General features: G+C 37.7%; 5 protein-coding genes, 1 long non-coding RNA gene and 1 pseudogene across 16 annotated transcripts; 4 read left to right on the plus strand and 3 right to left on the minus strand.

Annotated features, from left to right (window-relative positions):
- Window positions 1-3,596: 3,596 nt before the first annotated feature.
- LOC107779522 (histidinol dehydrogenase, chloroplastic) lies at window positions 3,597-14,979 on the minus strand. Of its 11 annotated transcripts, none has more exons than XM_075251728.1 (17): window positions 14,346-14,592; window positions 14,174-14,227; window positions 13,804-13,886; window positions 12,300-12,418; window positions 11,966-12,087; window positions 11,801-11,853; window positions 10,742-10,814; window positions 10,449-10,550; window positions 10,237-10,338; window positions 10,062-10,133; window positions 9,923-9,985; window positions 9,740-9,781; window positions 8,587-8,646; window positions 8,342-8,452; window positions 7,934-8,104; window positions 7,657-7,747; window positions 3,597-4,298 (listed from the first exon to the last, which is right to left on the minus strand). In XM_075251728.1, the coding sequence occupies exons 4-17, from the start codon at window positions 12,409-12,411 to the stop codon at window positions 4,015-4,017; spliced, it is 1,458 nt and encodes a 485-aa protein (XP_075107829.1). In that variant the 5' UTR covers window positions 12,412-12,418; window positions 13,804-13,886; window positions 14,174-14,227; window positions 14,346-14,592; the 3' UTR covers window positions 3,597-4,014. The 11 variants fall into 11 exon arrangements, with proteins under 11 accessions (XP_075107829.1, XP_075107827.1, XP_075107830.1 ...); XM_075251726.1 differs by having other exon boundaries at window positions 12,300-12,411; window positions 13,811-13,886; window positions 14,346-14,363; XM_075251729.1 differs by lacking the exons at window positions 13,804-13,886; window positions 14,346-14,592 and adding an exon at window positions 14,726-14,979.
- LOC107779524 (putative LRR receptor-like serine/threonine-protein kinase At1g07650) lies at window positions 14,511-60,007 on the plus strand (annotated as a pseudogene).
- A 17,130-nt stretch (window positions 60,008-77,137) lies between these two features.
- LOC107772924 (uncharacterized) lies at window positions 77,138-77,810 on the plus strand. The gene is made up of 2 exons (XR_001645187.2): window positions 77,138-77,503; window positions 77,611-77,810. It is a non-coding gene; the product is annotated as an uncharacterized LOC107772924 (long non-coding RNA).
- A 2,357-nt stretch (window positions 77,811-80,167) lies between these two features.
- LOC107772920 (protein DETOXIFICATION 16-like) lies at window positions 80,168-83,135 on the plus strand. Its single transcript, XM_016592378.2, has 8 exons — window positions 80,168-80,560; window positions 80,794-81,338; window positions 81,700-81,786; window positions 81,906-81,962; window positions 82,087-82,325; window positions 82,435-82,553; window positions 82,703-82,789; window positions 82,897-83,135. The coding sequence occupies exons 1-8, from the start codon at window positions 80,270-80,272 to the stop codon at window positions 82,948-82,950; spliced, it is 1,479 nt and encodes a 492-aa protein (XP_016447864.2). The 5' UTR covers window positions 80,168-80,269; the 3' UTR covers window positions 82,951-83,135.
- A 29,348-nt stretch (window positions 83,136-112,483) lies between these two features.
- Window positions 112,484-116,664, plus strand: LOC107772919 (protein NBR1 homolog). The gene is given in 7 exon segments (NM_001325148.1): window positions 112,484-112,796; window positions 113,503-114,809; window positions 114,894-115,017; window positions 115,105-115,359; window positions 115,470-115,619; window positions 115,709-116,278; window positions 116,389-116,664. Coding segments are annotated over 7 exon segments (2,532 nt in total). The 5' UTR covers window positions 112,484-112,766; the 3' UTR covers window positions 116,485-116,664.
- Window positions 116,665-127,399: 10,735 nt separating this feature from the next.
- On the minus strand, window positions 127,400-127,843 carry LOC107772921 (uncharacterized). The gene has a single exon (XM_016592379.1). The coding sequence runs from the start codon at window positions 127,841-127,843 to the stop codon at window positions 127,400-127,402; it is 444 nt and encodes a 147-aa protein (XP_016447865.1).
- A 2,649-nt stretch (window positions 127,844-130,492) lies between these two features.
- Window positions 130,493-133,040, minus strand: LOC107772918 (pentatricopeptide repeat-containing protein At3g48250, chloroplastic-like). Its single transcript, XM_016592376.2, has one exon. It carries the CDS (start codon window positions 132,945-132,947, stop codon window positions 131,019-131,021), a length of 1,929 nt encoding a protein of 642 aa, XP_016447862.2. The 5' UTR covers window positions 132,948-133,040; the 3' UTR covers window positions 130,493-131,018.
- Window positions 133,041-144,179: the final 11,139 nt, after the last annotated feature.

A 144,179-nucleotide genomic window follows, 5' to 3' on the forward strand; every position in this document is an offset into this window, starting at 1 on the left:
CGAAATGTTACGACGAACGACCAGCTCAACATCCTGTATTTATGTGGTTTTTCTCCACACCCTTACTCCTCCAAAACTCCACAAAATAGTAGTAAAACATGCAGCCCAACAGCACCACAAAACAGTCCATAAAACAGTCCGCTACAAGTGAATAACTCGAACTCACGGCTTCCGATTACCGTTCCGTGAGTTCTTACAAATATAAAACGACTTACTATGCATCTACAGCAGAAAAAAATGGATGAAAGAGAGCAGTAAACTTACCTTATTTGTTGGATAACTCGGATCCTATCTTGGTTCTTCAAACTCTAGGCTTTACCTCCAATTAAAACTTGAAAGGGAGAGAAAATCAATTGGGGTTTTGGGAGAAATTTTTGGGTGGAGTTTTGCAGAGATTAAGTCTGGTTATTTTACCATATTATCATCCTAATATATGAAGGGAATAGGCCTTTAAAAATGCCTCTTTGAACGACCCGAACTGGCCCATTTTTGGACGACCCAAACATGCCCAGTTTTGGATTCTCGTTTAAGCAAGTAGGTGACAGTTTGCGCAGTCTCGGAAAAATGCCCATATCTCTCTACTCCGATATCGTATTGACAAACGTTTTAATGAGTTGAAAAATAGACTAATAGATATTTAATTTTATGGGTGTAACACCCCATAACTCTACATATATTGGGAGAAAATGGCAGTTACATTTGACCCAAAGTTTCAGTAAAACTTATGAACGTAACTTGTGATGACTTTCATCGACTTTTGTTCCACCACTCGCTTGACTTTAAAACACAACACACGACTATTGTACGACTAACATAACCTCTTTATCAATTTAAACACCCTGGTCTCACTCCAAAATTACATGTTATAACATTCCCAATTTGTCGACTTTCGACGAAACATTTTTTTTTTCAATTCCTTTAGCTTCTGAACCTTCCAATCATCTTTGTACTTGTTGTTCATGACCTTCAATATTTGTAACCTCAGAGGTAATATGATTAACTTAATTTGTAAACTTTTCAACTATGATTTCATTTCTGAGCTTACATCAATTGACTTACGACGTACTCGTACGTACGAAAACATGGGTTGTAACAATTATGTCTTTGCATACAATGTTTCATATAGTATTATGCAAGATAATGAGGATCTTGAACCTCAATCTGTTGGAGAATGTCGACAAAGATGTGATTGGCCAAAATGGCAAGAAGCAATCCAATATGAGTTGGATTCACTTGCGAAACGTGAAATATTTGGGCATGTAATCCAAAAACCTAATGGTGTTAAGACTCTTGGCTATAAATGAGTCTTTGTACGTAAAAGGAATGAGAAAAATGAGGTACAAAGATATAAGGCATGCTTTGTTGCACAAGGATTTTCACAAAGGTCTGGCGTCGATTATGAAGAGACGTATTCTCCTGTTATGGATGCTATAATGTTCTGTTATCTCATTAGTTTTGATGCCTATGAAAATCTTGACATGCATTTAATGGATGTGGTTACAACTTACCTTTACGGCTCACTTGATAATGAGATATACATGAAAATTTCTGAGGGATTTAAAATGCTTGACGCACATAATTCAAAGTCTAGGGAAATATTTTCAATCAAATTGCAAAGATCTTTGTATGTTCTAAAGAAATCAGTAAGAATGTGGTATAACCGCCTTAGTGAATATTTATTAAAGGAAGGTTATATAAATGATGTCATTTGTCCATGTGTTTTTATAAAGAAAATAACATCGGAGTTTGTTGTACTTGCCGTATATGTTGATGACATAAACCTTATTGTAACTCCTACATAACTCCAAAAGGAAATTGATTATTTAAAGAAGGAATTCGAGATGAAAGATCTCGGAAAGACAAAATTATGTCTCGGTTTACAAATTGAACATTTGGCAGACGAGATTTTTGTTCATCAATTTGCCTACATAGAAAAGGTATTGAAACAGTTTTACATGGAGGGAGCACATCCATTAAGTACTCCGATGGTTATTCGATCACTTGATGTGAATAAGGACCCGTTCCGACCTCAAGAAAAGAATGAAGAGTTTCTTGGTACTGAAGTACCATATCTTAGTGCAATTGGTGCAATAATGTATCTTGCTAACACTACAAGGCCTGACATAACTTTTTCAGTTAATGTCTTAGCAAGATATAGCTCTGCTCCTACAAAGAGACATTGGAATGGAATCAAACACATATTGCGGTATCTAAAAGGGACTACCGATATGGGTTTATTTTATGGCAATGATTTCAGTCCCGATCTTATTGGTTATGCCGATACTGGGTATTTATCTGACCCACACAAGGCTTGATCTCAAATAGATTATGTGTTTACATGTGGAGGCACTGCAATATCTTGGCGATCGACTAAACAATCAATTGTAGCTACTTCATCTAATCATGCTGAAATAATTGCTATTCATGAAGCAAGTCGAGAATGTGTATGGTTGAGGTCTGTAATACACCTTATTCGAGACAAATGTGGTTTGAAGTGTGACAAACTACCCACAATTTTGTATGAAGACAATGCAGCATGCATAGCTCAATTGAAGGGAGGATTCATAAAAGGCATGATCTTCAAAAGAATGGTGATATCAGTGTGCAACAGATCCGTTCAAGTGATAATATGGCTAATTTGTTCACCAAATCTCTACCGACGTCAACCTTCAAGAAACTAGTGTACAATATTGGGATGCGAATGCTCAAAGATGTGAATTGATGCTCTTATCGGGGGGAGTTAATACGCGGTGTACTCTTTTTTCCTTACAAGGTTTTGTCCCACTGGGTTTTCTTTACAAGGTTTTTAATGAGGCAACCAAAAAGCGTATTCCTAAACATGTGTACTCTTTTTCCTTCACTAAGATTTTTTTTTCCTAATAAGATTTTAACGAGGTACATTATCTATGGACATCCAAGGGGGGAGTGTTATAAGAAATATCAAATTATGGTGGATGTCTACTCTTCTTCCATGATTTTCATCTCAAATGCTTAATGACATATTTTCTATGTTTAATGACATATTCAATAACATATTTTCTTCACTTTTCATGCTTATATAAAGGCCTTGTAATAGATAGGAAAATACACACAATTAAAGAAGAAATAAGAATCTCTTTTCTCTTTCTCCATATATTTCTTAACTTGTTTTTCCTTATTTCATATTGTTACTTTGAGTTATATTTTATAACAGTAGGAATAATGTCTTTCAGATACCGGGATATCTAAAAAATCACTACATTCCAAGGTGTTATGTTGTATCAAGTTTCAATATTGCTTCCCAATGTACACTTTGAGTAGATGCCCCTAATTTAGTGCAAATAGACGACTTGCCACTTAGGAATCTGTACGTGCTTTACTGACTTGGAATTTGGGAAGGTAATTTAGACTGGAGTATGAACTAAAAGAGGTTCAAGTCTTTAAGAGGGTGAAGCAAGACACCTTTTGTTGAATCTAAACATGCACGAGTCTATGATTCAATTTCAACAAAATGCATGACTTGAATTTTACATCTTTCTCTTTTAATTCAATTGAATAATGAGTAAAAGTTCCTAATATTGAATGATATTAAAATTCAAGCAATTACAAGATAAGAATTACTAATAAATGATATCAGAGACTTTAGCTCTTCATTATCTGTAGCAAAAGCAACCTTTTGTCACCACTATAATTACATCTAATCAAAACATTACAAGTTTACAACTTTTGTTACAAAACATGGCAAAAGCCCAATTAAGATACAACTGTCAAATCTGGTACTGCTAGATTTGATGAAAACATCTTTAAAGATATCTGGTTTAAATTTATTCCAACAAATACAGCAGATGAACTCGCTCATCCATTGGTACCCATTACCGTTTGTCTTCCAGGTGTGCTTTCAGTTCAACACTTTAAGGATAAAAATCAGAGTGCAGGAAATATAGAGCTCAAGCCGCAACAAACTATAAACTGCCTTAGATTTGAATTGCTCAATATTTATTCTTTTACGAATACAAATGGAATCCACATATGGTATCATCTTGAGTGTGATACTTGCCTCGCTTCTATGTCCTGCAGTCTGAGGGTTACAGCCCTCTTGTGGGCATCCAAACCCTCAACTTCGGCCATTTTCTCCACGTAGGGGCCAAGATTCCTCAGCCCTTCTTCTGTCAAAGACTGCACGGTAATGTATTTCAAGAAAGAGTCTAAAGAGACCCCACCATACATACGTGCATACCCGTAAGTTGGCAGAACATGGTTAGTTCCACTTGCATAATCTCCTATACTCTCAGGTGTCCACTGTCCCATAAATACAGAACCTGCAAGTATTCAGAGTAGATTATTTATAAGTTAGATTTGCCAAAGAGAGACATGATTGATTAGCAGTAAGTTGCTATTGATGGTAAAATATGAACCTACAACCTAACTTTCCCGGTATCTATATGAACACAGAAGACTTCAGAAATAACACGTGAACATGCATATTTTTGAGCTGTATACTAAAGAGCCCAAGTCGGGACAAACATTAGACAGCTTCCACAAGTCAGACAAACCACTTTGATAAAGAAGTTCTGGAAAAAGCAATTGTCACCACTGATCAACACAAGTAGTTGGTGTTTGGTAGTGTGTCAACGTCGTAAGGGGAACAAACAAAGTTACACAAATAGACACACACAAAAACACAGATCGAAAGGTCAGTAATTCAATATTCATCATACCCTCTTCTAGTTTCTGAAATTTCTCTTGATATTTTGAGATTGTTCTCCGGTTTTAACAACAATGAACATACAGTTGATTTTATAATAAATGAGTTTGCTTATATAATACTTGCTAAGTCTATCACCTTTTTTTTTTGTGGAGAAATGGAAGTCTGTCACTTTTAACTTGAGGAAGTAGCATTGTCCAATCTCTCAAGAATTGAAATATAGATCTGTCTGTCTGAAAAACCAGGCTCCCTCAATAAAATATACTTTCAGCTAACTGTAAGCCATATAAAAAGAGCCTTCTTTCTGATGTAGTTAGGTTATTAGTGTGTGGAAGTTGAGTACTGCAGGGAGTACTTTTGTTTTTTTGCCTTACCTTAAACGTTGTAAATCCAGATTTCTTTAAGCCCAGAAGTAAAAAAAATATGCCATAGCTATCATAAGAACCATATTACAAATGGAACCAGCAGTTCCAGCCTAAGTTGCTTGGACACGGGTGCGGGCGTCCGACACGGGTGCGGATCTAGAGGTCAAATCCTTCGAGATGTAAATTGTAAGATTCGGGGATACGGATCCTAGTACGGATACGGTGCGGGGATCTGGCTAAAACTATTTCAAAAAAATAAAAATATAAAATTATCTTTTGAAATTTTGTGGAATACTTACGTATAGCTTGTAAAGTGTGATTTATTTTTTATTCTCAAGTTGTAGATTAGTAAATGATTGATTTTCTAGATAAGATATGCTATTTTTTTTAAATTTACTCTACTTTTGGTTCTGATTTTGGGAATCAAATTGTATCTCGTCTCGAATTTTTCCGTCCGTTATGGTCAAAGTACCCAAAATCGTTTGACCAAATCCGGTACGGATCCCAAACCCACACCCACACTCAGTGTTTTTGAGAGCGAGAAGCGCAAAAAAGCGACAGGGGCTTGCCTCGCTTCAAAAGCGAAGCGCACGCTTCATTGAAGTGAAGCGCAATTTTAAAAAAACATAATGTAAACCTTGCAAAGACACAATATAAATAATCAAAAAATTCAATTTAAAAACTTTGGGACATTTTTAAATCCCTATTAATATAAGAAAATACATAATCAAATAAACTGAAAATACATATAAAATTAATCAAATAAACTGAAAATATAACATATATATAATAATTAATTTTATAAACTGAAATACACATTAAAAAATTCAAATAAACTGAAAATAAAACATATCATATATATATATATATATATATATATATATATATATATATATATATATATATATATATATAATAATTAATTTTATAAACTGAAAATGCATATAAAATTAATGAAAATAACTGAAAAATAACATATATATAATAATTAATTTTATAAACTAAAATACATATTAATAATTAATTTTATAAACTGAAATACACATTAAAAAATCAAATAAACTGAAAATATAACATAATATATATATATATATATATATATATATATAATTTTATAAACTGAAATACATATAAAATTAATCAAATAAACTGAAAATATAACATATATATAATAATTATTTTTATAAACTGAAATACACCTTAAACAAATCAAATAAACTGAAAATATAACATATATATAATAATTAATTTTACAAACTAAAATACATATTAAAATTAATAAATAAGAAGAATAGGGGGGGGGGGGGAGAACCAACGCCTACCCTAGCGCAGACACTGGACGAGAAAAACTAAAAAAGAGAAGAGAAAAGGAGAAAAGAAGAAGAACCCTAGCGCAGACACTGGACGAGAAAAACTAAAAAAGAGAAGAGAAAAGGAGAAAAGAAGAAGAAGAAAGAAGAATAAAAGAAGAAAAATTACCCGGAGGCTGGAACCCTAGTTGGCTGCTGCTGCTGCTAACGTTCAATTTTTGGCAAGACAAAGAAAGGTCTTTTCACTTTGGGTCTGTTTTGTATAACAAAAACAAAGACCCAAACTTTTTTTTTTTTCAAAATGACCCCTTTGGGCAGAAGCGCTCGCTTCTGCGCTTTTCGCTTCTGGGTCGCTTCTCGCTTTCTTGGCTGAAGCGATCGCTTCTGCTGGTCGTGTCGCCTCGGTAAGGAAAAAGCGACAGCTTCTCGCTTCGCCTCGCTTCTCGCTTAAAGCGACGAAGCGCTCGCTTTTCAAAACACTGCCCACACTAGTGTCGTGTTGACACGGGTGCGGCACCTAAACTGCCATGTCGGAGCAACTTAGGTTCCAGCCACCATCAGTAGTGAAATATGTTAAGAGCTTCTCCTAGGAACCCAAGCGGACTGAAATAACCATGCCAAAGAAGAAAACAGAAGGCTAGTCAACTACGTCATCTAATAGAAAAATGACGGTATATTCAACTCCCTACCGGAAAAGGAGATGGCATAGATCACTAGTGAAGAAACTTGTCCGCCTTGCCAATGGCCAGTGAACCTGAACCTTCTATTTGACATCTTGCAGAGCTAATCATACAGTTTAAAGGAATAAAAGGGAAGAAACTATCAACCTTATACAGTCAAGAGCTGAGATAATAACATTACGTGTTCAATACACATACACACCCTTAAACCACTAAAATTAGGCATAGAGATTAAAGACGTCAATAGACAAAAAATACCACAAGACTAAAGTATTAACCACCTGGATGATGAAGACAAGGGAAAATAGAAAATGAAACAGAAATCTCTGGTAAAAATGCTGTTAAATTGTATGGAAAAGTTGTGTTATATGGAGGATCACAAAGGGCAGGACAGAAAACTCACTCAAAGGAATATAAAGATAAGAAGAATAAAGATGAATATATTACCCACTGTATATCACACTTTAACATTGCTAAAATCAAGAGAAGCTTGAGGAAAATATTTCATGGATACATCACAATCAGCAGCCCCAATTGCCAAAACAAACTAACAGAAGAGTAGATATGCTAAATGGAAAAGTAAGGTAAAACTTAGCAAACACAGAGATTTAAAGTACCTGCATTCTCAATTAAACTTTCCCACTTCTCAGCTTCATTCACATTGATTATCAGATGCTCAGGTGCATACATGTTTGAGAAGGAAATTGCCTGAAAAAGGTCGTGATTTAAGTCCACGAGATAAAGGCTATAGCTGACAGAAATTTATAAGGAAATTGTGTTCACGTTAATGATAATTCAGTTTTTTTAAATATGTTTCAGGCAGAATTATATAATGACAGCAAGCATACATCAAACTGTACGCAAATTGCTGCCAGCCAAGATCGACAAACATACCTCAAGCATATCCTGTGCTAACACAGTGAAGCTGTGGCTAAGTGCCTGAAGTGCAATTTCTTCCCTTGGAAGGGCTTGGCACTGCTTCCTTATTTCCTCTTGAATAGCATATAGATCAACACCATCCCCGGCAATAACCAGTACGACTTGGCTATCTGGCCCATGCTCTGCCTGAAAATTGCATTAGAGGTGATAAGCTTTTGCCTCAATGAATGACGGGAATTATTGTAAGTTTCAGTTCAGCCTGTGTTAACAGTTAATCTCCTTCACTCCGAAAACATTAAATCTTCCTATTTTGGTCTCAGAAGAGACATAAGCACTACCAATGTGAAATAACAAGAGCACCAGATTCAGACACAGAATGTAGGAATGAAAACTTAATCAAGCAGTGAAAAGTGGATCTAAAACCTGTGAAAGTAAATCTGCTGCCACATGGATAGGACTGGAATGCTTGTCAGCTATAACAAGGACTTCTGAAGGCCCAGCCGGCATGTCGATTGAAACCATAGCTTCGCTGTTCTGTTGAGAGAGAATACTACTTAGCAAAAGACAACTAGAGGCGAGGAAAATAGTCTTTTGGCAGCATATTTGTTTCAAGTGAAATTTATTTACATTGCTAATATCAACCTAAGATTACCTCTTGAAACCAATACCTGCAGAATCATTTTTGCAGCGGTGACATACTGATTCCCAGGCCCATATATCTTCTCAACCTGGCATAGATGGTAACATACATAATTCTTCCCCTTTATATATTATCAATGAAAGAAAAGGAGAGTTTGCCATATTTAGGAAAACAAAAATCCAAAGGCCAATATGAAAGAAAACCCACTTCATTAAGATATCTACAAGTTAACCACAGGTTTCAAGGACAACCAGGGCAGTAGCCTTACAGACGTACAAGGAACAGATGCAATGTGTCTGCTAAAACATGCCATAATTACTTTCCATTGTAAGAAATATAGCCAATGAACCAATAAGGATTAACATTCACTGTATACAGGGGGATCTTACTTGATATATATTCTGATTAGTGATTGCAATCATTATAAAAATATAAATTTTCAGTCAAGTATCACAAAACTTCTTTTAAGAAAATAGTTAAGAAACTAAGTCCATGTTATCTTTTCTATAGAAAATCTTTGCCCTCTTTCTATTCTCAGTCCTATTTGGGCCTCCTAACCGAGAAATCTCCAGTGAGTTATCTAACCCATCCAATTGGGCTCACAGGTTTGAAAATAAGGGAAGTATGGACTCATCCATACACCCTGCTTCTACCGAAATACCAGACTTCAGTCAATAACATGGTTCGAACTCGTGACATGCACCTAACCCACACTTCACGGTTGTGTCCTTATCACTAAACCAAAGGCCTGAAGCGAGATTGGTTCCTTTAGTAATATCAAATCAGCACATGCTTAGACATCACCTTCCCTATTTGAAGCAATAGCAAAGACATCATGTTTTAAAGGAAAAATGAATAGAAGAAAGGGATGCATAGTTTCTTTTCCATCAACCCTTGTCCAATTATTAAAGTTATACTTTTTGCATGAATAAAACAACTATGCCTCAATCCTAAACTAATTAGGATCATCTATATGAAGGTTCATTATTTGTGTGCCATTGCAAGAGTACTCTATAAATAATACATGCACGTCTACTTAAGCCAGGATTAATTGCCTGAAAGTACTCATGTTAATAACATTTATTCTGTGTTGTGTGCGTAAACTCAGCAAAGCAATAGAAGTATACTAGTGCTTGTATGATACAATATGCAGGCTTCAACTTTTAAGGTGAAAGTTGTACCTTTGGGCAGGATTCAGTGCCCCAGGCCATAGCAGAAATTGCCTGTGGATTTTAAAAAGTCACAGTAAATGGACCATGAAGTAAAAAGTTTAAATTCGGAAAAAAAGTAAGAAATTAAGTGAAATGAGTCAGATGCAATGTCCACTCATGAACGCAAGACCACGGAAGCATATCATCTTATACCTGAGCACCTCCAGCTTTAAGGATGTGGGTCACACCTGCTTTCTTGGCACAATAAAGCACTTCCTACAAGAAATGCATCCAAATAAATGGCCATTGATACTTAAACTTATACCAACAAAGTGAGATTGTAAACAAATACCTTGCAAATACTGCCATCCCGAGAAGGTGGAGTTGCAAGTACAACAGTTTTACACCCAGCAATTTGTGCTGGCTGGCCAAAGGGAAAAATTGATTATTTTGTACTCAGGGAATTAGCATTGAAAGAAATGATTAACGAGAGCATGAAATTAACATGGAAAATTGAATCACCGTACAACTGAAAGCATCAGAGCTGTAGAAGGTAAAATAGCAGTTCCACCAGGAACATAAAGCCCTACAGAGGCAATGCTCCTAGCCACACGTTTACATCTGACACCCTGACAAAGTAGGAACTATGGAAGTTAAAGGAGAAGTAAGAGTGCCAACACAATGCTGCTAAACAAACCCACACAACTGAGATCAATCCTATACAATATCCATAACCTACATGCATGTTCTCCACAACTTTCTCAACAGGCTTTTGAGCAGCATGAAAGGCATATATGTTGTTATATGCCACATCAAATGCTTCTCGAACAGCTGAATCAAGCTGAGTCAAAGGAAGAAGCAGTTAGATTGGAAATAAGACAAACTGAAGTCAATTGTCTTTCAAGACAAAAATTAAAGAAAGAGGAATAGGAAAGGGGACAAAAAAATCCTAAACATAATTCAAACTCTAAAATGTCACTCTTTAATCCCCATCCCCCTCATCAATTAGAAAATGTGTATTTAAATATATACCTCAGGATCTGGAAGTTCATTGACATCTTCAACTATCTTATCCAGTACAACTTTGTCAAACCGCGACGTGTAACTGCCCAGGAAGTTATAGACATCATACCAAAGTAACATCAAGACAAAAAGACAGGTTAACTTTTCTATAGTGGCATCTTTTACTTTCAAACGGAACTATTAACTCTTAAAGAATGATAAGTGATGGACAAGCCGACAAGGAGAAAAAAAACTGAAGATTTTTGTAAGTTCTATAACTATTTAATCTAAACTTAGGGATAGTATGAAGGTTTGAAAGTTTGAACTTAGTTTGTCCAGCAAATTAAAAAACTGGCAACTAAAGTTGATAAGAATCAATTACAGAAAGAGTAAAAACAAGCTGCAAAAGCACGGTAGCAAACCTTCATCTTTGGTTGAAACTAGATTATTAGCTTTAATTAATAAAAGCATATCTAAAAAGTCGATACAACGGGAAGTAGTTTGAAATGTTGGTACAATGTTTCCCAAACGAATTAAAAAAAGAGAGGGAGAGAGAGCATCTGATAATAGGCACAATAGAATCATATTTTATGTTTAGGTTTATAGTTGCAAAGACACAAAGGTCACCAAGTTGGATCTGCTATACGAAACCTTGTCGCTTCTTTTCGCTTTTAAGAGCACTGGATCAGAGATTGAAATGTGGAGTGTGAATATGTGATAAAGCTCATCTTAATGTCAATTAATATTTAGATCATTTTGGTCCATGCAAGAGGAATGAGAACCTAACATAGTTTTCTACAATATAATATGTTAGGAGAGATGCCCTTTACACTATTCATTAATATTATACAGTCTAGCACCTCCATTTGGAGCATATCTTTGGCCTTTGATGTGGATCAATAACACATGTTCCGCATTCTATTTTCCCCCCTTAAATTCCCCCTTAAATCGTTAAAGGTAAACACATGTTCTGCATTCTTATGGTAAGGAAGGCGGAAAATAAGGGAATTTTCACATAACAGCTACAGGGTAAGAATTGTTGATGAACCAAACACTGCAACTAAGGCATAATATCAAACAGGCACTAACTCTTTAACTGCTGCATCACCTCTATTACGGACATCATCAACAATGGGTTGAACCTGATGCGATTCATTCAACATTCAAAATAAGTCTACTTGATTAAACTGAAAAGTAAGTAATTAGAAGGAAAAAGGAAAATACAAATTAGTTCAAAAAGCACTATAAACTCACTATGTTGAAAATGGAGGAGAAATCAATGCGTGGACGAGCTTTGAGGCTGTCAACCTCAGAACTGCTAAGCTCTGATAACCTATATGACTTCATCGAGCACCTAATTGACTTATGAAATAACCCTGTTAATAACCATCAAAAACAACATGACACATTAACCCAACAGTAAATCCCTACGAAGACACATTTAATTTAAAGTATAGCACTTTGTGATGGTTTTCACTAATAAGAACAACTACAAGCAATTGATGGAAAAATTTCATGTGTAAAAATGCTAAATAACAATTTCATTGGTCTATTAACTTATTGCAAAAGGAATTACTGAAAGTAATACCTGCAGGCAGATAAGAACATTTCTGATAATATACAGTATTGCGTGTAGGAATGGCCCGAAGATTACTAGCCAAGCTACAGGACCTATTCAATGATAGAATTCTGCAGTCCATCTATGTTCTGACAACAAACCAAAATTAGACTCTTCTCTCTAACAAATCAATAATCTCGGTAAATTAAAGATAAATTCTTTTATTAGAGCCAATGCACTAAAACAAACTCAACATAGAGTCTACTTCTAATAAACAATACTCTACTTATTATCTTCTACAACTAATAAGATACCTATATTCACTCAAATGTCCATTTGGGAGGAAAAAAGAAAAAGCTTTCTTTATCCAGTGGAAGCGGATAGTCCATACCAATCTTATTTTCAGAGTAAAGCTGAAGTACGAAAATAAACAGTAATTATTGTAAGATTGGGCCATGTAATATTCAAATTACAAGCCCAAGTCATTTCAAATCCCAAGTCACAGGAATGTGTTAGTACTAATATCTTTTGGGTTAGAAACGACAGCACTCAAACTAGCTGGTTGGTATGCATGTGTATCTTACTGTAAAATATGCTCTATTCTTCATCATGTCCAATTATTCTTAGTCAACATAAATTTAGGGATGGCAACCAGTGCGGGGCTCATTTTGGTCTTCCTACTATCTTGTTGTTACTTATCATGCTTTTACATGGCTTCTCGCTTCTGTCACTTGTTTTTCTTTTTATTAATGTGGTGCTTATACTTTACTGAGCCGAGGGTCTTATTGGAACAACCTCTCTATCTCCGCAAGGTAGGGGTAAGGTCTGCGTACATACTACCCTCCCCAGATCCCACTATGTGGGATTATACTGGGTTTGTTGTTGTTGTTTGTTAAACGAGGCAGAGCGGTGCGGTTGCGGGGTAAACCCGCGAAGATTTCAACCAGCCCCACCACCCAAAAAATTATTTACTGTTTTTAAACCCGCCCCGCATAATATTTTTAAATTTTTTCTAATTTTAGAATATTATCAAAAGATACCATATTACGATGCATTATATTTTCATTTTAGAGAAATTTTATGCAATTTTTCTTGATTTTTCTTCTTTCGTTGACGCTAACTCCACTCACTTTTGTGCATATGGAGTAATTCTATGTTACCTCATATTTTCAAATTTTCATGTAGCTGTCTATTATAAATTAAAGTTGTGTTTCTTACAAACTATTTTTGGTTCCTTTATGAGAACATAGAGTTGATGGAGCATCTTATAATTACAATGCCAGTATTGAAGTAACAATTTTATTTTTCTAACAATCTGTACTTGTTAGCTTTAACTTACTATAATATATACGCCAGTCTCACATCACCAATGCATAAACATTAGCTTCACTAGGTGATTAGACTAAATAGCACATATTTTTTAATTGAAGTTCAAATGTGCTAGTGGCAAATAACAGAAAGACCAAAATAAAACTAAAGCGAATTTAAGGACAAACATCACTGTTTTCCTAAATAGAATGAATTGAATAGAAACCAGTAACTCTCATATGCAGTCATCAATGATCCAAGGCAGCAAATCACAAATGGTTGTCCGGTGACTTAATTGTTCATATTTACCTGAAAGTTTTATCACAACAAGTATTGAAAATCTAAAATAACTTCTATTAAAAACCATTCAACAAACAGCCAATAATTAATCCAAAATAGCAATAATGACAGATAACATTACAAGAACTCAGGAAGCAGGGGAAGGATAGAAAAACAAAAACTCAATAGAATTCATAACTTGCAAGGCTAAGATTCAAAATTAAGTTCGAATCTTATCCAAAAAGAAAGAAAAGAGAGAAAGAAAGTGTTATCTGATGTCCGTAATCTTTAAAATTAAGTGAAAAGTGAGAGTGTACCAGGGATGGAGAGATGAGATTGTCCCACGAAAGGAGAAAGCTTCTACTGTGGACCTGTGGTGCAGCTTGAGTTCGTCAGTCAGAGATTAAGATTGAGATTGAGATTGAGTTTTGAGAGATGAGATTTGAGAGAGGCAGAAAGAACATTTGATTCTAGCTTTTACGTTCTTACGTTTTAGTTCAGTAGCTTTTAGCGTTTTAGGTCTTTAGACTTGGGTTTTATCTTTTCTTTATCCGACCCGCATGAAATTCTTTTTAAAAAAAATTGAACCCGCCCGACCTGCACCGTGAACTCTCTAACCCGCACCACATGTACATGTTTGGAGCTTGAAAAAAAATGTTGCCTGCAAAAATAGGTGTTCTTTCACGGATTCTTGCAGTGAACTACTTCATGTTGTTAAATTTGGGTGAGTCAAGAGTTGCCCAAAAAGAAGGTAAATTCTTGCTCCTTTTTTATAGTTGTTGAGCTGGGGTGAGATTTAACTACAGTCTACAAAGTTGTGCAATAAATCAAGAATTCTGAAATACTGAGCTTATTACTTTTTCACCCACCTATTCAGCAAAGTTTATTGAGAAAATATCAATATGAGTCTCTAAAAGAGTAGAACTGTAGAAGGCTAGGACCTGTTAAAATTTTGTATGCTAAAAGAAAAAGTTGAGTTTTTTGGTTCGCAGTACATTTTTTACATGATTTTGGGAGGACTAGGTTTGAGCAGTATCACTGTTAGTTTTGCTGTGAAGTGATACTAGTCTTTAAATGACTCTAACGATAGTATCTTGTTGGAGTAAGGATTTTGTGGGCCGTCATAATTCAATTGCACTGCATTACTTAAAAAAGCTTCCTTGAGATAGAATCTTACTTAGGGCTTGAAGTTTTGGACTTACAAAAAAGAAAAGGCTGGAAATTTAGTACTATTATGTTAGGAATTAATACAATCTGGTGAATTTGGTTCTTTAAATGATGCAGAATTTCACATGGATTCTGCAAGTTTGCTAGGGGAACTTTCTGCAACTCTATAGCCTAACTCAAAAATGTTGAACCTTATGGGGTCAATTACAGGATGAGAATATATTAAAAAGGGATATTAGAGGTTTTTCTAGCAAATTGCTCACCAATTCCAAATTGTTGGTGGGGAAGTGGGGTTTGCAGTGTTTGAAAATGAATTTTGTTTGGTCATATTTTGGGGTTTATGCTGGTGCTGAACAAATGTAGGAATTCTGCTTCCTGCCTTTGCATTAGACTTGCAGTTATCTCCACTTTGAATTGTCTTGCTACTAAGGTTTGCATCATTTACCAACAATCTGTTGTTTGACATCTTCTTTTGGCAATTTGTCTCTGTTGACATTCTAGAACAAATTGCCGTTACAATGGGAGCGACACACTGGAAGTTCAATGGTGAATTGTGCCAGATTGAAGCAGTCAGAGTGACAACTGATTGACCAAGTTGGTCCGAAACTGATGTTAAATGCAACTGCAGTATAGGAAAGGATACTCTCTGCCACGTAGTAGCTATGTAATCTTTCGTCCTCTTGCTCGATTTCAGTTCTTTAGTACTTCGTGTTGTTTGAAGAGCAGCATAGATGATTTGGAGAATGCAGCAACTAAGTTCTAAGTTACTGATATCTTGCCTTTACTGCTAGAGAACCCATAACCATGTTTAATTAAGTTGTAACCATTTCCTACATATTCACAACAACCTTGTATTTATATTCTCGGACAATTAAAAGAAACAAGATTATAGGAGGAAACAAGATTATAGGAGGAAATTACTGATCAAACAAAAAGAATGGAGGGAGTTTCATTCTGCCATATATAAGCTGTGCCTTTGCCGAAGACCTCTTTTATCTTTATGGATTGAGATTGTATTATATTTGATTAAATCTTAGGCTTCCTGAGATGTATGAATTGCAGCTTGACATCATTGGCTTTTTCACTTGAGTAAAAAGTAGTGATTTACATCACCATCATAGAGCGGTTCCTATTGATGCTTTCTGTTGTGACTGTACTTGGTTTCGTTTTATCTAAGTGAGTATAATATCTTATTCAAACTATTTTAGATAATTAAATTACATTGTTGACTCTTGAAATTACTTATGCAGTACTCTTAAGGGCATAAGTCTTCCTGGAGTTCTTCCACCTGAACTGGTAAAGGTTCCTTAGATTCAACCAATGTAAGCACCTTTTGAATTCCATTATCACATTCCTTTTATATCCCATTAGAATCTTATTCAATGCCCAAATGTTGATGAACACCATTAACTGAGTTCAACTTTTCTCGAATTTCAGTGATTTTGCATACAATTACCTCAGTGGTAGTATACCAGCCGAATGGTCGTCAACCCAGATAAACTCTATGTAAGCCTCATCTATTATCTTACTAAACCAGCTGTTATGGATGTTCTCAATCATCAATTGTAACTGCAAATGTTTTATCCAGCTCTGTTCTTGTGAACCGGTTGTCAGGAGAAATGCCGAAGGAACTGGGAAACATTATCAACCTTACCTATATGTATGTATCAAATATTGATTATCTGATCTGATTTCTTTTCTTCATTGCTGATGTAGCTGTTTGGACAGCTTTTGGAAAATAGCTTTTTTAAAAATAATATTTTTGCACAATCATTTCTAAATTAATAAAATTATTAGAAACTACTGGGTACATCTTACCCTCCCCGACCCCACTTGTGGGAAACTACTCGGTTTGTTGTTGTTGTTGTATTTCTAAGTTAATAAAATTGTCTTTCTTATATGATCAATGCAAGCTTACCAGCTTTTATGCTACAGTTTTTTTTTCCCCTTGATGCAGTGTTGGACATGCTCTTCTTCATTACAATAAGAATCATCTCATTTTCTGTTTCTGTTTTTCATGTTTTTCAATTATTTTCCCAAAAAGTCAGCAGTGCACGAATCTATATGTCAATCTTTCATCAGCAACTTCGCAGGGAACCAATTCTCAGGCATTATTCTTCCTGAAGTAGGAAAACTGATAAACTTAAAGACACTGTAAGACCGTTCTTTTCCTTTTTCTCTTTTGGGCCTTTGGACATGAGTTGTGATTTAAATTCCTGAATATGCAATGGATCACAGTTTCAGGCTATTGTCCTCCAACCAACTGGAGGGAGAGCTAAGCCAACATCACTGTCTGGACTTGTAAATTCAATAGATTTGTAAGCACATGGTTCTTCCATTATCCATTTAGCTAGCATCTAAAAACTTTTTTTGACACTATTTTGTTTCATAATGCAGTAGGATAAGTGATAACAATCTCAGTGAGCCAATTCCAGATTTTATACAGAATTGGAAACAACTTGCAAAATTGTAAGAATCTCTCTTCTTATGCCAGAGGATCTTGAGATATCTTTGCTAGCACAATGATTTTGTAATCTCAAGTATTTATTACTTATTTTGGATAATCAATGAAGAGAGCAGCATGCCTCCCGTCTAGAGGGTCCCATTCCATCAGGCATATCTCTCCTCAATATACTAACCGACCTGTGAGTACGGAACTCTGAAATATTGAGATCACTAATCTGCTTCTTTATTTTAGTTTATGGATCTCATTACATTGTGAAGACTTCTAATGTTGAGTCTCCTGTTCAGGAGGATTAGCGACATAAATGGACCAATGCAGGAATTTCCTCCTCCAATTAACATGACAGGCCTAGTGATACTGTAAGTTACTTAGTAGTTAATGCCAATTAACATTGGCATCTAAATTTTGATGGATCTCTTCTGAATGCTGTACTATCATCGGATTCATGATATTGAGAAACTGCAACCTTTCTGGAGTAATTCCTGAATATATTTGGCAATTGAAAACTATACAAGCATTGCAAGTAGTTTCACATGCAATTTGGCAAATTCAATATTCTGTGTTACATTCATTATCATTACATATCTGATGTTAAACCTTGTGTCCAATTGCAATAGCCTTGAAAAATACTGACTGTCAACTTTGAAAGACTCGGGGTCAGTGCACTTATAGTTGGTCCTTCCACTTGGAGTTGCATAAGTATTTAGCGTACAAGCAAGTACTTCCTTCCTTCCACCAATATGGTAAGTAGAAAGAATCCAAATGAGGGTGTTTCCATACACAACAAGTGTAGATAAACCCAAAATATAAGCTAATAGGATGAACCTCAATACAATGCCATTTCCTCTAGTTGCTTTCCACTCTCTTTTTCTCCATTAGTTAATGACTAACGCTGCATCTAAAACCTTCATCTGTTGCATTCTGGGTAATTCTTGGAGTTGCAAAATCAAGTGACTACTGGAGTGGTTTTTGCAAATTGAAGTGCACTGGAATCGTTATACCTTATGAAATACTAGGTGTAATTAAAATTTTCTAGGGAAACCACAACATATAGGGAAGACTTCCCCGCCACATTAAACATAATTCATGCTTTCACTAGTTAAAGGGTGGGAAAGACAAGGGTGGCGGTTATGGGTTTGAAAGTGCAAACTCTCCGTTACTTTTTGTATGCTTTTCGAGGTAAAATTTTCTTTTATTTATCTTGTGGTAAACTAACATTCTAAACATGTTCTTGTACTGTTGTGTAGAATTAAGAGGACTAGATCTGTAAACTGGTGTATTTACTTTCAGACAAATTAAAGCTACCACAAGTAACTTTGATGCTGCAAGTAAGCTTGGTGAAGGTGGATTTGGATCTGTCTAAATGGTGAATATGCATAAGAAATCTCATACTTCTTCCTTCTTACACCTCCCTGTGGAATTCCTAATTGATTAATATCGCAAATCATCTATGAACTTCATCCATTTTTTGTTAATGCTCAGGGTACACTAGCGGATGGTACTATAATTGCTGTCAAGCAGCTTTCATCCAAGTCAAGACAAGGGAACCATGAATTTGTAAATGAAGTATTAATAGGCATGATGTCAGGTTTACGTCACCCAAATTTCATTCGACTCTACGGATGTGTTGAACGAAACCAACTTTTACTAGTTTATGAGTACATGGAGAACAATAACCTTTCCCATGTTTTATTTGGTAAGTAGTATTCTTGATGGATTACTTAAGGTACAACTCATAAAGGACACTAAGCCAAAAAATGAAAGAAAAATAAAGTTTGGTAATCCCAAGTAACTGGGCATAATTCTCAAGTTTATATATTCATCTGTGTGAATATGTACATGCATATATGTTAAAGTTTTGCCTTTTTATTTTATTTTTTATTTTATGGGAAGTGAAGAGTTTTACCTTTTTTAGACTTATACTAGAGATGAAACTCTCATACTTTATAAAAGAGAAGTTTTTCTTTTGTAAGACACATTGTAACTGTTACGCGGCGCCTTCCTGAAATTCCTTGGAAGGGCGACGTAAGACTAAGCAACCGATGTCAGTGCGGTTGCTATGCGCCAACCGAGGTCCTCGCCGTACGCTAGACTAGATTGTCAGTGCCGTACGGGAAAACCAATGTCGTGAGCAATTGAGCAGCGAAAAATGAGCAATTGATGATGAAAGCTGATGATTGTATTGATGATGATGAAAGCTATTACAAGATGCAATGCGGTGTCGGGGGGGGAGAGACACCAGTACAGAGAATTGTTTGAATGCTTGAATGTTTGAATGCTTTGGTCCCCCTTAATAATGCTTAAAAAAATAAACCAAAGTTACATGAGTTGACCTAAGAAAGCTGTAGAAGCACACTGAAAATGAATGAAGTAAAACTACTCTATAATTACAATGAAAAGGACTTAGTCTTCTATGGAAGCAAGTCCGATGGCAGCAACTTTGTCTTGAGCATCAGGGTCTGCGCGCGCATTGTTGTGGGCGCGCGCGGCACTATTTGGATCTGCCAGCGGCGGGGCGCTGGTGCTTGGCATTGGGTCTGCGCGCGCGGCATTGCCGGTGCGCGCGGCGCTGATGGCATTCGCCAACCGCTGGCACTGATTATCGGTGGGGCGACAGAGGCGCATGCTCGCTTGTCACTTGGCGCTGCCGAGACCACGGGGCCGACCGTGGCGCTAGGCGTTGGGAGGCTTGCCGGGACGCCACGGGGCGCGTCCAAGGGGTCATGGGAGGCTTGCCGGACCGTGGCGCTAGGTGTTATGTTCTTCATTCACGACTGGATTTGAATCGAGGATCTGACCGAGGACGAGGTCATTTATCAATCTAAATTCAGACTTGATCATAGTATGCAACTGGTTTGAACGTTTATATCACTTCTAACTCATTTATTTGATATTCTTAATTGTTCGTGTTAGATTAAATCACATATCCTTAAAACCACATATAAATTTAATTGTTACCCAATTTTGGGGTAAACAGTTTGGCGCTCACCGTGGGGATAAGGATAATAGTGGTAATTCGATAGGAACCTTCATAACACACCCTATTTTACGCTTGTTATTTGAAGTCTTAATTTCAGGTCAGCCCAAAAATGTCAAGCTCTCTGTCTTCTCACTTGAACGTTGACGCTAAGTCTGGCCATCACGACGAAAATAATAATTTGGTGCCCAGTAACGAGGTGCCCCCTGCCGATCCCAACGGTGTCCCAATTTTTGATCCGGTCGATGCTAACTCGCAGGTGGACATCAACATCAATTTGCCAACTAATCTCGAAAATAATGTTCGTGTGACCTCGACCAACGGCTCGAGAAGCGCCCGAAGGCGAAGGTGATGGGGGTAAGCCTGCGACTAATCTTTGAAATGTTGCAGGCTTTGCAGGCGACGATAGCACAACTGCAGAATCAAAGTCACGCCCCAACAGGGTCGAGCCCGAACGATCCCGGAAAAGCACTCGAAGAGATGAGCAAATTATCGAGAGACCGAGTGAAGCCGAGCCCGGGGTAAACACTGAAGTGATGAAGATGTTCGAGGAGTTGACAAAACGAGTGGAGTCAGGCGAGAAAAAGATTGAGGCTAATAACAAGAAGGTGGAAACATACAACTCCAGGGTCGATCAGATCCCGGGGGCACCCCCGATATTGAAAGGACCAAACTGCAGAAAATTTATCCAAAAGCCTTTTTCCCTGAGCGCGGCACCAAAGCCGATCCCAAAGAGGTTTCGTATGCCCGACATCCCCAAATATAACAGGGCCAAGGATCCAAATGAGCACATGACCTCCTATATATGCGCAATCAAGGGGAATGATCTGGAAGACGATGAGATAGAGTCGGTATTACTAAAGAAGTTTGGGGAGACTTTGTCCAAGAGCGCAATGATATGGTATCACAACTCGCCCCTAAATTCCATTGATTCGTTTGCTATGCTTGCATATGCTTTCGTAAAAGCCCATGTCGGGGCCATCAAGGTCGAGACCAAGAAGTCAAACCTTTTCAAGGTCAAACAGAGGGACAACGAGATGCTCAGGGAGTTCGTGTCAAGGTTCCAGATAGAACGGATGGACCTACCTCCAGTTGCAGATGATTGGGCCGTTCAGGCGTTCACTCAGGGGTTCAACCCCCGAAGTTCCTTGGCCTCTCAACAGCTAAAATAAAATTTGGTGGAGTACCCGGCGGTAACCTGGGCGGACATCCACAACAGGTATCAGTTAAAGATCAGGGTCGAGGACAACCAACTCGGGGACCCTTCTGGTTTTGTTTACCCCATCAGGGCCGACGATAGGTCTAAGAGGGCCATTGATTAAGAGCCAAGACCAGTCCGAGATCGTATCAACCATACAACGGACCGAAGGGGAAATGGGTCTGGGCGTCATGAGAAGAGAGCGATCGAGGGATCGATGGTCGAGGCCTGATGAGTAGAAATGTGTTCGATAGGCCGCTCGGGAGAAGGGAACCACCGAGATTGTCAGAATACAACTTCAATGTGGACGCCGCTAGCATCGTGTCAGCCATAGCACGTGTTAAAGAGACCAAGTGGCCCCGACCTTTGCAGTCCGATCCGACCCAGAGAGATCCCAATTTGATGTGTAAATATCACGGTACTCACGGCCACAGGACCGAAGATTGCCGAAAGTTAAGAGAAGAAGTTGTCCGGTTATTCAACAACGGATACCTCCGAGAATTTCTGAGTGATCGAGCCAAAAACCACTTCAGGAGCAGGGACGCCAACAAACATGTCGAACAAGAGGAGCCTCATCACAATCAACATGATCATTGGAGGAGTCGATGTCCCCCAAAGGCCAATGATGAAGCGCATTAAAGTATCTATCACAAGGAAAAAATGCACCCGGGATTATGTCCCGGAAGGAGCCATTTCGTTAAGCGACGAAGATGCCGAGGGCATCGTTAGCCTCAAAATGATGCGTTGGTAATATCCATACTTATCAATAAATCTCAAGTTAAATGTGTGCTGATTGATTCACGTAGCTCGGCCAACATCATCAGATCGAAGGTCATAGAGCAATTGGGATTACCGGACCAAATTGTACCAGCAGTCCGGGTGTTGAACGCATTTAACATGGCATGTGAGACCACTAAAGGAGAAATAACCTTACCGGTGAGCACCGCCGGGACAATCCAAGAAACAAAGTTCTACGTGATCGAGGGGAACATGAGGTATAACTCTCTGTTCGGAAGGCCATGGGTTCACAATATGAGGGCGGTACCCTCGACCTTGCGCTAGGCGTTGAAATTTCCACACCGGGGGGAGTCAAGACTGTCTACGGAGAACAGCCAATTGCAAATAAGATATTTGTTGTCGATGGGGTAGTTCCGGTGCCCGCGGTTTCAACATCGAGGAATGCGGAACCTACCAGAAAGGCAGGGGTTAAATAGGAATCACTAATACCGGCCTCGGTCGAGCCGGAGAAACTGGAGGAACGAGGAGCAGACGAAGAGAACGAGTACGACGTCCCGAGATCCTTCATAGCTCTTGATGACACCGACGCCACCAAATCGACTATTGAAGAGTTGGAGCAAGTCGTATTAATCGAGCACCTACCAGATCGAAAGGTATACCTGGGCACGGGGTTAACCCCCGAGCTCAGGAAAAAACTTATTAATTTTCTTAAAGCTAACGTCGATGGTTTCGCTTGGTCCCATCTTGACATGACAGAGATTCCACCGGAGGTAACCACTCACAAGCTGAGTTTGGACCCGAAGTTCCATCTGGTTAAGCGGAAGAGGAGGCCACAATCTGAGATCAAACATGGGTTAATTAAGGATGAGGTATCCAAACTTGTAAAAATAGGATCCATCTGGGAGGTTAAATACCCGGACTGGTTAGATAACGTAAGAATGTGTGTGGATTACAAGGACTTAAACAAAGCATGCCCTAAGGATTCTTTCCCTTTGCCTAACATCGATCGAATGATCGACGCGTCAGCCGGGCACGAGATACTCAGCTTTCTCGACGCCTACTCCAGGTACAACCAAATTCGAATGGACCCGAACGATCATGAAAATACTTCTTTCATTACCAAATTCGGCACCTACTGTTATAACGTAATGCAATTTGGATTAAAGAACGCCGGTGCCACCTACCAATGTCTGGTAAACCGGATGTTCGAAGAACAAATAGGGAAATGAATGGAGGTTTATATAGACGATATGCTGGTCAAGTCCCTGCGAGAAGAGGACCATTTGAAACATTTGCAGGAAACCTTCGACATATTAAGAAAATACAACATGAAGCTAAAGTCGAAGAAGTGCGCATTCGGAAGTCAGATTAGGCAAATTCCTCGGGTTCATGGTATCTAATCGGGGGATCGAGATCAACCCCGACAAAATAAAGGCCATAGAGGACATCACCGTGGTGGACAACTTCAAGGCAGTTCTAAGGCTGACCGGTCGTATCGCCGCACTGGGCCGGTTCATCTCGAGGTCCTCGGACAAAAGCCATTAATTCTTCTCGCTATTGAAGAAGAAGAATAACTTCTCCTGGACCCCGGAATGCCATCAAGCTTTGGAAGAACTCAAACGGTACCTGTCGAGCCCCACTGCTACATACTCCAAAAGCGGACGAGTAGTTGTACCTCTACTTGGCGATTTTCGAGGTAGCGTTAAGTGGCGTCTTAGTCCGGGAGGAAGAAGGTACGCAATATCCTATTTACTATGTTAGTAGAACTCTAGGCAAGGACGAATCAAGGTATCTTCACTTGGAAAAGTTAGCACCCCCTTTACTAAGCGCTTCCACGAAGCTGAAGCCATAGTTTCAATGCCACCCTATATGTGCCGTAACCTTTTACCCGATGAGTAATATCATGCATAAGGCTGAGCTCTCGGGTAGGTTGGCCAAATGGGCCGTGGATATTAGCGGGTACGACATCGAGTACCGACCCCGAACCACCATAAAATCTCAGATTTTGGCAGACTTCGTGGTCGACTTTACGCCGACCATAATACCCAAAGTCGAAAGGGAACTACTACTCACCTCGGGGACTACTTCGGAAATTCGGACCCTCTTCACGGGTAGTGCCTCCAACGCGAAGGGGTCCGGGCTTGGTATCGTATTGAAACCACATACGGGAAGTATAATTAGGCAGTCTATTAGAACTGTGAAATTGACTAACAATGAGGCCAAGTATGAGGCCGTGATTGCAGGTCTAGAATTGGCTAAGAGCCTTGGGGCCGAAGTGATCAAAGCCAAGTGTGACTCCCTCCTCGTGGTCAATCAAGTCAACAGAGCATTCGAAGTAAAAAAAAAAAGAACGGATGCAGAGGTACATGGACAAATTACAGGTAACCCTACACCAATTCAGGGAATGGACCCTACAACATGTACCCCGAGATCAAAATAGTGAGGCCGATGCACGGGCTAACTTGGGGTCGTCGGTTGATTCTGATGAATTCAACTCGGGAGCAGTAGTGCAATTAATGAATTCGGTGGTAGAAGAAGGTCACGCCGAAGTGAACCCAACGAGTTTAAGTTGGGATTGGAGAAATAAATACATAGATTACTTAATCGAGAGCCATGCGCACCAAAGCTGCCAGATTTAGCTTGGTCGAAGGGGCATTGTTCAGGAGATATTTCTTTGGCCCACTAGCCACCGGGAGAGACCGAATACGCCATGAGATAAGTTCACAAAGGCGCTTGCGGAAACCATTCGGGGGAAGAATCACTGGTTCGGAAGCTAATCAGAGCTGGCTATTACTGGACCGAAATGGAGAAGGATGCGAAAGACTTCGTACGGAAGTGTGACTAGTGCCAAAGACACTCCCCGATGATCCATCAATCGGGAGAAATGCTCCACTCGGTCATGTCTCCGTGGTCATTTATGAAATGGGGAATGGACATCGTCGGTCCCTTGCCATGGGCACCCGGTAAATCTCAATTCATACTATTTATGACCGATTATTTTTCTAAATGGGTCGAGGCCCAGACATTCGAGAAGGTACGAGAGAAAGAAGTCATTGACTTCATCTGGGATCACATAATATGTCGAGTCAAGATACCAGCCGAGATCGTTTGCGATAACCCAAAATAATTCATTGGCAGCAAGGTGAGTAAGTTTTTTCAAAGATCACAAGATCAAGAAGATACTATTGACGCCTTATCACCCTAATGGGAGTGGGCAGGCGGAATCGACGAACAAAACTATACTCCAAAACCTAAAAAGGAGATTGACCGGTTCGAAAGGGAAATGGAAGGAAATCATGCCCGAAGTCTTATGGGCATAGCGTACGACTTCGAAATCAAGCACCGAGGCCACCCCAGTTTCTTTGGTCTACGAAGTTGAAGCCTTAATACCAGTTGAGGTAGGGGAACCGAGCCTCAGGCACAGTATGCTACCGAAGAGTCAAACGATGAGGCCATGATCACGAGCCTAGAACTATTGGATGAAAGGCGGGAGGCCGCCCTGGTCCGATTGGCCGCCCACAAACAACGAATAGAAATGTATTACAACCGAAGAGCCAGCCTCTAACACTTTCAAGTCGGGGACTTGGTATTGAGAAAGGTAACACTACACCCCAGGAACCCAAACGATGGAAAACTGAGCCCGAATTGAGAAGGACCATACCGAGTTATCGAGATAACCGACAAAGGCTCATATAAACTCGAAGCGGGAAATAATGTACAACTACCAAAAAACTGGAACGTGGCATACCTAAAATGGTACTACTGTTAAAGTACGGACTTAAATCCCTTTTAATTTTGTTACATTACTGACTAACGTATGCAGATACTCTTCCATGGGCATATGTGCCTATTAGGACTTAAAGCACGAGTTGCACTCTTTTTTCCTTGAATCGGTTTTGTCCCGAAATAGGTTTTTCGGCAAGGTTTTTAATGAGGCAACGGTAAAACATGCTACCTTAGATTTGAAGACCGGCTGTAAGCTGGAATTAGTGATAATTGTCATCAGATCAAAAGTATTTGAGCCCTCACAAGTTCGACCTCGAATACTGGGTGCTATTACCCTTAGATTAAGATCGTCAGCAAGGGGAAAGAAAATTTTATGTGTCAAAAGCTAAGGGTTGGTCGTTATGATTCGTTGTAAGGGTTAAACAGTCATGCAAATCGTGCCCACGTAGTCCACTCTAGCCACAACACAAGGTTTTTGCGCCTCCGATCATGTACCTTACATATTAAAGCAAAGAAAAAAAATTCTACTTCTCTTACACTTTATTATTGCACATTTTGCTCCTTCGATCCTGAAGTCCACGGGCTACCCCTACTCGGGGACTGTCGTCCGATAAAAATTCGGACGACCCAGGCCACCCCAAAAATGGCTCGGAGACGTCCGGAGTCCGTACTAAGAAAGTAAGGCCCTTATGAAAAATCGAAACCTATTAAAAGGTTACCCTTGCATAGACATTGTCGAAAATACTTAAGCATCTTAAAGGTCTTCGACTTTATCAAACACTTGAAGCCACAAGTAATTCGAAGTCGCCATCGAAATCATTTGGGCCTCCGAAGAACGAACGCTTTAGGCTACATTTGATTTTATGCGAAGGCATTAAAAACAATACGCAAATAAAAAAATTACAGATAGATGCTGTAAAGTAAAGATACGATATTGCTAAAAAAGGGAAAATTTTATATATTCCAGAAAATATTTACAAAGGCACGACAAAGCGGCCTCAAAATAAACAAAAAAGAAAATACACAAAGAAAAACTAGAAAATAACTAAGACGTTTACACCTGGTCCTCACCGGGACCCGACTCATCACCAGAGTCATCGACACCCTTGGAAACCTCGTAGCCTTCGGGACCCTCCGGATCATAGAGTTCCTTTGCCTCGACCTCAAGTCTCTTGGAATCTTCAATCTCGACCGACAGGTCAAAACCTCGGGCATGAATCTCTTTGAGGGTCTCTCTCTGGGTTAGCCGCTTTACGTACTCGGTCTTCGACTTTAAGTGGGCCCCGGCTACCTCCACATCAACCTTATACTGGGCCAATATTTCCTCGACGTCAGAAGAGGTTGCATCCAACTTGGACCTCAGTGCGGTTTATTCTTGTCTAGGGCATCATGTTCCGTGACGGCCGAGCTCAGTTGTGCCCGGAGATCGTCATTTAGCCGAGACCATTTATCAGCTTTGTTCTTTGCCATCCGGAGTTGGTTCTCGGCCGATGCCAGCTCTACTTTTGCAGCTTATTTCTCCGAAGCCAGTAGGTCCATCCTACCCTTCTACACCTCGGTCGTGGCCTTGACCTCATCCATCTCAGCCCGAAGCTGGTCGATCAGGTCTATCTTCTATTGGACCTGCGAAGTTGTGTTGTTAGTCACCATGACTAGCTTTTCATTTTTAGCCTCAAAGATCCTTACCTTTTTTACCAGGTCATCGTGATCCCGCTTCAAGGATGAAGCCTCCTTCTGAGCCTTTTCCAGCTCAGTTTGTAGAATCGGGAGGTCCTTGAGGGCCTCGTCTTGTTGCTCACTGAGAGCCCTGTATATGTCCTTCTTCCGTACTTGCTCTTTGAGCTCGAACTCGAGTTGGTTGATCTCCAAGCGGCAACGAAGAAAGATTTCATGATGGAGCACTAAATCCTAAAAAATAATGAAGTTATTAGAACAAGTTTAAAACTAAGCAAGGTTCACAAAGGGGTACGAATGGTAAACTCCTTACTCGATTTAGCGCCTGTTGCGCCTCGTTGAAGAGGCTCAACGTGCCCATTCGTTCATCTTTGCCTGATCCTCCTCAGTCACCAGACATCGAAGGTAGCTGGCTATGCCCACCGGAGCGGACAGTACCCGGGTGTCCGCCGGGATTGTGAGAACGACTGTTCCCTTGCACTCGGGGTCCACTCTCGAAGCAGGGAAATGCTTCATTAGTTTTGAGCTCGAACTCAGCCTGCCTGCTCCCAATGGCATATCCTTTTTTCAGGACCTCCAGGTGACCAAGCCCGGAAAAGTCCTCCAGTGCAGCCATATCCATGCCATCGAAGAACGTGTTGAGGGCATCATCCGGGCCCTACGACATCTTGCTCGATTTCTCTTTGCCTGCTTGAGCCTCCTCCAGCATGGACTTGGTGTAGGAGGGTGTCTTTACGATGTCAAAGACACCGGTTTGCCTAAAACCACCGAACTCAGGCAAACCTGTAAGAAAGGAAGGAGACTTATCAATGCGTAAGCTAAAAGTACAAAAGTAACTATTCGGGAAAGGACCTCACCATGGGAACGGGCTTCCTATTTGCCCTTTGAAAGCTTGCGTCATGCGCGCTCAGAGTATGGCATCTGTTTGTAGATCCCCTCGATCCACTCCTTGAAGCGGGGAACTGCATTGGGAACTTGTGCAACAGCTACACGACGACAAACATAAGCAATGCGAGAAACAACAAAAGGAAATGAAAAATACCCGAGAAGGAAAATACTTACGGGATGCACTCCACTTCTTTGGGAACGGCGGAAACTCGGAAGGGATGAGATCTTCGGTTTTCACCCGAACGAACCTCCCCTGCCATCCTCATCTCGCTCCTCATCGATGCTCGAGAATGGAGCTTTGCTTGCTCGGCGGACGAGCTTGATCAGCCCCCTCGAAAGATACGTGGACTGTATAGGCGAAGCAGGTGGTCGAGGGTGAACCAAGGGGCTTTAGTATTGTTCACGAAATGTCGTAAGAGGATCACGATCCTTCAAAAGGGCAGGTGGATTTGCCCAATACATACGTCGTACCTTTTGCAGAAGGCAAGGACTATGGGATCCATCGGGGTGAGCGTGAAAGGGTTAGTGTAAACACTTAAGTACACATCCACGTAAGTAGTGATGTCGTCATGGGGGCCGGGGATGACCACTTCCTTACCCTCCCAATTACAGTCCGTTCGGACTATGGGTAGTATTTCCTCAGTAATGGAGCATATGTATCTCAATGCTCCCTCACCTCGGTCCTGTTGACTAGAGTCCTTCTCGGCGTGGAAGTCGTTCCTGATAAAGCAGCCCCTAGGTACGAAGCTCTTCATGGGGGGATCTTGGGCCACCTTGGCATCCATGGCCAGGTTGGAAGATGAATGAGCAGTTTGCTGAGGCACGAACTTGGAAGTTTTTGTCATCGTAATCTGGAAAAATATGAAGATTTGAAGAAAAAATATGAAGGTTTGAAGAAATAATATGAAGATTTGAAGATGGGATGAAGGTGTGAAGGTCTAGGTTGAAGATCCAAAGAGAATGTATGGGTATTGAAGATGAAGATATGAAGGTTTAAGGAGCAATGAATGAAGATTTGGAGGAGTTGAAAGCAATTAGAGAGTTCGAGGGTAAATTCTGGAATTAGAAAGTGGAAGAAGTGAAAAAGGGTCAGAGCCTTTTATAGAGTAAGAACAATCAATGTGCGACGTTTAGCATTCGAGAAAAGTCAACTGGCGGCTGACACGTGTCTGAGGTCAGAACGACGCGACTGATGGGATATTTTCGATTAACCCGTCATCCCGGTTGTAACGTACGAAGGAAGGAACCTGGGTTCATCTATCGCTTCCCATCGTTTCGGTAAACCTACTCTCCGAAAAACAAGGGGGCTATCTTTGTACAAGTAAAATCGAGGGTTACGTCTACCCTGATTTCCCGGTGAGAAAATAGGGGAAGGTTACAAACGCACGAGATTGTAATCGAGGTTAAAGACCCTTTGTATCGGGATCCTGGGAGAATGAACGATGTGCTTGCCGTCGGGTATGGTAAAGCGACGCATCCCAGGTCAAGAATGAGTTCTAAGACTTCGGAAAATACGGTAAATGGTTACGCATGATGGATAGAGGGCCGTGATATTCGCACCCAATTGGATATCACGACGCGGATCTCGCTCGATGTCGATTATGGATCAGTAATTACTGGGAAGGGAAGATTTTTACCTTTTTAGACTTATACTAGGGATTAAACTCTCCTACTATATAAAGGAAAAGTTTTTCTTTGTAAGAAACATTGTAACACGTGAATCAAAGCAATACAAGTTCATTTTCTGCCTTTCCGCTATTGTTAAAGTTTTGCTCATTTGTTCTATTCTTCATTCACGGCCGGACTTGAACCAAGGGTCTGACTGTGGACGAGGTCATTTATCAATCTAAATTCAAGGCTTGATCATAGTATTGCAACTGGTTTGAACGTTTATATCACTTCTAACTCATTTAGTTGATATTCTTAATTGTTCGTGTTAGATTAAATCACATATCCTTAAAATCACATACAAATTTAATTGTTACATAATTTTAGAATAAACATTGAGAAAGTATATATATATATATATATGTGTGTGTGTGTGTGTGTGTGTGTCACTGTGTGTGAATATGTGCCTAGTTTCAATTTTACAGTAAATTGCAGGTCGGGAAGAATGTCCACCAAAACTAGACTGGTCAACTAAGCAAAAGATATGTGTTTGGCATAGCTAAAGGCTTGGCTTACCTACATGAAGAATAACCCCTAAAAATCGTTAACAAAGACATCAAAGGAACCAATGTACTCCTTGACAAAGACCTAAATGCAAAGATCTGACTTTGGTCTGGCTAAACTTCATGACGAGGAGAAAACACAGTGCGCATTTTAGTGCGAACTATGTTTGAGTGCGCATTTTAGTGACTGAGAAGCTCACTGGGACTGTGAGCTTCTAAACTACTCTAAATGATTAATCAAATTTTAGTTCTTCAAAATACTGCCTTTTGAATGTCATCCTTCCCATTTTAGGTCGTCTCGAGGTTACTTCACTTTTTCCTGAATGTAACCTTTACTCCTAGCTTATAATTCCAAAATGTTATGTCTAGCACTTTACTGATCCCAAGACTTGAACAGAATAAAAAAAGGTAATCTATCATTTCACATTTTTCTTCGAAGCTACTCGTCGTTTGATAATCCATGTTATATATTTCAGCTATAAAGTATAAAGTAGTAGATATTAAATCATTATTCTCCTTAAAATCATCTAAGCCAAACTATGGTAATCAGTTTTAAAAATAGGAGTAACAAATAGTTCTGCTGTCCATTGTTACCTAGTGTTGAGGTAAATGGTACTCCTATTAGTTTAGCCTTTAACGGAAGTACCTGAACATACTGGCGGAGCCATCTTATAGGAAGGGGTGTCACCTCTGTTGGGATATAGTAGATGTGCCCTAGATCCAATCCCACATTTGATGATTTGAACATATTTTATGAACGTTATTTGATATAAAACATATATGGCATCTGATATTCTTTTATCATAGTTATTATTAATTGTTTGATTAACTTGATAAGGTCATTGATTAAATTTTGAGACTTGACATTATGATGGAGATCGTGATAATAAGAGTGAAGTTTCTTATAATTTAATCTAAATTTGTTCTTGATCGTAGGATTATTAATTTGGACATTAATAATCCCGTTAGGTCAATATTTATGTGACCGTCTTTATGATATAAAGATTAGTTGATCTCATTAACTAAATCACATAGATAGATGATGCACGTAGAGATATGATCATTGAACCGACTCATTGGATAATTCCTAATTGTTAGAATTATCATAAACTGCCAATAGGATATTCTCTTGAAGAATGTGATGTAAGAGTTTCCTTTGACCTGCGATCAGCATAGTAATTGACAAGTTATTTATTTTACTTTGATACTAGACACATATGGCCCTAGGGCGATAATTGAAAGAATATTGGGTACGATTAAACACTTGTAGAATTAATGATTGATCAAGATGGAATCTGTCAACTCTTGGTAATGAGTTTAAGCTCCATGTTGTCATGAATTATAAACGACCAAACTAAAACCTTGGCCAGGGCAATTGAATGAAAGAGTCTCTTGGGTCATTCAATGGTCGATTATATTTGACATGAATATATAGTTGGTCGCCTATTGAGATTTGACAGTTGAACCATATCTTAGGGTGACTCAGAGTTATAAGGACATAAGAAAATACTACTTTATTCTTCTACTGGTTCTTGAGATTAAATTGTATACTTCACGATATTTGGTCGTTAAGGAGTGCTGCTAGACGCCAACCTTGATTAGTATATTGATATGATCAATTTACTACCGGATTAGTATTGAACCTATGGGGTCGCACACTAACGAGTGTTCTGATCTTTGCTAAAGGATTAGTTACTTTATTATTTGATAATTAAATTAAAGAATTTAATTAGTCATATAGATTTAGTTATTAGTCCAAATGAAATATAGTATTATATTCTTTGATAATACAAAGGATATAATTAATATTGTGAACAAATTGAAGTTTTCTATTTGGAATAGAAATTAAATTATTTCTCTTAGTTGAAATATATATATGATATATACTTTATAGTCATAATTGATATTTATTTATATACTATTTTCTATATACGTGTGTTGCACGAGTAAATCACCTCAATCAAAAAAATTATTTTCAAAACAATTATGAAGCAATTGACATTAACACTATTTAGGATGTTGAAAATTAGTGCTAATACATTATTCATAAAATGATTGCATGTCTCTTGAACCGACACAGTTGATCAATTTAATTTAGTTAGTTAGATTTTATTTTGGGTAATTCTGGATTTAGTTCAAACACGTATTTAAAAAGTATTACAATTTTATCCAACAGAATATATTGAACGAATAACCAGGAATTGATATAGCTCTCGATCTTCAAGCTTTCTATTTGCAAGTTGCTCTATGCTTCATATTAAACAAATTCATCTCAATTATCAAAATCAATGTTCACGTAGCACTGTCCTTACAAAGTAGGCTATCTAGCATTGTCAAATAACGTTTGTGGCGGCGGTGATTTACTAAAATCCAGCAGAAAAAATCTTAGTTGATATAAAGTCTCAATTATTAGGTTAAGCCCTAATATGCACCATGCTATAGGAAACTATATTACTAATCATAATTGATGAAAGATATAAAAATCATCTTTTATGTATGCAAGATATAAGGTGACATAACAAATTTTCATGAACTACTTTTTCTACCTCTACCGTGCAACCATGTAGCTACTTACAAGAAATATGTATACTGGGTTATTTTATTTACCATAATGATTACTAATCAAGTATATCATTAAAAACAAAATTCACTAAAAAGTAAAGCCAAAACAAACATAACTGAAAATTTTTAGCATTAAGAAATACAAGAATAAAGAAAAAGCAAAATCAAACCATGTTAGAAAAATTATCTTTAGTTGGCAAATTAAAAAACGTTATTGGGATGCACCTTAAAGAGAAGAAGATTTGGACATATGCTTATAGCATAGTAAAGGAATGCATTCAAATATGAAGTTTACTATATCGGCTTTACGTGATCTGAAAAGATACGGGGCAAATAGGCATGCTATAACCCTTTTTATATTGGTAAAAAGGTATTCTTATATATGTGCATAGGCGGACCTACACCAGTCCTTGAGGGGTCACGTGAACCCGTTAACTTTGGCAAAATCACGTGAACCCGTTAACATTGACAAAAACCCTGTATATATATTTTATGTATAGCTGTATATACTTTGGGGACCCCTTAAATATTTTTCTTGGCCCCCTCATTAACGAAATTACGCCTGGAGCAATGGTCCGCCTCTAAGCATAAGCTCTGCTTCTTGTCATACGATGCGGGTTCGAAACCCGCCTTTTACTTTTCTTTTTAAGTTTCTTTTCAACAGTTCACTAATTTATAATTTTTTATTTCACCCTTTCTCAATTCAATTATATTTTAATTTTTTAATAGTTATAGATAATAGTCAATACCCCAATCAAAAGCCCCAAATGTCAATTTCCTAAAGACTAAACCCTTCTCCAGTTCTTCATTTCTTCGGTTCTTCCTCAATCAAAAATCAAAGCTCGCCTCCCGTTAACTCATCTCTCAGACCGTCACTTCTCACTTCAAAATAGAGAACCCTTCTTCCTCAATCTCAATTCCTCTCATTACTTTGAAAAAGTAGTAGGCATCAAATCTTTGATTAGTGCTTCTTTTACTTTGAAACTTATTTTTATTTATAAATTATAAGAAATTAAGAGCATGGAGAATTGGAGATGGATGTTAATTTACAGCCAGTCCACCAACTTGACCTCTTCAAAGATATTAAAGTAAAACTGTAGTCTGTAGAAAGCTTAAAGCTTTCCGGCGAGAATAACGAGTTATATATTCATAAAGATATATATAGTGTAATAGTGCAGAGTTATCATGTAATGAGCGGCAATTGGTTTAAAATTTTTGGTTCAAGAATATCCAGTAAAGGTATTCTTGGTAAACCCCAAATCTATTATTCAAATAATTTTATTTAGGTTGAGCTTCTATTTTTTCTGAAATTTAGTGGTCTCTTAATTTTTTGCTATTTAACTTTAAGAATGACTTCTCTTTCTATTTTTCAGACGCTCCAAATTGTTTAAGAATGGTTGTTTAAGAATGACTGTCTCCATGTTTTTCAATTTATGTTTAAGTTTCTGATTCTTGATAAGTTGATATACAAAAAGAAATCAATTAAGTATTTTGAGAAGCAATTTCAATTATACTGTGCTAGCAACCAACACTATATTTAAAGGTTAGTGAAAATATCAAGTATTAAAATATAATTAAATTATGCAACATAGCTAAAATTTACAAGTAAATGTTAGTGAAGATATCAAGTGGTCCTTTTATAGAGTTGTAGTATTAGTATTCAATAAGTTGTATACTTGTATTTATTTTATTCTTGATAAAAGGGGTGTGATTAAATTCAAAAGGACATTGTGAGTGCTTGTGCACATTGTGAGTGCCTGTGCACAAGAAATCGTGACTGCAACGGTAGAAAGAGCATTCTTATCCATGAAGTACATCAAAGATGAATTGCGTAGTAGTATTGGTGATGCATTTTTAAATGATTGTTTAGTTTGTTACTTTGAAAAAGAAGTATTTGCAAATATAAGCAATGATGTTATTATTGACCGTTTTCAGAGTATGAGAACGCGTCGAGTTCAAGTATAAGTGGATGATGTACTTTTGTTATATTAGTATCAATTAAAGATATTCTATAATATTGAAGTTTGTATTTTGATTTAAGTTGTGCATTCTTTAGTTCTCTTTTTGGGATAATAGTAGATTATGGTTTGTATGTCGCGAATTGCTATTAAGGCCACTAAGCTTGTTTTACATTTTAAAGTTTATTCCAGTTTAGTTCATGTGTGCGCAAGGATGTGCAATAATTTTTTTTTGGAATACTTATTTTAAAATTTGTGTTCGTAGGTCAATTTGGGAGTACGATGAAGTTGGAGCTTGTGATCGCGGGTCAATTGGGGAGTCCGATGAAATTAAAGCGTAAGTTCTTTTTACTTTATTGTAGTTTTTTGCTTAGCAAGTTTATATTATATAGTGGAATATGCTACTTATTTGTTGGTCTATCCTAGAGTTTATATGTACTTATTTTACTGGCTAATAAAGTTTTAGATAATACACTCTAATGATAATGGTGCCCCCGTCATACTCAAATCCTGGGTCCGCCTCCGTGGATATGGGATTGGTATAGCTTTAGAACTTCAAAAATGAGTAGGACACTTAATTCGTATAAGAATTCCAAGTGAATTCGTATTAGGATAAGTATTTTGGGGTGAAGGTTTTATCCAAAAGCCAATTATCTTTTCCAAAATATATTTTAATTTTTAAAGGGTATAAAAGTCGATCAATATTTCAGGGATATATTTGTCGGTCAATATTTAGTATAAAATATTCGTACTTTTATAATAATATAGATAGATAGATATAGATAGGATATATAAATATTAATAAAGTATCCAATTTGGAATTGGATCGTAAATCCCACAAGAGACGTCGGCTACGTGAAATCTATTTGTTATGGGATTCCAACTTTCTGTTAGCGAAGTATTAATTAATGACTTATAAGGAAAATCCAATATTGAATTGGATTTCACTATACTATCCAACTTTGACTTTGGACATGGAAAGTCCATGTAGAAGGCTGCGCCCGTTAAGAATGGGTTTTCTATTTTTCCATACAAAATTCCATGAAGTTTATTTTGATATAAACTTTTACCCTAAATAAATCATTACCTTAACCAAATAGCAAAAGGGTTTATAGGTGATGCATATAAAGAGTGATGAAGAAAATTTGCTGCATAATTTTTCTTGAGAAGTAAAATCACTTTGTGAAAGTGAGAGTGCAATACGAAACCAAGAGAGAAAATACAATTACAAAAAAAATATTTCTTATTCTTCTATCTTTGAGTTGAGATTTTTGAGAAAAATTCCAGCATAAATTTTCCTACAATTTGTTCGCGCGTTTCATTGATCAAAGAGTTAATAACAATGATCGGTCTTGGTGTGGATACGCATAGAGTCTTTGCACTATCGAAGAAAATTCTGAAACGAGGCTCTATTCACCAGGTACGTCTTAGATCTGATCTTTGACATGTAAATAGCTTTTAAACACGAAAAGATCTGCCTAGAATTGTCATTATTTTCCGTTGCGTGTTATGAACACCTATACGCAATCCTTCAACCCTTTCGCGGGAAAAATACATTATGTAGCTAGGTAAAAAAATAAATTATATGTATATATATACTATGTATTGACTCCCCTTAATTTTCTGGTATGTATACTTTTATATATTTTGACACCCTTAACGAAAATTCTGGCTCCGTGATAATCGGCTTAATATATGCATATTTTGATATATATCGCCTCACATTTTGCTCATGTCTCGACAATTTGAGCTGTTTAATATGATTATTTGTGCTAAATTTTGGTATTTCTATGTGTAGGGATCATTCAGATGCAATTTGGGACGAAATAGCGCGAATTGGAGCGAAATCGGGACAAAAAGGCAAAAAGTGAAATTTGAGGGCCACAGCAAGCGTGGGGCGCTCGCTGTGATGCAATTTACAGCAGCTAAAATATTTGAGCGCCAGGGCCAGCGCCCCACGCTGCCCTGGACGCTCAAGACGGGAAAGTAGCCTTTTGGACTAGGACTCGGTTATTTCAACCCCTAGACGCCCCTAACTCATATAAAAGCCAACCTAAACCTATTTTTACAGGGAGGATGTGACTTTGAGAGAAGAAGGGAGGCGCCAAACACTCGGGAGCATGGATTTGATCAATTCTTCCATCCCTTTCCTAGTACTCATTGATTTTATGTTTGAAAACATTATTTTTGATGATTGTATGAACATGAGTGGCTAAGAACCCTATTGTTCTAGGGTCATGGGTGATACATGAATGTTGATATTTGAAGTTTAATTTGACGAAGTTGATTTTATCATATTGGGTTGTTTATTTAATTTTGTTCTCAATTATTTTGCTAAGTAACTAACAGTAAAATACTATCTACGAATCTAGAGTTGAACTCGAAAGTGGGAATTCATGATTGCATATAGAATTAAATAGAGCAGGTTCTTGAACCCGGGCATCGGGGAACGGATTCGCAATTAGGATAGACATATATCTAATTGCCTTGCTTGGTTGAAATACAGGAAGTGTAAATACATTTTTATTAATCTTAATTCCATAGACATATAGGCATTAAATTAACTTGAATAGGCGAGTAAGAACTCGACAGATTCTTATGAGTAATATCAACCTTGTCAATCAACAACTTAGATAAATCAATTAGTCATTTTAAGCCAAGAACGCAACACGATTGTTAGCTAACCCGTGACCCTGGAATATTATCTCCTATTGATTGTAATTCGAAATTATTTAAGTGTTGTGGTTGATTTCTAGTATTTCATTACTTGATAATTTTTAGGTAGAAAATTATCTATTTTGTGAGAAATCGCTTGAATCGATAAGTTATTTGAGTTTGAATTAGCCAAAAGTTAATCATAAGTCTTCGTGGGAATGATACTCTACTCACTACGCTATTATTTGACGACCACGTATACTTGCGTGAGTGTGTTTGGTCGCAACAAATTTTTGGCGCCGTTGCCGGGGACTTAGAAATTACCTACTTGACTGAGTTAAGCTTTTATTAGTTATTTGTTCAAGCTCTAATTTTCAGTTTACCTTGTTTGTGTTAACGCAAGCTCTTCTCTTGAATGTGGAGGAGTAGAAGCGCAAACAATCTCCTTCCTCTTGATCCGAAAATTGAACGAACACTTCACAGAGTGAGAAGGGAAGTCGAAGCAAGAACTAGAATAGAAGGAGAGTTGGACATCGTAGTTCAACCACAGCCAACAGAGATGGCAGGTAATGAAGAGCGTGCGGTGATAGAAGCCTCAAGGCCCAATCTTGCTAATATGACTCAGGCTATTGTGAAGCCTAATATCACATGGCATTTTGAACTTAAACAGTACATGGTACAGCTGATTCAGTCCACGGGGCAATATGTGAGTCTATCTCATGAAGACCCGCAGAGGCACATTCAGAATTTCCTAGAAATTACGGACACCTATAATTATCCGAACGTTTCCAAGGACTATGTCAGGCTGACACTATTTCCCTTTTCACTGCTGGGGAAAGCTAAGGAATGGTTGCAAAAGGAGCCCACAAACTCAATCCACACTTGGGATGATCTAGCAAGGAAATTCTTAATCAAGTTTTTTTCCACTAAGAAGACAAAGTCGCTGAGGAGCCTGATTTTTGGGTTCCAACAACGGGATAGCGAGACACTGCGTCAAGCTTGGGAAAGATACAAGAAGCTACTCAGAGACTGCCCGCATCATTGTCAGACTGATGAGGTGTTGGGTCACACTTTTGTTGATGGACTAGATGAGGCATCAAAGATGAATCTTGATTCAGCTTGTGGGGGTAGTTGCATGGCGAGGCCTTATAGTGAAATTCAACTCTTGCTAAATAACTTCACTGCTAATGATCATAATTGGCAAGGAGATGGGGACGCAAGAAGAGCAATTAAACAAAAGGCAGCAGGGGTGATTGAGCTTGATGACTTCTCAACCATGAGAGCCGATATTGCAAAATTGGCAAATCAGATGAATAGAATGACAATGCAACAAACACAACAGATGCAACATGTACAACAGATGTCTATTTGCTGCGAACTATATGGTGACAGTCATATGAGTGACATGTGCCCCACGAATCCTGAATCTATATACTCTGTGGGGCAACAAAATAGAGGTCCGATGAATCAGCATGCACAAGTTGGGAACACTTACAATCCAAATGGGAGGAATCATCCTAACTTCTAATGGGGTGGAAATCAACAGAATCAGAATCAGTATAGGCCCTAAGGAATTTTCAATCAGCTTCAGAAGCCACCCCAACAAACAGAAGAGAGTACGTATGACTTGCTGAAGAAGTTGTTGCTTGACAATCAATAGCTCATGACCGATTTCAGAAATCTTGAGAGGCAAATGGGACAGTTAGAAGCAAATCAAAACACTAGACCCACAGGCGCTCTTCCCAGTGATACAGAGAAGAACCCTCAAGTTAATGCAGTTACACTCAGAAACGGGAGGGAACTAGAGGAAGTGCCAAAGAAGAGAAAAGACAAGCCTATACCTGAGGGGGAGTTGATCCCTAAGGCAATACACGAGTCAAAGAAAAATGATGCAGGTTCAGAGCCAGTGGAGGCTGCAAGGCCACCACCACCTTTCCCCCAGAGATTGCAGAGAAAGAATGATGATCGCATGTTCAACAAATTTCTCTCTATGTTGAGCCAGGTTCAATTAAATATTCCATTGGTGGATGTACTTCATAAAATTCCAAAGTATTCTAAGTACATAAAAGATATAGTGTCTCACAAGAGGAAATTGACTGAGTTCGAGACAGTTTTACTTACTGAGGAGTACACTTTAAGGGTCCAAAACAAGCTTCCTCAAAAGCTTAAGGATCCTGGCAGCTTCACCATCCCTGTACGAATTGGTAATATTTACGTGGGTCGTGCTCTTTGTGATTTGGGGGCGAGCATAAATCTAATGCCGCCCTTGTCCTTGTTTAAGCAATTGGGTCTGGGAGCTCCAAGACCAACCACTGTGATGTTGCAATTAGCTTATAGGTCCATAGCCTACCCTGAAGGAGTGATTGAAGATGTGTTGCTGCAAATTGGGAAATTTATCTTCCTAGCTGACTTCATTATTCTAGATTTTGAGGCTGATGAACAAGTTCCAATCATATTGGGACGACCTCTCTTGGCTACTGGTGATGCAATAATTAAAGTGAGAGAGGGAAAAATGATTATGAGAGTGGACAACGAGGAAGCAATTTTTAATGTCTACAAAGCAATCCAACTTCCCTGCCACTATGAGGAGCTCTCTATGATATCTGTTGTGGAGGTGGATGAGAAACTTCTTGACACGAGTGTATATCTAGACAATTCTCTAGAAAAAGCACTCATGTTTTACGATAGCTTGGAGATTGATGATGAGGTTGAGTAGATGATGCATATCCTAGATGCATCATGTGCTTAAATTGCAGGGAATACACCCGTTTGAGCCCCTGAATAGGCCAAGTGGGTCTCTTCCAAAGCTGTCAATTGAAGAAGCTCCAAAATTGGAGCTTAAACCCCTACCCCCTCACCCTCAATATGCTTATTTGGGTAGTTCTGACACTTTACATGTTATTGTTTCTTCTGACTTGTCTAAATTGCAGGAAGAAAAGCTGTTGAGAGTGCTACGTGAGCAAAAGCGAGTAATTGGGTGGACGATGTCTGACATTAAAGGCATTAGTCCAGCTTTCTGCATGCATAAAATCCTCATGGAGGATGGACACAAGCAAAGTGTAGAGCAACAACGCCGCCTAAATCCAATCATGAAAGAGGTGGTAAGAAAACAAGTGATTAAGTGCCTTGATGCAGGTATTGTATTTCCAATCTCTGATAGCAAATAGGTAAGCTCCGTTCAATGTGTGCCTAAGAAAGGGGGGGGGTGACTGTAGTGGTTAATGAAAATAATGACTTAATTCCTACAAGAACTGTCACTGTGTGGAGAATTTGCATAGATTATAGAAAATTGAACAATGCCACCCGAAAGGACCACTTTCCCCTCCCTTTTATTGACCAAATGCTTGATAGGTTAGCTGGCCAGGAATACTACTGTTTCCTAGATGGTTATTCCAGGTATAATCAGATTGCTATAGCCCCATAGGACCAAGAGAAAACCACATTTACGTGTCCCTATGGCACGTATGTGTTCAAGAGAATGCCCTTTGGTCTCTGTAATGCACCTGCGACATTTCAAAGGTGTATAATGGCTATTTTTACTGACATGGTTGAAAGATTTGTAGAAGTGTTCATGGATGATTTTTCTGTGTTTGGGTGTTCTTTTGATAATTGTTTAATGAACCTTGATAAAGTGCTTGCTAGGTTTGAAGAGACAAACTTGGTACTAAACTGGGAAAAGTGCTATTTCATGGTACGTGAAGGTATAGTCTTGGGGCACAAGGTGTCCAAAAATGGTCTGCAGGTGGATAAAGCAAAGGTGGAAGCGATTGAAAAATTGCCCCCACCGACATCCGTCAAAGGTATTCGCAGTTTCTTGGGCTATGCAGGTTTTTATCGTCGTTTCATTAAAGATTTTTCAAAAATTTCTTCTCCTTTGTGCAAGCTTCTTGAGAAAGATGTCACATTCAAGTTTGATGATGCATGTCTGAAAGTATTTGAGGAGCTGAAGGGAAGGTTGGTGATTGCACCAATTATCATCGCCCCAGATTGGGCGCAACTATTTGAGTTGATGTGCGATGCAAGTGACATAGCAATCGGAGTTGTTTTGAGGCAAAAGAGGGATAAAATCTTTCACTCCATTTATTATGCGAGCAAAACTATGAATCCAGCTCAGATGAATTATACAGTTACTGAAAAAGAGTTGCTTGCAGTGGTGTGGGCGTTTGACAAGTTCAGATCCTATCTAGTGGAAACCAAAGTCATCGTCTACACAGATCATTTAGCTATCAGATACTTGTTTGAAAAGAAAGACGCCAAGCCAAGGCTAATTCGTTGGGTCCTCCTCTTGCAAGAATTTGACTTAGAAATTCATGATCGAAAAGGGACAGAGAATCAAGTGGATGATCACTTATCCAGATTAGAAAATCGAAACCATGTAGCTGAAGGAGGGTTGATCAAAGAAATATTTCCCGATGAGCAGTTATTAGCAGTCACCTCAAGTGAAGCCCCATGGTATGCAGATTATATGAATTTTATTGCAAGTGGGGTGACGCCACCAGAATTGACACCTGACAATAGAAGAAGATTCCTACATGATGTGAGGCTCTACATGTGGAATGAGCCATTCCTATATAGCAGTGCGCAGATCAGTTGGTGCGAAGGTGTGTTCCTGAGGAAGAGATGAATGCAATATTGCATGGCTGTCATGCTTCGCCATATGGAGGTCATCACGGTGGGGATAGAACCGCCCAAAAAGTGCTACAATCAGGTTTCTATTGGCCAAAATTATTTAAGGATACACATGCCTTTGTTAAAAATTGTGACAGATAGCAAAGAACCGGAACTATCATGAGGAAGCACGAGATGCCTTTACAAAATATTCTGGCAGTAGAGCTTTTTGATGTTTGGGGGATTGATTTCATGGGACCATTCCCATATTCTAATGGTCACAGATACATCTTGGTGGCGGTCGACTATGTTCCTAAGTGGGTGGAGGCCATTGCTCTTCCTACTAATGACGCAAAGGTAGTGGTAAGCTTTGTAAAGAAGCACATCTTCATGCGCTTTGGGACTCCATGAGTGTTGATAAGCGACGGAGGAGCTCACTTTTGTAACAAATTGCTGAATAATGTTCTTGAAAAATATAGAGTTAAGTACAAGGTTTCCACTGCCTATCATCCCTAAACGAGTGGTCAAGTAGAAGTTTCAAACAAAGAGGTAAAACAGATTTTGGAGAAAACAGCATGTGGGAATAGAAAGGACTGGGCTGGGAAGCTGGATGACGCATTATGGGCATATCGAACTGCATACAAGACTCTCATAGGTACTTCTCCGTACAGGTTGGTTTATGGGAAGGCATGCCACTTGCCCATCGAGATTGAACATAAAGCTTATTGGGCGATTAAAAAGCTAAATATAGATATGAACTCAGCTGGTGAGAAGAGGTTGCTGCAACTCGACGAGCTTGATGAGTTTCAATTGCACGCATATGAAAATGCCAAATTATATAAAGAAAAGATGAAGAGGTGGCATGACAAGCACATCCAACATCGAGAGTTTGAGCCAGGTCAGGAAGTTCTCTTGTTCAATTCGAGGTTGAAGCTTTTTCCCGGAAATCTTAAGTCTCGTTGGGCAGGTCCTTTTAAGTGTGAGGCCTCATGGAGCGGTGGAACTGCGTGATACGAGTTCAAGCGGTACATTCTTAGTAAATGGCCAAAGAATAAAATATTATTGGGGTGGTGACATTGCACATCACAAGACCTCGGTGAACTTGGCCGATGCTTAAAAATGTGTTGAGTCGTGCCGCGACATTAAATCAGGCGCTTGTTGGGAGACAACCCAATTTTTATTGCTTTCGTAGCTTAGTTTTTTTGTTTTTCAGTTAGTTAGAGTAGACTATTTTTTTTTTGTTTTCTTTGTAGTTGTAAAAATCTTAGGTGGGAATGGTGTGGGGTGTATGTAATGTATGTATTGAGTGTTCGGGTAGTCATGATTTTATAAAAATAAAAAATAAAAAAAAATCAGCGAATTGAGCACCCAGGCCAACGCCCCACGCTGCCTGGGGCGCACTTTCCAGTGTGTTCTGAAGCTTCAATGCCAACCCCAGCGTGGGGCGCTGGGCTGGCGGTCAGGTATATAATTTTTTTAATTATTTTATTTTTGTTTTCTTAGTTTAATTAAAACAACAAACCCAATTAACCCAACCCAATTACCCACATACACACAACCTAACTCATACCTAATTATCCAAACCCAATCCCCACCTAAATTAAAATAACTAAAAACCCCTTTCAGATTTCACGCCAAACACTGCCAAGTTTTTTTTTCTTTCTCTTCTGCCTCGTTTTTTCTGTCCTCTCTCAAGCATAATCTCAAGAATCAAAGGTATGTTTCTCTTGTTATCTCTTTTCTTGTATTTTGGAATTTCTTAGTTTATTTGAAGTCTTCTTTCTCCCCAAATCCCCTAGGTTTATTAAACATACTTTGATGTTATTGTGGGTGGAATAATTATACACGAAATTAGTGCAAAATTTGATTGTGAATGTGTTTGAAGTAGTAAACTATAATTCCCTCTACTTCATGTAAATTTGGGAGGGCCACCCTGTTCCACAACTGTTAAAATAAAAGAGCAAAATTGACGCCCACAAGGTGTTTGCTAAAATTCTTAAGATAGTAAATTTGAACACCGGTGAAGTCTAAGTAGTCTAGTGTAGTTGTATATGAGGTTGGGCGAAGTGTGGGGTGTTTGGGAGGTATTGTATCTTGTTGTAAACTCTTGTAAGTCGTAGTTAGTGTACTAAATTAGTGTAGTAATGTAGACTTTAGCTTTGTTATGCTTGCACCATAGTTAAGTTACGGACATGTTAGACTAATTAAATTTTATGGCATAGGGAAGTCTTAGTACCTATAGCCTTGTGATGACACATTGGTGCACGTTGAATCAATATTATGATTCGATTATACATATCATTCAGTTTTAAGTGTGGGGTCATCTTACCTCTCACGATGACCTTAGGCGACATTTCTTGATTTATTCTCATCTTTGTATTTATCATGTGTAGGTTGCTATGGCTCGTGACGGTGCCGCTAAAGGAAAAGGGGTGGAAAGTCCTCCACTACTGCTTCCCCTCCAAAGAAACGCAAGCAAGGTGAGAGCTCTTCCCGACAAGCCAAGGGAAAGCAAGTGGCTAGCGGGTCTACGAGGCCACCACGACCTCGGGTGGAACTAATGCGAGATGACGCCATCAAATGGCATGATACTTTTGTCCCATATGGGAGATATGTATCTAAAATGGGGATAAATGTGAAGGCTTTAGAACAGAACTTCCCAAATGTACTTGCTATATTGATCAAAAAGAAGATGGATAAGCTCCTCGAATGTCCGGGCCCGGCAAATCTAAGCATGGTAAGAGAGTTATATGCTAACTAGAACGAGAAAAAGGACGTGTCATGGGTCAGAGGAAAGGAAATTCCAATGAATAGGGAAGACTTGTATCGTTTTTTGGGAGTTGATAGCCCTAACCCACGAAGGCTTCGAAAGTTCGTCAAAAGTCCATGCTACCAAGCAATACGTCACACACTTTGTGGCGTTGATTCTAATGCAAAGTGGACGTGGACTAAGGGAAATATTCACCTTGAAATGCTCCGATTCGACTTCAACAAAATGGCCAAGGTCTGGCAAAACTTTGTGCAAGCTAGATTAATGCCCGTTGAGCATAATAGTGAGTGCACGCGAGCTCGAGTGTGCGTGATCTACTTTTTGATGACCGGGCGCCCCATAAATGTGGGTGAGCTCATGCTTGGGGAGATGACCCGCACCCGTTTTGGAGGAAGGATCAAAAGAATTTTTTTTGGCAACATCCTAACACAGTACATGCTCTCTAGTAGGGTACCAGAATACCCTGGCTATGACGAGGTAGTGGAGGCACCCACAACATTGTTAGACATCAGAGCCCTGCTAGAGTCCACATCCAAGCTCACCCAAGCTGCTAGGAATGAGAGGGACGAAAATTTCAACAGATATCTTTACAAATCCCTCAATGTTATTATGAGCAGTGTCACGACCCAAAATCCAAAAAGGTCGTGATGGCGCCGGACACCACTGTCAGGCAAGCCAACCATAATCAATTAACTTAATTACCCATTTTAGTATTTTTTGAAATAAAAATTTCTTCAATGAACTAGTAAAGATAAAACTCATAGAGTAAATGATAAATATTTTTAGCTACTAAATTTCTAAACAATTCATAACCATTCCCAAAATCCGGTATCACAAGTGCATGAGCATTTACTAGGGAATTAAAATAAAATACAGCATCTGTCCATAATACAAATTAGACAGAAAAATATAATAACTCTGAAGGAGACTCTGTTAGCTGCGGATCGTAATATAGAATGCAGCTCACCTATGTCCCCACAATTATTAACCATACCTCTGCTCCCACAAGGCCGCTATACATATATGTACATGCATAATAAAATGTGCAGCAAGTGCAGTATGAGTAAGAAAATAACGTGTACCCAGTAAGTATCAAGCCTAATCTCGAAGTGGTAGAGACGAGATAGCCAACTTTGACACTCACTATAGGTCAATAATAATAATTGAAATAAAACTAGAATATCTAAATCAGCATGATTCACAGAATTTACAATAATTTATTTAACCAGCAGAAATAATCAAATTCCTTCAAATGCAACAATTCTCAATATATTAATTAAATTCCTTCAATTCAAATAATTTTTAATTGATCAATTAATCTCATTTACAGGAATAGTAATTAATTCCTTAACAAGCAGGAATAATAATTCATTAAATTCCAAGGATTTTTCAATTTATCAATTAGCTTCGCAAGCTGAAATAAACTATTAAAGTATACACGATCCATAGATACATCTATCTTGCCGAGGCCGTTCGGCCCGATCCAGAGTGTCGTGTACACTGCCGAGGGACGTGCGACACGATCCATAGATACATCTATCCTGCCGAGGCGTTCGGCCCGCTCCACAAGAAAGGAGGACATTTTTCTTATGTACCTCCGGGAATGAGAGTATGTTTATAATATGATAAATTCGAGAGGATGAATAATTTCTTTTAATAATTTATTTAATCTAAACAAAAATTAAGCATATGAAAATTTTATCTTTTAATACCTTTCATTTTAATTAATAAATAATACAATTTACACAAGTAATTCATGCTTTAAGTCCTAAACTACCCGGACTTTAGCATTAATAGTAGCTACGCACGGACTCTCATCACCTCGTGCATACGTAGCCCCTGCAATTAGCAACAATTATTTAATTAATACATATGGGGTAATTTCCCCCTCACAAGATTAGACAAGAGACTTACCTCGTCTCAAAGTCCACTTTCCGATTACCACGTCACGTTGAATTCTCGATTCGACGCCGAAAAATTCGAAACTATCCAAATATTATACAAAATAATTAATATATGCTAAATGATTCGAAATTTATCTATTAAATAAATTACCTTATCCAAAATGGTAAAATTCTGAAAATTTACCCCGAGCCCACGTGCCCGGATTTTGGAAATTTCCAGAGCGAATCGTTACCCAAAATCTCAAGAACTCAAATATATAATTTTTATCAAATTCCATAACCATTTCCGTGGTGAAAAATCAAAAATACCAATTTTTAGGTTTTTCTTCAAAACTCCAAATTTTTACAGATTTTCATATCTAAATCCATATATAAACCATGTATTTAACTTGCAATAGGTGTGAATTAACTTACCTCCAAGTTGCTAGGTGAATGCTCCTCTCAAGAAGCTCCCAAGATCGTCCAAGAATGAAGAAATGAGCAAAAATGCTCAAATCCCCGCTTTAAACACTCACTAGCCAGTGATCATCGCGCCCGCGGTAAAAATTTTCGCAACTGCGGCTTCGCACCCGTGATGAATCTTTCGCACCTGCGGCTTCGCACCAGCGATGGATTTTTCGCATCTGCGGCTTCGCACCCGCGATGGATTTTTCGCACCTGCGGCTTCGCACCCGCGATGGATTTTTCGCACCCGCGATTACACGAGATATCAGCTGCCTCAACTCTTTTTCAAATTCCAAATTCGATCCGTTAACCACCCGGAATCCACCCTAGGCCCTCGGGACCTCAACCAAATATACCAACAAGTCCTACAACATCATACGAACTTATTTGAAACCTCAAATCACATAAAACGATGTTAAAACCACGAATTATGCTCCAATTCAAGCTTAATGAAACTTAAAATTTCCAACTTCTACATTCGATGTCGAAACCTATCAAATCAACTCCGATTGACCTCAAATTTTACACATAAGTCATAAATGACATAACAGAGCTATGAAAATTTTCGAAACTATATTCCGACTCCGGTATCAAAAAGTCAACTCCCCGGTCAAACTTCCAAACTTAAATTCTTATTTTAGCCATTTCAAGCCTAATTTAACTACGGACTTCCATATAAAATTCCGATTACGCTCCTAAGTCCAAAATCACCATACAGAGCTGTCGGAATCATCAAAATTCTATTCCGGGGTCGTTTGCACATAATTCGATATCCGGTCACTATTTGAACTTAAATTATTTAATTGTTTCATCAAAATTCCATATCTCGGGCTAGGAACCTCGGAATTTGATTCCGGGCATACGCCCAAGTCCCAAATCACGATACGGACCTGCCAAAACTTTTAAAACATTGATCCTAGTCCGTTTGCTCAAAATATTGACCAAAGTCAAACTTGGCCTTTTAAAGCCAACTTAACGAACCAAGTATTCCGATTTCAACCCAAACACTTTTAAATCCCGAACCAACCATCCCCACAAGTCATAAATTATTTAAAGCACATACGGAAAGTTTTATTTAGGGAGAACAGGGTTCTAAAAGTCAAAACGACCGGTTGGGTCGTTACATTCTCTCCCACTTAAATATACGTTCGTCCTCGAACGTGCTAAGGAGTGTTTCAGAGTTATCCAAAATCACCGTTTAACACCTCGTGCACCCACCCGTGCTACCACACCCAGTTGATCACATTAACTCGAGCCAATCTAAAAATTCTCCCCTTTATTTAGGCAAATAAGCCTTAGAGCCCAATTCTAACATCCAGAATTCTCCACCATGCATGTTTCCAACCTATGAATGTCGTATCAATCACTACACGATGCAGCAATACAGGATTGCATACCTTTGTTGAATTTAGACCATGCACCGTATCATTCACATGACTATAATAACATCCTCCGATAACAATAGCCAAAATTTCACAAATCTGATGTTCACAATACACCTTATGATACATATAAGTCCTGTTCCAACTCTTGAAATGCTTCCACGATGGAAGAAATGTGTAGAGATTCATAACCAACTGCCGAGTCAACAATTATTGAGTTTCTCCTTCTGACAAGAACCATTGCCTCATTATAACCAAATAATGGTATTTGCTCTTTATTACACTTCATATAATCCCATCGCACTGATCCCGAATCCAATAATCTCGTCTCACCAAGTATAAGCTGCTCAGGCAATAAACCACCTCAGACACGATCAAAAAGACTCATATGATGCCACAATGAGCTAATAAGCTACGGACTCGATTGCGATACATAAGAAAAACGAACTCTGGAAAGGATTACTCAACCCACGTGACTAATTAGACAACTGAAAAGGTGTCATGAACCTTCCTTAGATAATGGGACACAAACACACATAATAGAATATAGGGGACTGTACTCAACATCACACTGTTGCGGCGTGCAACCCGATCCACACATGATACCGTTGCGGCGTGCAACCCGATCTACACATGATACCATTGCGGCATGCAACCTGATCCACACATGATACCGTTGCGGTGTGCAACCCGATCCAAACAACATACCCGTGGCGGCGTGCCACCCGATCCACACAAAAATAATCGATTAGAAAATACTTACCGAGCTAGAATTCTCATTACTACAAAATATCCGAATATCGGACACAAGCATGCTCAGTGCATAATATCATCCCTGGAAGGACCGACAGCGCCATACACTACAAAACTCAAGCACAACTAAGGTGTGATATATGATCTGAATCTTGAGAGCCATCTTGCTCACATAACACCATCGCTACGCGGAACCTTATCACATAAGAAATTTATCAAGCCGTTTCATAACTCACACGGCACAATATAGTATTACATGAAATAACCGACAATGAAACGACATCCAACATCCGAATACTCCTCCATAGGGAGCTTTCATGCTGAAATGAACACATCCAGCCTGATATAGAGCCTGTATTCATATTTAAATCCATCCACATACTCTAGCCGATTCTGATTGCACTGTACTAGGCTAATAAGCTTTCAAGGATCCATAATAACCCTTTTCCCCATAACACACAAGAATAGCCATCATAATCGGAACAAACTTCCATAGTCCACAACCAAATGAACCGAGCGCCCTCCAGTCATAAATTCTCGAATCAGCGATATTACCACAATCTTCATACTTGGTTTCAATCTTCACCAATCAAGTGACTACATGTCACTCTTACATAATCTTTCCGTGAGACACGCTCCCACGAACTTTCGTACCAGCTAACAAGTCTGCACATACCTGCTACCGGTTACACTAATGTTGTAAAGCATATCAAGAATCCACAAATCAATACACAAGGTCTCTTACACCTGACATCGACCTTAGATGATGCCAAAAATAATACCATCTTACTTTAAACATCTAAATCCCTTTCCTGCTCATCCGAGCTCATGACATCCTTGTCAACACCGAACCGAAATCTTAAATCCTCAACTTTCAATCCCATGCTACTTAGTGCACTTAACCACGCCAATGCGCAAGAGTACAAGAATTCCATCATAACTCCCGAACCACTAATAGGGTAAACACTTCATCATATAGAAACCTTCTTCTTAACTAATTTCAAGAGAACCATTGCAACACGTGACTGAATTCCAATATCCGTAGAAAATACCGGCCTCAAGTAGTGCTTTAAACCACCATAACTCTTCTGGGATCCCTCTACACATAACATGTCATAATACTTGAATTCCTCCAAATAAAATCAATTACGGCGACCGTCAAGCCTCGCACGTACCGCCACAAATCATATGCATAATTCAATACGCTGAAGGAACTGATCATTGCCACCATCGTGCCGATTCAACCATTGTTAGCCGATCCGTCTTTTCTCAATTTACTCTCAACTTTCCTTAGAAATAAAGCTCCATTCATTACATCATGAACTCGAATCCGCACTCATCCCAAGTGACCTTATTTCACGAGACCATGCTATTTCAAAATCCACTAATTATCTCATATCCCTTCTTATGCGCACTTTTTACATCTTTAACTGGTACACCCATTCTGATACTTCTTTTATGAATCCGAAGTTATTTTCTTCTATTTCTCTAATGCTACACCACAACCTAAAGATAACGCAGAGTACTCCAAGCCCCGTTTCATAATCTGCTGCAAAAGCTCGATACTCAACCATACTATAGACTCTAGATCCTTAGACACCACACTTTAAATTTTTGAATCCACTAGGACCGTTATTGAGAGTCACTTGCTCTGACTTGTTCCTATACATGATCAACTCCAATGCCCTGCTAGCACATGGACACTTTCTCAAGGAAACACCTGATTGTCTCACTTTCCCTGTGCATTACATCTACACGAAGCATAAACTCTGAGTCTTCCCACAAACCTGAATATGAATTGATAAGGCCAAATATGGCACACATTCCCCAAATCCTTTGCTCAAATTACCACCGATGTTTTCTTTCCTTAGTCGTAATGACCCACCAATACACCGATAACCAGAAACCGCACAAGTTGACACTACGCAATCCAATCATAGACAGTGGGGCTCTCCCACTTAGCTTGAAGCTATAAATTACAAAATTCTGGAATCCACCCAGATTCTTTCTTCATCGTCGACATGATCCTGCACACGCAACTTGCCAAATTTCTCGAAATTCTTCTATTAACCTTTAATAAACACTCTGAACCACTAGCCACATTTACATATTAAATCTCTTACCAGGTAGCCAGTAAAATTCTTCGCAGAAGCTTTGTCAACACCACGCAATCGCTAACCTGCTCACATGAGATAACCCACCAGTGAAAACTACATGCCGACATATTCCAACGCCGCTGCACTGGGTGCAATTACTACGAAATTAGTAGATCATCCTGAGTCCGAGCTCATTCACTAGTTGCACCAGTCCGTTCACTCCTCATGGACGTCAACTAGAGGTGCAACAATACATTCTAATCCAAAGTCATGTTGTATCCTTCTTCATATCAAGCAACTCCTTCCTGTTGTATCCAATCTTCCTCAATATAGCAGCTAATATTATAACTTAAGTCCGTAGACCTAGTCACTGTCCATTCTACATCCCAAATCACTCCAAACGTTCCTCAAGACGTCTAATCATCCTACCACGTAACCCATATGCTACCTTGTCACTCTCCCACTTTGGTCAACCATCTCCTTTTAAGCAACTACTCTGTACTATTTTCTTACACTTGGCCTTTTCGGAACCTAACCACCGCAAGACATCTTCCACATGTCCTTCCTCATCCTTTGCTACCCAGTTGTTGCCTTAACTCAAAATCCATCTCTGTAGCACTTGAACCAATAGATCGTTACCAGCTTTAAGCCTTTCTGACAATCATCCTTCTCGAGACATCAATACTAGAAACGATGCTTTGATCCTGAATCACTGCACACCGCGATCTCTAACGACTGCTTCCCCTATACCAATTCCTAATACCCTGTCGTGAAGGCGAGTTGAAGAAAACCATAACACAGGCGAACCTTAACGCATTTTACAAGGCGATGACACCACATCAAAATTGAGAACTCTACCACACTCAAACATATCAAGCTTCGTTACTCCATCAACCCCAAACCTGAGCATTCATAGTTCGGTCACCTTTTCTTCGTTGGAATTAAAACATGGAACCTCTAAATCATGTACTGAGAAAACCTTCTTTGAAGTCGTTTACTGCCCTGACACATAGACGGGCATTTTACCATTACATAAACATTGTGCAATAACAACGCACGAATCGTCGTTACAATCAATGCCAAATTTCAAAACCTTAGGTAGTACTGATATTTAATTTGAAATGACAGAGCGGCCTTTCGCAAGGCGACGACAATAGCCCAATTAATTACACAAGGAGAAGTATATTGTACTACATCTGTAGTACCATTAAAAATTTCCTCGATCCCCAATTTATAACAAGCGCTTCACGTCGCATAAGATTGAATAGGAAGGAAATGTAGGCATAAGCCTCAAAGGAATCGAAACGCACGATGAGGAATCAAAAAGGGAAGTATTCCTAATAGCCCTGTAGCCTCTCGAAGATAAGCACAGACGTCTTCGTACCGATCCGCAAGACTCTACTAGACTTGCTCATGACTTATGAGACCTACGTGAACCTAGTGCTCTGATACCATGTTGTCATAACCCAAAATCCAAAAAGGCCGTGATGGCGCCGGACACCACTGTCAGGCAAGCCAACCATAATCAATTAACTTAATTACCCATTTTAGTATTTTTTAAAATAAAAATTTCTTCAATGAAATAGTAAAGATAAAACTCATAGAGTAAATGATAAATATTTTTAGCAACTAAATTTCTAAACAATTCATAACCATTCCCAAAACCCGGTGTCACAAGTGCATGAGCATTTACTAGGGAATTAAAATAAAATACAGCATATGTCCAGAATATAAATTAGACAGGAAAATATAATAATTCTGAAGGAGACTCTGTTAGCTGCGGATCGTAATATAGAATGCAGCTCACCTATGTCCCCACAATTATTAGCCATACCTCTGCTCCCACAAGGCCGCTATACATATATGTACCTGCACAATAAAATGTGAAGCAAGTGCAGTATGAGTAAGAAAACTACGTGTACCCAGTAAGTATCAAGCCTAATCTCGAAGTGGTAGAGATGAGATAGCCGACTTTGACACTCACTATGGGTCAATAATAATAATTGAAATAAAACTAGAATATCTAAATCAGCATGATTCACAGAATTTACAATAATTTATTTAACCAACAGAAATAATCAAATTCCTTCAAATGCAACAATTCTCAATATATTAATTAAATTCCTTCAATTCAAATAATTTCCAATTTATCAATTAATCACATTTACAGGAATAATAATTAATTCCTTAACAAGCAAGAATAATAATTCATTAAATTCCAAGGATTTTCTAATTTATCAATTAGCTTCGCAAGCTGAAATAAACTATTAAGGTATCGTATAATTATTATTATTATTATTAAGCACGATTTCTGCCGAGGTAGTTCGGCACGATCCAGAGTGTCGTGTACACTGCCGAGGGACGTGCGGCACGATCCATAGATGCATCTATCCTGCCGAGGCGTTCGGCCCGCTCCACAAGAAAGGAGGACATTTTTCTTATGTACCTCTGAAAATGAGAGTATGTTTATTATAAGATAAATTCGAGAGGATGAATAATTTTTTTTAATAATTTATTTAATCTAAACAAAAATTAAGCATATGAAATTTCATCTTTTACTACCTTTCATAACAATTCGCAATATACACATCAAATAATTTAATTAATAAAGAATATAATTTACACAAGTAATTCATGCTTTGAGTCCTAAACTACCCAGACTTTAGCATTAATAGTAGCTACGCACGGACTCTCATCACCTCGTGCGTACGTAGCCCCCGTAATTCGCAATAATTATTTAATTTAATCCCTATGGGGTAATTTTTCCCTCACAAGATTAGACAAGAGACTTACCTCGTCTCAAAGTTCACTTTTCGATTACCACGTCGCGTTGAATTCTCGATTCGACGCCGAAAAATCCGAAACTATCCAAATATTATATAAAATAATTAATATATGCTAAATGATTCGAAATTTATCTATTAAATAAATTACCTTATCCAAAATGGTAAAATTCCTAAAATTCACCCCAGGCCCATGTGCCCGGATTTCGGAAATTTTCGGAGGGAATCGTTACTCATAATCTCAAGAACTCAAATATATAATTTTCATCCAATTCCATAACTATTTCCGTGGTGAAAAATCAAAAATACCAATTTCTAGGTTTTTCTTCAAAACTCCAAATTTTTACAAATTTTCATATCTAAATCCATATATAAACCATGTATTTAACTTGCAATAGGTGTGAATTAACTTACCTCCAAGTTGCTAGGTGAATGCTCCTCTCAAGAAGCTCCCAAGATCGTCCAAGAATGAAGAAATGAGCAAAAATGCTCAAATCCCCGCTTTAAACATTCACTGCCCAGCGATCATCGCGCCCGCGGCAAATTTTTCGCACCTGCGGTTTCGCACCCGCGATGGATTTTTCGCACCTGCGGCTTCGCACCCGCGATGGAGTTTTCGCACCCGCGGCTTCGCAACAACGATGGATTTTTTGCACCTGCGGCTTCGCACCCGCGATGATTTTTCACACCCGCGGCTTCGCACCCGCGATGGATTTTTCGCACCCGCGATCACACCAGATATCATCTGCCTCAACTCTTATTCAAATTCCAAATTCGATCCGTTAACAACCCGAAATCCACCTGAGGCCCTCGGGACCTCAACCAAATATACCAACAAGTCCTACAACATCATACGAACTTATTTGAAACCGCAAATCACATAAAACGATGCTAAAACCATGAATTATGCTCCAATTCAAGCTTAATGAAACTTAAAATTTTCAACTTCTACATTCAATGTCGAAACCTATCAAATCAACTCCGATTGACCTCAAATTTTGCACACAAGTCATAAATGACATAACGGAGCTATGAAAATTTTCAAAACTGTATTCCGACTCCGTTATCAAAAAGTCAACTCTCCGGTCAAACTTCCAAACTTAAATTCTTGTTTTAGCCATTTCAAGCCTAATTTCACTACGGACTTCCAAATAAAATTCTGATCACACTCCTAAGTCCAAAATCACTATACGGAGCTGTTGGATTCATCAAAATTCTATTCTGGGATCGTTTGCACATAATTCGACATCCGGTCACTATTTGAACTTAAATTATTTAATTGTTTCATCAAAATTTCATATCTCGGGCTAGGGACCTCGGAATTTGATTTCGGGCATATGCCCAAGTCCCAAATCATGATACGGACCTACCGAAATTGTCAAAATACTAATCCGAGTCCATTTTCTTAAAATGTTGATCAAAGTCAAACTTGGCCTTTTAAAGCCAACTTAAGGAACCAAGTGTTCCGATTTCAACCCAAACACTTCCAAATCCCGAACCAATCATCCCTACAAGTCATAATTATTTAAAGCACATACGGGAAGTTTTATATAGGGGAACGGGATTCTAATAGTCAAAACGACTGGTTGGGTCGTTACAAGCAGGCTAGGGGTGTCAGATGAGGAGCGCACGCGATTGCGAAGTGATCTCTCCAGTTCTTCCAAGGAGATGTTGGGCATAGCACCAGGCAGTCCCATTCATCCGTCTGAGGATGAAAACACTGACAAGGGATCTGATGATGAGGATGCGGATGATGATGAAGTTACGGGACCAATGGCTTTGGAACCCTTATGTGATGAAGATGAGCCCATTGCCGCAGCTGGTTGGAATCCTGAGGAGGCAAAATCCGACTAGTAGGGAGTTCTTTCTTTCCACCTTACTCTATTTTTGTATTTATTATGCATCGGGGACTATGCATTATTTAAGTGTGAGGTGGGGGAATACTCCTTGAACTATAAATGTATAAATTTTTTTCTTTTTTTTTTTAGTGTTACTGTTTTTTTTTATCACCTTTAACTTAGTTTAGGACTAACATAGTCTAACTAGCTAGCTTATTATCAAAAATAAAAAAAGCTTTCCTCTACTTTCAGTCGAGCATGCCCGCCCTTTAGCACTTCCCTTCCCGAAGTGGGAGTAGGAGAAAGGAAAGCGCACTCGATCAATTAAAATAAAAAAATAAGAAAAAGTTTGGACTTTTCCCGGCGCTGGATCTGTTGGACAATTTTCTTGAGGGATTAAAGTCCGATTAAAAATACCAAAAAGATTTTATTTTGTTTTTTTAGGATAGTTAGGTAGTATTCCTTGGTTTTTCTTTGGACACCGGTTCTTTTCCAAGGGTGTAGTTCGAACCGGGTGTTTTGTTTTATTTTTTTTAGGAGTATAATAAGGGAGAAAACTAAGGTGCTCGGAGATACCTTTTGACATGTTTGGTGTTGGCAAGTTAAGTTAGGGCATGCGCTCTGTCTTCCTACATATATGATTTGAATTGTAATGCCCAAGTAAATTAAGTAGCCTACTCCTTGACGCATTTTTCTCAATTGATTGACTTGTATGCCACATAGTGCATTGTTGCTTAAACATTCTCAACTTGATATGCTTGCTTGACTTGAGAGTCACACATAACCGTCTTAAGTGAGTCAAGTGCCATGTGTGTGTAAGGATTGTTGATATTTTATGCTATCCTGTGTAGTCTAGAACTTGCCCCGTGTGTTAATCAACGCGAAATCATTAAGTTGTGCTAGTCTAGGAGATGACGTAGGCATTTATTGCTTGACCATAAAGGTGCTTGTCACTGACAAATAAAATCTTCCCGTTGCTAGCCCCTTTGAGCCTATAGACCGCTTCCTTGGCAACCACATTACAAGCCGTACTCCTAGTTATTCTTAATTTAAGATTGTTGAACCTTTACCTCCTAAGGCACTTAGTCGCTAAAAGAAGTAAGGTGAGAGATTGGGAAGTGGCTTTCGAGTGGAACCATGGAAGGGCCCTTAAGCTGCACTAAAATTGTGAATAAAGGTCACTAGCTTATGAACTTCAATGTATAGAATGTGTGAAGAAAAAGAAAAGAAAAAAAAAGGAAAAAAAAGAGGAAAAATTTTGCAATAAAAAGCAAACAAAAGTTCAAATAATGTAGAAAGACACACCTCCTAATCCTTCTCACTCGTGCTAGTGAAACCATAGAGGTGCTTGATGGAAAACAGGGCTATGTTAATTATGGTGTATGACAAGTGAATGGGTTGAGAAGAAATTGCACTTGAATTGTGAGTGTAGTGTATTAAAGTGCTTAGAAAAGTTAGTCACTATTCCTAAATGTATCCTACCCGTCCCTTAGCTTACATTACAACCTTAAAGTCCTAATTGATCCTAGATTTAGCTAGCTTAGATTAGTAGAGATATACACTACGGGCAAGCTTATGGTACGACCATGGGATGCACATGAATTCTTTGTGAGAGTGAGTGAATGTTGTTCATTTGTGTGATGTCCTTAATTTATGTTCAATGACATATTTGAATTTGTGGACTACTTTGATTTTCACTATTTTTCTTGTGGTGAGGGCACTTGATCTCATGACGGATTGGTAATGTTGTACTCTTTCTTTTGTTGGGTGAGTGTGTGAGTTGAGGATGCTTAGTGGTAACACGTCGTCTCTTGAAGTAAGGTGGTTGTGGAGAGGTTGCTTGAGTTGGTTGAATAACATTGAGTGTACTTGGGCTAGTTTAAAAAGGGAAGAATGTGAAATTCGCGTGATCATGCTTAATTGCCGATATCGATCATAGTCAAAAGGTAGAGTGTTTGATTGAATTAATTGTGAAGTGCTCTTTCATAGTGATAAGTACATTTTGGGGGTGTTAATATAGTTCCATTACTCGAGGACGAGCAAGAGTCTAAGTATGGAGTGTTGATAATTGGCTTAATGTATGCATATTTTGATATATATCGCCTCACATTTTGCTCATGTCTCGACGATTTGAGATGTTTAATATGATTATTTGTGCTAAATTTTGGTATTTCTATGTGTAGGGATCATTCAAATGCAATTTGGGACGAAAAGGCGCGAATTGGAGTGAAATCGGGACAAAAAGGCAAAAAGTAAAATTTGAGGGCCACAGCCAGCGTGGGGCACTGGCTGTGGCGCAACTTACAGCAGCTAAAATATTTGAACGCCAGAGCCAGCGCCCCATACTGCCCTGGACGCTCAAGACGGGAAAGTAGCCTTTTTCAACTAAGACTCAGTTATTTCGACCCCTAGACGCCCCCAACTCATATAAAAGCCAACCTAAACCTATTTTTACAGGGAGGACGTGACTTTAAGAGTAGAAGGGAGGCGCCAAACACTCGGGAGCACGGATTTGATTAATTCTTCCATCCCTTTCCTATTACTCATTGATTTTATGTTTGAAAATATTATTTTTGATGATTGTATGAACATGAGTGGCTAAGAACCCTATTGTTCTAGGGTCATGGGTGATACATGAATGTTGATGTTTGAAATTTAATTTGACGAAGTTGATTTTATCATATTGGGTTGTTTATTTAATTCTGTTCTCAATTATTTTGCTAAGTATCTAACAGTGAAATGCTATCTACGAATCTAGAGTTGAACTCAAAAGTGAGAATTCTAGATTTTGCATATAGAATTAAATAGAGCAGGTTCTTGAACCCGGGCATCGGGGAACGGATTCGCAATTAGGATAGACATATATCTAATTGCCTTGCTTGGTTGAAATACAGGAAGTGTAAATACATTTTTGTTAATCTTAATTCCATAGACATATAGGCATTAAATTAACTTGAATAGGCGAGTAAGAACTCGACAGATTCTTATGAGTAATATCAACCTTGTCAATCAACAACTTAGATAAATCAATTAGTCATTTTAAGCCAAGAACGCAACACGATTGTTAGCTAACCCGTGACCCTGGAATATTATCTCCTATTGATTGTAATTCGAAATTATTTAAGTGTTGTGGTTGATTTCTAGTATTTCATTACTTGATAATTTTTAGGTAGGAAATTATCTATTTTGTGAGAAATCGCTTGAATCGATAAGTTATTTGAGTTTGAATTAGTCAAAAGTTAATCATAAGTTTTCGTGGGAACGATACTCTACTCATTACTCTATTACTTGACGACCACTGTTGAACAGTCAATCTTGCCTGAGTATAACTTTGTTACTTTAATTTGTTTTGCAGATGGTATATGTCCCCTGAATATGCGCTCTGGGATATTTAACACATAAACCAAATTTTACAGTTTTGGGGTGGTTGTATTAGAACTCGAACACCATGAAACCACCATAATCCTGATGAGAATTACGTCTGTATTCTTGATTGGGTAAGAAACTAGCTTCTCTTGATATTAGTTCAATGATAGTTAACTTGTAAAGCATGTGTCGGTTTTAATTTCTTGATTAAGGTGTCCTTACTATATATGCACTAATCCATCTCCATCACTAAGGTATCTATTTGCAGTAGTGAAAATGCTTGAAGGTCGTTTAGACGTTGATGACTCTAACATAGATTCAAGCGCCTATGATGATTAATTTAATTTTCAAGGATTAAGAGATAAATACGATGAGATGCAAGTAAACTCTAGTAAAAATCAATCACTCTTTCGTTCAACTGACACGAAAGATATATACTGAACACTCTTCTTCTACCTTCCCTTCTACATCTACCTCTAAATTCTAGAGTCTTTCTTTCTGCTCAATGTTGCATTAAAGAAGAGGAAAAATGATGAAGAAAGAGATGTCGGTGTTGGGAATAAAGCCCCTACAGAAATAATATTCACAGTAATAAAAGCGGAATAATAACGTAGCACTGAGATACGGTAATTAACAAGAATAAAAGAGTAACAACAACGCCAAGATTTTTACGTGAAAAAACCTTTTGAATAAGGAAAAAATCATGGCCCCGAGATGAGCAACTGATATTACTATAGCAAGTAATTTTACACTTTGTAGGTCCGAGTAAAATACTCCAAAAATTACTACAACACTCAAAAGAAATAACCCTCTTTTGATATTCCCACCTCACTATAATATCGCTCACTCTCTACTTTTCTCACAGACTATTTTCTTATACCTTGTCTGTGAAACCTCACTCTTTCTTTTTCTCTTTGTTGGTGTGTAGAAATAAGAGCCGAAGCTCTCCTTTTATAGTTGAAGCCTCACTCTCTAAAGCCTACTATATTTGACATTTTTCCTTCCTACAGATTTGCAAATCACATAAGTGCCTACCATATTTGACACTTTTCCTTTCTGCAGATTTGCAAATCACATAAGTTCCTACCATATTTGACACTTTTCCTTCCTTTTCATTCTTTCATTTATGGGGATAGACCCCACAAATCTCTCCCTCCAGACTCATTCACCTGAAGGGGGTAACACCAGACTTCTAGCTTGAGTGCATGCCGACAAGTTCTTTGTACAATTCGAACTTGTCTCTTGGTACCACCTTGGTCAACATATCAACAGGATTTTCACTCGTGTGAATCTTTTTGACCCGTAAAGATTTGTTCTCCACCTGCTCTCAAATCCAATGATATCTCACATCTATATGCTTTGTTCTTGCATGGTACATGGAGTTCTTGATCAAGTCTATTGCACTTTGACTGTCACAATAGACGACATACTCATTTTGATGCAATTCCATCTCTTGAAGGAATCGTTTCAGGCAAACCATCTCCTTGCCAGCTTCAGTAGCGACAATATACTCTACTTCAGTTGTAGAGAGTGCAACACACTTCTGCAACTTTGACTGCCATGATATAGCTCCCCCTGAAAATGTGAACAGGTATCCTGTAATAGATTTACGACTATCAAGATCTCCTGCCATATCAGCATCTGTGTAGCCCTTCAAGATTGGATCAAATCCTCCAAAATACTAGCAATCTCCTACAGTACCTCTTAGATACCTGAGGATACACTTGACTGCTTTCAAATGTTCCTTTCCAGGATTTTCAAGGAATCTGCTAACAACACCAACTGCATGAGCAATATCAGGTCTGGTGCATACCATTGCATACATCAAGCTTCCGACTACTAAAGAATAAGGAACTCTAGCCATGTTCCCTTTCTCCTCCACTATTGTAGGACACGTCTTCTTGCTCAACTTCAGATGACAAGCAAGAGGTGTGCTGACTGGCTTAGCACTTTTCATGTTGAAGCGTTGCAGTACGCGTTCAATGTACTTCTCCTGAGATAGCCACAACTTTCAGTTTGTTCGCTCTCGAACTATCTTCATCCCCATAATTTGTTGTGCTGGGCCCAAGTCCTTCATATCAAATGACTTGGACAAATCTCTCTTCAACTTTGCAATCAGCTCCTTGTCTTGTCCTTTCTTTTGTTCGAAGCCTTTAACCACCAATCGAGTTTTGTATCTGACCAACTTTCTATTTCCATCTTTTTTGAGTTTAAATACCCACTAACATTTGAGTGGTCTTTTCCCCTTTGAAAGTTCAACCAGCTTGTACGTGCCATTTTTCTGTAGAGATTACATCTCTTCTTGCATGGCTTTCATCCACTGGTTCTTTTCTGGATGGGACAACACCTCCTTAAGACTTTCAGGCTCTTCTTCATCGCTGATGAGGACATACTTTGTGGAAGGGTACCTGCATGACTCTACCCTTGGCCTCTCTCATCTCCTCAGAGGTTGAGGTTGTTCTTCTCCCTGAGTGGGGTGCTCCACTTGCTCGACATCATCATCAAGTTGCTCCATGTTACACCCCATATTTTCGTACGTGAAAGTACGTCGTAAGTCAATTGATGTAAGCTTGGAAATGAGATTCTCTTTGAAAGTATATAAAGTGATCTAATGATATTACATCCTTATTTCCGTTCAACATACAAATGACAAGGTTGAGGACGAATGCACTTAAACGTGAGAAAAGAGATTTTGGACAAATAAAAATGAGTTGCTTGCTTACCCGACGTGCCTGCTTCACCAACTTAATTTTTGTCCTACTTGCTTGAGCTACTCGACACATGTCTAAATTATTTAATGAGGATGAGACACATGTTTCAAAATGGTAAAAGGACCAACACGAATCACCTACTTGATTAAGTAGGTGACAAGTAGGTACATCACCTACTTAGAGCTTGTGGATCAAATTAAAAGGGAATGGAAAAGGATAGAGATGGGCAAGTCTTGGGGCAGCCCAAGACCCTTCTTCCCAAGCCCATAGTGGGGCCATATAAACATAGATATATCTCAATTTCACTTAGAAAACAATTCATAATCCTTATCTCTCTATTGCAACGTGAAGGAGCTCCAAAATATCAGCCCAAGGTCTCTCTCAAAGTTATCCTAGGGTTCAATACCAAATCCACAAGTTGGTAAGGTGATTTCTCTCTTGGAAGATCAAGATCACCTAGTTATCTCTCTACTTTATTGTTTGGGGTAAAGAGCTTATTTGAGCTTGAAGTAAAGCTTAGTTGGATGAGTATTCTTGCTTCCAAGGTAAGGTTTAACTTCTCCTATATGTATTTAAGACCATCTATGCATATCTAGTTGATTTGATAAAGGAAACTTGCGAAGTAAGTTGAACTTCATTTGAAGTATTGTAGTTGCTAGACTATTTTGGAGTTGAATTCTTGATGTTTTATGGCTGAAAATCAGTATAAATAACTTAAGAATACTATTGCTATTGTGGTTGATGTGTTTGGAAGAAGAGAAGGCTTGGAAAGTGCAAGTTAGAACTTGGTTGTTGGGTGAGATGGTGTGGACTATTTTGGTGATGTATTGTAATGAATATGAGGTTAGATATTGATATATATATATATATATATATATATATATATATATATCAATATCTAACCTCATATTCATTACAATACATCACCAAAATAGTCCACACGACATTCTTGAAATGTTGGTCGTGTTTGTGGATTTGAGGAAAATGAAAAGAATAAGGAGAAGTGCTGTCCAAAATTTTGTAGATGAGCTAGTCGCTCATTTGTGTTGAGTTCTAGCTTCTATAAGCTTAAGAATGGTCCCTTATTATTTGTTGTAGATTGAAGTACTAACGGGCTGAACCGACGTCGTGTGGTTAGGTAAATGACAAAGGTATGTTAAGGTTATCCCTTCTTTTCTTTTGGCATGATCCATATGATACAAACGAAATGAGCAAACGCGCAACTTTCACAAATGACACTATTCTTAAAAGTAATAGGGGTTCCTATATTCTTGATTCCCCAGATGTCCTATTATTCTATCTTCTGTTCATGGGTCTCAGAAAATACGTAATTTGATAAAGTTTATTCCATGATATTAATTGAAGGTATAATGATTTTATGACATTCCGAGAGATCTTATTGACTTTTTTCTCATGCATTGCATTCATTTATACATGTACATTGACCCATGATCAGATGGCGTTATATACGCGTATATTATATGTATATGAGGTATGGGAAAAGGTTATGGCGTTATATACGCATCACCATCTGATCAGCTGGTATACGTTGATGATTTCGCCCACAGAGGCCGAGATAATATGATGGGATACCCTCAGAGGCTTGATAACGTTATGTACTCATATACCTATGCATCGTATGATATTTACATGCATATGCATGACATTATAAATATTTCACGATTCATAGAGATGTTCAGACTTACATGTTGAGTTCTTTACACCATGTTTCTTTCATGCCTTACATACTTGGTACTTTATTTGTACTGACGCCCCTTTTGCCTAGGGACGATGCGTTTCATGTCCGCAGGTCCCGATAGACTGGTTGACAGTCCTCTTAGTAGGCTATCAACTCAGCGAAAGGTGTTGGTGCACTCCACTTGCTCTAGAGTTACCTATTTGGTCAGTATGATTTTGGCATGTATTGATTGGTATGGCGGGGCCCTGTCCCGGCCTTTATGACGTTTATGTACTCTTAGAGGCTTGTAGACAGATGTCATGTATATGGATACTTGTATGGCCTTGTCGGCCTATGTTTTGAGTGTAAAAATGATCTTGTCGGCCTTATAGGTCTGTATGTCACATGTATAAGGTTCTATGTCATGTTGGGTCGTCCTATGTCTAGTATTCCCTAATGTTTTATTCTGGTTATCACATGACGGCCCTTGTGGCCCATTTACCCATGATAGTATGATAAGAAGGATACGTTATGTTGGTACTCGGTTGGGTTAGGCATCGGGCGCTCGTTGTGACCGTTCAGTTTGGGTAGTGACAAAAGTGGTATCAGAGCAGTTCTGTCCTAGGGAGCCTACAAGTCGTGTCTAGTATAGTATTGTTTATGGGTGTATTGTGCACCACACTTATAAGCAGGAGGCTACAGGGCATTTAGGACTGTCACTCTTTCTTCTTACTCTAGATCGTGTGGTAGAACTCAGTTGTAAGAATTCAAACTCCTAAATTCTATATTATTCATAATACAACGATACCTACATCTAGAAAGACAGTTGGTAAGAGATTGAATGTGGTTGTGGAAGAGTTGAGTCAGAGGAACTCGATTTTGCATCATGCTTATGATGAGTAAATGTGAGGTCTTCAACAGATCATGTGTGTACTAAGACGTGTAAGCTTCTTGATAAGGTCCTCTAAGGCATGAATACATATCCATCCATATGGCAAAAAACAATAAGAAAATCAGAAGGTAGATACAAGTTTCAACAAGTAAAAGAAACAAGGTGAAGAAGGGTACGAGGTACCCAATTAACGAAGATTATCAGTATTTATAATTCAAGCAGAGAAATATAAGCATTTTGAGTTACCTTCAACAGTAACAGAGGTATGTACAATTGGCCACACCCATATCACTTATGCCCTATGGGAGCTAACAGATATAGTTTAAGAGAAGGAAGGGATATCGGGATCTGGTTGGGGTTAGAGTAAACCAAAATGGTGGATGGATTGTTAGCGTTAACTAACATTTCCGAAGGATATTGAAAATGTGGTAATAGATCTCATTGTGAGATACCCATATGGTGCACTCTAGTATAGTACAGTTAGATATGAATACTAGCATGTTCATAAAATTTAGAACATAGGCACTGGAATCCTAGAAGGGATAAATATTTACCTTAGTATGGCTGTCGTCCCTAGTAAAGAGAGAATGTTAAGCGACCCGAAGATCTAGTGGATGGAGCAATGGGAGCTAAACGCGAAAGAATGTATTGTTGAAAATTTCAGAATAAAATGATAGACAGAAATATAAGCAGGAGAATAAGAAGAGAGTAAATTAAGCATTATGAGTAAGATGTGATAAATAGATGATAATGGTAAATTAAAATATGAAAGGATGACAGAGTCTATAGTCAAGTAAAGGAAAAGACAAGAGGTGAGGCCTTGAGGCAATAAAAGATTATAAGCCATAAAGTCATATCCCCATTTTGAGAAATGAGTTGGTGACTCCAACGTGATTACCAGAAGGAAAACTTAGAACCCCGGAGTAATAGGAATCAGTATGGGCTAGTGAATAAGATAAACTGAACATGAATTAGGGACCGAAGGATTTTATAATAGTCGGCATCGTGAGAATTTCAGAGATAGCGTTCCAGCAATAATAGAATGAACAACAAAAGAATAACCTTTAAAGTTCATTGAGGAAGACGCTTCCCTAAAGCAAGCACTGTGAGCAGAGTTAAGCTTAAGGGACTAAGTGTGACACTTATACTAGGTGTCACCCTCGTGAGTAAGAAATTCATTATCCTTGATATAGAAGGATTACCGCAAGGCGAGTAAGAGTCAGTGAATATGTGAAAAGACGCCAAAGATGAAGAGAGGGGGAAAGATGGTGTGATATGGTATTAAGTAGGAGTTATGTGGTTCAGGGAACTATGGAATAGTAAAGGAAGAATGCGATAAAAATGAAAAAGGGATGAGATTGCACTTATTCAAATCCCACAGATAGGTTATGACTCCAGAACATTACGCAAGCACGATGGCAGGGAGGGGCAGTAAAGGTTCCCGATCAGGATGTTATTGATAAATAAGTGCGAATGAATACTTGATACATAAGGAGACAGTGCGAGAGGTATGTTAAGACAAAGGACATATCCCAAGAGAGATTACGCGGAATATAGATATGACAATGGACCAACGAGTAGTTAGTAGTTGATTCAGGAAGAGCCTAGTTATGGCTAGACAAGAGGATACAAACAAATCAACAGATCGTGCAAGATAAACATAGTGAAACCAAATATGGTGAATTCAGTCTCGCAGTTATGACATTGTAATCCTTGAGAAATATTCAGATAGGAGTTGGGGTAGTTAAAGGTACCGTATTGGTGTTACAGAAATAAAAGAGAGTTCCAATGGGAAGACAGTCAAAATATCAGTTCAGAAGCAACCCTACAAGCACAAGGGCGTGGAGGTAAGTAACTAAGGATAATTATAGGTAAGGAAGAACATAAAAATATTCCGTCGAGTATACGATCTAATAAGCTCGCAGCTTTAGATGAGTCAGAGGAGTCTATGACTAGGATCATTTAGAAGAGATGGAATGTTGCCCTAGTAGTAGAATAAGTGTAACACCCCGGAAAATTTTGAAGTACTTAAGTGTAAAGTCCGGTAAAGTTTGCAAAGAAAATAATATTTCATGGTGCCGGACTAGGCTTACTTGTTTGAGGATTGTAGAAATTCTTCGCGACGAGCTTGCGAGCCGCGACTCAGACTTTTTGGGTTGAACAATACACGAGAAAGTAAAGGAAAATTTCAGGCGAAAAAGTGTGTTTCTGCGGTCCATTATGTGAACGCAGAATCACTCTGCGGGCCGCATAATGGCTGCAGAAGTGAGCAGGTGAAGGGCTAGTCTGGAGAAATTATGTGGTCGATTATGCCACCGCATAACTGTTATGCGGTGCATTATGCAATCGCATAATAGTTATGCGGACCACATAGTGACCGCATACACAAACAGTTTTTTTTTATCATTTTGTCAGCAAATATGCAACCATTATGTGGTCGCATATGCGACCGCAGAACCGTTCCGTAGCTTCATTTTTGGATTTTTAAAACCCGACCCTACTTCGTTAAATACACGTTTTGGGCCATTTTTGAGATATAATCTGACATTTTAGAGTGAGAGAGAGTGCCCCAGAGTGAGAAGGTGTTCTTCAATTCTTGCTCAAGTTTTGGAAGATTAAGAAGGGAAGCTCACTAGGTCTTCATCCTAGAGGTAAGATTCTACACCCTAAACCCTAATTTCGAAATCATCTGAAAATGGGTAATTAGCAAGATAATTTGGGGCATGAAAGTTGATTATTTTACATGCATGTGATATCAAGGGGTGTAGGAAGATTGTTGAACTAAGCATGGTAAAGATTGGGTTGTGGGATGATGGAATCCTCCATAAAAGGGACCTTGAAACCTTGTGCACACCTAGTGTTTGATAAAATGCTCAAATGAGCTAGAACCATGATCATCTTCCTAATTTTGATTCAATTTGTTATATTTCTAAAGTAGATTGAAGTTGCTAAGAATTCCGGAATGTTTTAGAGTTTAAGGAAGCTCAATTGAGGTATGTTGGCAAAACTCTTCTCTTAGAATTGAATCCCACGATATTCATGTAAATTATGTAAGGCTCGAGTGATTCATTATGAAACTGGCTATTCCGAGTAAGATTGGGTTGAAAGAAATATGTTCAACAAGCATCCCAAATGCTTTATTCATGTTATGTTACCAATTGAGGATGTGTTAAAATATGAGTTATGCATTAATAATGTTTCGACTTTAAGTCAAGTTTAAATGAAGGCTATTATACCAAATTTTGTGAAATATCTCTATGTGCATTAGACTCTAAATTGCTCACATTTGTACTACACACCTTTATTTCAATTGTATTTGTTTTTAATGATGAGGATGATATTTGAAATTGATAAGGTGAGCATGAAATACTGAATATGGCCAACGTGCCAAGGATGATCTTACAATTATGGCCACTAGTGCCAATGAAATGAAAAGATGTGAAAGTATTATAAAATGCGATGATTGATACTGAGAGTAATTGTGGTTGATGTCCCTAATGGATGGCCTAGCCAATCGGGTCGTGATTGGACTCCGTGTTAAAAACGGTGGTATTGATATTGAAAGTAATTGTGGTTGATGTCCCTAATGGATGGCCTAGCCGAGCGGGTCGTGATCGGACTACGTGTTAAAAATGGTGGTATTGATATTGAGAGTAATTGTGGCTGATGTCCCTAATGGATGGCCTAGCCGATCGGGTCGTGATCGGACTCCGTACTAAATTTACGGTGGTATTGGTATTGATAGTAATTGTGGTTGATTCTCTAATGAGATAGCCTAGCCGATCGGGTCTTGATCGGACTCCGTGCTAAAAGTATGGTAGCATTGGTATAATGGTACTGGTATTGTGGACAATGGTATATCGATACTAAAAATCTCCCAATGTGAGATATGGAAATTAATTTGAACAATGTCTTGATCCTAAATTGAGGTTTGATGTTGATTAAGGCTTTCATTGATATTATGATAATCTTGTTGTATTATTTGTCATTCTATTGAGAGGGTGTTTAGTTATACATACTAGTACTATTCAACGGTACTAACGTCCCTTTTGCCGGGGGCGCTGCATCTTTAAATGGATACAGGTGGTTCCACGGCAGGAGATATTAATCAGTGATAGCAGTACACCTTCTTCCCAGCTGACTTGTTGAGCCCCACTTCATTCCGGGGTCATGAATCTTTTGTACTTTATGTATTCTGTTTGAGGTATAGCCGGGGCCTTATTTCCGGCATTATCATTGTACTCTTCTTTATCTATAGAGGCTCCGTAGATATAGTGTGGGTTTTGTATTGGTGCTGGGAAAGTCAAAATATATATATTATGTTGTAGTTGTATTACTTGTCCATTTGAGACTTTAAAAATGATGAAACTATTGGAAATGAATTGGTATTGTAGACGTGAACACCTTTTGTCTAATTAAGGAAAATATACATTATCTCATTCGTGGATGAGTTTGGGTATAATGAAATCTAACAGGCTTGCTCGGTCGAGTTCACTCGGTTGAGCGCCGATCGCGCTCCTCGATTTTGGGGCGTGACAATAAGGGTGTAATTGTGAAATAAAAGAGGATGACATTTAGACATTTGATTGAGTAATGATCTAAAGAAAAGGGATTTCATGAATTGTACGGGATTAAAATACCCCCATAAGATGAATCACATTGGCATGCTATGAAATACAGTTATTGAAGTTGATCAGGCAAATCACTTCAAATGTTCCTCGATGCGACGTGAGCCCTAGTGACAATGTATTACGTAAGAGGTTTCAAGTTATCAGTGGTAGATTGTAGATCAATATTGAGGTGAATCAATAATGGATGGATAAAAGTTACAAAGTTTGAGATGAGATTAGGCCATCATTCTTAAGATGAACAGTAATGAGGAATCATTAAAGGACTTAGATTTATACATATAGAATAAGCAACGAGAGTAACCTGGAGTTTGGTAGCAGACCTCAGTAACAATAAACCGAAGTAAGAGTTATGGTATAGTATGACCTACTTAGATGTAGTAAAGCCATAGACGCCCAGAGGGACAGCTTGTCATAATTTTGTATATGTTCACAAAGTGAGGCCTAGAGATTGGCTAAAATATGGATGAAAAATGAGAGAAGAGTCGCATAGGCGCACATACAAGGACAAAGTCGTACAGACTGCATGATAGAAGGTAGCAATAGTTACGAGATTGGAAGAATTCCGACCACAAGTTGTGGTATGAGAAAGAGGCCTAAAGGGGGGAATGCCTTAGATGGCAAGGAGAGTATTAAAGTATTTGCAAGAGCTATAGGTCATGATAATGATAAGTGCATCAGTCAACATTCGAGGACGAATGTTCCAAAGGGGGGAGTGATGTTACACCCCATGTTTTCGTACGTGAAAGTACACCATAATTCAATTGATGTAAGCTCGGAAATGAGATTCTCTTTGAAAGTATATAAAGTGATCTAATGATATTACATCCGGTATTTCCATTCAACATACAAACGACTAGGTTGAGGAAGAATGCACTTAAACGTGAGAAAGGAGATTTTGGACAAATAAAACTGAGTTGCTTGCTTACCCGACGTGCCTGCTTCACCAACTTAATTTTTGTCCTACTTGCTTGAGCTACTCGACACATGTCTAAATTATTTAATGAGGATGAGACACATGTTTCAAAATGGTAAAAGGACCAACACGAATCACCTACTTGATTAAGTAGGTGACAAGTAGGTACATCACCTACTTAGAGCTTGTGGATCAAATTAAAAGGGAATGGAAAAGGATAGAGATGGTCAAGTCTTGGGGCAGCCCAAGACCCATATTCCCAAGCCCATAGTGGGGCCATATAAACATAGATATATCTCAATATCACTTAGAAAATAATTCCTAATCCCTATCTCTCTATTGCAACATGAAGGAGCTCCAAAATATCAGCCCAAAATCTCTCCCATAGTTATCCTAGGGTTCAAGACCAAATCCACAAGTTGGTAAGGTGATTTCTCTCTTGGAAGATCAAGATCACCTAGTTATCTCTCTACTTTATTGTTTGGGGTAAAGAGCTTATTTGAGCTGGAAGTAAAGCTTAGTTGGATGAGTATTCTTGCTGCCAAGGTAAGGTTTAACTTCTCCTATATGTATTTAAGATCATCTATGTATATCTAGTTGATTTGATAAAGGAAACTTGTGAAGTAAGTTGAACTTCATGTTGAAGTGTTGTAGTTGCTGGACTATTTTGGAGTTGAATTCTTGATGTTTTATGGCTGGAAATCAGTAGAAATAACTTAAGATTACTATTGCTATTGTGGTTGATGTGTTTGGAAGAAGAGAAGGCTTGGAAAGTGCAAGATAGAACTTGGTTGTTGGGTGAGATGGTGTGGATTATTTTGGTGATGTATTATAATGAATATGAGGTTAGATATATATATATATATATATATATATATATATATATATATATATATATATATATGTTTGTGTGACATTCTTGAAATGTTGGTCGTGTTTGTGGATTTGAGGAAAATGAAAAGAATAAGGGGAGGTGTTGTCCAAAATTTCGTAGATGAGCTAGTCGCTCATTTGTGTTGAGTTCTAACTTTTGTAAGCTTAACAATGGTCCCTTATTGTTTGTTGTAGATTGAAGTACTAACGAGCTGAACCGGCGTCGTGTGGTTAGGTAAAAGACAAAGGCATGTTAAGGCTATCCCTTCTTTTCTTTTGGCATGATCCATATGATACAAACGAAATGAGCAAACACGCAACTTTCACAAATAACACTATTCTTAAAATTACCGGGGGTTCCTATGTTCTTGATTTCCCATATGTCCTATTATTCTATCGTCTGTTCATGTGTCTCAAAAAATATGTAAGTTGATAAATTTTATTTCGTGATATTAATCGAAGGCATAATGATTTTATGACATTCCGAGAGATCTTATTGACTTATTTCTCATGCATTGCATTCATTTATACATGTACATTGACCCATAATCAGATGGCATTATATACACGTATATTATATATATATATGAGGTATGGGGAAAGGTTATGGCGTTATATACGCATCACCATCTGATCAGCTGGTATACGTTGATGATTTCGTCCACAGAGGCCGAGATGATATGATGGGATGCCCTCAGAGGCTTGATGATGTTATGTACTCATATATCTATGCATCGTATGATATTTACACGCATATGCATGACATTATAAATGTTTCACGATTCACAGAGATATCCAGACTTATATGTTGAGTTCTTTATACCATGTTTCTTTCATGCCTTACATACTCGGTACTTTATTTGTACTGACATCCCTTTTGCCTGGGGACGATGCGTTTCATGCCCGCAGGTCCCGATAGACATGTTGACAGTCCTCCTAGTAGGCTATCAGCTCAGCGTTAGGTGTTGGTGCACTCCACTTGCTTTAGAGTTGCCTATTTGGTCAGTGTGATTTTGGCATGTATTGATTGGTATGGTTGGGCCCTGTCCCGACCTTTATGACGTTTATATGCTCTTAGAGGCTTGTAGACAGATGTCATGTATATGGATACTTGTATGGCCTTGTCGGCCTATGTTTTGAGTGTAAAAATGATCTTGTCGGCCTTATAGGCTCGTATGTCACATGTATAAGGTTTTATATCATGTTGGGTCGCCCTATATCTAGTATTACCTAATGTTTTATTCTGGTTATCTCATGAAGGCCCTTCTGGACCATTTACCCATGATAGAATGATAAGAATGATACGTAAAATTGGTACTCATTTGAGTTAGGCATCGAGTGCTCGTCGCGACCCTTCAGTTTGGGTCGAGACACTCCCCCTGCTCAATAACCTCACCAGGTTGCTCCCCCTGCTCGGCAACCTCGTCGGTCATACTTTCTGCACTTTTGGGATAGTTAGAAGAAGAAGAAGGAATGGTAACAAGGTTAGTAATTATACCATTCTTGGCCTTCTCTGACATATCATCAGCAGTTCCAACTTCACTTTCTCGAAAGACTATATCTTTGCTTCTGATGACCTTCTTCTTTACAAGATCCCACAATTTGTACCCGAACTCTTCATCTCTGTATCTGATTAATATACAGGGAACAGATTTATCATCCAGCTTTGCTCTCTGCTCATTTGGTACATGTGCAAATGCTCTGCAATCGAACACCTCCAGATGCGAGTAGGACACCTCCTTATTGGTCCAAACTCTATCTGGGATGTCAAAGGCCAACGGTACTGATGGACTCCTATTGATCAGGTAACAGGCTGTCTGAACTGCTTTACCCCAGAATGACTTGGGCAGTTTAGCCATTCTGAGCATGCTTCTCACCTTCTCCACAATGGTGTGGTTCATCCTTTTGGCTACACCATTGTGTTGTGGAGTTCTAGAAACTGTCTTTTCATGTCTAATCCCATGGCTCGAACAATACTCTTCAAATTCCCTTGAAGTGTACTCACATCCATTGTCACTTCAGAAACGCTTTAGCTTTTGTCCTGTCACCCTTTCCACCAGAGCATGAAACTTCTGGAAAACTTGAAACACCTGATCTTTGGTTTTCAAAATATAAACCCATAATTTTCGTGAAGCGTCATCAATAAAAGTAACAAAATATTTGTTACTACTCATCGATTCAATTTTCATTGGACCACAAACATCAGAATATACTAAATCAAGCATATTTAATTTTCTTTCAGACGATGTCTGAAATGAGACTCTATGTTGCTTACCAAATAAACAGAAGTCACAAGGTTTTACCGTTATGCCTTTGGCATAAGAAATGAGTGATTTCCTAGCAAGAATCTACAATACCTTCTCGCTCATATGACCCATTCTTTTGTGACACAAATCTACAGAAATCTCATTTTGTGTCGCGTTCAATTCACCTTGGCATATTTCTGCATTTGTCTTGTACAACGTGCCACGAGCAACTCCCTTTGCAATCACCAATGATCCCTTGGTGAGTCTCTACTTTTGATTTACAAAGTAGTTCTCGTATCCAACTCGGTCTAAAGTAATTACCGAGATCAAGTTCATCCGCAAATCAGGTACATGTCGCACGTCCTTTAGAACCAATGTGCATCCGACATTTGTCTTGATACAAATGTCACTGATCCCCGCAATCTTTGAGTAACTTATATTACCCATTCTCATAGTGCCAAAATCACCTACTACATATCTACAAAAAAGATCTCTTACCAGTGTGGCATGGTAAGATGGTGATGTATCAACCACCCATTCCGACTCTGGACCTGACAAGTGCATGCATTCCTCATTCTCATTTATAAAGAGGGCCACATTATCATTGCTTTGCACCATGACGACTGTGTTGTCGTCATTCTTCTGGCCACTGCTTTCACCTTTGCCATTCCTTGAATTTGGGCAATCTCTTTTGAAGTGACCTGGTTGATCACAATTGTAACAATTTCTTGCTCTTGATTTCGATCGGTTCTTAGACTTCCCACGAGCTCCGGATCTACCATTGTTGCACGAACTCCTTTGATAACTCTTGCATCTACTTTCTATGATGAGAGCATGTCCTTGATTTTCAGGCTTCTTTCTCATCTTCTCATTGAGTAGAAGAGTCGATGTGACATCTTTCAACTCAATGGTAGTCTTACCGTACATGATGTTTGTTGTCAGATTATCGTACGAAGATTACAAAAAGTTCAATAGCAAAATGGCTTTTTTCTTCTTAGTTGATTTTCACTCCGAGATAGGCGAGCTGTGTGATTAGTCCGTTAAACATATTTAAATGTGACAAAAAATTCATACTTTCACCCATGTGTAGGTCGTATAGATGTTTCTTCATGTACAATTTATTTGTTAGTGTTTTGGACATGTATAGGCTTTCCAGCCTTGTCCAAATGCCACGTGCGGTGTCTTTATCAATGATGTTATTTACCACATCATCTGATAAGTACAACCTGATTGCACTAGCAGCCCTTTTATCCAAGTCAGCTCATTCCTCAGCTTTCATGGTATCAGGCTTTTTGGCATCAGCATCTAGTACCTTGTGTAATCCTTGTTGAATGAGCAGACCCCTCATCCTTCTTTGCCATGTTGAGAAACCGTTATCTCCGTTGAATTTTGCTACCTCATACTTTACTTCGGATATTTTTTTCATCGAGTATAGTACTACCGATAGTGAATAATACTTCTATGAGCGAGCAGAACTTGTGCTCTGATACCAGTTGTTGGGAATAAACCCCTATAGAAATAATATTCATAGTAATAAACCAAGAGGGTTGCTCTAGTGGTAAGCACTCTCCACTTCCAACCAAGAGGTTGTGAGTTCGAGTCACCCCAAGAGCAAGGTGGGGAATTCTTGGAGGGGGGGAGCCGAGAGTCTATCGAAAACAGCCTCTCTACCCCAGGGTAGGGGTAAGGTCTGCGTACACATTACCCTCCCCAAACCCCACTAGTGAGATTATACTGGGTGGTTGTTGTTGTTGTTGTTGTTGTTGTTGTTGTAGTAATAAAAGCGAAATAATAACGTATTACCGAGATACGGTAATTAATAAGAATAAAAGAGTGACAACAACACCAAGATTTTTACGTGAAAAACCCTTTTGAATAAGGGAAAAACCACGGCCCCGAGATGAGCAACTGATATCAGTATAGCAAAGAATTTTACACTTTGTAGGTCCGAGTAAAATACTCCAAAGACCACTACAATACTCAAAAGAAATAACCTTCTTTTGATATTCCCATCTCACTACAATAACACACACTCTCTATTTTTCTCACAGACTATTTTCTTATACCTTGTCAGTGAAACCTTACTCTTTCTTTTTCTCTTTGTTGGTGTGTAGAAATGAGAGCCGAAACTCTCCTTTTATAGTCGAAGCCTCACTCTCTGAAGCCTACTATATTTGACACTTTTCCTTCCTACAGATTTACAAATCACATAAGTGCCTACCATATTTGACATTTTTTCTTTCTGCATCTTTGCAAATCACATAAGTGTCTAATCATATTTGACACTTTTCCTTCTTCTTTTTTTCTGTCATTTATGGGGATGGACCCCACAGTCGTTCCCTGCCGCATCATATTTTTTTAATGTTGCTTTTCATAGTGAGAGTAAATATATGTTCATAGCCTGTTAAGCTTTTGTCATTATTTTAATTTGTTTACCTTACTTCAATAATCAATTTTTATCATTTTAATTTCTTTCCTTTCTTTTTTCTCTTCTTGCCACGTTCGTTTCAAATTGAAAAATTTGGCTAGTTCAATATTACTGATGAAACACGTGAATCGAACTCTTTGATTTTATAAAAATTCCAAGTGTATAAAAAGTTGTACACTTTTTGTTCCTCGGGGACATCTTATTAAAAGAGAAGCTTCATATAACCTTTTGTCGATGTTAAGAGATTGAATAGCTTTCATTTATAAAATAAAAAGTAAATATTATATTAAAATACCTTAAATGAAAAACACAATTTATTTAGTATATAATAAATTTTATAGAACATAATTTATTTACATTTTTTTTTTTTAAAAGTTATGAAGTCCTTCCAAAATGGTTTTAATACTAAGTATTTGTTTAGAGTAAAGAATGCTTTTGTTACTACAAATATCTCAAGTCTCAACCATCCATCCTAGCTTAAACGATGTCCGGTTTATGTCATGTTCAATTTTGCTCTTGTTATCAACTTCAAAGAATAAATAATTTCAATGTTTGCACATGTCTTATATCCCATTGGATCCAAAAATTCACTAGACTTTTAATGCTAAGGTGCTATGTATTTTTATCTATCTTTGTTAGGACCCAAGTAATCAGAAGAGTGTCTCCTTCAGTCCTTTTTATTTATTTATTTATTACAATGGGAACTATATGACTAGCATTTATATCCATACTACTCCCCGCAAAAGGATAATGACATCTTCGTCTCCTTTAACTCGACAATAATTGACTCAACTCGATAACGTGAGTCTTTTTAACAGTATTTCCAACCCTTTTTGTTCACTCAGTTTCCTTGCTGATTGAGATCATTCACATATGAAAAGTGTTGATGTTTAAATAATATCCATTACTTTTATATATATTTTTGTGATCAATACCCGATATTGTATGAAAATTGACAAGATAACTATGTTCTTGGACTTCCTTGCGCTATCATTATATAACTTTTATCTTCCACTTTGGAGGAAAGGTAATAAGTTTCTCACTTGCAAATATTACATCCGCTATAGAAAGTAGTATAAAGTTATCCTCTTCTACAAGATATCTGGCATTACTTTATATACTTATTACACTGCGCATAAATTGGGAGCTTCAGGTAATTTCAAATTATAACTTTTTGTTACCAAATATCTCTATCTGAATCCGATGGTAACCACTGCTGTCCTAACCAGAAACTGTCTTCGTCTTATATACTATGAACAGGCAACGAAGGCTATGGCTATGTGTAGAGTACAGGTTTCTTTAACCTCAGAAGCTATTAAGACATGGTTAGGTTGTTCTAATCCTACGTTGTGATCTTCAGCTTGTAAATTGTAATGCAAACAATAGAAACATGTTTGCCCTTTTGCTCTCTGTACTCTATGCCGTTGTTGAATGTTATGAACTAAAGTAACATACCTGTATTTATCGAGTCCCAAACTAACAAGCTTTTTAGTGGAAGCGCAACAACTCATTAGCATAAATCACTCTTTAAAGTAAGGTTGGAGTCGATGCAATTTTGAGTTGGTTAATTAATTGGGTTCAGGCAGAGTGGTCTGGTCTTGAACGCGTTCTCTTGATAATAAAATTTGTTAAAATGGAAATTTTATGAGTCACATAATTGATTCACTTGAAATACTTTTTAAAAAGTATTAATATAATTTTTCATTATTTTCAAATACTGAAGTTCACTATTTACAAATGCTGATGGTCGAACCAGTATTTCTAAATACTGATAGCCAAGATAATATTTGCTTGGCCAGGACTATTTGCCACTGTTTAGTTTCAGTATTTGAACTTCAACTAAAATATTGAAATATTGTACATACTAGTTTCTACAACAAATTTTCAACTTTGTTCTCAAAGTGAAGTTCACTTCTCAACTTTCTCTTTCTCAGTTTCAAACAAATATTGTCTAAACACCTACAAAGTCTAATGATGTTCCAATAGGGTGGGGGGGTGCGACTAATAAAAAAGTACTACAGTAGTTTATAAGTTCAAATTAGCTGACTTAGTATACAATTATGTGTACATATATACAGAAGTATATACAGATCATACTTAAATTAATTTTCTTATGTTGTTCATCTGTTTTTTAATTGTATAATTTTAATGCATTTTCAGTTTTTCCTAATTTTAAGTTTCTATTTTTTCCAAATTAACATTCACCACTTCGATACAAGTTTCTTCATACCAATTACCAAAAGTCCCTTGTTCTATGCCAAGGCTCCGCCCTGGAAATTTAAGAATATATTTCTATAAATAAATGCCGTGACCCTCTTTCTAAATCCAAGGCCCTATTTCTTTTTCTTTTTATTAATTGTGTTGCACGGGTCAATTTGTGCGCGCCTAACCTCAACTAATTTCAGGGTATCAGCACACTAGCATATTTATTGAATAACTTCGTCTATTAAGGCTTTCACTTAATATTTTTATCCCCAATATTTGAACCACCTCATAATTCTCAACAATTTTATTGACCACTAAGTCACATCCTTATGCGCATCCGAGGCTCTATTCTTATCAACTAAGAAAACTACATCAGAGAACATTATGCAAATATAGATAGGGAAAAAAAAGGTGAAATTAAATTATCTACTATCAGGTAGACCAAGAATACGTGCAGTAACGGTATTTGGCTAAAATTAGAGTCAACTATTGAAATAGCCTAAGCATACACTGTAAATAGAATGCAGACATATCTAGCTCATTAACGTGTGCTACAGGTTTATATATGTCTCAATGCATGATATGATACTCGTGAATTGCCAGCACACCAGAAGACTGAGTCACAGATGGAGAGAATATTGAAGCATACTAAAATATTAGCATGAATCACATTCATCATTTACAAATATACGCAAAGTCTATGCTTTTAACCTTGGACCAAATCACCAAAACCTTTTGTTAGAACCAAGTAGCTGGTGACATAATTATATTTTTTATGGTTGTTGAATTTATGCATTACATAAGATTGACAATGATTGCAAGATAACCATATTTAGAGGAGGGGCGGGTGGGGGCATGGTGGGGCGGGGCGAGGCGGCTCGAAATAACTTCTTCTTTTTTTTTTCAATTCTATGGGGGTGCGGTTAATTAAAATTCTTACAAAATTACAACTTTCCCGCCTATGCTAATTTTCTTCGGCTTTCATCTTCCTCTCTCGGTTCTCTTATCTTATGAAGACTGAAGCTATCCTCGTAATTTAATAAAAAGCTTTTGACTAGATTGTACTGTCGAATCTAGCATCTCCTATAAGACTTGTTATTTGTTATAACTGAATTGACCTATGAAAATCAAAGTGATATAATCTATTACTCCTATTATTCTATTCTTGAATCCAAAGGAAATTACTTTTACGTCCTTAATTAATTCAGAGTAGTTAATTTCTGAATTCATCAAGGATTGTCCTAGTTTAAATGGAACAACTTGTAGCCCTCCAGGTTCCTCTGCAAACGGGACATCTTACTGGTTCAGATTTAACTAAATGGAACCAAAATAGACACATTTTTCCAGTCAGTTTTTTATGATTTTTGGTTCCATTACAAACTAAGACTGTTAGTTTAAAAGATTTTATAGTGTATACCATTGTGAAATGAGAAAAATCACTTCGACAATTCCATACCAACCTTAAATCCTTATCAAAATGAAAATTCCAGCCAAAGGATTAAAAAGAAATAAAACTAACAAAATGACCAACTTAAAAAACAAAAAATAAAACTTTAACGGGGCGGGTGGACGACGCGGGTGTGGTTGTGGGGCGGGTGTACTCGGGAGAAAGTCGAAATTTTGCGGGTTAAAACGTCCACATTGTGTTTGGTTCTCTTCTTTACTTTGATCGTTATCTCTGTTCTTCCCATTTTCCAGTGATACAATAAAAACCATGATCAGGGAAAGAAACTCCGAATTTCTTCTTGAATTTCCTCTTCTTTCCAACATTGAAAAAGGTTCACGGAATCCTGAAGATCATGACAAGTGGTGTTGTGATATAGCTGAGGCTATTGAAGAGCTAAAGAAACAACTAGAATTAGCAGGACCTCTTGTTCTTGTGAGTTTTTTGCAGTACTTTTTGCAGATGATATCTATCATGTTTGTTGGTCATCTTGAAGAGCTTCCTCTTTCTAGTGCAACTTTAGCCACTTCTTTTGCTGGAGTAACTGGTTTCAGCTTCATGGTAAGAATCTAACTGGAACTTAAATTAAATTCTATCAGATTAGATTGGAACATTTAATTTTCTCCAATTATTGTTCGTATGATTGTCTGGAGTAGTCTTTAAATTAGTCGGAAAAGAACTCCATTAATTGCATGGTTCTAATGACTTAATTCGATCGTGTTATAATCTCTCTCTCTTTTTCTTTTTTTGGATTATCTGTTTTTGGTTTGTGATACACTATAACATATGAATAGCTAGGATTGGGAAGTGCAATGGAAACATTATGTGGACAAGCTTATGGGGCAAAACAGTATCATATGCTTGGGATACACATGCAAAGAGGTATGCTTGTGTTGGTGGCTATTGGCATTCCCATATCGATTATATGGGCATTCGCCGGGCACATATTTGCTTTCTGTGGACAAGATTTGGAACTTTCAATCCATGCCGGATTGTATGCTCGTTGGTTAATTCCCAGCATTTTTCCTTATGGACTCCTTCAATGCCAACTAAGGTTCCTGCAAACACAAAGCAGAGTCAAACCACTTGTGATCAGCACTGGTTTTACAAGTTTAATTCATGTCTTCTTGTGTTGGGCGTTGGTGTTCAAATTGGGAATGGGAAACAAAGGGGCTGCACTCTGTAATGCCATATCTTATTGGATTAATGTGCTGCTTTTGGCCCTTTATATATGGTTTGCATCATCATGTACAGAAACATGGACGGGGTTCTCCAAGGAAGGTGGAAGAAACCTTCCCAGTTTTCTATCATTAGCTATCCCTTCAGCACTTATGGTCTGGTTAGTTTTAGCATATCTTTATTCTTAAGCCGTTTTTCCAATGTAGATTAAGGGCAGTCCGGTGCATAAAGCATCCCGCGTTCACGCATGGTCCGGGGAAGGGCCGCACCCCAAGTGGTGTGATGTAGGCGGTCTACTCTGATGCAAGCATCAGTGGCTGATTCCACGGCTCGAACCCGTGACCTATAGTTCACATGGAGACAACATGACCGTTGCTCCAAGGCTCCCCTTCGTTATTCCAATGTAGATTGTCCATCCAATTGTTTGCTCTTGCATATGTCATAGTAGTAGAAATTTATTTTTCTTCCTTTCTGTCCCTATTACCGTGTGATCTGGTATGGCCTTTTGGACTGGGAACAAGCTTAGAGCAGTGGTCCTATGAGTTTCTGGTGCTCATGTCAGGGCTGCTTCCAAATCCAAAGCTTGAGACATCTATGATGGCCATCAGGTTAGTACAGAATTCCCGTTGTGTACTAACTCTTCTTGGTTACTTTGTGTTGGTATTTTGGTATAAAGCTTTATTTGATTCAATTCATCACCCATATTAACTCTTTTCACCTTTCCCAGCCTAAGTACCAGTTCTCTGGTCTTCAGGATTCCCTTTGGATTTGGTAGTGCAGTAAGGTAACTTGCCAAAAAATCATCTTTTTTCTAGGTATAATCGGAAAGGAAAGGACCAATATTGTGTGTAGTCACTATTTTAACAAATTTTTCGTGTTGTTTGCTCTTTGTTTTGCGGACAATTTAGTACGAGGGTAGCGAATGAGTTGGGGGCAGGGAGACCGAAAGCAGCAAAGTTAGCAACACGCATTGTCCTACTTCTTGCTGTGGTAGAGGGTCTGGTACTGAGTGGAATAGCAGTTGCAGCAAGAAATGTGTGGGGATATATATACACTAACGAAGAGGAAGTTGTGAAATATCTAGCTGCAATAATGCCAGTGCTTGCATTATCCAACTTCATGGATGGAATCCAAGGAGTTCTTTCAGGTCTGAACTCAAAACTATCTAATAAAATTTGAAGCCAGTTCAATCAATTCGACGATATAGAATTGCTTAAATACAGAATTTAACTCTATTGATGATAACACTATTAAAGGTATTGCAAGAGGATGTGGTTGGCAGAAACTTGGTGCACTAGTCAATCTTGGAGCCTATTATCTTGCTGGACTTCCTTGTGCAGTCATTTTAACTTTTGTCTTCCATTTTGGAGGAAAGGTAATAAGTTTCTCACTTGCAAATGTTACATCCATTATTGATATTTTTTTTTTGTTTGCCACTGAACCTATTAGCACCTCTCACTTCATAGAGTCGAGAGTTTATATGAGGCTCATATTGTTTATTTTATGCCATGGTGATGGTAGCAGGGTCTTTGGACAGGAATTATAAGTGGAAGTGGTCTTCAAGCGTTAATTCTTCAACTGATTACCTTATGTACGAATTGGGAGCTTCAGGCAAGTTCAAAATCTAATCTTTAATTACAAAACATATTTTGCTATCCGATTGTAGTAGAAAAGGAACCACTATTACTCTGATTAAAAACTCTGTATGTTTTGCACAGGCAAGGAAAGTCGAGAGTAGGGTACAGGTTTTTGAAACAGCTAGTATGCCATGATTCAGATGTTTCACAAATATTACGTTGTCACTCTTGCCATACATAAAAGTTAAAGATGTAGAGAGACAGATAATTTTGTTCATCAGATCATTTAATTTGTTGTCATTAGTCATTACCCCCACATTGTATAGTACTTTCTTTTTTCTTATCCTTCCTTTCCTTTAATACAGGGAATTTTAGTTGTTTATAGATTTCAAAAGTGTAATAGTAGAGTGTTACCAGAAGGTGAGAGGTAGAATGTGAATGAATAAATCAGCTTACTGTTGCAGGGCTACAAATTAAAGTGAGTTAACAACACATTGGATTCAAACATACAGTAGGTCTAAAGCCCCCGGCTAAATGCTTGTACGATGACAACTGACAAGCAGCATGATTTGTAACTAACTATAACGTCAACCAAAAACAGCATTAATTCACGCTTCTGATTTTGGTGCCACAAATATATTATTTCTTCCTATATATTCATTAAATTAATTTTAATTAATTGTTACCTTGACATAATAGAATATATAAATAATGACAAATTTTGAAAAATTAAAGTTAATTCCTTCTTGATTATGTAAATGGACACTTATTTTGAACTAAAATAAAAAGATAAAATGGTCACTTATTGCATACAGGATTGATGCGATGGTTATTACATTGGATAGGGACTTAAGTGGCTAACAAAGATGAACTTCCAAATGTTATTTTTTGGTTTTTTCACATGGTTACATGAAAGTAGAAATTGTCTAATTGATAATTTTTCAAACTCAGTGACTCTAATATTTTTTGAATTATTATATCTTAATCATCAAACTGATTTTTTGGAAACGCTTTGAAGAAAGTTATGAAGACAATGATTTACCATAATTCTGATCATAGTCCAAATTACCATCTCATTTATTTCTTCAGTTATAGAAAAGTAAACAAAAATAGAAAACTGCAAGGTACAATCAAAAGAGAAGAAGATGAGAATATACCATAAGATGGGTTTACCTTAAATAACAAAATCTAACAAACAATCATGAAGATCATTCCTTTTATCTTTTCTAAAGTTAATTATAGCGACAGAATATAATGTATAGGCAATAATATTTTGTTTTCTTAACATGAAGAAAATGAAATAAAGTTGGTATAATAGTACTATCTACCAAAAACCATGTACTCCGTCTCCTAATTTGCCAACCTTGCCATGTGAAACCACATGCCTTCCAATTCCTTTCTTCTTCCAAATCCTGACATGAATTGGTTTTACCTCAAATATTAAACACTACATTATTAACTACTATTAATGATTAAACTAACAGCGATTAACATCTTCTTTCCTCCTTCAATTCTTTTTATTCCTCCCAAACACCCATTAATTGGCCATTCTCCTAAAGATTCTACAAGTCCCAGAAAAAAAAATACAAACAGACACGAGAAAACATGAATATCTCGGAACAAAACCTTTTCAACACGACCACTACAACCACGACTTGTTTGTTTTTTCTCTTGATTTCGTTATCTACTACTACTATTTTCTTCTCCTCTGGTGACAGGGAAGCCGCCTCTGTTTTCCCTTTTATAGCTGCCGCCGCTTTTGCCGCCGTTGTGGTGGCCGGACTCATTGTCCTGGCCGTCAGAACCACCATTGTGGCGTGGATCACGGTGCTGGTACTCTTAGCTTTCGTCGGAAAGCGCCGCCGTGTTCTTGCTAAGGATGGGAAGAAGATTACATCGGAGGTGGCAGTTTATGTGGCTAATGAAGTAATTAAGGAGAAGGGATTAGTTGCTATCTCTGGAGTTCTTATGATTCTGGGTTTAATGGCATTGTTTTGAGCGCCTTATCATTAATCTACTATTAACTCTCACTAATTATATTACAAATTACAACTTTTAATCCACTTTTGGCATGGAGAACACAGATAGCTTTTTTGTTCTAGCACAATTTATGAGAAACAGACCAAACTTCGTATTCTTTCTCTTGCTCTCTTCTAACTTTATACTGTTTATATTTTTGGATCTTGGGCTAAAATTTTGATAGAGCCAAGTTCGCCTCTAGGATATTGTAGTGTTCACATTAAATGTGTCACAGTTTTTATATACTATAATCTAGGTAGCTTACAAATTGATTCTTATTCCAAGTTAATGTTTTTTCTTCGTTGTCCTGTTAATTTAGGAAGCTATTAATCTAATAAGAATGCTATTTTCATCACTGCTCAATCAGGATTCAACATTATATTCCCAGATGCAAAAATTTTATTTCCCAGTCTGGCCGATCGTTATCTCCTTTTTTAGCCAAATAATTTACATCATATTGCTGTATCCTGCTTTTGCAGTTGTGCACAGTCGATGGTAACAGGTAATGATGTTACTCAAATCAATTTCTTTCCCATTGAAGGAAGCTTCCTCATTGGCTGCATTTGAGGTTGGGACAATATTAGCCAATCACGCGGCCACAGTCATCCAACAGTTGTACAAGTAGACTGGCGTCACTTGCATGTATTGGGGTTTTCTGTTTATTCTTTTCAAGAAAAAGGCTGATAGCTTATTTGGCCAATTTTTATTTTATTTATTAAAAGTGGATTTTTTTTCTAAAATTAAGATATTTGATCAAGCTTTTAGAAGGAAAAAGTATTTTTAAATAGAAACAAAATCAGTTTTTGTGAAATAGAAAAATAATTTCTTCTCAAAACGCACTTTTAAGAAAAATACACTTAAAATACATTTTAAAAACTTGGTTAACCACTAATTGCTGCATAAAAAGATTTTTAAAATTAATTAGCCTAACATAAATTGATCATCACCAAAAGTACTTTTTAAAAAATATTTTTAATAAAAGTACTTTTCAAAACAAGCTTATTTTAAAAGTTTGGTTAAACAGACTTTAATACATTATTTGCCGTGAGCTTGTACTCAAATTTATTTAGCACATATTTGAATAGAATAGATATTTTGATAAGAAATTAACACCATGATGTTCGAAATACCAATGGACTAATAATCTTGATGCTAACTAGAAAAAGATAGTTACGCTGTACAAATTAGTCAAAAGTAACAGATTTTTTTTTCTTTTTCCAATATATTACGGTCAAATCTCTCTATAACAGCATTGTTTGTTCTGATAATTTTTTAGTATTTATAATGAATGGTTATTATATACCTAGAACAGCATTTAATATTTAAATATTATTTGACTGTTATGGATAAAATCATTTTCTTTCTTAATGTTACACATAAAAGATAAAAGAAATTATTCTAAGTTTAAAATCTCAAAAAAAAATGCATATTAAAGAAAGCTAATATGATATTAATAAATTCAATGAAATCTTTGTCCAGTGAAAAAGATATGTACATATCTTCAGTATTAAACATTGTACATATAGGTAAAAAGCTTTTATAAAAAGATAAAATATAACATGAAAATTTTGTTAATAATTATGAATAATTCTAAAAAAAATAACTTTTATAATAAACGATTATTATATATAAATGTTATTATAAAGGGCCTGATTGTTTCACACCTTCTCAAGTTCGGAGGTTTTCTGCTTATTCTATGTTGAATTGCAAAGTTGCCTATAAGCTCACCTTCTATCAACTAGAGTTTTTATTGTTTTCCTTCAAATTTCTGTTATACATCACAAAATATTTTCTATATTAATATTTACTTTTATAATGATTGACATGAGCTACCGTCACGATCCGGAATTCCAACATCAGGATCGTGATGGCGCCTAACATTCACTTGCTAGGCAAGCCGACGTGAGATAGTTAAATAGCCAAATTTTAACTGTTTAAACAAAATGATGATAAATAACGAGAGATAGGAATTCAATCTAATACAACTCTAGCATAAGTCATGTAATAATATCTACTCCCAAAGATCTAGAGTCACGAGTACACAAGCAACCAGAAGTTCTACAAACAGAGTCTGAAATAAATATAATTGTTTCGAAAGAAATAAACAGTAAAAGAGGGATGAGGAAGGGGACTCCAAGGTTTGCGGACGCCAGCAGATCTACCTCAAGTCTCTCTATGCAATGATCCAAGCTGACGCACCTCACGCACCGCTGGAACCAATACTAAAATCTGCACAAGAAGTGCAGAAGTATAGTATGAGTACAACTGACCCATTGTACTCCGTAAGTGTCGAGCCTAACCTCGACGAGATAGTGGCGAAGCTATGGCAGGACACCCACATAATTAAACAGGTATGACATCAACAGTGTACAATTGGGAGAAGACATGCGAAAGGGGAAAAAGATACGATAACTACAACAGGTATGATATCACGTGATAGCCAAATAAATCGTCAATCAGTGAAGACAGATAAACAAATGGTATAAGGATGGCACGAGATAAACCTTCGTATTTTTACTCTCATCCTTACCATGAAATGATGACATAAGCAAAATGAAATGGTACGGTATCACCCTTCGTGCTTTTACTCTCGATCCCCTCATGTAACAATGAATAATTGGGAATAATGACACTGCATTACCCTTCGTACTTTTACTCTCGATCTCACCATGTAACAATGAACAAATGATATAAATGGCACGGTATCACCCTTCGTACTTTAATTCTCTTCCTCACTATGTATTAATCAATAAATGAGATAAATGCAATGGTACAGCATCACCCTTCGGGCTTTAATACTCTCCCTTACCATGTAGTAAAGATAATATAAATTCGGGAGATAAACAATGCGGAAAGTGTGCTTTACGTTAAATATGATGCCAAGATACCAAACTTCAACTTCCAAAATACTCAACCATTTATAGCTAAGCAATAATTATAGAAGGAATGATCAAATAAGTAATAATCTAACCTAAGGATTGATATCATAATTAAAAAGGCAACAAATCACATGGAAACAAGTTCCACCCGTATGCTTTATCCCAATAACAACGCATAAATGCTCGTCACCTCACATATACGTTGTACCCACATGTTAATCATATAGCAAATAGGCAAACAAGTCATAATCCCTCAAGTCAAGGTTAACCACGATACTTACCTCGCTCCGCAATCAAATCAAAGCTCAATCGGGGCCTTTCCTCTAAAATTCGCCTCCAAACTAATCGAATCTAACCAAAATCGACTCTATAACATCAAACAATGCTAGAGAAATCAATTACAATACATAAAGTTAAGGTCTTTACACTTTTCCCAAAGAGTCAACAAAAGTCAACCCTGGGCCCGCTTGGTCAAAACTCGAGGTTCGGACCAAAACCCGATTACCCATAGACCCCCGAACTCGGTTATGTAATTAGTTTTGAAATCCAACCTCAATTCGAGGTCTAAATCCCAAATTTACAAAAAATCCTAATTCTACCCAAATCCCTAATTTCTACCATGAAAATCCTAGATTTGATGTTGAAAACTTATGAAATATAATGGATAATTGAAAAAAAAAAGATTAAAGTCACTTTTCAATAAATTTAGGAAGAAAATTTCTTGAAAAAATCGCCTCTAGGGTGTTTATGGTTGAGAGTTTGTGAGAAATGACCTAAATCCCGTTTTTCCTCTTTTACCCACCTGCAGTTATCATTGCGATGATCGCAAAAGCGAAAAAGTCACTGAGCCTGCTTTCGTCGCTAATGCTATGAATATATTGCAAATGCAAACAAAGGTTGTCTGCAAATGCCAACAATCGACTTGCAAATGCCGTCGAATTGTTGCAAATGCCAACAATCGACTTGATAACCAACATGCATTTTCAAGTTATCAATTCTTTGCGTATACAACTTTGCATTGTGAGAGATAATTTGGATGACTTGGGCTTAACTTTGATAGCTTCCATGATGAAGTCCTTTAATTTCTCACCGGGAATCAGACCTTCAGGGGAGACTTGAATCTCTTTGGTTGTTATTGCTTGCTTTTCGGAGGAGTCTTCTTTCTCTTGTGATTTTTGAAGATTTAAAGGTCTTTGTGTGGATTCTTCCTCTACTATGCTATCCAATATATTTGTTAACTTGGAAAGTTTAACATCTTCATCTTGCATGCGCTTTGATAAGCTTTCAACTATTTTCGTCAAATTTGCAAGTTGTTCTTCTATAGTAAAAGCTTCAATAACCATTGCTTGCATGATCGCCGTAGATAATGAAGAATAATATAGATTATTGTTGGGATATAGCTTAGAGGTCTCATTAATGGAGACTACAAGATATCCAATGCTCAAGTCATCATCATCGGCTTGCATGAAAGGTTTCTTGGACTTAGATAAACTAAGTTGAGCAAGAACCTTTTCGATCCTTTCGGCGACATCGTTCCCTTATGGGTCGCACTTGTAGAGGATCTTGTTCCTTTTGAGGATGAAGATCCGACAATAGGGATTGATGCAAATGACACTTGAAGTATTTGTTGTCCTAAAGAGCTTACTTTACTCCGTGTAACTAGCCCAAAGTGTAATGACCCGATCGGTCGTTTTGAGCTCTAGTACGTCGTTCGATGGTTTGAGGCCTTGAATAGCTTCATTTCATGTTTTGTGACTTATACGTGTGGTCATAATTGAATTTCGGGAAGTTTGGGGTTGTTTCGAACGGAAAATTTTCAATTTGAAAGCTTTAGGTTGGAAGAGTTGACTAAGATTTGACTTTTGACTAAATGACCTCAGAATCGGGATTTGAAGGTTCCAATAGGTTCGTATAATGATTTCGGACTTGGGTGTATATTCAGGTTGAATATCGGTGGTCCGGGAGAATTTCGACGCTTATCATGAAAAGTTGGCATTTTGAGAGTCTAAGAATTTCCTAAGTTTGGTTTGAAGTGGACTTTGGTATTACCGATATCTGTTTGGGATTTCGAGCCTTGGAATAGGTTCGTATTATGATTTATAACTTGTGCGTAAAGTTTGGCGTCATTCCGGGATGTTTAAATATGAATCAGACGCGTTCGTTGAAGTTCAAATGTTTAAAAGTTTGGAATTTTTCCTAAGTTTGACCATGGTTTGACTTTAAGGCTATCGAGTTTGGATTTTGGGTTTGGGGCTTAAAATAGGTCTGTTTCGTCATTTGGAACTTGCATGCAAAATTTGGTGTTATTTGGAGTTGATTTGATGTGGTTCGGATGATTGGTTGCAATTCTAGAAGTTCTTGAAGTTCGTTGTGATTTTTATGCGTTTTGGCGTCCGATTCATGATTTTAGAGGTTATTTTGGTGTTTAAATCGTGCGAGCAAGTTCGCGTTATGTTTTTAGACTTGTGTGGATGTTTGGTTTGGTTTGGAGCCCCGAGGGCTCGAATGAGTTTTGGACACGTTCCGGAGGAGTTTGTAGAGGTTCAACTAGTTTTGGTGCACTGTTTCCACATTTGCGAGGTATTTATCGCATTTGCGAGATCATTCTCGCTTTTGCGAAGACGGGCTGGGGAGTTCGCACTTTGCGAACAATTTAATCACATTTGAGATTGAGGCAGATTCCGCATTTGCGAAGCAACTATCACTTTTGCGGTGTGTCTGAGCTCGCATTTGTGAGACTTTTGTCGCATTTGCGACTCAGATAGTGTTACAACGCCTATTTCGCATTTGCGACCATCGCATTAGCGAACCTCATGTCTCAAATGCGACATTTGAGGCTGTTATTAAGACTTTATTTCGGGACTTAGCCCATTTTTCTCACATTTTTACTTGGTTGGGCGATTTTTGAAGCTCTTGAAGAGGAGATTTTCACCATCTATTGTGAAGTAAGTTAATCCCACTCATTTTGAGTTAAATACATGGATTATATACCGATTTTAACATGGAATTTGATGGAAATTGTTGGATTTTAAGAGAAAACCTAGAATTTGGTATTTTTAGATTTTGACCACGAAATTAGACATAGAATTGAGAATAAATTATATATTTGAGTTCGTGCTTTTATGGGTAATGATAGTCTTCAAGAATTTTTGGAATCCGGGCACGTGGGTCCGAGGGTTGACTTTGTTGACTTTTCAAGCGGAGTTGGAAAGTGTTATAAATTAGTTAATTATGATGTTGGAGTATATTTTTATTGGTTTTCATAATTTTTGACTAGTTTCGGATCGATGGGCATTGGTTTAAGGTATTAGAGAGGCGTTGGAGCCGGTTATGGAACTTCAGAACGAGGTAAGTCTCATGTCTAACCTTGTGAGGGGGAAACTACCCCTAGGTGATAAAAATATTATGTGCTATTAGTTGTGGGTGCTACGTACGTACAAGGTGACGAGAGTCTGTACGTGACTAAAGCATGTTTATGTCCGGGTAGACTCCGAATTCTATCATGCAATAATTGAATTATTTGAACTCCATTTGCTAGCCTTATTAATTAAATTTATAATTGAAATTAATTTAGAAATGCAGTATATATATTAGGCCGAGCTTTATCACCTTGAGTTGTTGCCAAGATATTTGATGAACGGTAAAGGTTATATTCACTATTATACACATGTATCTGTGTTGTAAGCACATAACTCGTAATTTGATAAGTTCCTTCCTTTCTTGTGGAGCGGGCCGAACGCCTCGGAAGTATAATGAGATGCATCTCTGGTTCACGCTGGTCGACCCTCGGTAGTGTACACACCACTCTGGATCGGGTCGTACGACCTCGGCATAATCGTGCGTTATATCGCTAGCAACCCCAATATTCACGAGATTCTCCTTCTACTGATGCCTGACATATTATATGGTATTCCTTATCTATTTGCTATTGGCACTTGATATGTGTGAGCTGTTGAGATAGAATACGAGATTGAGAAATTTATATGTTTAAAAGAATTTTGGAAAATTATGTAAATTACAGTTTTACCCCATTATTACTGTTGTGTTTCATATTTGTTTATGATTTATCATACTGCTTATTTGGACCTCTAGTAAGTATCTATGTCGACCCCTCGTCACTATTTTTTCGGGGTTAGGCTAGATATTTACTGAGTACGCATTGATTTACGTACTCATGCTACACTTGTGCACTAAATGTGCAGGATCTGATAGGTTCATTTGGTAGTCATCTTGGTGCGTAGGCACGGCTGCTGAGGAGACTCTATGGTGACTTGCATTCCAGGCTACGTATCGCAGCCCACAGTCTCCATCGTACTAATTACTTTATCCTGTCTTATTTACATTCCACACAAATGTTTTATTATTGTACTTAATAAAATTTATTATTTTCGAAAGTAATAAAATAAACAATTAACATCATAGTTCACCGTTGGCTTACCTAACGGCAACGTTGGTCGCCATCACGGCCTATAGTGGGTTTTGGTTCGTGACAACTTGGTATTAGAGCTCTAGGTTCACTTGGGTCTTACGAGTCATCAGCAAGTATAGTAGAGTCTTGCGGATCGGTACAGAGATGTCTGTACTTATCTTCGAGAGGCTACAAGGCTGTTAGGAGCACTTCCCTTCTTGATTCCTCGTTGTGCAATTTGATTCTACTGAAGCTTGTGCCTTCATTTCCTTTATACTCAATCTTATGCGACGTGGAGCGCTTTGTTATCAATTGGGCATCGAGGATTTGTAGTGGTACTGCAGATGTGGTGCAGGATGTTTCTCCCTACGTATTCGGGCAAGCTATTATCGTCCCCTTGCAGAAGGGTGTTCTGTCATTTCATCCCAATATTAGTATTTCCTATGGTTTTGAGGATATGCATAGATTATTATGATATTCATGCGTGGTTATCGCACAGTGTTGGTGTAATGGTAGGGTACTTGTTTATGTGTCGAGGCAGTGAATGACTCGAAAGGAGGATTTCTCAGTGCATGGTTTAGGGGTTCGACATTTAGCTCTAGAGGAGGAAAAGCAATCGGACTATGGATGTTCAGGCCTCGGTTGACGAAGTAGCGAGATCGGATATTTTTGAACTTGGTGGAAATTCTCATTTGTGATGTGGTATCGTCGTCCTTGTTTGAACGCATTAAGGCTCATCAGTGTTATGGTCTTCTTTGATTTTCCTTCAAGGCAGGGTGTTGTAGAACGATGCCTAAGCAACGGTTATCAGATATGGCAGTGTATGTTGGCTTCAGAGTCGAATCGGTGCTTCTAATATTGATGGCTCGAGGGAAATGATCTTTGAGGAGGCTTAGAGTTTGTACCATTTTATTTGTTCTGGTGCTACAAGATGGATTATGATTTGAGGTAATATTTGGCAGCAAAGGAAGAGTAATGACATGTTGGGAGGTGTCTCACGGTGGTTGAATTGCTAGCAGGTCAAGTATGAACGACAGAGGACGAAAAGTTGCTTAAGGGGATGAGTTTAGTGAAGTGGGAGTGGCGGAGTAGCATACGGATTCTGTGGTAGGATAGCCACGTGCTTTGAGGAAGTTTAAAGAGATTTGGGGATAATGGCAGACAATGACTAAGCCTATACATTTCATTTGGGATGGTGGCTATTGTGCCGAGGAAGGTTGAATATGACGGAAAGGAGTTTGCTTGAAATGAAGGGGGGGAGTAAGAGCTTGATTATCGTTATGGGATGCGACGTGACTTCAAGTTTGGAATGTATTATCGAACTTTCAGTTGATGTTAATGGGAAATAAATAGACTTTTACAGCTGGCAGGCTAGCATGGGCTCATGAGAGTTTACTGATTTCGTGATAGTTGTACCCAGTGCAGCGTCGTTGGAAGATATCGGTATGGAATTCCACAGGTGGTCTATCTCCTATAAGCAGGTCAGCAATTGCGTGATTTATGATGAAGCTTCTACGATGAGTTTTACTTACTACCTAGTGGGAGGTCGAATAAGCAATTATAGCTAATAATTCGGGATATTTGACGAAAAGTTTAACAAGAGATTTTGAGAGATTTGGCGGGTTAACGGTGCGAGATCATGGTAATTGGGAAGGAGCAATCTATATGGGTTCTAGATTTATGTGCTTGTAGCTTAAAGCTAAGTGGGAGAGCCCACCATCTACAATTAGATCGCGTGGTTGTCTGCTTGTGCGGTTTCTGGTTATCGATGCATTTGTGGGTTATTTATGACTAAGGAAAGAAAACAACAGGGATAATTCGAGCAAATAACTTGATGAATGTGTTCTATATTTAGCCTTATCGATTCATGTGCACGTTTTGGGATGACTCAAAGTTTATGCTTCTTATGGATGTGATATACAAGGAAAAGAATTCATCTGGTTGCTTCTTTGAGAGAATATCCATGTGCTAGCAGAGCATTGAAGTTAATTATATTGGGGACCAGGTCAGAGTGGGTGACTCTCAACAATGGTTCTAGTAGGTCAAGAGTTAAAGTGCAGTGTCTAAGGATTTTAGGTCCGTTGTGTGTTTAAGGATCAAATTTTTGCAATAGATTATGAAAGGGACTGGAAGAGTTTCTATGTTAGCACCAGGGGTCTGCGGTGCGATGCTAGAGAGATGGAAGAAAATAACTTCGGATTCGTAGAGGAACCTTCAAAATTGGTGTACCAGTTAAAGATGCTATTGTGCGCATAAGGAGGAGATGAGATGGTTCATGGGTATTGAGACGATGTGGTCTTGTGAATTGGGTCACTCGAGATGAGTGTTGTTGAGTTTCGTTATACTTTTGAATGGAGCTATTATTATTTCTAAGGCAAGTCAAGAGTAAATTAGAAGAAGTGGGGTCAGTTAGTGCTGATTTGAATCAGCATGATTGTGGCACTGACCAGTTCCTTCGGCGTGTTAAGTTATACAGGTGGTTTGTGGTTGTACCTGCAGGTTCAACCACCATAATTTGATTGATTTGGTAGTTATTTGATTCAAATGGCATTGTTATGTGTAAATAGATCCCGGAAGAGTTATGGCGGTTTAGACCACGACTTGAGGTTTACATTTTCTTCGGTTATGGGTATTCAGTTACGTGTTGCAATGGTTCTTTTGAAATGAGTTAAGTGAAATGTTTCTAACCAATGAAGTGTTTATTCTACTAGTAGTTCAGGGGTTATGATGAATTCTTGTACTCTCGCGTAGCGGCATGATAGGTGCAGTGAGCGGCATGGGAATTGGAAGTTGAGGATCAAGGTTGCGGCTCGATGTGGATAAGAATGTCACGAGCTCGGATGAGCGAGGAAGAATTCAAATGTTCAGAGTAAGCTGGCAATATCTTAGTGTCGCCTGAGAATGATGTTCTATGGAAGAGGCATTATGTTTTGATTTGCGGATTCTTGATTTATTTTACAGAATTTGTACGGTTGGTGGTGTGGAGGTGCATACTTTGCTACCTGGTGCGGAAGGTTGTGGGAGCGTATCCCACGGGAAAAATTATATAAGTACGACATGTTAGTCACTTGATTGTTAAGAATTGAAACCAAGTATGGAGATTCTGGTAGTATCGCTAATGTGAGAGTTTATACCTGAAAAGCGCTCTATTCATTTGGTCGTGGACTGTGGGAGTTTGTTCTGGATTAGACGGCTGCTCGTGTGTGTCATGAATAGGGCCATTGTGGATCCTTGAAAGGTTATTGGCCTAGTATGGTATGATCAGAATCGGCTTGAGGTCCGTTGGTGGGTCTAATGTGAATGTGTACTCTACGTCAGGTCGGATATGTTTATTCGGCCTAGCATTGCTTACGTAGGAGTCGTCAGGCATTGGATATTATTCCCGTAGTCAATTATTCCATGTAATACTCTATTGTGCCAGGTGGGTTGTGAGACGACTTGATTATTCGCACATGTGTTGTGATTCCATGTAGTTTGTGGTGTTATGTAAGCAAGATGGCTCTCGAGATGCAGGTCGTTTATTGCACCTTAGTCGTGCTTGGGTTTTTGTTGCGTATGGTGTTATCCATCTCCCCAGGGTTGTATTATGCATTTGGCGTGTTTGTGGTCGATATTTGGGCATTTCATAAGTATAAGCATTTCGGCTTGATGGGTGTTTCCTTATTGGTTGTTATGTGTGGATCGGGTGGCACACCGCCACGGGTATATTATTTGGATCGAGTGGCACGCCACCATGAGTATGTTGTGTGGATCGGGTTACGCATCGTAACGATATTATGTTAGGATCGGGTTGCACGCCGCAACAGTGTCATGTTTAGGATCGGGTTGCACGCCGCAACAGTATCATGTTTGGATCGGGTTGCATGCCGCAATAGTAAGATGTTAAGTACGGTTCCTTATACTTATTTTGTGTGCCTTGTTTCTCATCTCTGAGATAAAGCCATAACATCGTTTTGGCCGTTTTATTCGTTACGCGGGCTGGATGGTTCTTCGCCACAGTTAGTTCTTCCCTATGAGTTATATTCGAGTTGTAGCTTGTTGGCGCTTTGATAGAACTATATGAGATTTTAGACGGTGTTTGAGGTGGCTTATTGCCCGAGCACCTTATACTGGGTGAGACGAGGTTATTGGACTTGAGGTCAGTGCGATCAGATTTATGTAGGATATGTTAAAGAGAAAATATTGTTATTCAACTCAGAATGAGGTAATGGTTCTCGTCAGGTGAAGAGACTCCATGATTTATTGACTAGCTAGGTTGTTATGAGCCTCTACACGTCTCTTTTGTCGTGAAAGTATTGCGGGAGTTGGAACAGGGCTTATATGTGTTATGAGGTGTATTGTGGGCATCAGATTCGTGAAATTGTATCTATTATGGTCGGAGGATGTTATTATAGGCAAACTACTTATGTGGTACATGGTGTGATCTCAGTATAGGTGCATGATCATGTTTAGGTATAATGTGTAGTGATGGATGCGGTGTTCGTATGTTAGAATCGGGTCTCATGGAGAATTCCGGATGTTGAAACCTGGTTCTAAGGCTTGTTGGCTAAGAAAAAGGAAGGATCTTCAGTTTGGCTCAAGCTAATGTACTCACATGGGTTGTGGTGGAATGGGTAGGTGCACGAGGTGTTAGACAGTGGTTTTGGGGAATTTCGGAGCGGTTCGTGGCAGTTGGCACGTTCGAGGACGCATGTATGTTTAAGTGAGGGAGAATGTAATGACTCGACCGGTCGTTTTGAGATCTAGTGTGTCGTTCGGCGATTTGAGGCCTTGAGTAGCTTCAATTCATTTTTTGTGACTTGTACGTGTGGTCAGAATTGAATTTCGGGAAGTTTGGGATTGTTTCGGACGGAAAATTCTCAATTTAGAAGCTTTAAGTTGAAAGAGTTGATTAAGGTTTCACTTTTGAGTAAACGACCTCGGAATCGAGATTTAAAGGTTCCAATAGGTTCGTATGATAATTTCGGTCTTGGGCGTATGTTCGGGTTGAGTATTGGGTGGTCTGGGAGCATTTCAACGCTTATTATGGAAAATTGGCATTTTGAGAGTCTAAGAGTTTTCTAAGTTTGATTTGAAGTGAACTTTGGTGTTACCGATGTCCATTAGGATTTCAAGCCTTGGAATAAGTTCGTATTGTGATTTATGTAACGACCTTACTTGTCGTTTTAAGAATTAACGCATCGTTCAATGACTTAAGGTCTCGAGCAGCTTCGCAATATGTATTATGACCCGCGGGTGTGGTCGAGTTTGAGTTACTAAAGATTTAGAATTAAATTAAAAGAATAATCCTTATTTAGAAGCTTAAATGTAAAGAGTTGACCAGAGAGTTGACTTTTAAGCAAACGGCTCCGGAATAGAATTTTGATGATGTCAATAGCTCTGTATGATGATTATGGTCTTAGGAGCGTGCCCGAAAAATTATTTGGAGGTCTGTAGTGGAATTAGGCTTGAAATGGCGAATGATGAATTTTTGAGAAGTTTGACCGGAGGTTGACTTTTTGATATCGGGGTCGGAATCCGATTCTAGAAATTTAAATAGCTTTGTTGTGCCATTTCTGACTTGTGTGCAAAATTTGAGGTTATTCGGACGTAGTTTGGGAGGTTTCGGCGTCGTTTGTGGAATTCAGAAATTTCTAAGTTCATTAGGCTTGAATCTGTGTGTAATTCGTATTTTTGGTGTTGTTGAAGGTGATTTAAAGATTCGACTAAGTTCGTATGTTGTTATGGGATGCGTTGGTATGTTTGGTTGAGGTCCCGAGGGCCTCGGGGTGTGTTCGGGTGTGTTTCAGATCATTTTGGGCTACTTTGGATGCTGATTTTCTGATATCTGGTGTTGTTCTTTGTGTTCGCGAGGAGCCTCTCGCATTCGCGAAGAAGGATTTGGCTTTTGGGATTTTGTTCTTCGTGTTCGCGAAGAAGGAAATCTCAGTTGCAATGGTCTGATTTTGGAGGCTCATATCTCGCAATCTATAAGGAATTTGGAGATGATCCAAAATTAAAAGTTGTAGAACTTTGTGTCATTTTCAGAAAGGTAAAACATTTCTCATTTGGAGTTGTGTACCAAAGGTTATGGTGGATAAACTACAGGCGGTCTGGGAAGAGTTTGGAAATCTCTATTGCACAAGGCTGACTTTGGAAGCTTATATATCGCAATCTATAAGAAATGAGGAGATGAGCAACAAATAAAAGTTATAGCCCTTTGAGTCTAGTTTCCAGAAAGTGAAACCATTTGTCATTTAGAGTTGTGTACAAAGGGTTATGACTATTATACTAGAGGTTGTCTGAGAAGAGTTTGAAAATGGTTGTTGGAGAATTTGTTCAACGCGAACGCGAGGGAAGGGTCGCGAACGCGAAGAACAAATCCCTGGGCAGCAGAATAAAGTCCAAATTCGTCTCATTCTTCCATTTTTGGACCAAGGAAGCTCGGGTGAGGAGATTTTTCGAGAGTTTTTCAAGAAAAATATTGGAGTAAGAATTCCTAACTTGATTTGGTTAAATTACATGAATCTATTATTATTTTTATCACTAAATTAGTGAATTAGGTTGAAAATGATAGAAATCCTCCAGACTTTAATTTAAGATTTGAAGGGCGATCCATTATCGGAATTTGATAATTTTATTATGGTTGAACTCATATCGGAATGGGTGTTCGAATTTCATAAAAATTTTGTCGGGTTCTAAGGGGCGGGCCCTGCGCTGACTTTTTAGAATAAAATTTTAAGTTGGTGTTTTGTTATCCGAAAAATTTGCCGATGAATTTTAATGAAGTGGTACAATTAATTTGGATAGATTTGAGCTGTCCGGAGGTCAATTCAAGCAAGAAGGCGATTTTGGAATATCGGCATAACTTCAATAAGGTAAGTGTCTTGACTCTTGCTTAACCTCGAGTGGAAAAATTACCCCTTATGTATCGAGTCTTATGTGCCATTTGTGAAATGTGAAAAGCCGTGTACGCGAGGTGATGAGTACGTACTCGGGCTTATATGTGCAAATTTTATTGGTTTAAAGTTTTAGGCTTTCTTAAGTATTAAATTAGATAATTGTTAGCATTAGTAAATCCTTGAATTATCATGCCTTGTTCCTTAATTGTCATGTTTGTATTTTATATAATAATTTGGTGTTATTTTCACTTGGATTTTATGTGAATTCGGTGTGTTTGTTGACTTGATATTTTTCTTGAAATTAAATTCATGGTGGAATCCTTATCTGCAAATATTTATTAAATAAGTTTAAATTGAGGAGTTAATATAATTATCAAGAATTTGGATTAATGAAGGCGTTGCCTTATACCGAGTATTTTTCACCTCTGTTAATTGTTTTGAGGTTTATTATATGTTGTGTGGAGCCTTGGACTATTTGTTAAAAAATTTATTGATTCTGCTACATATTTAGAATTTGGTTGTGGTTAGTGAAAAATTATGATATGAATTGTTGTATCGTATTGTTGTTTAAACACTCTCCTTGATGTTATTTATGCTTCCTACCTTGCTTGTTAATAATATACATGTGCTTGGTAAGGAAGAGTGTAAAGCACGAAGGGTGATGCCGTGTCATTTGAGAGTGTAAAGCACGAAGGGTGATGCCGTGCCATTGAGAGCGTAAAGCACGAAGGGTGATGCCGTGCTATTTCATTTATATTATCAGGTGAGGACGAGAGTAAAAGCACGAAGGGTGATGCCGTGTAATTATTTTTATATTATCATATATTCATGGTACGAAGGGTGTTTCCGTGCAGGTGAGGACGAGAGACATACATTATATTGTGATATCGTTTTGTTATGTATACATTCATGCCTTTATCTTGAGATGTTATCGTGTACCTATGTTTTCTATGTGACTTGTACTCGTTGTTGCTTCCTGTGTGCCTCCACTTTATTTCTTTTATTGTTATTGATATTTCTCCCACGTAGTTGGTACTGTTATATGTATGCACAGTGAGAAAGATATAAATGCACGAAGGGTGATGCCGTGCAATTGATTTGATCTACATATATATATTGGGTGAGAATGAGACAAGTGCATGAAGGTATTTCCGTGCCATTTGATGTGATATGTTGAATATATTTCTCACGCCAGGAAAGTTAAATGAGGTGTCACATGGTGACTTTTACTTGAAAGAATTATATATATTAGAAAGATATTTATTTGAAAGAATTATATTAGAAGAATATTTACTTGAAAGAATTATATATATTAGAAAGATATTTATTTGAAAGAATTATATTAGAAAGATATTTACTTGAAAGAATTATACTCGAAAGATATTTATGTGAAAGAATTTTAATGGAAGGATATTTATTTGAAGAAAGTATATTCGAAATATATTTATTGAAAAAGGATTATATTCTAGAGACTTTTATTAAAAAACTTATAGGTAAAAGATGTATATTGAAGGGACTTGATTAATTGGTTGTACCTGTGTTTATTATTCGTTTGAGCAATATTTATGGTGTTCCTGTTGCTTTGCTGTTTAAATCACTAGTTGATTGGTGTTGCTATTACTGCTATTTGTTTTCTATTATTTTGTATCTCATATTGCACAGGTTATTAGACTAGTGAGTGTCTTGACTGTACCTCGTCACTACTCTACTGAGGTTAGTCTTGATACTTACTAGGTATCGACCGTGGCGTACTCATACTACACTTCTGCACATTTTTGTGCAGAGCCAGGCATTGGAGATATCGGACTTGGGCAGAGTAAAGCGGGATCGTAAGGATTCAAGGTAGAGCTACTTGGACGTCGCAGTCCCTTAGAGTCTTTCCATTTTATTATACTGTTGATTTCTTATTCGATTAGTACTGTATATTCGATCCTCGAGATAATTTGATGTATTCAGTTAGAGTTCGTGGCTCAGTACTACTAGTCTTGGGAGGTTGTTATATTCATATTTGTTCTGCTGTTAGTTTCTATTTTTTTTTTAAAAAAAATGGCTTGAATTGTAATTAAAATCGGCTTACGTAGTCTTAGAGACTAAGTGCCATCACGACGCCTGAGGTGGAATTTTGGGTTGTGACAAGTTGGTATCAGAGCTCTAGGTTCATAGGTTCTACGAGTCACGAACGAGTTTAGTAGAGTCTTGCGGATCGGTATGGAGACGTCTGTACTTATCTTTGAGAGGTTACAGAGCTAGTAGGAAGAATTCACTTCTTTCATTCCTTATCGTGCGACATTTATTCAGCTTGAACTATATATCTTATGTTCTTTTGCATCCACTCGTGTATGAAATTGCACACTCAGTATCGACTATGCGCCAACGGTTTATGATACTACATAGGGGTTATAAGGGTGCCAGGTTTGTTCAACCATTGTTACAATGCGTCGTCCAGATCGAGGATGCGAAAGTATTTAGAGATCATTCAGTTGTGCACATGGGGGTACAGCAGGTTCTGACATCTGGTTGATAAGTATGATCTTAATGTTTAATTAATTGCCTAATCATCACAATCGTGGTAGGGTTACGAGGTGGATGTAGATATGAAGATAATTGGTAGTATTAGAGACTATGTAGTTCGTATGGGATTTCTATTTAGCGAAGGGTACATACTGGCAGCCAAGGCGCTGGAGAAATCGAGTTTAACTGTCACGCGGGTGACATGCGCCAAATAAATGGCTTGAGGTGTCTTATGACCGGTGAAGGTTAGTATTGTGGATCATCGGCATGTGTCCTATGGCTTCACGCCAAGTGAGGGGAGTCAACTATCAATGATTAGATTGCGGGGTCATGTGTTATATCAGTTTTGGCCTGAGATGTATTTACGTGGTAATGAAAGGTTCTCCGAAACTTGTATATGATTAAGGGGTGAGATTTGTATGGGATGATGCTGGGGCTTGCCGTATTCCTACATCCTTAATAATTCTATATTTCAGTACTAGCGGGGTTACAACAACAATTTCAAAATATTCGGGGTGCTACAGTAAGTTCTTTTAATGCACCATCAGCACAGGGTTCTTACAGTGGTTATTCCAGTTAATACTCCGCGTGCATGGTCAGTTAGAGGTGGAGGACAGGCGGGTAGAGGGCGCCTAAGAGGTGGAGGCCCGACCCGTTGATATAATCGCTATGATTTTGGCTGAGGCCGATGCACCAGATGGTGTCGTTACAGATACGATCCTGATTCTGTTATAAAAGGATATTTTCCCTTAGTTTAATTCGGTGCTGAATATTGAGGTGAGTCCTCCTACTATGCTCCGCTTATGTGGATCAGGTGGTACACCGCCATGGGTATATTATTTGGATCGAGTGGCATGCCACCACGAGTATGTTGTGTGGATCGGGTTGCGCGTCGCAACAATGTTATGTTAGGATCGGGTTGCACGCCGCAACAGTGTCATGCTTAGGATCGGGTTGCACGCCGCAACAGTGTCATGTTTGGATCGGGTTGCATGCCGCAATAGTAAGATGTTAAGTACGGTTCCTTATACTTATTTTGTGTGCCTTGTTTCTCATCTCTGATATAGATCCATAACATCGGTTTGGCCGTTTTATTCGTTACGCGGGATGGATGGTTCTTCGCCACAGTTAGTTCTTCCCTATGGGTTATATTCGAGTTATAGCTTGTTGGCGTTTTGACAGAACTATATGAGATTTTAGACGGTGTTTGAGGTGGCTTATTGCCCAAGCACCTTATACTGGGTGAGACGAGGTTATTGGACCTGAGGTCAGTGCGATCAGATTTATGTAGGATCTGTTAAAGAGAAAATATTGTTATTCAACTCAGAATGAGGTAATGGTTCTCGTCAGGTGAAGAGACTCCATGATTTATTAACTAGGTAGGTTGTTATGAGCCTCTACACGTCTCTTTCGTTGTGAAAGTATTGCGGGAGTTGGAACAGGGCTTATATGTGTTATGAGGTGTATTGTGGGCATCAGATTCATGAAATTGTATCTATTATGGTCGGAGGATGTTATTATGGGCAAACGACTTATGTGGTACATGGTGTGATCTCAGCATAGGTGCATGATCATGTTTAGGTACAGTGTGTAGTGATGGATGCGGTGTTCGTATGTTAGAATCGGGTCTCATGGAGAATTTCGGATGTTGAAACCTGGTTCTAAGGCTTATTGGCTAAAAAAAAGGAAGGATCTTCAGTCTGGCTCAAGCTAATGTACTCACATGGGTTGTGGTGGAATGGGTAGGTGCACGAGGTGTTAGACAGTGGTTTTGGGGAATTTCGGAGCTGTTCTTGGCAGTTGGCACGTTCGAGGACGCACGTATGTTTAAGTGGGGGAGAATGTAATGAATCGACCGGTCATTTTGAGATCTAGCGTGTCGTTCGGTGATTTGAGGCCTTGAGTAGCTTCAATTCATTTTTTGTGACTTGTACGTGTGGTCAGAATTGAATTTTGGGAAGTTTGGGATTGTTTCGGACAAAAAATTCTCAATTTAGAAGCTTTAAGTTGAGTTGATTAAGGTTTCACTTTTGAGTAAACGACCTCGGAATCGAGATTTAGAGGTTCCAATAGGTTCGTATGATAATTTTGGTCTTGGGCGTATGTTCGGGTTGAGTATTGGGTGGTCTGGGAGCATTTCGACGCTTATTATGGAAAATTGGCATTTTGAGAGTCTAAGAGTTTTGTAAGTTTGATTTGAAGTGGACTTTGGTGTTACCGATGTCCATTAGGATTTCGAGCCTTGGAATAAGTTCGTATTGTGATTTATGTAACGACCTTACTTGTCGTTTTTAGAATTAACGCCTCATTCAATGACTTAAGGTCTCGAGCAGCTTCGCAATATGTATTATGACCCGCGGGTATGGTCGAGTTTGAATTACTGAAGATTCAGAATTAAATTAAAAGAATAATCCTTATTTAGAAGCTTAAATGTAAAGAGTTGACCGGAGAGTTGACTTTTAAGCAAACGGCTCCGGAATAGAATTTTGATGATGTCAATAGCTCCGTATGGTGATTATGGACTTAGGAGCGTGCCCGGAAAATTATTTGGAGGTCTGTAGTGGAATTAGGCTTGAAATGGCGAATGATGAATTTTTGAGAAATTTGACCGGGGGGTTGACTTTTTGATATCGGGGTCGGAATCCGATTCTAGAAATTGAAATAGCTTTGTTGTGCCATTTCTGACTTATGTGCAAAATTTGAGGTCTTTCGGACGTGGTTTGGGAGGTTTCGGCGTCGTTTGTGGAATTCGGAAATTTCTAAGTTCATTAGGCTTGAGTCCGTGTGTAATTCGTGTTTTTGGTGTTGTTGAAGGTTATTTGAAGGTTCGACTAAGTTCGTATGATGTTATGGGACGCGTTGGTATGTTTGGTTGAGGTCCCGAGGGCCTCGGGGTATGTTCGGGTGTGTTTCAGATCATTTTGGGCTACTTTGGATGCTGATTTTCTGATATCTGGTGTTGTTCTTCGCGTTCGTGAGGAGCCTCTCGCGTTCGCGAAGAAGGATTTGGCTTCTGGGATTTTGTTCTTCGTGTTCGCGAAGAAGGAAATCTCAGTTGCAATGGTCTGACTTTGGAGGCTCATATCTCGTAATCTATAAGGAATTTGGAGATGATCCAAAATTAAAAGTTGTAGAACTTTGGGTCATTTTCAGAAAGGTAAACCATTTCTCATTTGGAGTTGTGTACCAAAGGTTATGGTGGATAAACTACAGGCGGTCTGGGAAGAGTTTGGAAATCTCTGTTGCACAGGGCTGACTTTGGAAGCTTATATATCGCAATCTATAAGAAATGAGGAGATGAGCAACAAATGAAAGTTATAGCCCTTTGAGTCTAGTTTCCAGAAAGTGAAACCATTTGTCATTTGGAGTTGTGTACAAAGAGTATGACTATTATACTAGAGGTTGTCTGAGAAGAGTTTGAAAATGGTTGTTGGAGAATTTGTTCAACGCGAACGCGAGGGAAGGGTCGCGAACGCGAAGAACAAATCCCTGGGCAGCAGAATAAAGTCCAAATTCATCTCATTCTTCCATTTTTGGACCAAGGAAGCTCGGGTGAGGAGATTTTTCGAGAGTTTTTCAAGAAAAATATTGGGGTAAGAATTCCTAAATTGATTTGGTTAAATTACATGAATCTATTGCTGTTTTTATCACTAAATTAGTGAATTGGGTTGAAAATGGTAAAAATCCTCTAGACTTTAATTTAAGATTAGAAGGGCGATCCGTTATCCAAATTTGATAATTTTAGTATGGTTGAACTCGTATCGGAATGGGTGTTCGGATTTCGTAAAAATTTTGTCGGGTTCTAAGGGGCGGGCCCCGCGCTGACTTTTTAGAATAAAATTTTAAGTTGGTGTTTTGTTATCCGAAAAATTTGCCGATGAATTTTAATGAAGTGGTACAATTAATTTGGATAGATTTGAGCTGTCCGGAGGTCAATTCAAGCAAGAAGGCGATTTTGGAATATCGGCATAACTTCAATAAGGTAAGTGTCTTGACTCTTGCTTAACCTCGAGTGGAAAAATTACCCCTTATGTATCGAGTCTTATGTGCCATTTGTGAAATGTGAAAAGCCGTGTACGCGAGGTGATGAGTACGTACTCGGGCTTATATGTGCAAATTTTATTGGTTTAAAGTTTTAGGCTTTCTTAAGTATTAAATTAGATAATTGTTAGCATTAGTAAATCCTTGAATTATCATGCCTTGTTCCTTAATTGTCATGTTTGTATTTTATATAATAATTTGGTGTTATTTTCACTTGGATTTTATGTGAATTCAGTGTGTTTGTTGACTTGATATTTTTCTTGAAATTAAATTCATGGTGGAATCCTTATCTGCAAATATTTATTAAATAAGTTTAAATTGAGGAGTTAATATAATTATTAAGAATTTGGATTAATGAAGGCGTTGCCTTATACCGAGTATTTTTCACCTCTGTTGATTGTTTTGAGGTTTATTATATGTTGTGTGGAGCCTTGGACTATTTGTTGAGAAATTTATTTATTCTGCTACATATTTGAAATTTGGTTGTGGTTAGTGGAAAATTATGATATGAATTATTGTATCGTGTTGTGGTTTAAACATTCTCCTTGATATTATTTATGCTTCCTACCTTGCTTGTTAATGATATACATGTGCTTGGTAAGGAAGAGTGTAAAACACGAAGGGTGATGTCATGTCATTTGAGAGTGTAATGCACGAAGGGTGATGCCGTGCCATTTGAGAGTGTAAAGCACGAAGGGTGATGCCGTGCCATTGAGAGTGTAAAGCACGAAGGGTGATGCCGTGCTATTTCATTTATATTATCAGGTGAGGACGAGAGTAAAAGCACGAAGGGTGATGCCGTATAATTATTTTTATATTATCATATATTCATAGCACGAAGGGTGTTTCCGTGCAGGCGAGGATGAGAGACATACATTACATTGTGATATCGTTTTGTTGTGTATACATTCACGCCTTTATCTTAAGATGTTATCGTGTACCTATGTTTTCTATGTGACTTGTACTCGTTGTTGCTTCCTGTGTGCCTCCAGTTTATTTCTTTTATTGTTATTGATATTTCTCCCACCTAGTTAGTACTGTTATATGTATGCACAGTGAGAAAGATATAAATGCACAAAGGGTGATGCCGTGTAATTGATTTGATCTACATATATATATTGGGTGAGAAAGAGACAAGTGCACGAAGGTATTGCCGTGCCATTTGATGTGATATGTTGAATATATTTCTCATGCCAGAAAAGTTAAATGAGGTGTCACATGGTGACTTTTACTTGAAAGAATTATATATATTAGAAAGATATTTATTTGAAAGAATTATATTAGAAGAATATTTACTTGAAAGAATTCCCTTGTTTCTTTAGCTCAGTTATGTGAAAGAATTTTAATGAAAGGATATTTATTTGAAGAAAGTATATTCGAAATATATTTATTGAAAAATATTATATTCTAGAGACTTTTATTGAAAAACTTATAGGTAAAAGATGTATATTGAAGGGACTTGATTAATTGGTTGTACATGTGTTTATTATTCGTTTGAGTAATATTTATGGTGTTCCTGTTACTTTGCTGTTTAAATCACTAGTTGATTGGTGTTGCTATTACTGCTATTTGTTTTCTATTATTTTGTATCTCATATTGCATAGGCTATTAGATTAGTGAGTGTCTTGACTGTACCTCATCACTGCTCCACTGAAGTTAGTCTTGATACTTACTGGGTACCGACCGTAGCGTACTCATACTACACTTCTCCATATTTTTGTGCAGAGCCAGGTATTGAAGATATCAGACTTGGGCAGAGTAAAGAGGGATCGTAAGGATTCAAGATAGAGCTACTTGGTCGTCGCAATCCCTTAGAGTCTTTCCATTTTATTGTACTATTGATTTTTTATTCGATCAGTACTGTATATTCGATCCTCGAGAAAATTTGGCTGGGGTTGGTGAGTTCGCATTTGCGAAAAAAATTAATCATTTGCGATTGAGGCAGCTTCCGTATTTGCGAAGCAACTATCGCTTTTGCGGTGTCTCTGAGCTCGCATTTGTGAGACTTTTGTCGCATTTGCGACTCAGGCAGTGTTGGTCGGGCTTCGCATTTGCAATGCTTATTTTGCATTTGCGACCATCACATTTGCGAACCTCATGTCGCAAATGCGACATCTAGGCTGTTATTAAGACTTTATTTCGGGACTAAGCCCATTTCTCTCACATTTTTACTTGGTTGGGCGATTTTTGGAGCTCTTAAAGAGGATATTTTTACCATCTATTGTGAGGTAAGTTATTCCCACTCGTTTCGAGTTAAATAAATGGATTATATACAAATTTTAATATGGAATTTGATAGAAATTGTGGGATTTTAAGAGAAAACCTAGAATTTGGTATTTTTGGATTTTGTCCAAGAAATTAAACATGGAATTGAGAATAAAATATATATATGAGTTTGTGGTGTTATGGGTAATGATAATCTTCAAAAAGTTTTGGAATTCGGGCACGTGAGCCAGATGGATGACTTTGTTGACTTTTCAAGTGGAGTTAGGAAGTGCTATAAATTAATTAATTATGATGTTGGAGTATATTTATATTGGTTTTCATGATTTTTGACTAGTTTCGGATCGATGGGCATTGGTTCGAGGTATTAGAGAGGCGTTGGAGCCGGTTATAGAACTTCGGAACGAGGTAAGTCTCATGTCTAATCTTGTGAGGGGGAAACTACCCCTAGGTGATAAAAATATTATGTGCTACTAGTTGTGGGTGCTACGTACGCACGAGGTGACGGGAGTCCGTACGTGACTAAAGCATGTTTATGTCCGGGTAGAATCAGGATTCTATCATGTAATAATTGAATTATTTGAACTCCATTTGCTAGCTTAATTAATTAAATTTATAATTGAAACTGAATTTATATATTCAATTATTCAACTATATTCAACCTTTACCGTTCAATTATTTATATATATATATATATTAGGCCAAGCTTTATCACCTTGAGTTGTTGCCAAGATATTTGATGAACGGTAAAGGTTATATTCACTATTATACACATGTATATGTGTTGTGAGCACATGACTCACAATTCGATAAGTTCCATCCTTTCTTATGGTGCGGGCCGAACGCCTCGGCAGTATATTGAGATGCAACTCTGGTTCACGCCGGTCGACCCTCGGCAGTGTACACATCACTCTGGATCGGGCCGTACGACCTCGGCATAATCGTGCGTTATATCGCTAGCAGCCCGAATATTCACGAGATTTTCCTTCTACTGATGCCTGACATATTATATGGTATTCCTTATCCATTTGCTATTAGCACTTGATATGTGTGAGCTGTTGAGATAGAATACGAGATTGAGAAATTTATATCTTTAAAAGATATTTTGGAAAATTATATAAATTACAGTTTTACCCCATTATTACTGTTGTTCTTCATATCTGTTTATGATTTATCATACTGCTTATTTTGACCTCTAGTAAGTGTCTATATCGACCCCTCATCACTACTTATCCGGGGTTAGGGTAGATACTTACTGGGTATGCGTTGATTTACATATTCATGCAACACTTCTGTACTAAATGTGCAGGATCTGACAGGTTCATTTGGTGGTCATCTTGGCGCGTAGGCGCAGGTGTTGGGGAGACTTTATGGTGAGCTGCATTCTAGGCTATATATCGCAGCCCACAAAGTCTCTACATCGTACTAATTACTTTATCCTGTCTTATTTACATTCGAGACAGATGTTGTATTATTATTAAACTCCTTTGTAAATGCTCGTGCACTTGTGACACCGGATTTTATGATATTCTAGTTGATGCTTACGGATTTACATATTATTATCACCTTTTATTTTTATGCATTACTAATTATGTATGTACCCGTAATTTTAAAGGTGTAAATTTCCTTACTTAATAAAAATTATGATTACGAAAGTAATAAAATGAACAATTAATGTCATAGTTCACCGTTGGCTTGCCCAACAAAGACGTTGGGCGCCATCACAGCCTATAGTGGGTTTTGGGTCGTGATATTGAGTATCTTTTCCACATGAGCATAGAACTTGAAATTAGCATCTTTAGTGGAACAATTCGTAGTGGAGTTGATTTTCTTTGAAGCTATTTCGATGTTCTTGAAATTTGGTGATTGAAAAGTTGAGATGAGATGTAGAGCTTGTCCCACTGGGCGTGCCAATTTGTTTGCAATAAATTTTTAACACACAAAAAATAACTGCAATTACAAAAGGCTAAAGTAATTTTATCAATCAATTATGAGTACAATTCTGTTTCTCCCTTGATTCTTCTCTCATGATTATCTCCGTGATTCGAGGGCTGGAGCAGCGTATTTCTCGAACGTAGGATAATGCGAAATTTCTTGGATGTATCTGATATCCATGAAAACATGATGTGGATCTTCTTGAAGTATTTGATTATCAAGAATTATTCGACCACATCTTGTTCTCTTTGTGAGTATCCCCTGAGTTTATGGATATTTGAGATGATCTCTATTTTTGAGATTTTTTTTAAGGGAATATGTAATCCTTTTTATAGAAGTGACCTAGGGTTAGGGTAGAGTAGCCTCCAAGTTAGGGTTTTGGTAGAGTAGCCTCCAAGAAACCCTAGAATTTCAAGAGTAGTGTCTTGAATTTATGATTTAGCCCAAATTTCGTATAGGCTTGATCCATTAAAATTTAGATATCTACAAATACCCCATACTTCAAGGTTTGTCGAGGTGTAGGCTTGCCAAAACTTGAAGACAAGATCACTTGAAGTATACGACCATCACAACAGATGATTTTGAAACTTTTGATTTTTGATTTGCAGGAGAAAGAGATGAATGGCAGAACTGGTACCACTGAACATGCCAAAATTTGTAAATAATAAATTTGCGTCAAAAGAATAATCGAGATCGAAAAATATTGCAACAATCGTAGTATTTTATTTCAAATAATTCGAGTGTTACAATCCAATAATAAATAAATTCAAGGGTCTTTGAGCTTGATCTTAAATCTATATTTATTGCCATGAACGATGATCTTTAATTCCGCTAGCACGAAATTTAATTTGAACACGTACACCTTGAACCTTGATTTGTTCTTTAATCTTGAGTTTGAACTTGATTTCTTGAACTTGAACTTGATTGCTTGAAGCTTGAAACTTGTAGAGAAATTTGCGGCGTTTGATCAACGAGCTCTCTCTTGCTTCTTGTTATAACTTCTGATGTCTTTTCTGAGTTATGAAGATCCCTATATATAATTGTGGGAGGAAAGAGTAGTGATAAGAACAAACTCTTTCCGGCCAATCAGATTGGAGCTTGACAATGCTACATTTGATTGGCCAGAACATGTCACTTGCACATGTGGTGCGATTTGACCTTTTAATTTGACTTGGCATGCCTTGTCATTTTGACATGTGGCATGATCCTATTGGCTCTTCCGTTTGACTTGGTGTGCCATGTCATTTGATATGTGGCATCAAATTGGACCTCTAGGAAGATGACATATTGAGCTTAATAAAGTGGGCTCATCATTTGTAACCCAACTAAATGGGCTAGCCTAGTCAATATTTATTGGAGTTAAGTAATTAATTTAGTTATATTAGCCCTTAATATTTATTTGGACCAAAATATATTTATTGAGATCAAATCCAAATTTCTTATGGATTTAAATTCAATAAATTTTAATTGCCTACAATATAATTTAAATTCTTATGTAGTTAATTTCAATAGAAAATTAAAAGTCACTAGGTATGTAGTTTGATTCTCTCTTGCTCAATTAATATTTCATTTTTTAGAATCGAGACGTGTGATTCGAATTTTTTTAAAGTTAATCTCAAAAGAGAATGGTCATGGGCATGTAGTTTGATCCGATCAATTATAAAGTAACTTCAATGATGTTGGAAGGGAGTTAAATCAATCATAAATGTATAGAAGAACAAGAGTAAGTGATAGCAAGCTATACATGAATGATTTTGTGGGAAAAATATTTTAAAGTATGAAGCTACTCTAATTTCGCCCGAATTAAATGTTAGTTGTGTTACTATACGATGAAACTAATTATTCAAAATTTTATATTTTGTCTTATATTTCAGTTGTTTAGAAGAAATACATTGACTTTTTAATTTTTACCATTAATGCTAACAGTTACTATGATAAAATTAAAGATAAAATTTATTTAATTAATTTTTCTTTTAGGAAATGTGCATGGTAGAAGAGAAATATTAAAATTATATTAAAAATTTATTTAACTGAAAAGACGTTGGTTCTTATAAAATAAATTGCTAAATAAAATTAAACCTCGTGAAGTTTTAGATTTTTATCGAATATTCTTACTTATGTGATTTGGACAACCCACTATGTCATAAAGGTATCATTTAAATTATTAAAAATAAATTGGCTTAATTATGTAGTTAAAATTAAAGTGGTATTAAAATTATTGAGCAAATTTCTATCTAAGTATTTATATGTTGATAACTCCCAAAAGTGAGAATATGTTGGTTGTCTATAAATCAACATGTATGTATATATTAGTTTGTCTTTTTAATATTAAAACAATGTAGTAAATTGTGTACCTTAGGATGGTAGAAGTTGATGTTGTCGTGAGAGGTATTTCGATTGAGATAATAATAAAATATATATTTTATAATTCAAATTAAGATATTATTGAATATATTTTTTAAATTATTACTCCATTTATTATTATTTTTTTAATTTATAAAGTTTAATAGGATCATAAAATTATTACATCGTGCGGGGTACGCACGATACTAGTTAATTATAGTAGGAAATCTTTTCACCGGCTCAACTAACCAATCAAAGCGTTAATACACGAGGGTCCAAATCTATTTATCGTGCTCTTGCAAACAGATTATTATCGGTTCGGATAATGACTCAGAAGACTTTTTGGTTTCCTTAGCCCTGTTGATTTCTTTGGGAACAAGAAATAGAAGTATTTTAAAAAATAGAATTTAATAAAAGAAAGACGCAAAAAAAAAATATCGGAGCTCGCCCAAAAAGACTATAAAAGTGATAGTCCTGCGAAAACACATATAGCGTTGAGGTTTTAGTGAGAGAAGCGCGGCTTACGGATACGCGTGGAGTTATTTCGTGAAAATCTGGTTCTTGATTATTATCTCATCTTTTCTTTCACCGTTTATATCGCTCTACTTTGTTGAATTGTTCGTCTTGTTTCTCCTGAATTTCTAGGGTTAGGGTTTTATTTTCATCTGTTTTTATTCGTATATTTAGTGGTTTCGTACTTAAGATTTCTGCGGTTTACCTGGAACGCCAATCTGGAACCGATTGTCTACTGATATCTCACTCTACCTATCTATGGCTATGGAGTCTGCTATTGTGATCAAGGTTCGATTTTCTGAGGTTTTTTTTTCTTTCAATTTTATGTTATTTTGATCGGCTTTCATATCGTCTTTCTGTTTGAGTTGATAAGCACTTATATCTCTTTTGGTTTTTGTATATATACGTTATTAATTTCGGCTTTGATGTCATCTTTTAACGGCTAAATTTAAGTTATTTCTTCTGCGAATCGACTGATTTGAGATTTTTTTCGTGAACAGCAGTGATTAGTCAATATTTTACCACTTCTGCAAGTATTTTTTGTATTGGTATACTGTGCTCGTCATAATTTTTGTGCTTATCCGTCTGCTCATTCAGAACAACCTTTAGTTTTCCATCGTTGAGACATGCAAAATATTTGGGGTTTCATACGGCTGTTATTGTTAAGTTGAGCTAGCATTTTGGGACATTTCTGTCTTCCCAAATTGGTAATTTTAATTTTCGCGGTTGGTTGAGCTTTCAATTTCATAAAGGAGTGCCCTTGTTGTGGTTTACTTTTTCCTATATCTCTGGCCTTTTTGTGCCTTCTACTTGGTAGAGTGTGTACATTTGTATATATCATAGTAATTTGTTCTTCACGAAAACATAATGAACATCGTGGTATATGTTTTTAACTTGTGGAACAATATTGCTGAGCAATGGCAGAGCTGCTGTTTTGGGCTCTGGGGTCACCACTCTTTTGTGTGGCCTACTCTAACATCTTTATGATTTGTAGGTCAAGTATGAAGAGACACTCAGGCGATTCAATGCTCGTGTCATCAATGAGAAACTTGATCTTAACATGGATGGATTAAGTGACAAGATCTTTCAACTTTTCAACATTGCTCGTGATGCTGAACTCATACTAACATATGTTGATGAGGATGGCGATGTAGTTACACTTGTTGATGATGAGGATCTGCAGGACGTTATGAGGCAGGACCTGAATCCCTTGCGAATATCTGTGAGGTTGAATGCTGCCGAAAGAAGTAGCAGGCCTTCATCTAGATCTAGTGGAAGTTCTACTCCCTTACGATCACCTCGGGTTCAGCCTCCATTTCCAAACTTGAATTCCAGTGTTTCTGATGCTCTCAAGTCCGTGCCAGAACCTCTGCGTGAAACTGTAATGAAGCTCTATTCTGACCTGACTTCAAGGGCCTCATCCTCTGCTCCAATCCTTGCTGAGCTTGTTGATGGTATCTCTAAGATGGGGCTATCCTACTACCAGAATCATCCTTCAGGGTCTCAGCCTGTCAAAGAAACAAGCTTCCCTAGTGGAGCATCTAATGAAAATACTATGGTTGCTGATGGAGGCAATTCAAATGGTAAAAGTGGGGTGCCATCCATAAAGAAGAACGAGCCCCACACAGCCCTGAATGATGCAGGGAGAACGGCTAAAGCTATAGAATCAGAATTCAATTATGTGGATGATGCGCTAGATGCCTGGGTCAAGCTAAGATCTAAATCAAATGCTTTGGAAGCTGATCAAACTGAAACTGCGCCATCGTCATCCAAAGGTCCTAATGCTCACACATTGCTGGTAAATAGTGGGGAGGAGAAGGATAAGAAATTTGGTGCTTGTCCTGGTGGAAAGCCTCTTGCCTTCTCACATAATAGTGCCTCACCTGTTCCACCAGAAAAGCCTTCTGGGGAGAAGCCCAGCAAGAATCATTCTGTAGCTAAGCCCGTTGATATGGGTGGCTCTGCAAGTTTTGGCAAATTGAAAAAATGCATCTGGGATTCCCGTAATGCAGATTCCAGTGGCAGTTCTATCAAGATGCCTACTTTACGCCTAGTTCCGGTCCCTGCGAATGAATGTCCATTTCCCCAGGTGCCAAAGAACGCTTCACGTCTAGTTCAGGTTCCTGCAAATGAGTGTCCATTTTCCGGGGTGCCAAACGACCCTGTCCCACCTCCTCTTGAGGTCCCACTTAAAAGGAGTCATAATCACAGTGATGGGACTGGGACTATTTTCCACAGAGGTGTTCGTTGTGATGGTTGTGGTGTTCATCCAATAACTGGCCCTAGATTCATATCTAAAGTGTAAGGACCCTGTAATTGTATTTATTTGTAGTTTTTAACTAAGCTGACATTAACTGATACAGCCAATATCTTGTGTTAATGCAGACAGGAGAACTATGATCTCTGCAGCATATGCTTTGCTGAAATGGGAAATGATGCTGATTACATCAGAATGGATCGTCCTTTAACTTACCGGCATCCCTTGTCTTTCAAGGGTTTACATGATCTGGTACAAGGAGTTGTTTTTCAAACTTCTCATAGTGTTCTCTCTCTATTTCACCTCTATTAACTCCTTTTTTTGGGTGGTCATATATAGCATGCTGCGAGGTTTCGTATCCCAACTGTTCCACATGTCTCTCGAGGCTATGGGGTGAAACCAGGTCGGCCAAAGCTGGACAGCCGCTTCATACAGGATGTCAATATCCTGGATGGAACCATCATGGCTCCCTTGACTCGATTTACCAAGATCTGGAGAATGAGGAATAATGGTAACCTTGTCTGGCCTCAAGGAACTCAACTTGTTTGGATTGGGGGAGATAGGTTAAGTGATAAATTCTCTGTTGAATTAGAGGTGAAGTTATAAGAGAAATCAGTTTCTTGTGCTTGTAATTCCTGCTTGGTGACAGTTATTGAATTGAGTATCTGGAGAGTTTTCATGACATGATGTCATATGCATTGCAGATAACTACAGCTTGCTTGGCTGTTGACAAGGAGCTTGATGTGGCAGTTGATTTTACTGCTCCTGTGCATCCTGGTAGGTACATATCCTACTGGAGGATGGCTTCGTCTTCAGGGCAGAAATTTGGCCAGCGTGTATGGGTGCTTATCCAGGTCAGAATGGTTTGCTTGCCTCAGTGTTCTTGATGATATGATGCTTTTCTAATTTTGATGTGAAGAACGCTCCCTCCTTGTGCATGCAGGTCGATGCTTCATCAAACCTTCCAAAAAAGGAGTTGGTCCACGAAGCCTTTCAGGGGTTAAACTTGAATTTACCTCCTGCCGGCGATGGCGCATCTGGATCTGACATTGTCAATGTGAATCCAGAACCTCAGAATGTCCTTCCTGAGCCTAAGAGCTCTAGCACAACGATAGAGTTGGTTGATTCAGTGACTGATGTACACCAGAACAAGGAGCAGGAGGCCATATTTCCTACTAATGATAGCTTGTTGGTTGGATTTGGTGACAAGTCAAGTTCTTCTGCTCCCGGTTCATCAATTTCATATCCAATTATTGATTTGTCTGAGGAAGCACCAGCAGTTACTTGTGTGGTACCATCCGCTGCTGTAGATACGCAGGCACCACCCCAGGGTGTTAGAGGGAATAACGAAATTGAGACGTCCCTCCTCCGTGAGCTGGAGGAAATGGGGTTCAAGCAGGTGGATCTGAACAAGGAAATCTTGAGGAAGAATGAGTATGACTTGGAGCAGTCTGTTGATGATCTCTGTGGTGTTGCTGAGTGGGATCCTATCCTCGAAGAGCTGGAGGAGATGGTAGGTTAATTTTAGCAAAGAAAAACTGGAAGTTTCAACTTCTCTTTTCACTCTTCTGTTGCTTGTGCAAGAATTATTCCAGGTTGACTATGGGTATTTTGTGAATGCAGGGTTTCTCCGACAAAGAAATGAACAAGAAGCTGCTTAAGAAGAACAAAGGAAGCATCAAGCGTGTTGTCATGGATCTTATTGCTGGAGAGCAGTAGGGGAGATTTACTGTTTGTCCTACCGGGTGATTGATAGTTTGGGGTATGAATAATTTGTGGGATGCAACAACATGGATTTGGTTACTTTTTGTCAAGTACAGTGGTTCGACGAACTCTTTTAAGTTATTACTTGAACTAGCTGTGTAATATATATACTATGGTAAGTAGTCGTATCCTAAAACACCTGATATTTAGTGCTTAATGCATATGAATATTTTTCTTGGAAATAGCAAGGAGGCAGAGAAATTTACGTTCTTGTTAGAGAGAGAGTGACTCATCTGAAATCTAAAATTTAAGGCGCTCTTTTAGTGACATAGGCAAGCAGTCATAATAAAATATTTCTGGTGAATATTTTTTATGAACCGTCAAGTATCAAACAAGATTATTTAAGCCATATAGACTTGGCAGGTGGTCTTGCTACTCTTGCCCCGATCTCGGAGCTAAAAGGGTGTAAGTAGTACCGTACTTATATGGTAACGGATTAGAAAATGTTTATATGATTGTCATTGAGAAGTTAGATGGTAGGCAAGTGTTTATACTTGACATAAGTTTGAGGTAAAAAAGGGTGTTTGGAGTACGCCAAATTTTATTACTTTTTGTTATTTTTTTCTGGGTAAAATTATATAGACAATTCTTGAACCGCAATAATCATAAGATGTGTCGATTTTACCGTCATGATAGTGTAAACAATATCCGCCATTTTAGATTATTTTTAAGTTAAAAACAAATACGGAGTAATAGTTTACACTTAAATATATGTCCGGGGGATTGTTGATAATTTGCGATTTTGTTCTTCTATATTCTAAAAGTATGTAAGTTGTACGCTACATGAGGCTTCACCTATAATGAGTTCAATGTCTAGTTACCCTCTATTCCCAGAACACCTTTGGTTGATATTGACATTTGATCCACCATTTGTGCTTGCCACTATAACAATATACCTAGTGTAACTCCATATAGTGAGATTTGTCAGAGGGCAGTGTGTACGCAGACCTTACCCCTACCTTGTGGAGATAAAAAAGTTGTTTTCAGTTGACCCTCGGCTCAGAAATCAGTGAGAAGCCGTGAAAAAGAAGCAATAATAACAAGATAGTAAGATGACCGAAATGAAAGAAATAACTAGTAATAGAAACCTAAGACCAATAAAATATAAGAGTATGTACTAATACTATTAGTGTGAACAAGGAAAACGCTCGGCTACCTAACCTTCTACTCTAATCCTCGACCTCCACACCTTCCTATCAAGGGTCGTGTCTTCAGTAAGTTGGAGCATCGCCATGTCTAGCCTAATCACCTCTTCTCAATCTTCTTCGGCGTACCTCTACCTATCCTTAGACCCTTCAAGGCCAATCTCTCACACCTCCTTTCTGGGGCATCTATGTCTCTCCTCTTCTCATGTCCGAACCATCTAAGTCTCGCTTCCCATATCTTGTTCTCCGCAGGGGCCACGACAAATTTTACAAGACAGAATAGAATCTTGCTCGTATTAAGGTAAACAACAGATTTGGCTAAGACATCTATCCTGCCCTCAACATACGTTTCTATAGGAGTAGCAATTTTCACAAACTTCCCGATGATGAGCGGATCATTCTCCTCTTTCAAATGCCCAAGTATAAACATGTGAAACACATCTTGTAATAGAACTATTAAAGAAGAATATCAACTGCCTCTGCTGTTTTTTTAAGTGGGAAATCTTTGAGCATGTAACATCTGTTCCTAGATACTTGCAACATTAGTGCCTCCGATCCAATGTCGATAACATGTGTGTCATGCAAGGCCCCTGTTAGGAACATTAGGACTTCACGTAATTAAGCTATAGATAATGGTGAACTATTTGTTATAGCATTTACCTTACCTATATTAGTTGATGTCTCTTGGCTCGATGGATTAAAGCTTAGAGAATAACTTGAGATAAATGTAATCACTATCATTATTTATATGAATGTTAAATTTTGCAGAATACAAAAGTTTACTCTTTTGATTCTGTGCCGAAATATCAATAGAATCAACTGTTGGATATATACAGACTAGACAGAAGGAATCGGATTCAAATAGAAAACGAGGCATCTGTCCTTTTGGAATATTTAAAGCAGTGTGTTTGGGCCTTTAATATCTGTTTGCTCAAGCTGCAACTACTCTGCAGAAAGAATAAGCTAAGGGCTAATTACTTGAGCAAATCAAGAAAATATGAGATCCATTCAGTATTGGGAAGCAACGTCTGAAGATGAATTCCTCGATCATATTAAAAGAATGGAGAAATCCCCAACCATGCACCCTGATATTCCTCTCTACCCAAATGTTTACTCTGTTTTCAAAAACAAATTAAGCTGTGATCAACAACAAAAATCTATCTTGAATCATCAAAAGAACCCGGCCACAGAGTCCCATAAGAAGGTTCAGTTCGCAGAGTCTAAGGGAACTGCTGAATTCAACAAGAATGAAGAGAAGAACATCAATACGCAGGCTGATGCATATATCAACCAGAAGCACAAGAATTTTGAGTTACACAAATGGAGGACCTTCAAAGTGTCATGTTAAAAGGTTTTAGACTTGTTGGCTGGCACTGGTGTTCTTCAATAATTTATTTACATAATATGTACCCCACAGTGCAGATGTACATTTGCACTGTGATTTGTCCTATCTAATAAAAGTTGTCTGTTTACTTTTCTGCAAATACTTCTATTGGCGCTTTTTCTGAGTCTTCAGGCTTTTTATCATTTGCCCCTTCATATTTATCAGAATAAAGCTACAATAAATGTGTCCTAATATCATTTCATCAAGGAAGTAGATTGACAAGCTCAGTGGCTGAAAGCATTCACTCTCAGTTGAGAGTACAAGTAAAATAAGACACTGATCCTTAATTATTGATTATTAACTAGTAATAACTGCTAAGTAGCAAGCTGATGAATGTACGAGGCTATTGTCATATCAAAAGAGAGGATGACCGCGAGCAAGAAGAAAAAGTTATTGGCAGAGAAGTGGCCAAAGATATAAGAAGATGACACTATTAAGGCAGACCTGAGTCGCAAAATTGCTGGTTGAGGACAAAGACAACTGCAATGAAAGAATTTAATGGATTAACATCATAAAAGAAACCAATATCATGCTATATCTCCAAAAGATAGATAATATCGTGTAAATTAGAAACTCAATCTTTTTTCTTTCTTTGATGGAGCAGAACTGCTTTTCTTTCTCTACTCACCAAAAACGTTGGAATACTCCCAACTAGGATAGACTCATCAGGGAGGAAATATTGCCAATGTTATGTTTTAAAATATTGAAAAGTGAGTGTTGGGAATAAACCCCCACATAAATAATATTCATGATAATAAAAACATAATAATAATGTAACATAGAGATACAGTAATTAACAAGAATAAAAGAGTGACAACGACACCAAGATTTTTACGTGAAAAATCCTTTTGAATAAGGGAAAACCACGGCCCGAGAGGAGCAACTGATAACACTATAGCAAAGACTTTTACACTTTATAGGTCCGAGTAAAATACTCCCAATACCACTACAACACTCAAAGAAATAACCCTCTTTTGATATTCCCACAACAATATCGCTCACACTCTCTGTTTTTCTCACAAATTATTTTCTTATACCTCCTCTGTGATGCCTCACTCTTTCTTTCTCTCTTTGTTGGTGTGTTTAACAATTGAGAGCAAGACACCTATTTATAGTGCTTAAGAATGCTTCATTGATGTCATCAATGATGCCATGTTACGTTAATGGCAAAAGTCAAATATTCATTGTGAAACCTAAGAAATATTTGCCATAAAATCTTCTTTACTATTCATTTAGTTGGCTTGACATTTCAAAACCAAAGGAAGTTGTCTTCCTTTCACATGGGATGAACCCATCAAATCTCCCCTTCCAGTCCCATGCACCTGAATGAGATATCTCTAATTTTTCATATAGAGCTCATTCCGACAAGTTTTTTGCATAGCTCGAACTTGCCTCTTGGTATCGTCTTGGTCATCATATCCGCAGGATTTTCACTTGTGTGAATCTTTTTTACCTGCAAATATTCGATCTCCACTTGCTCAAGAATCCAATGATATCTCACATCGATATGCTTTGTTCTTGCATGGTACATGGAGTTCTTGGTCAAGTCTATTGCACTTTGACTGTCACAATAGACGATATATTCCTTTTGATGCAATTCAGCTCTTAAAGAAACCGCTTATGCTATACCATCTCTTTCTAGCTTCTGTAGCGGCAATATACTCTGCTTCAGTTGTTGAAATAGCAATGCACTTTTGTAATTTAGACTGCCATGATATAGCCCCCCCTGAAAAAGTAAATAGATATCCAATAGTGAATTTTCTATTATCAGTATCACCGGCCATATCAGCATCGGTATATCCCTTCAAGACTGGATCTAATCTCCCAAAACACAAGCATTCATCTAAGGTTTCTTTTAGATACCTAAGTATCCACTTCATCGCTTCCCAATGTTCTTTTCCGGGATTATCAAGAAACCTGCTAGCAATACCGACAACATGAGCAATATCAGGTTTAGTACATACAATTGCATACATCAGGCTCCCAACGTCAGAGGAATATGCAACTTTAGCCGTACTTTCTTTAACTTCCTTTGTTGTAGGACACATTATCTTGTTCAACTTCATATGACCAGCAAGAGGCATGATAACTGGTTTAGCACTCATCATGTTGAAACATTTAACACGTTCAATGTACTTCGTTTGTGATAGCAACAACTTTCGATTTGTCCTATCTCGGACAATCTCCATTCCTATAATTTATCGTGCTGGACCCAAGTCTTTCATGTCAATTGACTTGGACAAATCTTCCTTCAACTTGATCAGCTTCTTGTCTTGTCCTACAATCAGCATGTCATCCACATATAACAATAAGATGATAAAGTTATTGTTAGAGAATTTCTTATTGTATACACATGGATCCGAAAAAGTATTTGTGTACGTTTGACTTCTCATGAATGAGTCAAACTTCTTGTACCACTGCCTTGGTGCTTGTTTCAGCCCATAAAGACTCTTATTCAACTTGCATACCATGTGTTTCTTCGCCTTTACTTCAAAACCTTTTGGTTGCTCCATATAGACCCCTTCTTCTAAATCTCCATGCAAAAATGCAGTTTTCACGTCCAACTGCTCCACTTCAAGATCTAGGCTAGCTGCCAAGCTCATGATTGTTCGAATAGAAGTTATTTTGACAACATGTGAGAAAATTTCATCAAAATCAATACATTTCTTTTGTTCGAAATATTTTACCACCAATCGAGCTTTATATCTGACCAGCTAGCTGTTTTCATCTTTCTTGAGCTTAAAGACCCACTTGCACTTGAGCAGTTTTTTTCCTTTTGGAAGTTCAACCAGTTCGTACGTGTCATTCTTCTGTAGAGAATTCATCTCTTCTTGCATGGCTTCCATCCACTGGATTTGTTCCGGATGAGATAGAACCTCATTGAAATTCTCTGGCTCCCCCTCATCAGTGACGAGGATATACTCTGAAGAAGGATACCATGTGCACTCCACCTTCTCTCTTTCTGATCTTCTCAAAGGTTGTTGTCCTGCTTCTTGTTCTTGTTGCTCTTCTTCTTCCTCTTGTGGAATAAGATGCTCCCCTTGCTCATCAACCTCTTCATATACACCTTCCGTGTGTCATTCTTCACATGTGGAAGGATTACATACATGTACAGTAGGAGTAATAACAAAGTTAGTAACTGTACCATTATCATTTTTGGTCTTTGTTGATTGATCACTATCAATACCGACCACATGTTCTCTGAAGATCACAACTTTGCTTCTGATGATCTTTTTCCTTTCTAAGTCCCATAATATTTAGCCGAACTCTTCATCTCCATAACCGATGAAGATGGATGGAATAACTTTGTCATCCATCTTCATTCTCTGCTCCTTCGGCACATGTGCAAAAACTTTACATCCAAACACTTTCAGATGGGAGTAAGACACCTCTTTGTTGGTCTAGACTTTCTCTGGAATGTCAAACTCCAATGGAACTGATGGACTTCTGTTAATCAGGTAACATGTTGTACGCGCTTCTTCACCCCAAAATGACTTAGGTAGTTTTGCCATTTTGAACATGCTTCTCCTTTTTTCAACAATGGTGCGATACATCTTTTCAGCTACACCATTGTGTTATGGGGTTCCAGGAACTGTTTTCTCATGTCTGATTCCATAGCTTGAGCAGTAGTCTTCAAACTTCTTTGAAGTATAATCTCCTTCATTTTATGTCATGAGACGCTTTAATTTTTGACCCGTCTCCCTTTCCACCAGAGCATGAAATTTCTGAAAAACTTGAAATACCTGGTCTTTTTTTCTCAAAAAATAAACCCACAATTTCCGTGAAACATCATCAATAAATGTGAGAAAATATTCGTTACCTCCCATTGATTCTACATCCATTGGACCACAAACATCAGAATACACTAAATCAAGTATATTCGCTTTTGTTCCATGAGTTGCTTGAAACGATACCCTGTGTTGTTTTCCAAATAAACAATAATCACAAGAATTCACAGTTGTACCTTTTGCAAATAAGATGAGTGAGTTCTTGGATAGGATCTGCAGTCCCTTCTCACTCATATGGCCCAATCTCCGGTGCCATAAATCTACAAGCGTATCATCTACAACCGCATGTAATCCACCTTCATATACCTCATCGGTTGTCTTGTACAACGTGTAGGGAGAAAATCCTTTAGCAATCACCAATGATCCCCTAGTGAGTCTCCACTTCCTATTGGCGAAGTGATTCTCGTACCCGTCTCGATCTATTCATTCACAGATCTGGTACATGTCACACATCTTTTAAAACTAATGCGCATCCTTCATTTGTCTTGATACAAATGTCGCCAATCCCCACAATCTTTGAGTGACTAGTATTTCCCATCTTGACCATCCCAAACTCTCCTGCTTTATACCCATAGAAGAATTCTCTTAGCGGTGTGGCATGATAGGATACTGCTGTGTCAAACACCCATTTTGACTCTTGGCTTGTTAAGTGCATGCATTCCTCCTCCTCGTCAACAGAGAGAACTAATAAATCATTGTTATGCACTACAACAGTTGTGTTGTCATCATTCTTCTGGCCACTACTCTCGCCTCGACCTTTATTTGGACATTCTTTTTTGAAGTGACCGGGTTGACCGCAACTGTAGCAATTCCTACCCTTTAAGCGTTTCCTGAACTTTTCACGAGCTTTGGATTTATCACGCCTACTCGATGCTCTATAAAAACGTCTTCCTCTGTTTTTCATGATAAGAGCTTGTCCCTGATTTTTGGGCTTCTTCCTCATCTTATCATTGAGTAGGATGACTGATGTGACCTCCTTTAAATCGATGGTATCTCTACCATACAGAATGGTTGTTGTCAAATTATCATCAGAAGATGGTAACGAGTTTAGAAATATGATAACCTTATCTATTTCAGTGATTGTTTCTCCGAAATTTGTCAGGTGCGTGATTAATACATTGAACATATTAAATGGGACAAGAAATTTGTACCTTCACTCGTATGGATAACATAAAGTTGCGTTCTCAAAAATAACTTGTTTGTTAAGGATTTGGACATATATACACTTTCTAGTCTTTTTCAAATACCACATGCACTATTTTCATCCACGACATTATTGAGTACTTCATTGGACAAGTGTAGTGTGATTGCACTAGCCGCATTCTAATCCATGTCTGCCCATTCCTCGGCTTTCATGGTTTCCGACTTTGCCTCTTTTCCATCTAGTGCAATGTCTAACCCTTGTTGGATGAGTAGGTCCTTCATCCTTCTTTGCCATATGAAAAAACTGTCATTACCATTGAATCTTGTTACTTCATATTTTACTCTTGACATTTTTTTGTCACAAAGTAAAATCGACCGTAAATAATATTTTGTAAATGAACAGAACCTGTGCTCTGATACTAGTTGCTGAGAATAAACCTCCACAGAAATAATATTCACGGTAATAAAAATGGAATAATAATGTAACACCGAGATACGATAATTAACAAGAATAAAAGAATGACAACAACACCAAGTTTTTTACGTGGAAAACCCTTTTGAATAAGGGAAAACTACGGTCCGAGAGGAGTAACTAATATCACTATAGCAAGGACTTTTTGACTTTGTAGGTTCGAGTAAAATACTCCCAAGACCATTACAACACTCAAAAGAAATAACTCTCTTTTGATATTCACACCTTTCAACAATATCGCTCACACTCTCTATTTTTCTTACAAACTATTTTCTTATACCCTGTCTGTGATGCCTCACTCTTTCTTTCTCTCGTTGTTGGTTTGTTTAACAATTGAGAGCAAGACACCTATTGATAGTGCTTAGGATTGCTTCGTTGATGTCATCAATGTTGTCATGTTAATGGCAAAAGTCAAATATTCATTGTGAAACCAATGAAATATTTGCCATAAAATTTTCCTTACTATTCCTTTAATTGGCTTGACATTTCAAAGCCAAAGAAAATGTCTTTCTTTCACATGGGATGAACCATCAGTGAGGAGGTGCTCTATTATTGGGAATGGGAAGAAGAGGAGACCAGTGTTTCTAACTGTTGATTCTTACTTGTTGGGTGTGCGAACAAAGTCTCACATTGGTAGCTGAAAAGATTGGGAGTCTACATATAAGGTGTTGGACCTTTTAGAAAAAGCCGTGCGGGCTTGGATTAAAGCGAACGATATCATACCATATTATGAATATTTGTGAGCCATTTTAGCCCAACATTACTAGATTATGATAACTCTGTTTTATCTTATTTTCCCCACAAAGCTGAATGGAATCTACTGTTACTAATATAGCTCAAAAGTTTCAAACTCAAAAGCGTACAAAATACAACATGTTTGTTCTTCCAAGATCCCAAAATCTGCAATCTTGTTATTGGACAGATGGTACAGATATTTCCCATTACCACAAAGTTCAAAATTATCAGGAAAATCTTTTAAGCTCTACAGTAGGCTTATTCTTATCTGCTCACTGGAGTATCCACTGTTGACACAGACTAAAGGCAAGGCATCCGATTCAACGGGCATCTTGCTTGCTCATAGCTATCCTATATGAATACCAGCACAACTATATTGTCTATAAAATTGCTGGACTAATTAAGGCAAAGCATATCAATCAAACAAAAAAGGAAAAAATGAATAGGATACCACGTGGCCCTTACATTCAGCCCAATTGGGAAAAATCTATCGAGGATTACCTTGCTCGCAGAACAAGAATGGAGAGGATGCAAGTAGTTGAATCTGCTATGTTCGAGTACCCCAACGCTCACTTCAAAATCAAAGAGGAGAGAGGCAGTGAAGAACCGGACAATATGTATCGGAATAGGTACAACCACAGTTTCCCTAGTGATTATCACCATGCGTCTCGTGCCCCTGAAGATCACAAGAAAGTCCACTTTGTGGAGTGTGACAAAACCACTGAAGTTGATAGGAATGGAAAATATGAAATCACAGAGGAAAAGGTTGATAACAAAGCTGATAGCTTCATTAAGAGGAAACACAAGATCTTTGAACTTGCAAAGATGGATACTTTTAAGGTCAATTGAGCATACCACTATTTGCATGGCAGGCAATACACTTCCCTCTGACTCTAAGGTCATTGGTTGAATCACTAGTATAATAAAAAAAATTGTCTGTCGTATACACTTAACCGTAGACTGTCTTTACAGTTGTATGCGAGTAGTTGATATGTACTGAAGTTTGAAGATATTAGTTATTTGCTTATCCTGTGCAACTTGTTCGTCAAATAGGATTGGCTTTGGTATCATCTAAATAACTAAGCTTATCTTTTGTTCTAATTTGCACCACCATCTTCTAATCCTTATAAAACTTAGAAGAAGAAAGCCTCATTCTCTAATTAGTGAAAGAGTCCAGATCCCTGTAAAAGATAGTCCATTTTACTTAACAAATCTTCCACTTTATTCTGTGGCAGGACAGTATAAGAAGTGTTTAGCAACTATATATGAACTGTAGTCTTCTGATATAACATAATTTGCAGAGACCTGATTAGAAGTTGTACACTGCCATGATGAGCTGGACTAAGAAACAAATCATATGCTTTTATTTCTCAAAGTGAAGACATGCTATACTGCAAGTGTTCCTGTACTCTTTTAGCGAAAGCTAAGGGAGAAAGCAGAATTCCCCAAGTCTTGAAAAAAGAAGAAGAAACAATAAAGCAACTAAAGACATAGAACTTGCTGTTTTAGCAGTAATAGTTTGTTAACTAGGAGAGCACCCTCCTGTTCCACAACAATCCCTTCAAGTTCCAATCTTGCAAGAAATTTTCAAAGCAAGGTACAATAATTCAGTAGAGGAAAGGAAAAACCATAGCGCGCAAATGTGTTCTAAATCTCCAATCGCTTTGGCATATGATTCGTTTTTCAAATATTGTAGCTAATTCAATCTTTTAGGTGATGTTAAAAGTTCAGGGACTTTGATTTGGTGGAAGGGAATCAAAAACCAAAACATACCCGTTGATAATTGCTAGATATTTGGCCATCACCAATGACTAAAAGCCACTCTTGTTTTTCATATATTCCACTGGTGGCTGTAGCTTCAGTCTTCTAGTGCTGCCCTCAGCTAAATGATGTCATGCATAGGAAAAAGAAATTCCCAAACGTACAGAAGAATTAGCTGCTTTACCACTTGGAAGCTCTTAATACAAAGAACCAGGGCAAAATCACTACAAAAAGTTGAAATCTTTGGTTTTCGTTTCTTTTCCTATCTACTTCTTTAAAAGGTAAGTGCGCGTGGAACATTTGGACCCCGAAATTCATCATTCTGAAAAACAGAATCTGAGAAAGAGAATTCTCTTGGTTTCTTTTACAAAACGAAACCAAATTTTACATATTACTACAAGGATATCAGCTACAGTAGTAATAGAAAGAAACCAGTCAAAAATTAACCATCGTTATCTGGTGTTAAATCAGCTTCATTATATCTTCTCGAGGACACCCTATTGAACAAGCTTCTTAAACTATTCTTGCTTTCTTTCCGCTTCTGCCCAATTCGAATTGTCTCATCCAATCCAGAAAATGAATGGTCTAGCGCTAGCCCAGCTTCTAACTTCTTAGACAAGTTAACAATCTCATAAGAATCCCAAAGGGATTGGCTGAAATCCCAGCTTCCTGTGCCGCCATAATATTCCCTGGCAGTTGCCTTACTCATAGCTTCAAGCTTGAATCTTGACGGCTTGTTCTTGAAATTGAGACGGTGGGCGTCGAATTCGGCGGTGGTTCTACGGCTGCTGGAATGGCCGTGCCAGGCCTGAGCCACGGCCTTAAGGATTTCAATGTCGTGTTGTTCATCTTGATAAGGCTCTAGCTGCTGCTTGTTGTTCTTCATAGTGTGTTTCGAGTGAGTTGTCTAAGTCTGGGTCTTGTCTTGTATGGGCCACGTTATCTTGAGAAAAGAACAACCTCATATTCTTTTGGCGATGGAAACTTGTGATTCATAACTCTGTTTCGTCTTGAGGTGTGTTACGTGGCCTTCAGGTTAGGAAGACGTACTCCTCTTCAATGTGGGAGGTAGAGATAATAATTTGGCACACCAAAAACTGTATGCATATGTTAGACTGTGTCGGGACAAGGTGAGCCTTGGCGTAACTAGTAAAGTTGTTGTCATGTGATTAGTATGTCACGGGTTCAAGTTGTGGAAATAACCCCTTGTAGAAATGCAAGGTAAGACTGCGTACAATAGAACCTTGTGATCCGGCCCTTTCTCGGACCTCGATCATGTTTTGGGAAAACCAAAAATTGAGATTTTTACATGCTTGCTCCCTTTTAAAAACTATTCTCATAATGATAATAATCTTTGTTTATTTCAAAACTGGCACATTATTTTTTACTTCTTTAACACTTTGACGTTGGTAACTCATTAACTAAGTGATCCCTCTATATCAATACACTTTTTCTATTACATTTCCTTTTCCCTCTCTCTTCCATAATTTTTTTTTTCTCTTCCATAAATAACACTTATCCAAATATATCAAAGATTCTGAAAAAAGAATATCTAAAAAATAATCCCCTCTTTAACGAGGTTGCACAATGAGAATTTTAGTATTTGTTTTTCTTTAAATTTTAAGCTTTTTGCTGTACAATTTTATTTTTACTCAAAATATACCTTTAATATATTTTAAGTATATTATATTGTGATAATTTATAATATAAATACTTCATCAATATGTCATATATATTTTTTATATGTATTTTATACCACATATATAAATTATATATATACACATCATAATATGTAAATAAATAAAATATACCTTACATATTATAGATGTGTATTATATTATTCTTTATATATACCACTATTATATAATTTATCACATATACCATTTAAATAGAAAATATATAAGCACCACCAGTCAAAGTTGTAACATATTCTCTTGAAAATATTACCTAGCAAAGAAATAGGAAGCAAATGTTTAGATTTGTTTGTTCCGCGAATCTCGTTAGCTTGATTATTTTAGGAATTGGATCGATTTGGATTTCCTTGAATGTGATTCTCGGTCCAGATTTATAGGTTTTAATTAAGTAATGCAACTATTTAGTTGCCATTTATGTTAATTACCTACTCTGCTAGGTTTATATAAAAGTTTCTTAAATATTGCCTAATTATGCTTCTTCCCCCCAAAAAATAAAAAAATTTCAAATTCCCAAAAACTGGTTTAGGGCTTTTGGGTGAAATTTTTTATTTCATTCACAAAACTTCAACTTTTCTCAAATAAAATACATGTCCAAACAAAACTTCTAACTTCCAAAAATTATTTTTCAACAAAAGTTCAAAAACTCTTTTTTCAAGTTTCAATCAAATCTATGTCCCTACACTAGCTTAGTCCCCTGTATGCTTGTGAGATATATTTTTGATCTGACATACTGGTATCCCAATATTATAATAACTAAACGGTAAAAATTTTAATTCACCTATAGTTGGTATATTAAAAGTTTATATATAATAAAAGCATTAGGGGTTTTATTGACAAACAACATCAATCACCATGGATACCTCAATGGAAAGTAAAGTGGCAAAAGTGACAAGCACCAAACACTGAACAAGGATGGTCCATAGCAATAACAATGGTCCTCTGCAATACCTATGGGGAACTCTATTCTCATTATCTTAAATCTTTTTTGAAGCTTAGATGTTTCAGCATCACCTGCCAAAATCACTAGCATCCCAAATTAATTAGCTCTTTCACAAACCTATGTTCCTAACATTGAAAAGAATCAAGATCAGTGGAATTGATAGAAGGATTAGTGTGAATAAGAATTTGGTAGAAGACAACATACACTGCTAGATAATAGAGGCCTTGTAAAAAGAACAAGGACCTACTTAACTTTTGTATATGGTTTCCAGCACTTTGTTTGTGCTGATGATATGTAAAAAAAAGGACTGACGGTAATGAACTAATGATAGCCTTTTAGAATGAGTAACCTGGCATGTAATTACATGCGCTGGGCCAACACCATTTTTTTGATTGAACACATATACGGCAAATGAAAGATGATAAGCAAAGTATAAAGTATCTGTCTCTATAAAGTATAAAGTATAAACTGAACATCCTTTTAAGTTGGCAAATGAAAGATGATAAGCAAAGTGCAGATCCTTGAAACTTATCCAAGCATGTTATTTCTAACATTTTATGCACAAAGTTACAAATTATTCCTCTATATCATAGTTCAGCATAACCTTGCGAAGGCACAAAAAAATATTGCTTGCACCTCTGCAATAATAGTTATTTTTGCATTAGAGAGCCCAATTACATTCTATTAGACTACAGGCATAATTATGTGCTTGAAAAATGACATACTCATGGGTGACACACAAGTGATGCAGCAAGGAAAAGGGAAAAAATTGGACTTAACGAGACATCAAACCAATATTGAAGAAATATTGCTGTATCATTCGTAGCAACAGGAGTTGTACTTGTTTGATTCAGCACAAAAGGATTGCAAAGCTGCAGTTGATGGGGGCCATAGGGAAAAAGCTCAATTCAACAGCTTGACTTACACCACTTAAAAAAGTAAACACCAAAAGTTATAGTAACACAAAGTACATGCTATGACATTGTTCATTTTCACCAGATCCTACAAAGAATCAACTCCACATCAGTTTGAGACCAAGATCCTACTATTTGGCCAGAAATAGATAATCAAACAGTCAAATCCACTTAGTCATTCATTATCTCAGCTTAGTAAAACATGCTTCCTACCTATAACAGTCAGCGAGAACATCTTTGAAGCATGATTACAGGAACAAGCATGACAGTCACAACCCAGCCGTACCAGGATTCAGTTCTTTCACATCTCCCGAGTCCTGTGATTAAAATCGTAAATGCGCAGAACGCTACAAGTATAGATAAGACGGTCCGTTGCTTCAATTATACTCTTACCCTTTCTTTATAACTCCACATTTCTAAGACACAGGCAATGACAGTAGAAAGGATGGAAAATGCAGATGAACGATCTTGCGAGCTCTTTTCACTCTTCAGGAACTAACTGCACCTTGTGCCCTAAGCAGAACTCAAGCTCTTCCGGGTGAACCTTTTCACTTTTCCACTGTTGGAATTTGGAGAACCAAAGAGGCCACAAATTGCTGGGTGTTGGCGTATATGATGTGGGCACTTGTAAAGCAGATCTTTAGCCTCGGAATGTCTACCTTCAGCAAAGAAGGTCTGAAAAACATGTTGGTAGGCTGAAACAGATGGATAGTCCTTGACGCTCAACGCCTTCAAAAACTCCACCGCATCCTCCACTGTTCCTGACTTTGAAATATATTGATGAAAGGGTTCAGGAAAAGGCGGATAATTGTGTTTCTTCATCCGACGGAGGAGATCTAATGCTTCTTCGAATTTCCTTTCCCCTAAGAGCTTTTGAATGATAAGTTTGTAAGTTGCTTGCCACGGGCGCATTTGAAACCTATTCACCATCTCGATCAACAACTGATATGCACCAAAAACTCTTCTCTGACTTAGGAAACCATTAAGCAGTACATCCAACAGATCAGCATCTGTATCAACATTTTTCTCCATCATCTTAGCAAAACAAAACAGTGCCTTATCAACTTCACCAGCTAAACAATGCCCTTGTATCAGAACAGTCCAAGTCTTGATATCCGGAATGCATCCACATTCTTCCATCGCATCAATCACGTTCAAGGCCTCCTCCAACCTCCGCATTTTGCAGAGTCCATAGATTAATTGGCTGTAGGTAATATTATCAGGTTCAAATCCTGCATCTCTCATAGCTTCTGTTATCTTCTCTGCTTCCTCAAATCGCCCCAAGTTAGCCAAACACCTATGAATGACATCATAAATAATCTTTGAGCGTGAATGCCCTGCTGCCTCAAATTTTCCCACAACTCTAAATAGCAGATCAAGATCTGGGGGATTTGACTGTGCGATGGATCTTAAAAGAATATTACACTCACCAAGTGATGGTTTAAACTGACCGTCCATCATCAGCTCGTATAGTTCTACTGCATCTCTCAACATCCTAATCTTCTGAAAATGTCTTGAGATCTTTATATATGTATCAAGATCTATTTCAAAACCCACGCTCTTCATTTCTTCTACTACACTCCAAAACTCTTCAATCGATTCTTCTCGGCAAAGAACCCTAAGAATCCCATTATAAGTAACGGTGTTGTGCTGAAAACCTAAACTCCTAGCAACCCATTTGAAAAAGTTGAAAGCTTTAAGCGGATATCCTATTTCCCTAAGTTCCTTCAACACCCTAAGCACAAAATTATCCGACACCGAGAGTTTCATTTCCCGTAATTGTCTCTCCACCTCGAATCCCCATTCTTGTTTCTTAATCAATTCGGACACATCGATTGCCAAATCACCCATAGCATTTTCTTTAATCATCCTACCATAGAAATGCTTCAAAGCAGTGGCATCAGTTTCCATTTTCAAATTCCTAAAAACGGAATGAATTGACTTATAAGTTTCCTCATCAATATAAAAACCTTTCTCTTTCATTTCCTTAATAGTAATCCAAAAGTCCTTCATAGAATCCTTATTGGCATAAATTCTGAGCATCAAACTGTACATAGCAGAACTAGGTTCAAACCTCTTTTGCTTAATTACCCATTTCAAGAAATTTCCAGCCTTTTTCGGGTCTTTATCAAGTTTCTTCAACAGATACATAACAGCTTCATGGGTCACCGGAAAATCAAGTTTTCCTAAATCCTTTTCTAAATGTTTGGACCAGTCGTTGGATAGTATAATGTCTACAAAAGATTCAGGTTTTGATGAAAAGGAAACATTTTGATGGGCGCCGAGTATAGTAGCAGAAGTACAAATTTGTGTGGGAAGGGAAGGAGAAAGGTAAAAGTAGTGAGTCACCTGAGGGTTGGGCGAGGGAGCTCGAGAAAGCTGAGTAAGAAACAGCGAATTCTTCAGTCGAAGCGAACTCAGGATTCTCTTGCCCTGATTCATGGCTGCCGTGATCTCTCTCTTCTAACGGATACAAGGGAGATGCAAAACCCTTGAAAACCCCCCCTCTTCTTTAGGAATTAGGCTTATTTAGTGTAGGAAATAACTTATAACTGAACCTTAATACATTCTTCATTTATTTGCCTTAAAAAAATCTCATCAAATTGGTTAGTTATTAATTGACTTACCTAGCGGGTTGAGTAAGGTGCCATTACGACTAGTTGTATTTTGGGCCGTGACAAGAAATTAGGAATTGCGTTAAAAGATGGTTGGATTTTATCGGGTTGGGCATGGTTAATTATACATAATCGGGTTAAAAGAAATATAGAGTCAAGTAAAGAAGAACCAGTAATATAAAGACACGTGGCAAAGTCGGGATCGAAAAATTAATTCTTATTGCGGAAAAACCAGAAAATGGAACTATTATTAGACAATGGCATAAATAGGCCAAAAGCATAACGTTAGTGGCATGCATGGGGCAAAAGTATAACGTTAGTGGCATGAATGAACCAACCTTTTAACGGATGACATAGATAGGCCATTTCTATTAGTTGAGTGGCATGAATAGGCCAAAAGTATAACGTTAGTGACATGAATGAACCAACCTTTTAACGGATGACATAGATATGTCATTTCTATTAGTTGAGTGGCATGAATAGGCCAAAAGTATAACGTTAGTGGCATGAATGGACCAACTTTTTTACGGATGACATAGATAAGCTATTTCTGTTAATTGAGTGACATAATTTTTATGCATTCATTTACTTCATAATCTAAATTTTGATTTTTATTTTTTTATTAACATAGGTATTCGATACTTAATTGGCCCGATTGATCCAGATTCACCTCACATAAGACTCATTAAAAATAAAAAGGTTACCAACTAAATTTTTTTTCTTCCCATTCTAAGGGATCATATTTGAAGTCTCTAATTAAGGGCAGAGAAGTTCTCAACCATCCTGTCATATCGGTCGGTGAATCTAGAAATTTATATCAATAGAAAATTAAAATCTCCATAAAAAGTCATGAATTCTGTTGGAACCACATTTCTGCGGTTTTGCCATAGGACCAACAGAAAAAGACCTTGCCCATTTAGTAGAATTCAGGAAATAAATTATATTAAGGTCCACAAAATAATTCAACTCGTATTCTTGAGTAGCCGTGAGATATTGCAGGTATGGATTAAGCTGCAAAACATAGATCCTTTACAATCTATTTCCTTGTATAATTGGGAGATGCATTGGTCAGTGGCTGTTATTTTTCAAATATTAATCCTTAAAAAGACTTTGTTAGTTTTATGTTACGGTAATTTTCTGTTGAGGTTTTATTTTAAGATGTAATATTCTTAAAATGAGGGTGAATGGGAAATGGAGGGAAAATAAAATTTTGAGTAAAATTTTAAGTTTTCCCCTCTTAACAATGAGACATTGTCCCATATTGGAAGTGGAAGACATTTTTGGTGGGTATATATATAATTGCTCTTCTTGTAGCTCTTAAAGAGTTAAGAAGAAAGCAAGCCTCGCGCCGTCGTCGTCGTCGCTCGGTCGGCTCGGCTTCGGCTTCGGCTTCGGCTTCGGCTTCGGGAGATGTAATATTCTTAAAATGAGGGTGAATGGGAAATGGAGGGAAAATGAAATTTTGAGTAAAATTTTAAGTTTTCCCCTCTTAACAATGAGACATTGTCCCATATTGGAAGTGGAAGACATTTTTGGTGGGTATATATATAATTGCTCTTCTTGTAGCTCTTAAAGAGTTAAGAAGAAAGCAAGCCTCGCGCCGTCGTCGTCGTCGCTCGCTCGGCTTCGGCTTCGGCTTCGGCTTCGGATTCGGATTTTTTGGACCAAATTTATTTGTTAATAGTAAATATTAACGTAAGATTATCCGTATTTGTAAACGGATATTTTTCAATCCGTGTATTGATAATTTGGCAGCCGGATAATGGTCTTCCCACCATGAAGTACTTGCTCCACAAATATGAAGTGCTTGCTCCACAAATATGTAATGCTTGATCCACCATGAAGGGTGGACGTTTGGTCTTGCACTCCTTCTTGGCTGCTATATATATGAGCAGCAAATGTTGAAGAAAGATACCAAAAACTCAACATACAATTCGCTCAACAAATTGGCTATACATTGCATTCCTTCCTCTCAGAACTTCCATACGTTTTTCTGAGTATATACTCCTTCGTTCTGCATTGTTTTTAACTTCAAACAAAGCAACTGTAAGTGTGATTTGCTACCGAACTTTGTGTTCGCCGAAACACTGGGGTTTGAAGTACCGCTACACCAGTGTGTTATTCGTTCTATCCTGGGAGGAAATAATCCATTACCTTGGGTACTAGGAGGGGATTAAATTCCTTAAGGAAACACTGTGAATTCAGTGGGCTCGAATTTATTATTATTGTTTCATTACGTTAACTTATATTTTGCAGAATTAATATTTACAAATACAGCAATATTGACCGGGAATAACAATCTTAAGGAATTTAATATTTATTTCTGTACTTGTGTTATTCTTATTATTCTGCAAACTAAAACCTTTGTGGTTTGTGTACTCCCGTTTTGGAGAGTTAAGCCTTCGTGGCGTTTTGTTGGATATTAAAATCTACGTGATTTTTACTCCAGTTTGAAAACGTGTATTAAACGTTTGTTTGTGTCATTCTTTTCTGAAAAAGATGATGACTGAAAACGAAAACCAAGCTGTTCCGATGGCGACTGCCAATGCAACGACAAGCCGAACACCGGCGTTGGCACCGGCAGAAAAACCCGGAAAATTTTCCGGGATTGATTTCAAACGCTGGCAGCAGAAGATGTTCTTCTACTTAACTATGTTATGTCTACAGAAGTTCATCAAGGAAGATGTTCCTGATCTGCCGGATAAAACTCCAGATAATGAACGCTTTCTCGTGATTGAAGCGTGGAAGCATTCTGATTTTTTATGCAAGAATTATATTCTTAGCGGACTGGATGATAATCTGTATAATGTATACAGTAGCATGGAGACATCCAAAGAATTGTGGAATGCGCTTGAAAAGAAATATAAGACTGAAGATGCCGGGATGAAGAAATTCGTTGCCGCAAAATTTCTGGACTACAAAATGATAGATAGCAAGTCTGTTATTACTCAAGTCCAGGAATTGCAAGTGATTATTCATGATCTACTTGCTGAAGGTCTTGTAATCAACGAAGCATTCCAAGTAGCAGCAATGATTGAGAAGTTGCCTCCGTTGTGGAAGGACTTCAAAAATTATTTGAAACACAAACGAAAGGAAATGTCCCTTGAAGATCTCATTGTTCGGTTGAGAATCGAAGAGGACAATAAAGCTGCTGAAAGGAGAGGCCGTGGAAATTCAACAATAATGGGAGCAAATATTGTTGAAGCTAACAAAAAGAGGAAGAAGGCTTCTGGTCCGAAATACAACCCAAGTAAGAAGCGGTTCAGTGGAAACTGCTACAACTGTGGGAAAACCGAACACAAATCTACGGAGTGTCGTGCTCCGAAGAAAGACAAGAAAAGGGGTCAAGCAAACATGGTAGTAAACCATGATGATGTTGATAACTTGTGTGCCATGCTCTCTGAATGTAACTTGGTGGGAAATCCTAAACTGTGGTGGTTTGATTCAGGAGCCACTCACCATGTTTGTGCAGTTAGAGAGGCTTTTGCTACCTATGCTCTTGCTGAACCCGGAGAGACAGTTTATATGGAAAATGCTTCAACAGCAAAAGTTGAAGGATATGGGAAGGTATTTCTAAAAATGACTTCTGGCAAGGTCATGACTTTGAACAATGTCCTTCATGTTCCCGAAATGAGAAAGAATTTAGTCTCTACTGGACTTCTTGTTAAGCACGGTTTTAAGTGCGTTTTTGTATCCAACAAGGTTGTAATTAGTAAGAATGAAATATTTGTGGGAAAAGGTTACCTCACCGAGGGCCTTTTCAACCTAAATGTAATGGTTGTTGAAAATAATAATAATATTTCAGCTTCTTCTTACTTACTTGAGTCAAATGATTTATGGCATGTACGTTTGGGTCATGTCAATTATAAAACCTTGCGGAAAATGATTAACTTGGAAGTACTGCCCAAGTTTGAATGCGAAAAATCAAAATGTCAAATATGTGTGGAATCTAAGTATGTTAAACATCCTTATAAGTCAGTTGAAAGGAATTCAAATCCTTTAGACTTAATTCACACAGATATTTGTGACATGAAGTCAATACCATCTCGCGGTGGAAAGAAGTATTTCATAATTTTTATTGACGATGGTACTCGATATTGCTATGTTTACTTACTGAATAGTAAAGATGAAGCAATAGACGCATTCAGGCAATACAAAAATGAAGTTGAAACGCAACTTAACAAGAAAGTAAAAATGATAAGAAGTGATAGGAGTGGTGAATATGAATCTCCTTTTGAAGAAATATGTTTAGAATATGGAATTATTCATCAAACAACAGCCCCTTACACGCCCCAATCTAATGGGATTGCGGAAAGAAAGAATCGCACATTAAAGGAGATGATGAATGCGTTGTTGATAAGTTCTGGTTTGCCACAGAACTTGTGGGGGAAGCCATTCTTACGGCTAATCGAATATTAAATCGAGTGCCCCATAGCAAAACACAATCCATTCCTTATGAACAATGGAAAGGAAGGAAGCCCAACTTGAATTATTTTAAAGTGTGGGGGTGTTTGGCAAAAGTGCAAGTTCCTAAACCCAAAAGGGTAAAGATAGGACCGAAAACCGTTGATTGTGTTTTCATAGGATATGCGACAAATAGTAAAGCATATCGATTTCTGGTTCATAAATCAGAAAATCCCGACATTCATAATAATACGGTTATAGAATCAGATAATGCTGAGTTTTTTGAAAATATATATCCGTATAAAAAGGAATGTGAGTCATTTGGTGAAGGATCTAAACGACCTCGGGAAGAAACAAAAGAAAGTACATATAATCAGGAGAATCCAAGACGTAGTAAATGTCAAAGAACGTCTACTTCATTTGGACCAGATTTTGTGACTTTCTTATTGGAGAATGAGCCTCAAACATTTAAAGAAGCTATGACTTTTTCGGAATCATTGTTTTGGAAAGAGGCAGTCAATAGTGAAATAGAATCCATATTGAACAACCATACATGGGAATTGGTTGATCTTCCTCCTGGAAATAAACCTTTGGGTTCTAAATGGATTTTTAAGAGAAAAATCAAAGATGATGGCACTATTGATAAATTCAAGGCAAGGCTCGTAGTCAAAGGGTATAGACAACGAGAAGGTCTAGACTACTTTGATACATACTCTCCAGTTACAAGAATTACGTCCATACGGATGTTAGTAGCATTAGCTGCAGTGTATGGTCTTGAAATTCATCAAATGGATGTTAAGACAGCCTTCTTAAATGGAGAGTTGGAGGAAGAAATTTACATGGAACAACCTGAAGGGTTTGTGGTTCCAGGTAAAGAAAAGAAGGTATGTAGACTTGTTAAGTCTCTTTACGGACTAAAACAAGCACCCAAACAATGGCATGCGAAATTTGACCAAACAATGTTGTCAAATGGTTTTAAGATAAATGAATGTGATAAATGCGTGTACATTAAAAATGTTCCAAATCACATAGTCATTGTTTGCCTATATGTGGATGATATGTTGATAATGAGTAATGACATTGCCAACATAAATGCTACTAAGCGTATGCTCAATAGCAAGTTTGATATGAAAGACTTGGGAGTTGCTGATTTAATTCTGGGAATTAAGATCAATAAGACTCCTCAAGGTCTGGCATTGTCACAATCTCATTATATTAAGACAGTACTTGAAAAATTCAAGCACTTGGGCTTTAAAGTTGCAAAGACTCCAATTGACGTGAATCTTGCATTAGCAAAGAACAAAGGCCAAAGCATATCACAATTGGATTATGCTCGTGTATTGGGATGCTTAATGTATATCATGAATTGTACACGACCAGACATAGCTTGTGCTATAAGTAAACTGAGTCGATATACGAGCAATCCAGGCCAATCTCATTGGATGGCAATGAAACGAGTTTTGGAATATTTAGAACATACCCAGAACTTTGAATTGCACTACAGTAATTTCCCTGCGGTGATTGAGGGATACTGTGATACAAATTGGATCACAGGTTCAACTGATTCTAAGTCCACGAGTGGATATGTATTCACTATTGGTGGAGGAGCGGTATCTTGAAAGTCGTCCAAACAAACATGTATTGCCCGCTCTACAATGGAGGCTGAATTCATAGCCTTAGATAAAGCCGGTGAAGAAGCTGAATGGCTCCGGAATTTCTTGGAAGACATTCCATTTTGGCCCAAACCGTTGGCACCAATATGCATACATTGTGATAGTCAAGCGGCAATTGGAAGGGCTGGGAGCGTCATGTATAACGGTAAATCTCGTCATATACGACGAAGACATAAAACCGTTAGGCAATTACTCTCTAGAGGAATTATCACAATTGACTATGTAAAGTCAAGTGATAATGTGTCGGATCCACTTACAAAAGGCCTAACTAGAGAGGTAGTTGAGAAATCATCAAGGGAATGGGGCTATGGCCGAGAACAAGTCATTGTGGCGGTAACTCTACCTAGAAGACTGGAGATCCCAAGATCTAGGTTCAAAGAGATCAAACAAAGTCATTAATGACGGTTCAACATTGTCAAATAAAATTTTAGTCCATTCTCGTGATGAGACAATGTTCAGTACCAAGGATAAATCATTAAGGCTTTTTAATGATTTCTAAATTTGATACGGGGTATATCAAATAGTGTATCTACAGGATGACACATTTAGGAATCACCTATTTAAGTGTGAAGTGTGAGCCGCTTCAAGGAGAACTTTGTAAGGCCAGTTTTCTACGCACTTATGAAACCAGGCGGTGTTCATGGCTGAAACGAACACAACAATGAGAACCAAAGACGGTTAAGGGTTGATTGTGTGACTTATGGTTGTCTAGGTATACACCAAAGATCGACGGTTCAAAGATATCAAATCTACCGATTGACCGAGTATATCCGACATAAGTTTACTACGGAAAGTTCAAAGGGAAACCTACTTATCCAGATGCAATTAATCCTTGCTTGTAAATCACACAGTTTTTCATGCATACTTCCGTGATATAGCCATTCCCCATTCATGTGGGGGATTGTTGAGGTTTTATTTTAAGATGTAATATTCTTAAAATGAGGGTGAATGGGAAATGGAGGGAAAATGAAATTTTGAGTAAAATTTTAAGTTTCCCCCTCTTAACAATGAGACATTGTCCCATATTGGAAGTGGAAGACATTTTTGGTGGGTATATATATAATTGCTCTTCTTGTAGCTCTTAAAGAGTTAAGAAGAAAGCAAGCCTCGCGCCGTCGTCGTCGTCGCTCGCTCGGCTCGGCTTCGGCTACGGCTACGGCTACGGCTTCGGCTTCGGCTTCGGATTCGGATTTGGATTTGGATTTGGATTTGGATTTGGTCAAATGATCGATTGATTGATTAATTTTTTGGACCAAATTTATTTGTTAATAGTAAATATTAACGTAAGATTATCCGTATTTGTAAACGGATATTTTCCAATCCGTGTATTGATAATTTGGCAGCCGGATAATGGTCTTCCCACCATGAAGTGCTTGCTCCACAAATATGAAGTGCTTGCTCCACAAATATGTAATGCTTGATCCACCATGAAGGGTGGACGTTTGGTCTTGCACTCCTTCTTGGCTGCTATATATATGAGCAGCAAATGTTGAAGAAAGATACCAAAAACTCAACATACAATTCGCTCAACAAATTGGCTATACATTGCATTCCTTCCTCTCAGAACTTCCATACGTTTTTCTGAGTATATACTCCTTCGTTCTGCATTGTTTTTAACTTCAAACAAAGCAACTGTAAGTGTGATTTGCTACCGAACTTTGTGTTCGCCGAAACACTGGGGTTTGAAGTACCGCTACACCAGTGTGTTATTCGTTCTATCCTGGGAGGAAATAATCCATTACCTTGGGTACTAGGAGGGGATTAAATTCCTTAAGGAAACACTGTGAATTCAGTGGGCTCGAATTTATTATTATTGTTTCATTACGTTAACTTATATTTTGCAGAATTAATATTTACAAATACAGCAATATTGACCGGGAATAACATTTTCAAGGTGTACACAGGGATGTTCAAACCGAATTGGAAAATTGCATCAAATCGAAAAGTCAAATCAAATCGATTAAAAAACTCGATTATGATTGATTTGATTTGGTTTGGTATTGAATAAAAAAATTAATTCGAACCAAACCGACATATAAATATATAATTTTTTTATATACTTTTAAAGACTTTATATAGAATTTTCTTTAAAAGAATATCTATAAATATTCGGAATCCTCTTATGGGATATTTAATAGAACTATGAAATGCAATCATTTTTATTTACTTTAAATAATGGTTGTATGCTTATATCACTCTATCTTCCATATTCACATGTCTAGATTTTCTATATCTTTTTCGAATTTGAAATAGTATTTCGATAATTTAAATTTAAATTGAACATATTATTAGGTATCATAATATGTTGTGAGCACCCTCCACTTTCAACCAAGAGGTTGTGAGTTCGAGTCACCCCAAGAGCAAGGTGAGGAGTTCTCTTTGAGGGAGGGAGCCGAGGATCTATTGGAAACAACCTCTCTACCTCAGGGTAGGGGTAAGGTCTGTGTACACACTACCCTCCTCAGACCCCACTAGTGGGATTATAATGAGTTGTTGTTGTTGTATATTATTAGGTATCATAATGGTTTTTATGTTTAATTATTAGATTTTGTTAGTCTTGAAAGCGTACATCAACAAAGAATTATTGTTAGACGACTAAGAAACTAACAATCATGTATTACTAAAAAGATTCCCCCGTAAGAATATTTTAGTGTAGATCATATGTTTGCTAATTTTTTAAATTTTTACTAAACATATATTCACTTATCAAAATTTTATCTATAACTTTAATAATGTAAGATTAAAATAATATTCATGTAACAAAAAATCCGAAAAACCTGACAAAACCGAACTAATTCAAACCGATATAGTTGGTTTGATTTGATTTTGACAAAAACCAAACCAATCCGGTCCATGTATACCCCTACCCCTAGTGTATGCTTTACATTACATCTTCATCTTGGCAGCAGATATGGGCCCTATTTCTTGTTTTATTAACAGTATATTTGGTCAGCATGTAGACAATCAAAACATTAGAGCCAAACATTGGCGATTCACCCTCTTGACCAACTTTTAAAAGATTTCCTAATTAGGCTTCAAATTAATTTTACTCCTAGTTTGTGTCCTTTTAATACTTGCACAATGAAAAGATAAAACCTATCCAGCAGTTGTATAGAGTTTAAGGCCATTGTGAAGTTTAAGAAAGTAACACGCAAACAACGTCTTTTGAATCATTTTCTGTGGTTTATTTTCATATATCGTATTAATAACAAGAAGAGCAGTTTGTCATTTGAGAACCCTCGCTAAGTCGTATTAACTGGTTGAACAATCTAAATTTATCTTCTGACAATCAAAATTTATTTTGTTGGGCTGGAAAATTTTCGAAGAAGACAAAGATTAATTAGCTTGTGATTTTGCTTTATAGATTTGCTTATTTAATTGACTGATCGTACTCTCATACCATTTCAGTTTAGTTTTGGATAATGAGCTCCGGAAAAGAAAATAAAATCGTATGTCATCGTATTTAATTGACTGATCATACTATCATACCACTGTACTATTAATGAGAACTAGTATTAGCACATGCGAACTGCGCGGATACAATACATGTCAAATTGTGATTTAAGTTATTTAAATTATGTACAAATAATCTTAAAATATATATCTTTCGGATAAAAATTATATATAATTATTATATATTAATTAAGAAGCAGGACATGAAATTATCTCTCAAATCTCGCAGTGATAACCCTGTTTTTAAAAAAAATATATTTGTGACAACCCAACCCCTTGATTTTAGTACTTGTATTTCGTTTCACTGTCAATATTAAAGAATATTAAACATGTCATGTTGTTGTGATCTGTCTTGTTTGTTCACATTAGATCATATTATTTATCAAAATTCTTACCACCACTTTCTTTTTCATCTCAAATTGATTAAGTCTTATTCTTCTATTTTTTTACACAATTTCTTTTTTTTTCTTTGCTTATAGTTATTATATTATTTGTTACTTAACATTATTATAATGCCATATGATCTTTTATTACCTTACAGATTGAGTTAATATTTTGATTATTAACCTTTTAATATTCATAGGAAAATATATAAAATTCCCAAAAATTTAATGTAGGCTTTTATTCTCTTACATGGAACTCTTTTATCATTTAAATCTATTCATAATTATTTTTAAGTACTAGTCTTAGGATACGCACGTTGCGCTTGCATCAAATCAATGAATATATATATATATATATATATATATATATATATATATATATATATATATATATATTTTAAATTACACATTGTACGGAGTGAGTATTGAGTTATAAATAAAAATTAAAAACAAATAAATTCTTGGAATGATAGAATGTTGAACATTTATCATGTTCAATAAAAGGAGTCCGACTACACAGAAGTCCTTGAATGTCGTATTACAATTTTTATATATGAGTCGTATTTGCTTTGGAAGTGAAGACGGACTTGAAAAGTCAAATTTAAATATCGTAAGTGTAACGACTCGGTCGGTCGTTTTGAATATTATAATTTCATTCCTCTATTTATTGCTCAATTTATGTCTTGCAATTGATTTATGACTTATCAGGTTAGTTGGTTCGGGTCCAGAAGGAACTCGGAGTGAAATGAGACACTTAGTCTCATAATTGAAAATTTAAGTTAGAAAAGTGGATCGGATATGGATTTATATGTAAATGATCTCGGATTTGAATTTTGATGATTCCAATAGCTCCGTATGGTGATTTTGGGCTTAGGAGCGTGTCCGGAATATTATTTGGAGGTCCATAGAGGAATTAGGCTTGAAATGCCGAAAGTTTAATTTTTGAGAAGTTTGACCGGGGGTTGACTATTTGTTATTGGGGTCGGAATCCGATTCTGAAAATTGGAATACCTCTGTTATGTCATTTATGACTTGTGTGCAAAATTTGAGGTCAATCGGACCTGATTTGATAGGTTTCGGAGTCATTTGTAGAAATTAAAAATTTCAAAGTTCATTAGGCTTGAATTGGGGTGTAATTCATGCTTT

Source organism: Nicotiana tabacum, chromosome 4, assembly GCF_000715075.1.
Source record: "Nicotiana tabacum cultivar K326 chromosome 4, ASM71507v2, whole genome shotgun sequence".
Classification (NCBI taxonomy): domain Eukaryota; kingdom Viridiplantae; phylum Streptophyta; class Magnoliopsida; order Solanales; family Solanaceae; genus Nicotiana; species Nicotiana tabacum.

Coding starts and splice junctions, on each gene's coding strand:
- LOC107772920 (XM_016592378.2), top strand. CDS start 80,270: ATGATCAGGGAAAGAAACTCCGAATTTCTTCTTGAATTTCCTCTTCTT. Junction 82,326..82,434: donor AATCCAAGGAGTTCTTTCAG/GTCTGAACTCAA, acceptor ACACTATTAAAG/GTATTGCAAGAGGATGTGGT. Junction 82,554..82,702: donor TCTTCCATTTTGGAGGAAAG/GTAATAAGTTTC, acceptor TGATGGTAGCAG/GGTCTTTGGACAGGAATTAT.
- LOC107779522 (XM_075251726.1), bottom strand. Junction 10,134..10,236: donor CAGCTCTGATGCTTTCAGTT/GTACGGTGATTC, acceptor CCCTTTGGCCAG/CCAGCACAAATTGCTGGGTG. Junction 8,105..8,341: donor CAGCAGATTTACTTTCACAG/GTTTTAGATCCA, acceptor TGCAATTTTCAG/GCAGAGCATGGGCCAGATAG.
- LOC107772921 (XM_016592379.1), bottom strand. CDS start 127,843: ATGAAGAACAACAAGCAGCAGCTAGAGCCTTATCAAGATGAACAACAC.
- LOC107772918 (XM_016592376.2), bottom strand. CDS start 132,947: ATGAATCAGGGCAAGAGAATCCTGAGTTCGCTTCGACTGAAGAATTCG.